The 140,161-nt window shown below is 31.5% G+C and overlaps 22 protein-coding genes and 1 pseudogene across 32 annotated transcripts in view; 13 read left to right on the top strand and 10 right to left on the bottom strand.

The window, feature by feature from the left end:
• Nucleotides 1–680, bottom strand: part of LOC137824138 (uncharacterized membrane protein At1g16860-like) — a 5,620-nt gene extending 4,940 nt beyond the window's left edge. For 2 of the 4 annotated variants that reach the window (XM_068629603.1, XM_068629606.1), the window contains exon 1: nucleotides 141–258. The gene's annotated coding sequence lies outside the window, so the exon portion shown is untranslated. Of the gene's footprint in view, nucleotides 1–140; nucleotides 259–455 lie in introns of those variants that run through there. The other 2 variants (XM_068629604.1, XM_068629601.1) reach the window with 2 other exon arrangements.
• Nucleotides 681–2,293: 1,613 nt separating this feature from the next.
• Nucleotides 2,294–5,198, bottom strand: LOC137823981 (uncharacterized). 2 transcript variants are annotated; one of them, XM_068629385.1, is made up of 5 exons: nucleotides 4,472–5,198; nucleotides 4,184–4,401; nucleotides 3,697–3,825; nucleotides 2,720–2,851; nucleotides 2,294–2,570 (listed from the first exon to the last, which is right to left on the bottom strand). In XM_068629385.1, the coding sequence occupies exons 1-5, from the start codon at nucleotides 4,770–4,772 to the stop codon at nucleotides 2,457–2,459; spliced, it is 894 nt and encodes a 297-aa protein (XP_068485486.1). In that variant the 5' UTR covers nucleotides 4,773–5,198; the 3' UTR covers nucleotides 2,294–2,456. The 2 variants fall into 2 exon arrangements, with proteins under 2 accessions (XP_068485486.1, XP_068485487.1); XM_068629386.1 differs by having other exon boundaries at nucleotides 4,184–4,384; nucleotides 4,472–5,059.
• A 2,478-nt stretch (nucleotides 5,199–7,676) lies between these two features.
• On the bottom strand, nucleotides 7,677–10,744 carry LOC137825900 (AP2-like ethylene-responsive transcription factor At1g16060). 2 transcript variants are annotated; one of them, XM_068631703.1, is made up of 9 exons: nucleotides 10,549–10,744; nucleotides 10,309–10,391; nucleotides 10,180–10,188; nucleotides 9,987–10,075; nucleotides 9,823–9,896; nucleotides 9,657–9,707; nucleotides 8,956–9,032; nucleotides 8,623–8,724; nucleotides 7,677–8,382 (listed from the first exon to the last, which is right to left on the bottom strand). In XM_068631703.1, exons 1-9 carry the CDS (start codon nucleotides 10,671–10,673, stop codon nucleotides 7,982–7,984), a joined length of 1,011 nt encoding a protein of 336 aa, XP_068487804.1. In that variant the 5' UTR covers nucleotides 10,674–10,744; the 3' UTR covers nucleotides 7,677–7,981. The 2 variants fall into 2 exon arrangements, with proteins under 2 accessions (XP_068487804.1, XP_068487805.1); XM_068631704.1 differs by lacking the exon at nucleotides 8,623–8,724.
• A 5,408-nt stretch (nucleotides 10,745–16,152) lies between these two features.
• On the top strand, nucleotides 16,153–19,418 carry LOC137826316 (cell division control protein 2 homolog C-like). The gene is made up of 5 exons (XM_068632243.1): nucleotides 16,153–16,298; nucleotides 16,386–17,040; nucleotides 17,934–18,003; nucleotides 18,129–18,267; nucleotides 19,059–19,418. Exons 2-5 carry the CDS (start codon nucleotides 16,398–16,400, stop codon nucleotides 19,149–19,151), a joined length of 945 nt encoding a protein of 314 aa, XP_068488344.1. The 5' UTR covers nucleotides 16,153–16,298; nucleotides 16,386–16,397; the 3' UTR covers nucleotides 19,152–19,418.
• A 1,826-nt stretch (nucleotides 19,419–21,244) lies between these two features.
• On the bottom strand, nucleotides 21,245–23,581 carry LOC137825899 (aspartyl protease family protein At5g10770). Its single transcript, XM_068631702.1, has 2 exons — nucleotides 23,096–23,581; nucleotides 21,245–22,748 (listed from the first exon to the last, which is right to left on the bottom strand). Exons 1-2 carry the CDS (start codon nucleotides 23,259–23,261, stop codon nucleotides 21,481–21,483), a joined length of 1,434 nt encoding a protein of 477 aa, XP_068487803.1. The 5' UTR covers nucleotides 23,262–23,581; the 3' UTR covers nucleotides 21,245–21,480.
• A 5,936-nt stretch (nucleotides 23,582–29,517) lies between these two features.
• Nucleotides 29,518–32,482, top strand: LOC137825712 (uncharacterized). The gene is made up of 6 exons (XM_068631452.1): nucleotides 29,518–29,809; nucleotides 29,938–30,192; nucleotides 30,295–30,468; nucleotides 30,575–30,681; nucleotides 30,774–31,096; nucleotides 31,473–32,482. The coding sequence occupies exons 1-6, from the start codon at nucleotides 29,687–29,689 to the stop codon at nucleotides 32,282–32,284; spliced, it is 1,794 nt and encodes a 597-aa protein (XP_068487553.1). The 5' UTR covers nucleotides 29,518–29,686; the 3' UTR covers nucleotides 32,285–32,482.
• A 109-nt stretch (nucleotides 32,483–32,591) lies between these two features.
• On the bottom strand, nucleotides 32,592–37,958 carry LOC137825713 (protein HEADING DATE REPRESSOR 1). Its single transcript, XM_068631453.1, has 3 exons — nucleotides 37,647–37,958; nucleotides 33,243–33,574; nucleotides 32,592–33,124 (listed from the first exon to the last, which is right to left on the bottom strand). The coding sequence occupies exons 1-3, from the start codon at nucleotides 37,738–37,740 to the stop codon at nucleotides 32,921–32,923; spliced, it is 630 nt and encodes a 209-aa protein (XP_068487554.1). The 5' UTR covers nucleotides 37,741–37,958; the 3' UTR covers nucleotides 32,592–32,920.
• Nucleotides 37,959–46,182: 8,224 nt separating this feature from the next.
• LOC137823944 (probable protein phosphatase 2C 60) lies at nucleotides 46,183–54,202 on the top strand. Of its 3 annotated transcripts, none has more exons than XM_068629308.1 (11): nucleotides 46,183–46,406; nucleotides 46,815–46,937; nucleotides 47,609–47,672; nucleotides 48,589–48,697; nucleotides 49,398–49,551; nucleotides 50,838–50,963; nucleotides 52,160–52,283; nucleotides 52,436–52,512; nucleotides 53,160–53,212; nucleotides 53,354–53,408; nucleotides 53,525–54,202. In XM_068629308.1, exons 2-11 carry the CDS (start codon nucleotides 46,821–46,823, stop codon nucleotides 53,732–53,734), a joined length of 1,089 nt encoding a protein of 362 aa, XP_068485409.1. In that variant the 5' UTR covers nucleotides 46,183–46,406; nucleotides 46,815–46,820; the 3' UTR covers nucleotides 53,735–54,202. The 3 variants fall into 3 exon arrangements, with proteins under 3 accessions (XP_068485409.1, XP_068485411.1, XP_068485410.1); XM_068629310.1 differs by having other exon boundaries at nucleotides 46,221–46,402; XM_068629309.1 differs by having other exon boundaries at nucleotides 46,221–46,410.
• A 21,460-nt stretch (nucleotides 54,203–75,662) lies between these two features.
• LOC137826361 (laccase-3-like) lies at nucleotides 75,663–78,553 on the bottom strand. Its single transcript, XM_068632300.1, has 6 exons — nucleotides 78,346–78,553; nucleotides 78,089–78,240; nucleotides 77,669–77,913; nucleotides 77,415–77,543; nucleotides 76,370–77,320; nucleotides 75,663–76,005 (listed from the first exon to the last, which is right to left on the bottom strand). Exons 1-6 carry the CDS (start codon nucleotides 78,457–78,459, stop codon nucleotides 75,875–75,877), a joined length of 1,722 nt encoding a protein of 573 aa, XP_068488401.1. The 5' UTR covers nucleotides 78,460–78,553; the 3' UTR covers nucleotides 75,663–75,874.
• A 3,656-nt stretch (nucleotides 78,554–82,209) lies between these two features.
• Nucleotides 82,210–89,341, top strand: LOC137826832 (sorting nexin 2B-like). 2 transcript variants are annotated; one of them, XM_068632980.1, is made up of 5 exons: nucleotides 82,210–83,555; nucleotides 83,768–83,977; nucleotides 84,100–84,360; nucleotides 88,192–88,278; nucleotides 89,080–89,341. In XM_068632980.1, the coding sequence occupies exons 1-5, from the start codon at nucleotides 82,500–82,502 to the stop codon at nucleotides 89,158–89,160; spliced, it is 1,695 nt and encodes a 564-aa protein (XP_068489081.1). In that variant the 5' UTR covers nucleotides 82,210–82,499; the 3' UTR covers nucleotides 89,161–89,341. The 2 variants fall into 2 exon arrangements, with proteins under 2 accessions (XP_068489081.1, XP_068489080.1); XM_068632979.1 differs by having other exon boundaries at nucleotides 82,216–83,555; nucleotides 84,097–84,360.
• A 3,599-nt stretch (nucleotides 89,342–92,940) lies between these two features.
• On the top strand, nucleotides 92,941–97,586 carry LOC137825676 (exocyst complex component EXO70B1-like). The gene has a single exon (XM_068631408.1). It carries the CDS (start codon nucleotides 92,999–93,001, stop codon nucleotides 95,219–95,221), a length of 2,223 nt encoding a protein of 740 aa, XP_068487509.1. The 5' UTR covers nucleotides 92,941–92,998; the 3' UTR covers nucleotides 95,222–97,586.
• LOC137825678 (uncharacterized) lies at nucleotides 95,375–96,412 on the top strand. The gene has a single exon (XM_068631410.1). The coding sequence runs from the start codon at nucleotides 95,375–95,377 to the stop codon at nucleotides 96,410–96,412; it is 1,038 nt and encodes a 345-aa protein (XP_068487511.1).
• LOC137825433 (exocyst complex component EXO70B1-like) lies at nucleotides 96,443–97,405 on the top strand. Its single transcript, XM_068631100.1, has one exon. It carries the CDS (start codon nucleotides 96,443–96,445, stop codon nucleotides 97,403–97,405), a length of 963 nt encoding a protein of 320 aa, XP_068487201.1.
• A 1,341-nt stretch (nucleotides 97,587–98,927) lies between the features above and the next one.
• LOC137825432 (uncharacterized) lies at nucleotides 98,928–100,311 on the bottom strand. Its single transcript, XM_068631099.1, has 3 exons — nucleotides 99,830–100,311; nucleotides 99,335–99,537; nucleotides 98,928–99,244 (listed from the first exon to the last, which is right to left on the bottom strand). Exons 1-3 carry the CDS (start codon nucleotides 100,309–100,311, stop codon nucleotides 98,928–98,930), a joined length of 1,002 nt encoding a protein of 333 aa, XP_068487200.1.
• Nucleotides 100,312–100,931: 620 nt separating this feature from the next.
• On the top strand, nucleotides 100,932–103,513 carry LOC137825680 (uncharacterized). The gene is made up of 2 exons (XM_068631411.1): nucleotides 100,932–101,067; nucleotides 101,442–103,513. The coding sequence occupies exons 1-2, from the start codon at nucleotides 101,023–101,025 to the stop codon at nucleotides 102,138–102,140; spliced, it is 744 nt and encodes a 247-aa protein (XP_068487512.1). The 5' UTR covers nucleotides 100,932–101,022; the 3' UTR covers nucleotides 102,141–103,513.
• Nucleotides 102,539–103,279, top strand: LOC137825431 (exocyst complex component EXO70B1-like). The gene has a single exon (XM_068631097.1). The coding sequence runs from the start codon at nucleotides 102,539–102,541 to the stop codon at nucleotides 103,277–103,279; it is 741 nt and encodes a 246-aa protein (XP_068487198.1).
• Nucleotides 103,512–107,748, top strand: LOC137825677 (exocyst complex component EXO70B1-like). The gene is made up of 2 exons (XM_068631409.1): nucleotides 103,512–107,064; nucleotides 107,441–107,748. Exon 1 carries the CDS (start codon nucleotides 105,170–105,172, stop codon nucleotides 107,060–107,062), a length of 1,893 nt encoding a protein of 630 aa, XP_068487510.1. The 5' UTR covers nucleotides 103,512–105,169; the 3' UTR covers nucleotides 107,063–107,064; nucleotides 107,441–107,748.
• A 3,496-nt stretch (nucleotides 107,749–111,244) lies between these two features.
• LOC137826599 (exocyst complex component EXO70B1-like) lies at nucleotides 111,245–113,575 on the top strand (annotated as a pseudogene).
• A 1,311-nt stretch (nucleotides 113,576–114,886) lies between these two features.
• Nucleotides 114,887–115,869, bottom strand: LOC137826521 (albumin-2-like). Its single transcript, XM_068632512.1, has one exon. The coding sequence runs from the start codon at nucleotides 115,819–115,821 to the stop codon at nucleotides 115,141–115,143; it is 681 nt and encodes a 226-aa protein (XP_068488613.1). The 5' UTR covers nucleotides 115,822–115,869; the 3' UTR covers nucleotides 114,887–115,140.
• A 3,394-nt stretch (nucleotides 115,870–119,263) lies between these two features.
• Nucleotides 119,264–123,622, bottom strand: LOC137826831 (glycolipid transfer protein 1-like). 2 transcript variants are annotated; one of them, XM_068632977.1, is made up of 7 exons: nucleotides 123,496–123,622; nucleotides 122,930–123,059; nucleotides 122,385–122,440; nucleotides 121,958–122,088; nucleotides 120,470–120,605; nucleotides 119,801–119,932; nucleotides 119,264–119,646 (listed from the first exon to the last, which is right to left on the bottom strand). In XM_068632977.1, the coding sequence occupies exons 2-7, from the start codon at nucleotides 123,045–123,047 to the stop codon at nucleotides 119,611–119,613; spliced, it is 609 nt and encodes a 202-aa protein (XP_068489078.1). In that variant the 5' UTR covers nucleotides 123,048–123,059; nucleotides 123,496–123,622; the 3' UTR covers nucleotides 119,264–119,610. The 2 variants fall into 2 exon arrangements, with proteins under 2 accessions (XP_068489078.1, XP_068489077.1); XM_068632976.1 differs by having other exon boundaries at nucleotides 123,344–123,502.
• A 2,305-nt stretch (nucleotides 123,623–125,927) lies between these two features.
• Nucleotides 125,928–132,071, top strand: LOC137825821 (uncharacterized). Of its 2 annotated transcripts, none has more exons than XM_068631610.1 (5): nucleotides 125,928–127,603; nucleotides 129,099–129,173; nucleotides 129,258–129,367; nucleotides 129,470–129,603; nucleotides 129,692–132,071. In XM_068631610.1, exon 1 carries the CDS (start codon nucleotides 125,928–125,930, stop codon nucleotides 127,125–127,127), a length of 1,200 nt encoding a protein of 399 aa, XP_068487711.1. In that variant the 3' UTR covers nucleotides 127,128–127,603; nucleotides 129,099–129,173; nucleotides 129,258–129,367; nucleotides 129,470–129,603; nucleotides 129,692–132,071. The 2 variants fall into 2 exon arrangements, with proteins under 2 accessions (XP_068487711.1, XP_068487712.1); XM_068631611.1 differs by having other exon boundaries at nucleotides 129,300–129,367; nucleotides 129,692–130,533.
• LOC137825822 (uncharacterized) lies at nucleotides 130,942–132,071 on the top strand. The gene has a single exon (XM_068631612.1). It carries the CDS (start codon nucleotides 130,942–130,944, stop codon nucleotides 131,929–131,931), a length of 990 nt encoding a protein of 329 aa, XP_068487713.1. The 3' UTR covers nucleotides 131,932–132,071.
• A 1,137-nt stretch (nucleotides 132,072–133,208) lies between these two features.
• On the bottom strand, nucleotides 133,209–136,902 carry LOC137826056 (GDSL esterase/lipase At2g24560-like). Its single transcript, XM_068631899.1, has 3 exons — nucleotides 136,281–136,902; nucleotides 133,637–133,892; nucleotides 133,209–133,407 (listed from the first exon to the last, which is right to left on the bottom strand). Exons 1-3 carry the CDS (start codon nucleotides 136,875–136,877, stop codon nucleotides 133,214–133,216), a joined length of 1,047 nt encoding a protein of 348 aa, XP_068488000.1. The 5' UTR covers nucleotides 136,878–136,902; the 3' UTR covers nucleotides 133,209–133,213.
• Between the last annotated feature and the right edge of the window lie 3,259 nt (nucleotides 136,903–140,161).

Here is a 140,161-nt window from a genome sequence, read left to right as displayed (position 1 = left end):
ATATATTATTGAAAAAACGAAGCTTCCTCGACCACTTTGGCCCCCAATCAAGCAGAAAACCAGCACACAATAAAATAAAAACGCAGAAAAAAAAAAAAAACTCGGTCGAGAACCTTATGATTTCGGGTGAAAATACTCACACACAGCACCGACGCCACACACATTGCGCCCCAAAAGTCAAATGTTACTGCCGAGAGTGATGAGAAAAAGCAAACCCACATCGTCAGGAAAACGATCTAGAGAATGAAGTGGTGATCTCAACTCTGGGTAGAAGCAATGTGTGTAGTGGTCAGAGTTGAACACTATTGTGAATTTCTGGGGCATTTTCTCAACAAAACAAAATGAAAACCCAAAAGACATAACCTTGTGTGTCGTATGTTGTACCATGTAGTTGAAATTCCAAGTTGGGAAATGGGAAGGATCTATAAAGGGAGAGTGAAGAAGGGAAGACCTACCTGAAGTGAAATCTGGAGGCGGAACCATGATGGGTACAATCAACAACGACACAAAATCAACAACGAGTCTGAGTCTCAGTGTTGCAACAAAACAGAGAAAATAAAAATAGGTTTCTGGCTCGGAGAATCTAAGGTTGTATTGCGCTGTGTGAGAGGTTGAGAAGAGAGCCGCAACAAATTTGTGTGTTGTCTGACTCTGGTTTTTAGCAAAGTGACCAAAAATGTATGTTATGGTAAATTATAAATTATTATAAAAAATATTAACAAACTTACTATTCTTTTCACTGTTTTGTTTTACTGATAAAAAAAACTCTTCACACTGATGCATCAAAATTATTAAACTCTAATAATAATCAAACTTTATTACATACCAAAATATGTAATTTCCCACAGTGAATAAAAATGGTGCTTAGGTTTATTCTTCACTACATTTATTATTAAAGATGATATTTAGATTTTATGAAACATTAACATTTAATACAGTTAAGTTAATTTAAAATTGGTTTATATCTAAGTTATGATGATGATTACATTGATGGATGCAAAAAGGCAATTCAACTTCTGGGCACGGACCCTACCTTTCCTAACACCCAAACTACCCTTCTTTCTCTTTTCTATCTATCTAATCACGGATTCTTATCTCTTATTTTCTTCCTTTTTACCAATTTTCATTTTATACAACAAAAACATAGTTCAGAAAGATATTTTTATTCAAAGTGAAACCTAGATTTTCTACACCCCAATATATTTTTATGTCCAAGATTAGATTGGAAGATTTCATTAAAAAATTTGATATTATCCCAAAGGATAATATTAAATATTTTATATAAAGTTTTCGAATTTAATCTTTGCTTGTATTTCCCATTTCAAGAAACAAAAAAAAGGTCAAAAGGGTACGTTGACACCAGCTCTCATTTAGAGTGGTTATTATTGGCCTTTTGGATTTTTCTATATGATTGAATGGCAACATTTTTATTGATTTTGTATTGTTTTTTTTCTTGTGTTATGGTCTTATACGGCTATTTGATTAAAACGTGAAAGTGGAAGGAAATGAAATAAAACACTTTCTTTTTTTGCAAACCAAAGCTAGAAAGAATTATATTTTACTGTGAATCAATCATTGGTTTACAAGTTTTTATCGTGTTTATATATGTATTAAAATCCCCAGATGCTGAGATTCAAATCTCCAGCATGTTTTTGTATATAAAAAGAAGTTGGTATGCACAGTATAAGGACTCAGATCTTATATAATAAAAATGAAATCCAACCTGTATTCACACATTGTTTTTAGGTTGCAATGTAATGCCAATGTCTCATCACGACAGCCTTTGTCTGACTGTATTTCGGCTGTCCAACTTGCTCACTTGGTCCTAAATACCATTGCAAAAACAACAAGGGAACAAGTTCTTCTCCTGGTAGAGAAGACCATGTTGTCTCAAAAGAACAAAGAACACGATTGAGTTCCACCATGAATTCTATTCCTTCATATCTCACTTTTTTTACACAAATGTTTTTCAAAAACTGAAGGAAGTTAGTATAATGTAAAAGGAGTGTTAGTGTGATGTAGTTTCACATAACTTCGGCACAGTTAGAATAATTTACTGTAATAATTGTGTCGGATAAAATTTTTACTGTTAACTTTCTCTGATAATAAAAGCATAAATTACATTGTTTTAAAATTAAGTTCATTCAAAATCAATGCATATTACTCTGATTGTTCAGTTTTACTAGGTCCCTTTCCTTTTTCAAATCATAAAATCTCGTGTTTACAAAATCACTTTATTCAGCTTCAAAGTGATGAGAAAAAAGAAGTTAATACAATTGTTGGAGCATTATGATGGAAGGAAACTAAATTTGATGCTCATTGACCAAGTTAAACTTACACGCCAGAAACTGTAACACTCTTACAAGCTAGTGGCTATGGCCTAAAGTCTACCTAGCTCTTACAAGCTGATTACCTAGTGAACACATCTCACACACACTAATGCTAGAGTTTAAGCTTCATACAATTCTCAACTCTTTTAGCCAAAGGGAATGCAAAGGGCATGGGTCTGGCTTGCCTTGCACCGCAGCCTTCTCAGAGAGAGCATAAAACCAACCATTTCTCCACTTAAACTGCAATGCAAGTATAGTCAAGATATATATGTGTGTGTGAATATATATATATATATATATATATATGTGTGTGTGTGTGAGAATATATATGTGTGTGTATCAGAGTCATCTTGTGAATCCAATATTTATTTCACTTATATTAATATTACCTCCTTAACTGCTGTGGGAAAGTGAGCTACTGCTCTCGAATATGCACATAATCGCTCTTCCATGGCTTCTTCAAATGTTAACCCCTTTTCACTTGCTGCAGCTGATGCCAGTTCTGTTATAAGGCTAGACAACTGAAAGTGGAAATATTAGTCACTTCTCATAGTGGTGTTATGTTTTAGTATTGCTTTGCTAGTTAAATACATAGCTAATGTTAAATGAAAATGTTTGTCTCAAAATCTCTACATTTTCTTTCTTCTCTTATTATGCCTACATTTTATCCCAACTTTGTATGACAAACATAGTATATCTGCAAATTTGTATACAAGGCAACATATCCACTCCATTTTGGGATGAGCTCCTTTAGTCCAGGATAAACCCTTCAAGCACATCAGATCCAACAAAGTTTAAACATGTTTCATGTTAACCGATTTCACCCGACTCAGCAACTTACTGAGCCACTTACCTACTCAATCATAACCCTATTTGAACATAGGAGTTGATAACTGTGACTGAGTAGCATCTCTTCAAGATCCGAAAGAAGAAATCTCAGGGAGGAAGGGGATACCGATTGCCCTCACCAACCATCCTATTATTAACTACCCAGTTTAATCTAATCATGCACACATTACGTTGCCTTGTAATCAAACAAAATGTTATTGATTAAATTCATCATCATGTTAAGATAAGTTTCTCCATAAGCATTTGTAACAAAAGAAAATAAAACAAAAAGTGAAATAAGTTTGTCCTATAAACCAAAAGTAACTCATAAGTCAAAATCAATTTTTCGAAGAAGCAAAATAACTTGATCTCTCTAAAAAAACTGATTTTAATTACTACATAAACTAACTTTAGCTGATAAGAAAAACTTATTTCTTTTATCATTCTTACTCTTCATGTTTATGAAGAAAGTAAATTCACAAAGGCTCTAGCAGAATAAGCAGATGAATTTTGAGAAGATGCAGACTGCAAAGCTTACTTCAGTGCGGAATTCCTTTTCCACGACACCTACAGAAACCCCTCCATGACGCGCTCCAACAAGCATAACGGAACAAATCCATATAAGCTTCTCCAACATCTGCTTTTGAAACGCCTCCTTGTCAAGAACCTGGCTTTTGAGAGACATCAGTGTATGATATATATCAGAAGAAGTGTGTAAATATTTGTTTTTGACATTGTACAAGGATACCCTACAACTACAATATTGACACTAAGCAAACCCAAAAACAATACATGAGAATCAAAACACTGGAGTCCCCAAAAATAAAAAGAAGCCTTTCAGATTTATTTTTTTCTTCCTTTTAGTCCCAATTTTCTGAGGTGTACTCAGAATTAGAATAAAACCAACATTTCCATTCACATGTTTTATTTTCATGTATTTCTCTCCTCTCCCCTCCATCACTGTGACCATGAAATGGGTGTTTACTTGTTGAAGAAGAAAAACTAAAGATAGATGTTACGTATACCTTGCAAGAGAGGCCTCCAGCCTCTAATCTTGAAGCCACAACAGAAGCCCAGTTGCCATATGCAGCAGTGAGTCCTTCAGGATTGGTATCAGTCCTTCCATCAACAGGGGCTTCTCCAACTTTCGACACAGCAAAATAAGCCAACACTTGGTTTGCATCCCTCAACCCTTTCCTCTCAAGCCACGCCTCCACCATACCATTCTGGAAAAACACCAAATCTGCGCCACCATCAGTAACTCATCAACAACATGGTCCAACCCAATGAGAAATCAGCACAAAAGGACTCACCTTTCCATCTAGAAGGTGGTGTAGATTGAAGCACGGATTCGAGATCATCGTTCCTCGTGCACACAAAAATGGGGCCTTCAAAATCGAGCGGCACGGACTCTCCTCGGCGAACGAGGAGGTCTCCGCCGGTGCCCATGTCTTGCAAAGCCCTCCCCACTCTTCCGCCGCCGACAATGACGGCGGGAGCTACTCTGGTATAAGGGACGGTGACGGTGGTGGCGGCGGCGGCCATGGCGGAGAATTTGAATCTGAATGCGGTTATGTTTGTGGGAGAGACGGATAATGAGAGTGAAGTGGCCATAAAGAAGCGAGTAATCAGTGGCGGCGGAAGGAGTGAAGAACCGACATGGCTCTTTTTTGTTGTGTTTGTTTGTGGAGCTATGTTGTGCCATGTTTGTCCATATTCGTTCACACGTTCCCTGTCACAAGTTACGCCACTCGTTCGATCGTTATTCTGGGAAGGTTCTATCTGCTGATCCACCAAAACTTCTCCCTTCCAACAACACTTGTCGCTTCTACTGATCGTGATTTGTTTGTAGTAGGTACCATGTTAATGTCAGTTTTTAATTTCAATCCTCAAATATCGATAACTAAAACCCTAAAATTAAAACATCAAATCAATGTTTTCTACTTTGTTAAGGGGTCCAGCTAAAAAATGTCTTCCATTATTTTGTTCTTGCATCATCTTCTATCTTTCATTATTTTGGGTTTCAAAAGTTTTGATCTTGAAGTTGTTAAAAGTAATTAATAAGTTTTAGTTAATGAAAACTATTTCAATTCAAAGCCTATTAAATTATATGTTGAATAGTTTTAAAGTGAGTAGAAGTAATCTTTTTATGTATCTATTTGTTATTTTTAATTCCTAGAATACATCAATTGATTCCTCTGTAATACAAGCAACACATAATATCATCTTATGATTTTAGTTGAAAAGGTTTATTACAAGTTGCTTAAGTTTTTTAAAAACAACTTTAATTATCATTTAGTTTTTTTTATTGATACATATACGTTTAAAAAAATTATTACATATATACGAGAAGACCCTTTTAAAAATAAAAAATAAACAAGTAAAAAATAAAGTTTTAATAAATAGTTTATTTTCATTTTAATAATTTTTAACTTTACTTTCATTAAGAAATTTTAAACCAATTAATTTTAAATATTAGATAAATATAAGGTATTTAACTTTTGAAGAGTGATTACGTGATATCTTTGTAAACATTAAAAAAAATTGTTTTTTTTTAAAAGAATATGACAAGTTGAAAGCAAGTAAATGTGTTTTTTAACAGATTTTGGATGTAACATGTATACCATATCAACTAAATATTGTTGTGCTTTAACTTTATTTTTTTTCCTTTTTCCATGTCGTAAACATTCGTGCATCACATATATATATATATTGTTTAACATCTACTTTTCATTGGAAAATTAAAAAATATTGATAATTTCTTCCAAATATTTTTCTCAGTTAATTCTTTTTTTTTCTTTCTAAATACAACATTAATGTTTGTTACTCCCCTCATACACTTGTTCATCATTGTGAGGGTGTCGATGTAACTTCATCCTACTATCATTTATTAAATGTTTGGATCGTTCGGTTTGCATTCTTTTTGTCCCCTTTACTTTGTCATATAAAAATTTTAAAGGTAAATATTTTAAAATCCTTTTAGAGTCGGACCATAAACCTTATTTTTATGATATCAACGGTAAATCCAAATTTTATTTACACTGGACTCGGTCTGAAGTGACCTTGTAAAAGATTTTCCAACAATCAAGTAAGAACTTTGTATAAAAGTGAATGATATATTGATAAAAGTATACCTTATAGGATTTAGTCATGCTTACTTATAGAATTTATAATGAATTATCTCGATTATAGATCGTACTTAATATATATATATATATATATATATTTGTTAAAAAAGACGGAATTACTGAATTTATCACGTACTTGTTTCGTTACATATTACCGAATTTGTCACGTATCTCATTATCTTAGTTTGATACGTTAATTTTATACGATCAAACAATCTCGACACTGCATAATAGCTAACTAGTTCTATATTTTTTTTTGTGTTGTGCATATTTAATCAATTTCATAGCATCTCTATCTAGGCACAATTTCAAGTATTTGTCCGTACTTATATTCTTAGATTTTCATCTTTCCAAATGTTTAAAAAAAATATAGATCCAATCCATGAATAGCATGTTATTCAATCTTCCAAATGCTGATAAAAAAAAGGATAAAAAAAAGAAAGGTTATTGAGAATCTCATTCCAATAAAAAAAACATCATTTGTTCAATTCTTAACTAACTCAACTAAATGACCCATCTATTAAAAACTCCAAGATTTTCATAAAAAATAAACAAATGATAAAAAAAATAGTGACAATGAGTCAATTTGATGACATAAATACTATGAAACGTCCACACCTATCCACACTCACGAACAGCAAATAAATTCCACAACATATGCATGAAATATATCCGTGAAAGACACTTATGAGAGAAAAAATAAACAATACAAGAAATATAAACTACAATTTATGTGAAGACACTTCTTTCAAACTTTCTTAAATCTTGAAATTAAATTCAAATATTAAGTCAAATAAATCTAAAATGAAACTTCATTTACCACGTGGCTGAAACATTAATTTCATCTATAAGTAAGTACCTTTTGCACAAATTTCTTAATTATAGACATTAAACTATAACCTTGATTAATACAGGGATTTGAAACAAATTTTTATGTATATTGGGTGATGAAAAACAGATTTAATTTTTATTTAGAGCTTTGGTAGTCATATAAACATAATGTTAAATGTCAAAAGACAACAATGTTAAAAAACAATGTTAAAAGAAAGTTAATTCTCTAATAATATGAGTATATGTATCTTTAAGTAAAAGTATGTTAAAAGCTAAAAAAAATTAATTCATATTTTATTTGTATACATCTTCTCCCCCACTAAGAGGATTTATACTCCAATGAAATTAAATTATATTAGTTTTGTTCTGGGTTTAATTCCTTAAACACATCAATTATTTGGTTACAAAATTACATAAAAGAAAAATTGGGTTCGTAATTAAACTATACATGGATGTTCAAAATTTAAATTAATTAAGAACAGTAAGATTAATCAAAATACTACATGCATACGTGTGAGTAATACCATCATATAAATATACAATTGATTGAATTCAAAAATTAAATCATAAAATTAATTAAAATTTAATTATACTCATTTTAATCTTTAACCATTCAAACATGAGTAGTGATTTATTTTAACTATTCTTATGTCTCTAAGAACTAAATTTTGTAGTTAGTGGAGACAAATAACAAAACTAAATTGTTCTTGTTGTATCACAAATAAAATTATGAACTTTCTTTCTCCCTTTTGTTACTTTTAAAGAATCTTCCACTGAAATTTCTAAAATCTACCCTTAACAACTTCTTTATCATGTTTTTTTTTTTTTTGATTATCCCTTTTGAAAAATAAAAATATCATCTTTCTAAACATCAAGCTCGTAATGAAAAATCGATGCCCCAAATGAACCTAAGTCACCAAAAATGATATCATCATTTTCAGTGTAGATGTCTGGTCCCTGACTCTCAAAAATTGTTTGAATGTCTTCAGGGAATGTGCGACGAGAAGGGTTTGACTCTGAAGACTGTGCTGCATCCTCTGTTGTGATCTCATCACTTTTTGAACCATGTTCATGTGAAACAAACCCTAGTTCAATTTCAGCATTAGAGTTTACATTTTCATTTACAGGAACATTTTGATTCTCTTCTTCACTCTTAGGACCTGGCCAATTGATGTAGCGGCTCACATCAAAGTTTGTAACAGCATTTGCTCCTCTGTACTCTATGGCTGCCATGTCATATGCTGCTGCTGCCTCTTCCTGTGTAGCTGCAAATACAACATTGTAACATATGCAAACATGTTATGTTATGTTGTGTTGTGATAAACATTTGTTTAATGTTTGATTAGGTGAGTAAGAACCACAGTTAAAATCTTTGAGGTAAGTAACATGACCCTTTTGACAGAATGTGTTGAGACATGTCTATGTCAGTATCAAAATTATGAATTTTTCTTCTTCTTTCGGTTTGGTTCAGAATAAAAAAGAAGAACAGGGAAGAATGATGTCACCATTAAATAGCTTTATTAAGCAGTTGGAGTTTGGTGATCTATACTGCAACCAATGTGATTTGATTGCATATTTGACCTTTATATTTGTCCTACTATTTTGATCTGTGGGACCATGTTGAAAGAAAGTAGGTATTTTCTTGTTAGAATTGGAAAGAATGGTCAAATACATTTTCAAAACTTCACACCAATGATTCATCTAAATGCATTAAAATGTTAAGACCATATGCTTCTGTCTAAGGATCAGAATTGCACATCAAAACCATTCATAAAAATACACACAAACACCATTCACTCATACCCAATCTAAAGATTAGATCATAGTTATGAAATTACCATAAGTTCCAAGATATAGGTATTTGTTGCCAAAGACCCTGCCAATTCGAGCTTCCCATCTTCCATTATGGTGGTGTCTAATCATTTAAAACAAAAATTCAGAACATTTTCCACCAATCTAACTGTTTATATATACAGTGTTTATGCAGATTAAAAGTAAAGTTAGAGACTTAGAATGAATAACTTGTATTAAGAACTATCATAAATTTCATTCAGTTAATAGTTTCATATATGATTGTAGTTTCACACTTGCTGTATTTCATATGAATTGATCATAGTTGTTTCAAATTTCATTACACATTTTACAGCATGTAATTTTAATAAATGTCCACAGCTAATAGTGAGAATTGACTACTGTTACTGCACAAAAATGTTGCTCAATAATTATAAATGTACATTTTATTTTTCTTTTTTTGCTTTTCTCCATCGTAGTCCATGCAAAATGGGATATTTTTTTATATATATTTCGTACCAGACTATTGAAATATTCTACCTGCAAACTAATTCATTTATTGCACTCTAAAAACTAAATAATTTTTTTTTTTATATATTTTAATAGATTGACTCTTATTAACTCTGTTACAACTTTAATTTCTCTTAAAACTGATATAATTATCACATTTTTATATTTTTAAAAAGATTTATATTGAAATGTTACAAAATCTAACATTTTCCAACAAAACAGAGGAAGGTTCGAGTACCTTGCTACACCTCTGTATTTTGAAACTCCTCGAGAGAATCCACTGCTTTTTCTGCATAATGAAAATTGAATCAAGAAACAACTTCATCAGTTCCAAAAGTTAAAAGGAAAAAGAAAAAGGTTCAGAAAAGCATTATCATGAATGGAGTTAAATACTGAAGATTAACCTTCTCAAAGATCCAATATATTCTTCTTTTGATTGACCCTCCATTTCCTTGAGCATCTCCTCATAATTTGTTAACTAGGATAAAAAACACACACAATGAAGTGATTGATCAAATCTGATATATGAACAATAAACATCATTTGAATCAAAGATGTGAAAAAGTACTGGGAAATTGAGAATGGTATCTTGACCCCAGTACTTCAATGCTGCCAAATCATAAGCACGTGCTGCAGCTTCTTCATCATCATATGCCCCTAACAAAGTTCATTGCAACCAATTTTCAATGCCAGATTGAGAAAAAGCAAATATGTATGATCAATGAAGGTTTTTGTCATCCAAAGCAACACTCAAATCATACCTAGATATACTGCACCATGGAGTTGTTTTCCATTGCCAGAACAAATGAACAAGATCAGAAGAAAATCAAAAAACTTGAAATCAAAGTATGTACACAAAGACAGAACAACAAATGCAAAAAGCAACAGACCTTGTCTTCCTTTCTTGCTCTGTGACTCATTCCAACAGTTTTTGTCCCACAAATGAGCCTCATACCGACCAGTCCAACGATGTCTGGAAAAACCACATGCATGCAAACAAACTCACCCATTTGAGAACACAGCATTATGAAACATAGGAAAGAACAAACAAAGAAAATGAATGAAAAAACATGTTGCAACAGATCTAGATTCAGTAGATGACAAACAAAAACAAGTGCTATTATATTAACCTTGTGACACCCCTATAGATTGAACTTCTCTGTGGTGGTGAATCTCTTGGAACTGTTTTGCGTGTGCGTTTGGCAGTGCTGTTGGTGTCAGTGTTCTTGAGGGCTTTCTGCGATCTTTTGGCCATGAAAACTGAAAAAAAAAAAAAGAAGAGAGGACCACACTGCAGTGCATATAGTTCAAGAGAGAAGGTCGGAGAGGGTTATAAATATGACTAAGTCATCCAATAAAAAGGGCATTAATTAATAGAAATAGTGGAGGAGAATGAAAAAGTAGGTGTATTCTTTATTTCTCCTTCTCCCTAATATATAAAATATAATTTAATAATATATTTATTCAACATTTTAGTTTCCTTTTTCTTGGTGATGCAGTTGCAGTTGGTGGTTGAGTAGAACAAATTCTGCAGGATTGAAAGGAGTAATAATCTCCAATGGCCACTTCATTATTGAATTTTACTTTTAATTATCACACCATTAATGTTCTAATAAACTTTTTCATCCATTTTTACAAAACATTTTTTTGATAAGTTAAGGTTTATTGAGTTATTCAGATTAAATTTTCATTTTTTTTCTCCTTTTTTTGCAGTTTATATAAGTCTATGAAATGATTCTCTTTTCTGCAAGATTGTTTATGGTTGGCTAACCTTTTTAAATAATGAAAAAAAAGAGTCAATGAAGTCATATGAAACGCAGCTAGTTTAGCTAACATATCAATGACTTGCAACAATATTTTCTCATGAATTTTTAAATCATAAGCAAACTTTTATCTTGAAGAAGAATTCTATTTTTGATTTCTGAAGAATAATTCTGCTTTGAACCTTAAATTAAAAAAAAAAACTTTGAAATTTAGGCAAATGTGATTTTTGTCTTTCAAACTAAATTTAAAAAAGCATTAAATATAGTTTTAAGAAATTATTTTGGCCCTTAAAATTTAATATTTAAAAATATTTTTTAATTTTAGAAACTAAAATAATTTTTTAGTTTTTTTTAAATGCTTTCGTATTAGACATAATTATGCAACTTGACATCTGCACTAAAAAAACATGAAATAGAAACCAATTTAAAAAAAAAAAATTAATTGTTATATTAACTAAATTAAAAATCATGTTAAAAACTAAAAAAAATAGTTTATAAAACTATTATTGTTAAATAATTTCTAAATTAGTATCTAATTAACAAACCAAAGTTTTAACTAGTTTCTAAATTTGATAGCAAAAACTTTAGTGGCTAATTAGATACCAATTTAGAAACCATTTAACAATAATCAAAGTTAATTTAGAAAAAAAAAATTGTAATCTCTAAAATGATATCTAATTTAGTCAACAACTAATTATTTTTTGTCACTAAAAATTAGTTTTTATTTCATGATTTTCTTGAAGTGCTGGTTGACACATCAAGTAACAAAAATTATATTTTCACATGAAAAAAATATTAAAACTAAATTTATCTTAAATTTTTAAAAAAATAAGTTTTTTTTATATTTTTTCACTTTATGCACATTTTAATATACTGATTATGTTTTTAGAAAGGATTATCATGTTTCTATTGCAGCAGATTATGTAAGTTTTTGTGTTCTTCTTTACTACCATACAAAGTCTGTTTTGGACGGAAAAACGGAAAAAAAAAAAAGTTTTGCTTTTTTTATTGTGGCTGTCTCTGAACTAATCCATTGTATTTTTGTCTTTTTTCTTGATTGTGATAATTTTCTGCACTTCTGAAATCATTTTAATAAATTACAATAATCCCTTTTGAAAAAAAACAATTTGTATATAACATTTATTTTTTTATCATACTTAAGGAATATATATTATAATATTTTTCAAATAATAAAATATTACTGAGCTTTAATTGTTAGTGCAAAAAGAGAGTTTAAATTATTTCTTATTTAGATTGAAAATGTAATTTTATGTTTCAAATTAACAATACAAAATATTAAAAAAAAACACAGTAAATGGTATATTTAAGTGCATAAAGTCACTGTCTGAGTAGACCTTGCTTTTTGCAGTCCTGAAATTAATCATAACTCAACCATGTTTTTATTGTTTTTATTAATTTTATTGCTTTTTATCGTTTATATTTTTTTATTGTGGTCGGTATTATTATTATTATTTAACCCTAAATTTTATTTATTTATTTGTGTTTAAAAATAATTTATAATGGATTGAATGCAAATAATTTGTTTCTATCATAGCTAAATTTTTTGAAACCTCTTAATACAAAAACTTAAAATCTTAAAGCCTATGAAGTCTAAATAGATGTTAATTTTTTGGTTTAGGAATTAACACCTAATTAGCATACGAATTAAATAGATTGGTGACCAATAAGTTTATTATAAACACACACTCCAACACAAATTCATACTATTAAAACAAATATAAAAACTTAAATATTTGTTTTAAATTATAATAGATGTCATGTTATATTAATAAAATAATTATATTCAAATAATACTATTATTATATATTTATTAAATGAAAAAAATTAATCATATGAACGCAATTTATATTAAGTATTGCATTATTAATAATTTCAATATATTTTACAAAATTATATATTACATATATTTTTATTTATATAGATAAATATAATTTGCTGGCTTAAATATTACTCTAAAATTAAAAAAATAAAATTATTTTCAGTATTATGTGCTTGTTAATTATTTATGCATTCACTGAAAAGTTAAATGATAAGGTGATGTTTATTAGTATTGTGATATAATGTCGGTAAATACAGTCTTTTACAAACTTTTAAAATATATAAATATAAGTTGTTTATTTATAGTTAAGTGAATGTTAAGGATCAAAATTCACGATTTCAAAATTTTGGAAGATGAAAAAAAATCTATATTGACTAAAACTAATAATTTGTAAATTTATAATTTTTTCATCAGGGTTAAAATCAAAATAAGTTCATTTTACAGAAACAGAAAACATATTTAAACTTAATTTTATTTTATATAAAATTTCTATGAAATAAATATTCATCCTAGTGGCATATTTTATGAATATTTTTTTGACTAATTTTTTGATAGTGTTAATGCAACTTACACTGGTGCCATTGCATCTATCACTATTTGTTTTCATAATAATTTAATATTTATATTATTATTAGTATTAATATTTTAAAATTTATAGCAAATTATTTTTGGATTTATTAAATCATACAAAAAGAATACTATTATATAATTTAATATCATGATTTTTTAAAAAGCAAATTAGTAATTAAATTATAAATATCTTAATATGTTATATTGATTTTTAATTTTTAATCTGATATTAAATATTATATTAATTAGAGTATGCTATATTAAATAAAAGTAAAAATAAAATTGTTTAGGTTAAATTATTTAAGTTTCCTATTATTGTAGAAAGTCACAAAAGAATTATAGAAGCTATTTTAAAAAACCACCATTTGTGTAATTTTTAAAATTATTTATTTGTCTTCAATATTATATGCTACACCTGAATTATTAGTGAGGATTTTGCCATGTTACCTCCATACATGTTTAAAGTTGTTGTAATTTTTGTTGATAGAAGAAAAAGTAATATATATATATATATATTTTTTGTTCTTATTATCTCGTGAAACCCTAGAAATAAGTTTCATTGGTGATGGCAAAGGTAGTAAACACAACCACACCATTAATCTACCGAAAACAAAGGTAGGAAACAAGTGCATGTGGAAGTGTATGAGAACAATAACATTCAAGGCACCTCTTTCGAATAAATGGCTCATTATAATTTTTTAGCAATCTATATAATGGTTTTGTAATGTCAAAAGTTACTCTCTAAGTTTTAGAAACTTATTTTTTCAATGATTATTAATTATTACTATTAGTGTAAAAATATTTTATAGATATTTTAGTAACACAACTTATTTTCTTTAATTTTAAATATTTTTTTTTTTGTGATCGTTCACTTTGAATGATGATTTGATTATGTTTGATGAAGTTTAAAAACGAAGTTGAAAGACTATTTTAGATTTTTTTGCAAATTCATCAAGATTCAGTACAAAACACAATTTCATGTACTACGTAGTAATAATGGAGAAGAATATATGCAATCAGAACTTCAGAACATTTTTTAGTAGTCAATGAAATTGTTCATCGAGATTTTTTTTCATATACTCCGCAATATAATGGAGTAGTAGAACGTAAGAACTATCATTAAGTGGTTCAAGCTCCATTTGATTAAAACTCATATGTTAATAATATATTGGACAAAAGCTTTCACGTATGCAATATAACTTTTATCAATAGAGCATTGTCCATGTCTTTTTGAATATTAAACCTCTTCCATTACTTACAAATGCAATAATAAGTCCTAAAATTAATTAACATACAAATTTTGTTGTTGTGTGACTTATGTTTACTTACACAAGCATAGAGAATCAAATTGTCTATTAAAGTAGAAAATTATATGTTTGTTGGTTGTAAAAAGGATAATAACATTACGATCCATAAACCAAACAAATGTTTATCACTATAAATGTAGTTTTTTTATGAGACCTTGATATATTTTTCATCTAATTTTGATGAAATTCATTATTTTGTTCCACAATAAAATGATACTGAATTCAAATTAGAAAAAGGAAGTAACAAAGTTGTATCAAGAGATGATAATGAGAGTATGCAACAATATGATGATAAAACAATTTAACATGTCGAGATCAAAGGTTTTCCAATTAATACTGATGATATATTACACTAGTCGTTATCTCGAGAACAATTTTTTTTTAGTAGACTGTGTCACTACAAGTATTTCTAAGTTAAGTTGTACAAATAATTTGAATTTGAATTTATTAATTAAATTAAAACAACTTGTTAATAATTTATTCATGATTCATTACTTTATTGGACGAATTAAAAAAAAATCTTAGTAAAAGAAGTAGTTTATGGTAAAATTTAATTTATAAAAATATATTTTTAGATTTATTGACAATATTATAATTGTTTTTTTTTTCTGTCTAATAATCATATTATATTGTATTTATTTATATTTAATATTTATCAGGTGTTAGATTTTCATACCAAACTTTTAGTATTTTATCAAGATTTTGTTTGATTCAACTTTTGTAATTACTTTTATTAAAGTTTTAGTTAATTTTATTAAACTTCATTTTCAAACTACGTACATAAGGACATATACGTACAAAGTGTTCACGTGTGTTTTAAGCTTAGTTCATAGACTATAACGGAATAATATTTTAATTACATTGAGCTCTATGTACAGGTAATTACTTATATTTTATTTTATTTTAAATTAATTTTAATTACAATAAAAAAATTAGAATACTACAATTTTATTAATTTTTTTTACAACCACATTATTTTCCTCTACTTAAAACAAACACAATTTGGTGTTCCTAAACTAAGTACATTTTTTAAAACTATAGATAATCTTAGTATAACTTTTAAAATAATTATTACAAAAACTAACATATCATCTTATAAAACAATCCTTTAAAACTTCAACTTAAATATATTAATTACTAATCAATTAAACTAAAAATAAATAAAAAATTATTAAAAATATTATATTTTTTACGTTATAGTGATTGAAAGATGCAAATACAGAGTAAAATGAAAAGGGAAAGAAATTTGAAAATGAGAATGGCGCCATTGACTAGATCTGGAACGTTACCGTTTCATTTCACATTCAAATTCCCTCTTTCCCCAATCCTCTACCCTAATCTCTCTCCGCGCCTCTCTCGCTTTCTCGTCTCATCATCATCATCATCAACAACGCTCTCAGGTTTGTCTTCACTCTCTGTTCTTCTTCAATTCAATTTGCATATTCTGTGGATTATGTGTCTGATGAAAAGCACGATCGGTGATGAAGTGAGTAACGGAAATGGAGAAGTACGAGAAGCTGGAGAAGGTGGGGGAAGGAACGTATGGGAAAGTGTACAAGGCACGAGAGAAAGCTACCGGCAACGTGGTGGCGCTGAAGAAGACGCGGCTGGAGATGGACGAGGAGGGCGTGCCTCCGACGGCTCTCCGAGAGGTCTCGCTTCTGCAACTTCTCTCCCAATCCATCTACATCGTGCGACTGCTCTCCGTCGAACACGTCGATAAGATCCCCAAAACCCATAAGGCCTCCGCCAACCCCCTCACCAAGCCCATCCTCTACCTCGTGTTCGAGTACCTCGATACTGACCTCAAGAAGTTCATAGATTCCCACCGCAAGGGCCCTAATGTCAGGCCCCTCCCTCCCCAACTTGTTCAGAGTTTTCTCTTCCAGCTCTGCAAGGGCGTGGCGCACTGCCACAGCCACGGTGTCCTCCACCGCGATCTGAAGCCCCAGAACCTTCTCCTCGACCAGCAGAAGGGGATTCTCAAGATCGCTGATCTGGGCCTCGGCCGCGCCTTCACCGTCCCTCTCAAGAGCTACACGCATGAGATTGTCACTCTGTGGTATAGAGCGCCTGAGGTTCTCCTCGGCTCTACGCATTACTCCACTGGGGTTGATATTTGGTCTGTTGGCTGCATCTTTGGTCAGTCCACATCACTCGCTCTCTTTTATTCTAGTTTGTTTGTGTTTGGAGTTTGGATGAATGGATGCTTGCAAAAGAGATTTCGAAATGGATTTAGTTAATAAAATTTGGGTTTTGAAGTAATGGGACTTGTAAATTTTGAATGTTTTTTTTATGTAGCACAGAAGTTATCTATTTTTTTAGCACAGGATCGTATTATAGTTACACATGTTGAGGCCAATTTCTTTCTAGGATTTAAAATTGTATTATCAATTGTCAATACTAATCATATAGCTAATATTATGGGGGGGGGGGGGATTATTATTCTAGTGAACGTGTTTGTTTATATTTTAAAAAATGTTTAAGTTTATTTAATTAAAAATTTGGGGAAATAAAAATAAGAGAAGAGATGTGAAAGGAAAGAGTGGGGAAAGGTAGTTATTGTAGAAAATAACTTTCATTTTATGTGAATGCAGATACTCATCCTTCATTATCCTAGCTTGTCCAAACATATGAATGTGATATTCCTATGTTCACGCTCATGGGAATATTTCTAGATACCCTGAAACAAACACAACCTTTCTTATTTGTGTATTTTCAAAAGTATGTTTGGTTAAATTTGAGTATTCACTGGAAAATTTCTTTAAATAGACAAGAATTGAAATAAAAAATAAATAAAATGGCAGTTAAATTAAATGTGTATTAGACTATGGAAATATCATATTGTCTCCTCGCGGGAATAGAAATAAAAATAAAACGTGCAAATGGAAGTTAGAAATGTACTTTTATACAAAATACTCAAAGAGAACAATCATGTTAGTTTTGCTAGAGCTAGGAAGGGGGAAACTAGAACTACTTCAACTAATCACATCCGAAAATATACTGAACCAAACATTTTGTCTGTTTCTATGCAGCTGAAATGGTGAGAAGGCAAGCGCTCTTTCCTGGGGATTCTGAGTTCCAGCAGCTAATTCACATATTCAAGTATGTCTGTAAACCTTTTTTTAGTTGTGACTGGAATATTAGAAGCTAGTCACATTTTTATCTGTCTTTTTCATACTTTGTTTGTTGATTCAACTATGCTGTTTGCTAATTATTGATCCTTCAAGGATGTTGGGGACTCCAACGGAGGAGCAATGGCCTGGAGTTACTTCTCTGCGTGATTGGCATGTGTACCCGCATTGGGAATCTCAGAGTTTGGCAAGGAATGTACCTACCTTAGGACCTGATGGAGTGGACCTTCTATCGGTTAGTATTTGTATTTTTGTTATTCTTGACTGTTTTATGCTTCTGAATTCACAACCCTTCAGTCCCTCACATGAATAAATACATACATATATGTGCAACAGAACTTGTCACCACGTAAATTCTTCCTAATGTATTCTCTGTTCTGTGACCATCCAAACAAAATCAAAATATGTTTGAGGCTGTGACATAGGTGCCGTGCTGCATTTTTGTCTCAAAGTAATCTTTCCCTGGCAATGAAGTAATCTCAATGCATTATGTATTGATAAATGGAAATTTTAGGCGCAATATAAAGAAATGCTGGAAACCAGGGTGTGTTCCTCATGGATATCAGGTGCTCAAAAAGAAATTTTGAAGCCAGTTTAGGGTTATTTATATACCTTAATACTTAAAATAGCATAATTCCATTTTAATTTTGGGTGGCAAGGTTTCTAGTCCTATAAAAGTTGATAGAAGGAGTTCAAGAAAATTATTAAAAAATTCATAGTAAGTATACTTGAATTAATTTTTAGAGTGATCTCGATTTCATTGTATCATCATCTATGTAGCTTATCTCACATGGTTGGAGTTTGTTATATACCATACACTTGATTTTTTTTACATATTGAGCCGAATTACATGGAATTCGTGTATATGGCTTATCTCACTTGATTGGAGTTTCTTACATACCATATATATCACCTGATCTAGCTTTTAGATTGAACCAGCTTTATCTCACATTGTGGTGTTTCTTACGCTCTACGCATACATATATACCAACCCTTTTTCAACAATATATTTTCTTTCATCTGCAGAAAATGCTCAAGTACAACCCTTCTGAGAGAATATCTGCCAAGGCAGCACTTGAACATCCCTACTTTGACAGTCTTGACAAGTCTCAATTTTAGTTTTGCCTCTAAGTCAAAAGGTTTTGTGCAAAAGTGTTTGTTATTCAGTATTATATAGCAGTCGATGAAAATTATTGAATATGTCCAATTCAGCTTGTGTGTAATATTTCGTCATCATCTTGGTGATATATGAACAGTTCACTCTTATTAAGGGCAGTTCATGGTTGCCAAAGTCTTTGTAGGACCCCTTGAAAAACTTAATGCTCCTAAAAAGTTGTAGTTTCTGTTGAAATCGAAAAGGATAGTCCATGCCTATGATATTAACTATCCCAGTGCGTAGTGTCTAATCATGCTAGAGTTGGTTGTATTTTCTGTTGAAATTGAAAGGAATAGACCCTGACTATAGTCGAGTACGTGTGATTGTGAAAGAACCATTAGTTTCATTCTTGCACTTAAAATGGTCCCTGAAGTAAAAAAGTTTAAGACAAATTATGTTTTTATGTAGTTTTTTTAAATTTTTTAAGAAATTCTTCAAATAAATTTTTAGCTCAACAAAAGTTAGAAACTAAATTGATGAATATTTCGGAGATTACTTGGTTATAAATTGTTTATAAAAGACGTTAGTGTTTAGAATATAAAATGGATTGCTAGTGTTTGATTGCTATTGTCTTGCTCAGATGTTGCCGGTTTCCACCTGGAAAGCCAAAATTAAAGGTTAGGTAATGAACATCAATACCAATATTTTGTGCTCTACTTGCCCTCCTTTCAAATGTCGTTGTCACTTCAGTAATTGAATTACAAAGAAGGTTTTAGTCTTTTTATAAATAAATCAAATAAATTAACCCCACTTGTAACAAAATTATGAAACTAAATAATGCTAAGGGCAAATGTTCAAATAAGAACAAGAGTTCTGTAAAATTAACAATTTGTGATTTCAAGCTCTTTCTGCATAGTTTGGACTGGAAAAAACTTGGTAGGAAAAATAACAGATATATTCTTATTTTTTATTGTGCATGCTTTTTACTTGGGTAGTTAAATACTATTCTATATTACTTTAAGGAACTATAATTGAGACAGCATAAGAATATTTATGGTATTGTTCATGTTTAATGAGTGTTGGGGATAAAAAATGGGTGGCAAAATTAAATGGGTATGTTTTAGTAGGATACATATAAAGAGAAATTGATTTCTTTTACTCTAATTTTTTATTTATTTTACATCATGTTGTCTCTTTCCATTTCTTTTCATTTAAGTACTTTTGTTTTTTAATTTATTTTATACTCAGCTCTTTTATTTATATTTTCGTCTTTCATTTCTCTTTTCCTTACCAAAACAGACTGTAGGGCTTTATACTTAAAAATGTTCATATTCATGAAATAAATTTTAATATATTATATTTAGTAGTAGAATAATAAATTTATTATAGTTATAATATGATGGTGTTTGATTGGTACTATATTATTCAAACTCACCTGTATTTATAAACTATTGCGGGTAATTACGTAAGTTTGAAATTTGGTAATATATTGGTGATGGGAAATTGGAAATGTCTTCATACAAGCAAAAAAAAAAGTGTTATTTGTTCAATAGAAGAAAAATGTTTTTTGGTATTTTAAAAAAAATGATTTTTGTTAATTAATAAAAAGTTAAAATTTTTACTCCTCTATCGGAAGTAGAAAAAGCTGTTTTCCTATTAGTAAAACTACAATTTATTACTGATTTCTATTTTAATCTTTAGAAGTTCGTTGCTTCTTAAGAATCTTAAATTTAAGCTTAGTTAGATTTCCTGGAAAAGCATGCTATAAAAACTAGCGTTTAATAATTTTTGGAAACATTGGTGGATATTTAAAAAGGTCTAATGTCACAAAAACTTTGTTTAAGAACAAATCTAATTTTATACATTACGTAATAATTATCAATACTTTACAAAACAATCCAAAAAAAATTGTTTTAGGATCGAGATTCTTAAGAAAATATAGTTTATTTAAAAACAAACCCTTTTACTAAATCTCCAGTTCTTACCATGTTATTTGGAACGACGTCATTTGTTTTTGAAATTCTAACCAATCTAATGATCAATGAAGACAAAGCTTCATTTCCTGATGAAGAGCAGCATTACAGTATCTTTTATACAAAGGGACTGAATGAAAGCATTTACAATTCAAACTTTCCTTTGTTTCATAAATTAAAGTTTAAAATACAGTGATAGATCAAGGTAAAGCCTCTTAAATGTCAAATGGCACTCTTGATGCTGGTGAATGTTTATATGAAAATATAGTTAAAAGAAAAAAAAAAAAGTGGAAGGTTTTGCTGAGGCTAGTGCTGAAGTCTCCATTGAGGAATTTCATCCTCAATAATAACATCTATTATGGTATCAAATTTCTCATATTCAAGAGAAATTGCATTGTTCCCCAGCAAATCCCACTTTGGATTGTTTGGTATCATATATTACCCTTTGGTTTCTTTGCTGATAATTTCCAATAATAGCAGTGTCATATGCATTAGAAAGACTTGCAATGGCCAAGCAAACTTGGGAAGCATCTTCTTTTACCACATAGAATGTGCCAGTTGCATCCACCTTCAGCTCAGCATTGTCCTCAAAATGAAGGCTTATGGTAGGGGTGCTCACTTCATCATACCCTGTGAGATTGAAACAGGTATCCAAAATTGAAAACCCTGGTGCTGAAGGGAAGCCAGTGAACTGTTTCAAGAACTCTGCCTTCAAAGCCTTGTACACAGATGGGGGCAGTCTTGTGATCACTGTGCCAGAATCAAGCAAAACCCCATCACTGCCAAAGCTTGGAGCCTGCAAAGCCACTCCACCAACATCTATGCCAGTGAGATTGAGAATATAGAAGTTGGTAAGCTGTGGATTTGGAAGCATTCTAGTGTAAGTGATGGGAGTTACATTCCTGAAAAGTGAAGACTCATTGCCCATAACTAATGACCCAGATGCACCATCTTCTGTAGTTGGTAAGCAGTATGAGAAAACTCCTCCAAATGTGGTATTGGTTTGAGAAACCAATGAAAGGTAACTTCTTCCCAACCCCATAAGGCCAGAGACTCCTCCAAATAGACCTTTGTTGTTCCTACCACAACCAAATACAAAATCACTCACCAAAACACCTCCAAAATTAAGTTTTTCAACACCTAGCTCTCCATTAGTGTAGGATCCATCACCATAGTTAACCACATAGTTGCAAGTTGATGTGTTACTTCCACATGCTCCTGTGTTTCCTGTGGCTATTTGAAGAGATTGGCATGTTGATGAATTGCATGAAACTGATTGATAGGAAGAGGAAGTAGAAGGTTTGAACATTGGTCCTTGTTGATTGTAACATGACATGCAAGGCTCACATTGGACCCATGTCAAGTCGCTTCCGGTGTCAATTATCACAGTCATATTCATGCTTCCCAATCCCATTGTCACAATGTAGTTTAAGGTTTGCAAGTTTATACCAGAAGCTAATGGAATTGGGGTTTGTGAAGCTTCTATGTTTTTGCCTGAGACTAGTTTTCTTATCCTGTTTTGCATTGAACGAACGCGAAGATCATCTAAAATTAACTGCTTCTGAAGCCTTCTGTTCCAATCGATTTTCTTCTTTGAGCAGTGTTCTGTGTCCTTCATTTCCAGCACAATAGAACCTTTCTCCCGCCCTGAGAATTCATATTAAAGGGATTTCATTTCTGAACTACCAATAACAATTGGCTTAAGCTTTTAATTGGGAAACACACTTTATTAATAGAAATATGAAATAATATAAATCCTAAGCGATATTCAAGTCAAGGCATGCTTTGTCAAAGGTGGTAAACCTCTTCTTTAAGACCAAATTTGACAAAGAAAGGGCTACCAATGATTGTTTTTCTTTTCTCTTTTGCTTAGATTCTAACATTAAAACAGATTAGTAGTTTTCATTCAGCATTATTATTAGATCCAAAGTGAAACATGACATAAAGCTCAGAAAAACAAAAAACTATGAACCTCTCATTCCCACTGAACTCACTTGATTCCGGAAGGAGGCAACCCTGGTGACCATGTTGCTGTTTCTTCTGGAACATTTGCAAGTTGAACATCTTCTTCTCTTCATAGGAACACACTTCGTTTGCATTGAGGATGCACAGAGACACAAGGTACAGAAAAAATGGCAACATTGGTGTTCCCATAGCCATTAATGGGGGATGATGGTGGGGAATGGCAAAGAAAGATAAACTTGGAAAGAATGTTGGAAAAGCTCAAGGGAAGCAAGGGAGAAGAAATATTGAGAGAGAGAGAGAGAGAGAGAGTGGAGAAGTGTTGGACTTGAAGGCCTAATGGAAGAAATTCTTTGTGAGTGGTGTATTTTGGCATGAGAACAAAAGAGGAAGTGGTGGCTTTTAGACCCCACTTGTGCATGAGGAATTATTGGGGTTTCACGTGCACATAATCAAAAAAGAAAACTAGTGTTCTGTTTGGTGGGTGGTGAAGTGGGTCGAGGGACTTTGGATTTTCCATCATCTTATTGGCCTCTTAAGCCCTTTAAGATAAGACCAGCTGCCCTTCAAGGTTGCCATAAACCATACAACTTGTAAGTAAAAGTTTTCTCATTTAAGTCCGTACAAATTAACTTTAGTTAATGAAAAACCTTGATTTTCTTTTCTTCTTTTCTGTGACAAGTTTTTGTTGATAAAAGTTATTCAAACATGGCCTTAGTGTGTCCTGTGCAATGTCTCTTACTGATATGTCTTTGTTGAATCTGAACGACATGACATGTTCCAATGTCTACTAGCTGGCTTTATTCTTTTTCTACAAGAGAACTGAAAACGTACACTGTAATCAGTCTTGAGAAAACGATACATGAAGCACTTCCACTTCAAAGCAATCAACTTGGTGGCATTTCTTCTGGATTTTATAGTAAAAATTGACCTCTTATATTTGTTTTTCCAAGACATAGGCTTAATTTTCTAGTTTTCTGCATTCCAACAAAAACTATTTAATGTTGCTAGCTTTACATTTCTCCAGCATGTTTCTCTTCTTTTCCTATAAAATAACCTGTGGCACCTTTTGTATCAACAATAATATATATATATATATATATATATATACATATATAGATAAATATAATTTATTTGGTCAAATTGCTGACAGATAGTAACAGAAAGTTTAATTTTTTGAGAAAGGATATGTTTCCTATCTGATAAAAAAGGCTCTGAGTTTCACTTTGAAAAATACAGAGTCATTAAGAAGTTGATAATAGAAATTATTGGATACAGAGAATTTTCATATTACAATGTGTACATGTTTAAAGTTTTATTTATCTAATATGATATATTTTAGATACAAAATACATCCTATTTATTCAGCTATATGTGCTTTTTAACACCCTTTATCTAGAACATAGTACATTCATTGGTTATTGGAGCAGGCCATGTCTTTAAGATTCAGCAACCAAAAAAATGAAAAATCCCCATCAATTAGAAAAGTAGCACTCCTAGGATCTGTAATTGATGAAGTATGGCATAACTAGTTAGTTGTGTAGTAGTTTGCTTAGTTTTTCTACTGATTTATATCAATACCATGTTTAGTAGTGGTGATAATCAGTGTAAACAAAAATCTGCAATCTAAATCAAGTTGCTGTCAAGGGAGGGAATAAGACTCTTGAATTGCTTTAAATCCAAAGCGAATAGGTTTCAATATTGTTCTCTTAATATTATATAGTTGGAGATCACTCATCAATTAAAAATTACGACATTTTATAGTATATAAGTGGGTGCAAACCTCATCTTATAAACTAGTTTTATGAGGTTGAGTTAGGCTTAAAGTTTAATTTTTAATATCGTGGACTTATCAGACTATCTATTATCGGATCACGCATAATATATGTCGATTTTATGAGGTTGAGTTAGAGAAAAAGACTAATATGAACTAAATCCAAGGGAGAAGGAGACTGTTGAATTGTAAGATGTAGTTGATATGTTAAGAAATAAAATATGGTTCCAGCTTTTTGTACTGAATAACTCTTGGGAACCAACTAAGGTTTCAGGTTTGTGATTGGGGAATGGAAGTGTTAAAACATGTATCATTGATGGAGTTCATGGTCCTTAATTGTGTAGACAAAATCCTTGCAGCAACCAAATAGTTGTTTTTAGTGTCAGAATGGGGTCTTTCTTTAAAGGGTGATGCCAGAACCTGTTGGTTTTTATTTAACTACATTCCATAAAAAGGTGAACAGGAATCAAACAAATGAGTGAGAATGTACTAGAAATAAAATGGAAGTCATAAAAATAAAAGATAAGAATAAGTGTTTAAGAGGTTTATATTAAATGGAAGTGTATCTATATGTTGTCCTAAATTTTAATTGTGTTAATTTGATCTATTTTCCCATATGTAATATTTGAGTGATCCAACAATATCATAGGACTTTTTTTTTGGTAGGGAAAGAGATAGAGAACTTGAGATTTAAAATCCCACTAAGTATAATAAATGAAGAATCAAATTACAATTAAATTAAGTTGTTTTTATTTTCCTTTTTCATACCAAATAATATAAACTATTTTTGTCTTTTCCCATTTTCTTTTTAGACAAAGGGTGAAAGAAGGATTGATGCATTATTCTTGTAATAGATCTATCATATATGCATATTTATTTGGATAGATCTTGATTCCTATCTAGGTCCAATGTCATTTTGAGTTAGGTAATGGTGGCTAATTCTTTAATCCAATTTGGTAAGCTTTGAGCAATAAGTATTATTTGATTACATGCTTCTCCACACTTTATTATCCATCTCTTATCTTTCTTCAACAACAAAACATCTTTTCTTAGTTTTATTTTATGCAAACAAAAGAATTAATATTAAACTAATTAAACTAATTAAACTACTTGCATGCATCATAAAAGTATGCATAGATACCCAAAGTCAAGGAACTAATTCAATCCAACTTTGATCACTTTGTAATACTATATATATATATGTAGGTACATTTGCCTTGCACCTACCTTTGTCTCTTGCCAAAGGGTCTTGTCCTTTTTCAAAATAAACATGTATATTTGAAGATTTAGAAGTAGACATCACATACTTTTTTTTGTTAATTTTTTTCTTTATCTTTATTTATTTATACAATACACATACATTAGAAGAATAAAGGTTTTTTACACTCTAATAATAAAAAAAATCATTTTACAATCAATTTTAAAATAAAACATTATAGTTGTGTAATTAAAGTTATCCACTTCTTTGATTAAGGAAAAAGCATATGCAAAATGCAAGTATGCAACTATATTCTTACTTTGGACTTCAATCACCATCGACTTAGGATAAAAAAAGTATCATATTTTGGAGTTGGAAGATTTTTGAGATGTGACCCATTGGAAGCACATAAATCAATATCTTGCTTTTTTGTATGCTAATGCTGATACAGATACTTTTAATTACTCCATTATAATGCTGTAAACGTGGTTCCTTTCATTATTAAATTAAAATCCAGTGGAATCATGTGCACTTATACCACAACTATGACTAGATATATGTATGTATCGCAGTAAGATTCTTATCATATATTATACATGTATAATCTTACCATATTGTACATGTGTGCATTACAAAGCAGAAACTGATAACATCTCTGTGTGAATGTTTATTTGGATTATTTAACACCCAAAAGATGGTTAGAAAAGTGGCCACTTGTTGGGGACATATTCTCAAACTCATCATTAAGCCACCAAAATTTCTTCTACTTATTTTCATAAAACATATTTTCAGATTTAATTTTTTATAAAAATTTATTTTAGATATTATTATAAAACTTCAACATATTGGTCGAGCTCCAAACTATTAAAAATTCAAAGATAGTGTAACTTGCACTAAAGATAAAATATAATTATACCACTAGAACCCTGAGCTAACAGAGACTATTTATAAAGATAAAAACATCACATGCAAACTTAAACTAAAGACAAACCTAAGCAGATCAAAACTAACTCAAAGAAAAATGAGTCAAGAATAAACTTACTCTATCTAAGATTTTGATTGGATAATCTTATAAAGTTCACTGCCGTAAGTCCAATGATAGACTCCGATCGCCAAACTAATACTTGAGGAGGTCCGAATCTTAGAAAGAAAAAAAATAAACAAAAATAAACTTACTCTATCAGATATTCGAATCAAACAGTTTTTCCTCAAATAATAATACTCAATTGTCACCACGTAAATAAATGTTATTAAAAAAAAATACAAGAAATATTTTCGAATTTCATTAAACACTTGAAAAAAATGTCATTTTCCAAAATCTAAATGATCAATTGTCTATTCATAAAAGCTGTAAAACAAAGTTGCCTATTCATAAAATATCAATGGTGATAGTTCAGTGTGTTAAAGGAATTGCTTTTTACTATATATGATAAATTTAAATTTAAATATCCTTAGAAAAAGATTCTCATGTTTATGGAAGGAAAAACTAAAAGTACATGGTGTAAACCTACCAACAAGGGGAGGATTTATGTAATATTGAGTTTAAATTAAAAGAATATCACACTTTTTATTGTCCTTGTCCAAGTTGCAAACTTTATTTTAGACAGGTGTTAGGAATTTAAGAATAAATCTCAGTTGCAAATTGAATATAAATGAGAATGATTAGGATTTAATTAAAAACTACAAAAACAATAAAAAGATATTAAAATTAACTTAAAATAGTAAACTAATACCATCATAACTATTCCAATATTTTACTTTATGGTTGTAAATTATTTATGATGATCTCTGCCAAAGAGTGAAAGCCAAGTTCTGATTCAACACATACTATGAAAACACCAAAGATGATGTCCCTGCACACAAAACATCACACACTGCCACTGATCTGGCTCTGACATTTTTCTTGAGCCTCAAACTTTTTCTGTGATAACATCATTGCAGAATGGGGTTGTTGCAGATGGAATTTCATCAGAGTGCCAACACACAATCACACTCACACCGATTCAATAAACTTCACTATATTGTGCCTGCACAAAAATTGACACCAGAAACCACAAACATGTTCCAACATTATCATAATTGTTTTATTAAAAAATCTTATCTCCTTCATCCATTAGTTCATCATTTGCTTCTGATGTATAGCATATGGATCATAGATTAACCATACTTCATCTTCCTTAAGAATTTTGAATTTTATATAGCTCTTGGTACATGTAATTTTGCTTAATATAGCTCTTTTGTCAGAGTTTGATAACATTTCAATTATGAAACTCCAGATAAAATTGGTTCATGTTTTTCAAATTGCATCTTGATTAATGGTAGATTTGTGTACTGTTACTATTTTTCAAAACATAAAATAGAATGTCCCACATTGAATAATATATTATGAAGAAAAAAAAAACATGTGTATTGAAAGTAGGAATTGGAATATAGTAATATTCTGGAAGAGCATGATATGAAGTCGGCTACGAATTCTCAAACTTTAGCTAACCTCTTTCGGCAACTTGCTCCACTTGGATTTGTTCACTTAATTTCACGAGTTTAAGTTCACAATAAATATATAATTAAATTTTTATGAAATTAAATTCAAACACTAATAATTTTATAATTAGAAGGAAAAAAATATAAATATATATATATAAACATTTCCATTTTGGTTTTGATATTTGATTGCTTTGACCATTTTCCTTTTCCTTTTTCCTTTTAATAGTCTTTCTCATTCTTCTTTAGGACACTACCTTCATTCTTCTCAATTATAATATTTTTTTTTCTATTTTACCATTCAAAGTTTGAAGCACGTTTACCCTTTAAATAAGGACCCTGTCTCTTTGTACCATTATAAATTTTTTCACTACATTTTTTTTTTCTTCAAAATAGTAAGTTGGAAAAATCAAAGGGTATTACTAGTCCCACATCACTTTTTCTACCCCACCCACTTACCCAACTCTTTATATATATATATATATATATATATATATTTGAATTTAAAAATGAAGCAAATTGCAGTGTTTTGGAAAAGCAGAAAGAGGAGTAGATGATGAAGTGGTTTGGTTTTGGAGGCTGAAGTTTATCCATTAGGATAAAGCAAAAGCATAATAAATAATAAATGATAATAAAAATGAACAAGTTACTTATATTATCCAGAAAGGCATATATGGTGGGACCCAGCTCAGGAGCTTACGTGTTCAAACCTCCCACCAGATCCTTCCACCTGTCCATCCAACTCCACCACGCAACCATAACGAAGAAGGTTCATGAACCGGGACCCACATTTTATCCATTAACATCACGTGATGCCACGTGCCTTCCAGACGGCACAGCGCACCGCCGTTTCACGCTGCAGAGAGAAATTCCCAATGTGCTCACGCTAGACGACGAAAAAGGCCCATGTTTTTGTTTTCGACTGGAGGGTGTTTCTGTAATTTCGGGTCCTGCTTGACCCAGCTGTCGTGTTTTAAATACGGCGTCGTTTCGTACGCGGCACGTGACAGTCAGCCATTGAAGAAAGAGACGAAACATTGGTTTTTTCCTAAGCGCCCGCCGTTGCATTGCTCGAGAGTTGCTGAAGAATTTCTCATTTCTCGTTCTGAAAATCGAGTCAAACTCTGTTCATCGTGTTTGTGATACCTTCTGTTTGTTTGAATCAGCGGCATGGTTCAGCTTATGAGGTCCGACACAGATAATCAATGTCTGAAAAAGGTGAAGTTGGAGGTTCAAGATGAAAATCCCCCTCTTCACACCCACAAGCGACCCAAATTGGAAACACCTCCTAAGGTTTAATTTTTCTTCTAGAATTAGTTTCCTTTGTCTATTTTTCTGATGCCCATCACCAATTTCGTCTTTGGGTGCTTTGTTTTGTTTTGTTTTCTATTAATTAAATTTTTTTTGGGGGTTTGAAACAGTGTGATTCTAGTGATGATTCCCTTTCAATACCACCAACTTCGTATAATCCCTTGGATGAGCCAAGCCCTTTGGGTTTGCGTCTCAAGAAGAGTCCTTCCCTTTTGGATTTGATTCAGATGAGGCTCTCCCAACAAGAGGAGTCCAAGAAGAAAGATCAAAAGGCTTCTGCTGCCTCTGCCGCCTCTGCCGCGGCGGATTCTAAACTCAAAGCCTCCAATTTTCCTGGAACCATTTTGAAAATTGGGACTTGGGAGGTATGCTTGGATTTTTTGCAGAATAGCATGTAATACAACTAGTACAATACAAACAGACATGATGTGATATTGTGATTGATGTGCATGTGGTGATTTGTGCAGTACAAGTCTAGATACGAAGGAGACTTGGTGGCGAAGTGTTACTTTGCAAAGCATAAGCTGGTGTGGGAAGTCCTTGATGGTTGTCTGAAGAATAAGATTGAAATCCCATGGTCTGATATCATGGCTCTCAAGGCGAATTACCCTGAGGATGGACCAGGCTCGCTCGAAGTAGTGGTAACCATTATCGATCTCCTTTATTTTATTTTGATTGTTATGTTAATTAGATTTGGCATCACAATTATCTGTGGCACTAAGTTGGTGTTCCTTTTGTTCGTTGTAGCTGGCAAGAAGACCCCTCTTTTTTAGAGAGATCAATCCACAGCCAAGGAAGCATACCTTGTGGCAGGCAACCTCAGACTTTACTGGTGGACAAGCCAGCATAAACAGGTACTGTTGTATTTTTGGTTTGGTCTTCTTTTGGTGGTTTTTTACGTTGACTTCTTGGTGATGGTGATGCAATTTTCTTTATTTTTTTACAGGAGGCATTTTCTGCAGTGTCCACAAGGATTGCTAGGCAAGCATTTTGAGAAACTCGTTCAGTGTGATCCACGTCTCAACTGTCTGAGCCAGCAGCCGGATTTAGTGTTGGATTCTCCATATTTTGAACCCGGAACAAATTCAATTCACGATCACATTGAAACAAGTGATGGTTATGATGGAAAAAGCGAGGAGAGAGGTGGTATTTTTGCATTGCAGGATGTAGAGTCAGGATCTGCAGTTCAATCGTCTTCCTCTAAAAGTGAACCTAATCTTGGTAAAGCTGTGGAAAATCTTTCCCAAGAAATTACCTCACCTAGCCCAGGTAATTGGTGCTCAATTTTTTTTAATACCATTTGAATTCAGTATAATGGTAAAATGCACCTGTTTGTTTATCTTGATGTTACCCTATCAATGCGGGTACAAACTTGTAGGGTTTTGCTGATGGTAAAAGTAAAATTCACAACTTTACACTATGTAATGGCTACGTTTATCTCAAATACTACATAGAAAAAAAATCTAAGTTATATTTTATTCTACAACATACGTTTCTTTTTAATATTATATGTAGTACTATAATATAATGATATCAAGAATATGATACATGTGAGTAAAATGTAAATAATATTTTATAAACATTCTAGATGCCTCATGCTATCATCATGCAAATATTGTATTAATGCCGTATGTATCATGTGCAGTGATGAACATCCATGCAATGAGAGATTTCAGGAGTAGAGGAGCTGAAACTTTGAAGTTTCTTAGTAATTTGGATCAGATCAAATTGCCTGGACTTCACCCCTCTGTGTCAATGGACGATTTGGTAAGCCACATTGGACATTGCATTTCAGAACAGATGGGATCCGACAATCCCAATTTTGCTGGTGATGTCCAGTATAGCAGATCTATTCTGGAAGAATTTACTCAATACCTGTTCAATGACTCTCAACATGCAACTACCTCTGATGAACAGCGTGTGATGTCGAGGGTGAACTCACTGTATTGTCTTCTGCAGAAGGACCCTTCTACCGCAGAAGACGCCAACACAATGACCAAAAATGGCAATGGTCCGAGAGATGCAAATGTGACGTCAAGGGTGAACTCACTATACTCCCTTCTGCAGTATGCAGAGGACACAATGACCAGAAATGGCAATGGTCCGAGAGATGCAGATGTGATGTCGAGGGTGAACTCACTGTACTGTCTTCTGCAGAAGGATCCTTCTACAGCAGAAGAGTCAAACACAATGGCAGGAAATGGCCATGGTCTTGGTGCAGATGAGAGTGGAAAAGTTGGTGTGAACAATTCCAACTCCACTCAATTGTCCCCTGGCAAAATTAAAGTGGCTGATTTGGAAAGTCAACCAGATGATGCATCTGGCTGCAAGCAGGGGGGGACTGGCATCTCCAGGAAGGAATCATCTGGTGATTTGCTTCTCAATCTTCCAAGGATCGCATCTCTGCCTCAGTTTTTGTTTCACATGTCTGAGGATTCTGTTAATAAAGTTAGATAATTACAATCTACCTGAACTTGCTAGTTGCAAGAAACACAAAAGCTATATTATATATATAGTTTTCAACCGTGTGAATATTGTATCTGCAGTTTGTTGCATGGGATTCAGAAATTTACATTGATGATGAATCCCAACAGATGACGTGACAACTTGGTATTTTCAGCTTAAAAAAAGAGAATAAAGTAGAATATGTAGAAATCACGCGTGTGACAAAATTCGTCGCCACCTTATTAGTTTTGTTGATAAATTGTAGCATAAAATGTTAATGGTAACATGTCAGCAGATGAAAATAATTACGACTATGATCTTATTGAACCGAGATCTTTATTCAACTGAGCCACTTTATAAACTTGGCAAGTAGATAAATTACAATACTCTTTTATAGTTTGAAAGAGTAACAAGATATGAATTAACAACCACATAGTCTCTAGAAAGAATTACAACTTTTTTTTAGAGACAAACGAATAGTTTGCTCATTGCGATTTGATCTATTTGCCCCCAGATATTACTACAAGCACTCTAATAACTGCATAGACATCCAATATGCTAGACATGACGAACAGAACCTACACACAAAAAATTGATACACACAAAAAATTGATACACACAAGCACACAAAATGTGTAATGATAAACATTAAGGTTCATCTGGGCCTTCATCTCCCATTTGTTCTGCTTCTTGTAACATGTTCATAAGCATGCTCACTTGTTCTTCAAGCATTGCATTCTCTCTTTCAACTCGAGCACGTTTGCTTCGTTCATCCACAAGCTGAAGTTGCAAGTGCTCCAGGCAACGTGAATCCTCCTCCAGTTGTTCATTTAGTCCATCAATTTCCCTGTCCTGCAACAACAACAACAAAAATAGCAAAAGTGAGTGAGCAAGTGGCTTGAGTTTGAGGCCTGTAAGAAAATAATTTTGTCTTAGCTTGGAAATAAAGGGAGCTGAGGAAACTTGGAACCTTTCTGTTCATTTCTTGGATGGCAATCCTTCGCATGCTTTCAACAACATCTACATTAACAAGCTTCCGCTTCTTTCCAATCAGCCAGCCCTTAGGATAGTTTGCAGACTCAAAGTCAGGGGGAGGAAGTAAAGACTCAGCCGAGGGTCGTCGGCCATTAACATTCTTTATAGGTTCTAAAGGTTCAAACAAGGCCTTTCGACGCTCAGAAATTGGAGTTGTGTTCTGCACCTCCTCACTAGAAGAAGAAGGAGGAGGAGGAGGAGTATCTTCCTGCTTGCTGGGTGGTGTATTAGCAGTATCTTCTGATACCTCTAAATTCCTCCCGCTAGCTGTGGGCAACAAGTTACCATTTTTGTTTTTGGCAGCTCATCATTTAGCAAAGTAGTCATGTTCATTGCACTCAACAAATGCATCTAATGATATGATATTAATTACTAGATGAATGTTATCCGAGAAATTATTTGGTAGTTCAAGATCAGAACTATCTTGTTGATCTCTATATTACATGAATTTCTTGTAGATTATAGTTGTCAACATGAAACAGTGGTTAGAGATAAAAAAAAAATATTGATTTTATCAAATGATTCACGATTTAACATTGCTTGCAGAACATATAAGCCGATAAAGACAAGGCAACTAACATGCAGTTACATTGAGTTAAGTAGCATTTACGAGATAAAACCTGTTACCACAGTGTCCTCTCCATCGTATGTTATATATCCAATTGTAAATAAGTTTCCTCAAAGTGAGTTCTCATAAAATTGAATTTATGGACAAGGCATTTAGCATTTCAAATATTATTTCTCATGGGCAGGGTTAGTTGAACAGAGCCTAATTTCACAGATCTCATTTTACACGAAACTATCCGCTTGTTGTTTGTCATCTACAAGATTCTCTAGTTCAATATCAGCCTTTTATAATATATAATGAATTTAAACCTGATCTCATAAGCTAGTTTAACCTCACAAAACCGGTTTATGAGGTGAAGTTTACACCTACTTATATACTATGAAATGCTTTAATCCGTAGTCGATGTGGGATCTCTGCACACCCTCTCACGCCGAATAGACAAAATAAAGGTTAGCTTCAACTCAAAATTCAATTTTGTCATTGTTAAACAAACCTTGCTTCTTCAACTCAACTAAACCTTTATTGCTTCATGACCTAACCTTCTATGCCACATTTCAGTCTTGGATAAGATGGTTTAGACGCTGAGCCAAACACTACAACACCTTCCAAGGCATACAATTCATTCTTTCTCACACGTTTCATCACTATCATGGATCCCCTCATCACCTTTAACCCTCTCCTCTTTCCTTTAAACACATTCATTTTTCTCAAACTCACTAAAGGATATTAAGTTGCGTTTCAAGCAAGGTACAAACCTAACTTCCTCAAGCACTCTTTCAATTCCATAATGCATATCACACCTAACTTCCTCCAGCACTCTTTCAATTCCATCATGCATATCACACCTGATGGTTCCAATTTTAGTTATCTTACAAGGCTTCTTGTCACCAAGGAGAACTAAACCTCTTTTAGGTTCTGTAAACTCTGGGAACCACAAATTCTCAGGTGTTAATGGAATAAACATTTGAAATCCATTATCCACTCAATTATCAACACTACTTGATACCGTGAGGACCTCCAATGATTCATAAACTTCTTTCACCAAAGCTACATCACCAAATTTGAGGATAATACTTATTTGTGTGACCTTCCTTTTTTACAATGGTAACATTTTATAAAAGATGTATTTTCACTATTCTTTGACCTCGACTTTGACCTCCTTCTACCTTCTCTATTATTATTGGTACACGGTCTACTCCGTTATCTTCAGCACCAAACACCTTAACTTCAAACTTCTCATTCAGCTCCTTAGAGCTTAGACCAGCCTGAACCCCCTCAAAAAAGAGAGTCTCTCTACCATACAACAAGGTTTCCTTGAATTGATAATGCATCTTAGGTAATGAACACAATAACAATAGCACTTGATTGATCCTCATCATCAATTTGCACATCAATGTTCTCCAAATCAAGGATTAGCTGGTTGAGTTCGTCTAGTTATTCACTAATTTCATCCATAATCCTGTTGTGGTCTTCTCCTTCACGACTTGCCTCAACACCTAATCACCAAGGCTTAAAACAATTGTGCTATAAGTGTTCTTTAATAACGTTTTCTAGTCTATCTTAGCCATGAATGCATGAAGGATTCACCTTCCAGTGTTTTGAGGAAGCCTTGTTGAACCAGAAGAGTACGCATCTTCAATTGCCACAATTTGAAGTCATTTAGACCAACGAATTTCTCTATCTCATGCTTTGCGAAAGTCATGATGATTGATTTCACGTTCACCGCACCAGTTTGTTAGAAAACAGCTCAACAAATTCACTTAGAACGTGTACAATAAAAATAATATTGATAACAAAGGGACTTCGTAAATGTTAAACAATAAAAGGTGAGGAATAAGAAAAAATCTCACACAGATTGAAGTATTAATGAACTTCAACCTATTTTTATGAGAGAATTCACTCTCTATAATGCGTAGAGATTGTAACTTAACAATTTCTCTCTTACTAAACTCTTACTCAAATTACAATTCTATGTTACAACTCTTAGTTACTTTCTATTCAAGGTACCTATTTATAAAGCAAATACTGTTATAATTGACAAACTTGAAACACATCTAAAACTATCAAGGAAGACACGTTAACCGTACTCCTCATAACAAAACAGACTAGTTGTCAGATGGTTCCACCGGTTGGTACAGGGCTCAATAGACAAAAGACTAGACGGTCCATTCGATGCATATTAACACTAGTCTAATATTGGTCATACATGGTAGGACCCTTTGATCAAGATTTTTACTGACCCAATTCTTCACAGTATAAAGTAACCTTTTTTTATTCTTAATGAAACTCAAATCACTATTGGTACAAAATAGTTGTTATAAAAGTTAATAAACTTATTATTACATATATAATATAATCATTTCTGTATATATATACTTATACTTTTGGATGGATAAATTCTCTTGATTTTCAGTCAAGATTTGGCCAACCTTGCTTTTGGATTGCCTTTGATATAGTTAGAGAACGTATACCAAAAGGAAGATGCTTATTTAAATGCTCACGTAAATACATTGAAGACAAAAGATTTTTTTTTTACAAAAGGTAATATTGACAAGCTTAGAAGTCCCATCAGTAACAAGAGGTATCAAATTGAAATTCAGATATGCAAGGAAACCATAATTAAGGCTATTGTGTTATTGTGAAGAGGGTTGGTTGGAGGGTGAGCTGTCCTACAGTGAAACCAATGATATGATGATGACTGCATAATTACTACATAATCTCAACAGCCACATACGTTTTTTATTTCCCTTTTTCCCTATCCTTCACAGAATGCAATAAATCATCAATATCTATATCATCACAAATAAAGCTTTTACCAAGGTGCATCAAAATTCTCTTGTTTCTTTTATTATTAATCAGCCAACAAACTACATAATAATTTTTTAAAATTTTTTTATTAAGATAAATTTGGATCCCAACCCAATTATTATCACATCCTGATATCAAGAGAGAGCCAAAGTTTGGTAAGCCATTGATAACAAATGGGATAAAATACAATTTTGATCCTTTTATCTTGTTGAATCCGTACTTCTAATATTCCATTTTCAAACAAGCACATTTAGTTTTTTGGTGGTAAAAAAAAATCAGTAATTTTGATTTAATTTTCAATTTGGGTATGTTTTATTTTTCATTTTATTTTAACCGAGCTTCAAACCTAATACAAATTTTTAACAATCATAAAAAACAATTTAAATAAAAAATTATTAGTTAATAAAAAATATTATTTTTTGAAAAAGTAAGGATCTAATTATTATTATTTTATTTTAAAAAAATGGGATGAGCAAAACTAGGGAACTAGGGGACAAAAGTTGAACTTTACCCTAACAAACAAAGCAATGTATAATAAAAGTCACACCAACCGTTAAAACCCATTTTACTCTTCCTCAATCTGAAACAGTGACCAATTTTGCAGAAATCACAGAAACCATTCCAGCACAAAGGAAATCAAAAGGAACTACCCTCAGTTCCCAATCATGTAAATACACACAAAAAAATCTTCTTTTCTGTGAAAAAACTAAGAATTGACAGAGGGCATGTAAATACCGAAAATCCCATGCAAAAATGAACAAAACCATTGAATTCTATTTCGAAATCTGAGCATCATGAGATGAAAATGGCACAGAAGAGAAAGTAAAGTGCAACAATTACCACCATGTTTGGAACAACACTAAGTAATAGACAAAGTAAATTAAAGATAGGTGAAGTTAATTAAGAAAAAGAGAGTTTTACACATTCACATATATGTACGTATAGATAAACATATAGATATACCTGGTCTTCTTCGGGATTTCCAGTAAATGGTAGCTGTGGATACGGGAGAGAAGGCGTTCAAAGCATCATCTATGGACATCTTCATGTTTTCCATTCAAGAACAAGATATGCTTCAAATTCAGAATTTCAACACATACTAAAACAAAGAGAAGAGAAAGAGAGAGAAAGGTTTTGTGTTGTGTTGTGTTGTTTTTTGGAGGTGCTGTTTGGTTTTTACCTTAATCTTCCGACCATCTAAAAGTCTCGTTTTCCTTCTCCCAAACAACTTACACGCAGATGCTGATAATTGCATGTGACCATCACCGTGAGATCAAGCTCTTTCAACGGCTCAGATTTCTTATTTAGGTGGAAATTTTTATGTCCAAGACTTCTCCTTTATTTTATTTTTTATTTATTATTTATTTATGGCTTTTGTGGTGTGGACCCTTTCTTCATTTCCTTGTCTTTATTGTTTATTTTATTTTATTTTATTTTTTAAAAATGGTTGTTTGGAAATGTGTCTAACCCTTGGATTTGGAGGAGCCGTGATATAAACAAATTATTATTTTATAATAAAAGATTAATATTTTAATTCCACGTGGAGCACGGCGCGTGGCGCGTGGTGTGTGCTTTCGGAAGATCCAAAGTTTGATGTAAACTATGAAATGTTTGAAGAGATATGATTAACGTGTTGCTCACGCTGGGTAGGTGTGTATACTAAGTGAAAGGTACGAAAAGAGAAAAAACAACACGTGGAAAATAAACAAAATGGAATTAAATAAATGAAATTAAAGAGAAAATAAATGACTATATTTTTTATTTAACATATCGATGGTAACTAGGAATGTTTAGAATATTCTGCACTTATGCTGCATACAACTTACAAGAGATAAAATAAATATTTGATGTTATTTTAGTGTAAAATAAATGCTAATTATGAGTTCCTATATTTTCAATTTTAATGAACCGAAAGCATAATAATTAATGAACCGAAAGTATAATAGTTAACATGGTAATTTTATGCAAAGCTGTAAAATTCTACAGAACAATTAATTTCAGAATAAAATATTTATGTACACATTTAAAAAATATTCTCACAACTAAATTAAATATGTAAAATAAAGTTTGTAAGTATGTCCAGATATTTGTGTAAATAAAATAACTAATTAAAAATGCAACATTCATATTTGAATAGAAAGTTTAAGTATAGAAAAAAAAAGGTTTTAACATTGAATTTAAAGTAAATACATTTAATCTTTTTAATTTTATTTTATTTTAGAATACATTCATTTTGCCTTGTTGTCAAGATATCACACTCAATAATTTATAATTGGTTTTTCAATTTTTCGATATCTTTTCTTTTCAAATTTTATTTGTTAAATTCTCATGATTTTGTTGGATAATTGGATTATTTTTCTTAGATGTTGGTTGACTAATTTTTTTTATTGAGAATTCTACAACTGCAACATTTGGATTAAGTTTTCATTTTAATTGGCCAAATTGATTTAAAATAATAATTAATAGTTCCATTCTTATATCTTTTATTGTTCATCATAATGATTAAGATTATTCGAGCTTCTTCTTTGCATAATTTTTCATAAAATTTCTTTCCAATTAAATTTATTTATATATTGTATTGAGAGTCAAAGTTGTAAAACCAAATAAAGAAATTATTAGTCAGTAAATTAGGGAAATGCTTCATTTTTAAATACTCATTCATAACCACATCCCTACACTTAATTTGATACTTGACTATATGTTGAATTGTTGATTCCCATACTTCTCCATCAAACTTAGTGAATTTGGAACTTTATCCCTTTTGGTAGTTTCATTCCCAACACAAAATCAAGAAAACAAGATACAAAATATGGTTGATTAAAGTGTCTCATCTCTAACCGTGTTGATTTTAAACTTGTTCAAACATTTATTTTATTGAATATTGTTTTGGTTAAAATTTAATGTTTATTTCCTTTATCATTATGCATTGATCTTAACCTTCCATTGTTTATGGTACTAGATTGAAAAAAAAAAAATCACTGAATGAATTGTAACTCAATTGGAAGAATGTAAGATACTAGAAGTATGTCTGACTAATTATATCCTTTGGGATTGAGAGTAATGTGCTTGAACTCTTATGTATTGATGTGATATCTACATATTATAATACTCAGATCTTGATTAGAAAAAAAAACCTTATTGTTTATGATTTGTTGTTAGACTCAACAACCATTTTGTCCTTTCCTTACCATGTAAGTCTTTCCACAATTAACATTATTTTCTATTTAAATAATAGCTAAAACATTCCTTATTCAAATCATTTTAATTTTTAAAAAAATGGAAAACTATCATAAATTTGAATAAAAAACTTAATATTCTACACTTTTAACATGTTGGTCATTTTATATTTGTTATGATCTTTTATTTTCTGTAATGTTTATTAAATATCTTAGTATTAAATGTTTCGTCCTTTAAATTTCTACCAAAATATAAGAGAGAAACTCCTATCCAGACTTCCTATAAGAGGATCAAAATTTATTTTTTACCCATTTAAGAGTATCTCATAAATACATTTAATTCATAGGTGAACCTAAATTTCAATTTATAGAAATCAATATTTTTCTCAGACATTTACATTAAATATAAATATTTTTTCCACATGAATAATCATAATTTACCTATGTCAATCTTGAAATCATGGTTGATCCACTAAACTATACTACTAATTGAATAAAAATAATATTATACTTGATTAAAATTATGAACATTATAAATTTTTTGACAACTTTTATATAGATATATCATACTACTTCTTAAGCATGTGATTTTTAAATATTAAAAAATAATCAATAAAAATATCTATAACAAAAATTATAAGAAAAAAATCCATTTGGGCATGCTAATTTACTTTATCCGAAAAATAAATCTTTGGATGTATGAACACATTTTCTTTTACAACATATCATACATTTAGATTATACATATAGTTTAAACGAAAAAAAAAAAAATTCTCTCTCTAACACATTGCTATATTAATTATGATATGATGATTGGGCTCATATTTGTTGCGTATTGGGTCTTCTTTTTATAACGGGCCTCCTTATGCAATTTCCATTTTCTTCCTGCACCCCATAATTCTTTAAATTCCAAAAACACTCATGAATATTTTTTTAATTTTTAATAAATCTGAAAACTTTCTGACCTACAAAATCTTATAAATTTTGAATTGTATGTGAAATACAAAAGTACATTTTGCATTGGAATGAAATTTTGTATTTTAGATTTCATAATCTTTTCCAGATCTAAGAATACATTCTCGATTCCATATTTTAAAATACAAAAAATTTGTAACAATTATTTTCTTCTTTTAACGTCACCACACTCTTTTTACCATATAAAAATTATTTTTCAAGAATAAAATTAATCATCTTAAAATTTATTTTCAGCAAATTTATTTAAGCAAAAAATTAAATTATTATAATTATAGTTTATTTTTAAAATAAAATGTTTTTCAGAATTTTCTACATCACACACTTGTTATTCTTATTATTATTCTCTTGTCAAATCGTTGTTTCCACTTTATTGCCTAAAATAAAAACTTAAGAAATATAAGAATAAATTGTCCAAACCCCACCAGACAGAGTCACACCTTAATTTCACCTTTAAAATAAAAGGAACATTTTCATACTAAAAATACATAAATGTGTTGCACTACACTTGGATCATCTGCAGTTATATTTTCTACTGTACCCTTAAATTTTTACTTTATGAGTAAATGTTAAATAAAAATATAAGCTAAAAAATATTTTATTTAAACTGCAGGGAATCCTGGCCACTAAGCCAAGTACCTTATCTGAATACACACTTTAACTCAAAGTCAGACTTTTTCTTATTCTGTCTCCAGAAAATGGTTCTTTTCATACATCTCACTTCTTAATTTCTTTTCCCAAAGTATTTTTTTTCAGAGAATCTTGTTTAAAACACTACCAGACATTAAAATATTAACAACTTTTATCAGAAATTCAAACCTCAATTTATGATGTTCTAGCTCTTTCTGCAAGATGCAATTCTTTTAATATTAATTTTTATATATGAAATGTCTTAATTTTATGTGGCTCGACTCAAATCTTACCAATGCTTCCAAAGTGATGTGGAAAAGTTTGGGACAAAATGAATTGATCTTGATATGGTTAGTGCATAGTCAGAGGAGTTTGGTGTGTTGGCTAATTTTCAATATATTCTTTTCAGGTCAACTTTATTAACTCGTACGTGAGATTATATATTTATAAATTATTCGATAGCGGTAACATGATAGATCGAATAAATTCTCGTAAAAATAAATTCTAAATGACTCTAATACCAAGATCCATTAATCTAACCTGATTTGTACCATTAATCAGCACACCAGTGATCTATAAAAATCAACTTTAAACTTAAATCAATCTTATAAAACTAAAACTGATTTATAAAATAAAATTTATACCTAATATAATATTTCTTTCTTTAGTGAAATTGGATTTCCAATATCACCTTTACTTAACCCTATAAATAATACCTTCCTTCTCATGACCACATAACTAAAAACCTATAGGGCTAGGCTTTGGACATTGTTCTACAAAAATCCAACAAGAACCTAGCTATCTACAAAGAATCACCCTCTAAGATGAAGGTAAAGTTCCTTGCTTTGTTCCTTCTCATTTCAGGTATTCAAGCCATATCAACCTCAGACTTCATGAATTTCACATCAGAAGATAAGGGCCTCATCCAGAGCAATGGACAACTTCTTGGTATTCTTCTGCCTTTCAAACAACCACAAACTAATGTGATTCAACCATTTTTTTTTCACTCTTATGCTAATGTTATTCAGTGATGTATAGGGAAATTACAAGGAAGCATAGAAGACTCAACAAAATACAAAGTTGAAGACACCACAGAAGAAGCACTTGATACTACAAGAAAAACACAGGGTGGAGGAAGTTCAGGAAGTAGCGGAAGAACAGGTAGTGGAGGCAGTTCAGATGTTACTCGCCGGCCACGTCAAAGTTCTGCACCATCAAAGCCTCATTTTTGGGCCTCCAAGTTTATTCTTTCTGTAAACTTGGCTTTTCTCACACTCTTTTCTTTCCACTATGTCTGATGTAATGTGATCCATGCACAACTAGTTCAGTTGATGCAGATATCAAAAGGTTGAACTTATGGGGTTCAAAATCTCACCTTCTTCTGATAAGTAGCAATAAATAATGGAAGTGATTTCACTTTTTCTTTTAGGAATTATGAAGTATTTAGTGAATTCATCTATGTTAATTGTTAATTAATTTTCTATTTTGAATTCTAGAAGCTGAATAAAAAAGTCCAGTTTTAGAGGCCAATCAAATTGTTCTGTAAAAGCAAAAATACAAGCTTTGCACATTTTTCTAACTTCATTTGGGTCTAATTCGTAACACACATTAGATATAAGAAATTCAGCAATTTTTGTTTTTTGTTATTATAATGTGATTGTTTTTTTTTTAAATATTATAAGATTGAGAAAGACGTAACAACCTAAAACAGTTTTATTATGAAGAAGTTATGTTATATTGTGTTAAAATATAATTTTATTTCAAAATAATTATAGACACGTCGTGTTATTTCAATACAACTACAATTTTTTTTTTCACTTTTATAATATTTTATTGAATGATTCCATTTTAGAAATAAAAGAAAAAAAATTATTCATATTGGCTTAGGTATATTTTGTTGAAATCAAAACTAAGTATTGAAATGAAATAGCGTGATGGATAATAATGCTTAGGAAGAACATTACTTTATTCCATGTTCTTGCTAACACTAAATGAATTTGTGCATCTTTTAAATGTATTCCAAACTTTGCCATGAAGATTAGAACTCCAACTTTCAAAACTACGAAAATAAAAGGGAAATATACCTTATCTTTTTGACACCAAGGAGTATATTATACCTTATTAAAAATTGGTTAGTTTTTAAAATATAAAATTTAAAATATATGTTAATAATGTACATAATAATAGGTCACCTCTTAATTTCTACTCTCAATTATTACTGAAAATCAAATAGTATAAATTATATCATTGAAAATCCTTATCTTCAATCATTAATTTTCATAATGTAATCAAATTGGAAAAATAATAGATTTATACATATATATACTTTGTTGATTGATTTCTATTCTTGATCATAATTTAAAATAAATTATGATAAATTAGAGCTAATAACATCAACATCACTTAGGTTTGTCGTAATTACATATACCTGTATTTAGAATAATTACTTTAACCATCATACCTTAATTCATTGTTAGTAATTAATAATATTGATTTTCATTATTTTTACAATTAATTTTACATGTACCCTTAACTATAAAGACTGTTACATGAGTATCTTCTATATTTTACAAAGATAATCCTTAGCTTTTAAAATGATTACACATGTATCTCGGTTTTTTTAAATTTTATACATGTTATTCTCTTTTGTTTAAATGATTACACTATCATTATGTGATTACAACTTATAATAGTAGTAATTGTAGATTACAATAAAAGTAAGTTCAAAATCATGCCAATTAATTAATCACTCAAACCACAACTTAATAATTATGTTTTATATTTATTACTTTTGCTAATTATATTTGGTTTCTCACTCTCAAAGTTAAATTGGATTTTGTATAACAATGTTAAAATCATTTTTATTTTGAAAATTAACCTTGCTTATAAATCATTAAAGTAAAAAATTGGATATATTCTAATTTCACTTTCTTACATTTTAATTGAAACTTTTTTTGGCTTTTAGTTTTATGATTATTGTGAATGAGGAATAAAATGAATACATTTTTTTATTTAGTTTTATAGAATTGATAATATAGCTATCTATTTAAAGTTAGTGTACAAATTTATTGGTTTACCATAAAGTGAATCAGAATGAGCTAACATATGTTTCAGTAGTACTTGTAATGAATTACCTCATGTTCGTAGGAGTTTTTCATAAAAGATTTGGGCTATTTCTTCCTGCACCTCTATAAATTCTCCTGACACCCCCACAAATTAAGGAAAAGACTATTTTATTCTAAAAAAATACATTTTAAATTGTAAAATTTGGAAGGTATTTTTAGATAGAAAATATTTTTAAAAATACATTAAAAATTAGAATGATTCAATCTGAATCCAAAAATATCTTTTGAATTTTATAATTTGAATTTTTTTCTGAAATAAAAAATTATAAATAAAATAAGAAGTATTTTTAATATTTTAAAAAATATGGAGTGTCAACCAAAATGGACTGTGAATAGCACAAGGTTGGAGTGGTTTTGAAAGGGAAGGGAGTTTAAGAACATTGTCACGTGGGATGGAACGTTTAAGAAGAAAAAGGAATGATGAGCCTATAATATTTTATAATAAAATACCCTAAACTAGGTGCTAATCACATGATTATCCCTAAAAAAAAAAACAACTTTATCCTTAAAAGTAGCAACTTCACAAGCAGCATAGAAGAAGCCAATAAGTTAGATCTGTTCACCATTCTTAATTGTTTTTTTAGTAAAATATGTAAAATTATAATATAATACATAAAAATAATTTGTCGGGATATATGTAGTATAGACACCGACACAGACACTAATACGATACGGACACGGATACGGAGATACGTAAAATCTCTAAAATGTAGGACACGGATACACGGATCTATATATTATATAATTATGAATTATATAAATTGACAATAAAGATTTATGTGCACAAATATGTTCCAGATTATTTTTTGGAGCAGAAATATATTTTTCATGACTGGTTCACACAGAGTTGTTTCTTGTTCTTATAATCACAATAATAATTTATACAATAAAATTTGAATTTTGGAAAATTAATGTATTTTTTCTTTTTAAAATTGTGTTAGAACTGTACTAGAATTGTCAGAAATCTAACAAATACTTTTTGATTTGGATATTTCACAGATACGTGTTATGTTCTACAAGTGTCATACGAGTGTCGGTGTCTGATACGAGTATCAGATCGGACACCGACACGTCATTTAAAAGAGTGTCCGAGCTTCATAGGTCGGGATCCTACCTCGATTAAAGATTAAGATATTTCATTCTTTATGAATAAGTACAAATTTGACCTTATAAGTCAATTTAGTCAATTTTATGAGATTAAATTAGGTTTAAAGTCTACCTCTTAACCTGATATAAAACTATTTAAAATTGACTGTGTTGAAAATTCCAAACACAAAATAAATAAATAAATTCATAACCCAAGTTGTAATAATTTTTTGAAACCGGCCATGGGATGAGGAAAAGTATATGTTTGATTAGTTTATTGATTCCCATCCTCATAATTGTGCACTATGCTTATCTTTTATGGTAAATAAAGCAAGGGCACATTTGAAAGTTACATAGATTACAAAAATAGTAGCAATTAATTTATGTGTTAGGGTAGTGAAGTTACATTATTGATTGAAAAAAGAAGTTTCCTTGGTAGGGATGAGGACAAAGAGCAATAGAAAACATGCCGGAAAATATGATAAAAAAAATAAAGAAATTAATAAAAACAATAATTTAAAAACGAAAGAGGTAGTGACACGAAAGGCGCGTGGCAGCCGTTGGTTTAACCCAAAACAGCGCTTCCTATATCAGAGGCATCGGAAAAAAGAATGCTTTCTGCTTCTTCTTCCTTTTCTTCCACACAAATACTTTCTCTCTCTCTCTCTCTTCCTATTCGCACGTACACACGCGCTCTCTCTTCTTTTCCGATTCCACTTTGCGGACACGAGTGAGTGAGTACTGTTCCGACAAACCCTTATTCTCTGTCAATTTTCTGTTTCGCTGTTTCATTTTCCGCGCTTCTTTCCGTCGCTGCCGATTGCGATTATGGTTGTTAATTATCACGATTTCAATTCTTTGATTGATTCACATTTGTTCGACTGTGCATTCATTCATTGGTTTCAAGTTTATTCCGATGTATTTCGATTCGATGCATCTGCTGCTCTGCAATTACATTGCTTGGCTTTTTCTCATTTTTGCATGTTGCATCGCATGCTAGCGGACGGATATGGTTAGATTGGATTTTCGGAATGCGTTGTTCGGAATTGAATTGTGCCTTTCTGTGATGTGATGTGATGATGCGTAGTTGTAGTGTTTTTATTCTTTGTGATTCAATGCTGTTTTTGTGTGTGTTATTTTAGTTTGAGATGGGGATATATCTCAGCGCTCCCAAAACAGATAAGGCCTCTGAAGATGGCGAGAACGACAAGCTGCGTTTTGGTTTGTCTTCCATGCAGGGTTGGCGTGCTTCCATGGAAGATGCTGTAAGTGATTACCTCCTTCTTCTTTTTCTGCGTCTAGTTACATTTGCTTTTGCTTGGTTTTTTTTATGTTGCCATTCACTGTTTTTTTATGCAATTGGACATTTGATGCTTTGGTTGCATTCGAGGGAAGTTATATTAAAAGAGTAGTTTGAGTTCATTGCCAGTGCTATTTTGACAAGAAAGTGTAACGAATATCCTAAGCTAGATTGACGGCATACATGTTGACGTGATAGTGAGTCGAGTGGCGACTGACAAGTTAATTTTGATATTTGCGCAATTGATCGAGAGAGCTGTAAAAGGAGCAGTTTCTTATGTTAAATGTAGCTTATATAGATATAGATTACGAAGTTTCATTGTTAATCTGCTATAGTGAAGAGAACAAAACTTCACTTATTTGTGGCACTTCAATTAAAGTTATTTCCGTTACCTATTGATGTGATTGTTCAAATGTAAATCAGTTTTTCAAATTTTCAGAGGCATAAATTTCCCTCCTCTGGTGTAGTTTTTTAGTCATGAGAAATTGCTTCTCTTTGGATGTGAATTGCATATATATGACGTAGATGCTTGGTGTACCTTGATGCTTTTGTACTACAGTCTTCAGTAGTTCATTATTGTATTACAACCCATTCCATGGTGTATACAAGTTTTAATTCTTTTACATTGCTTGCCAGCATGCAGCTATCCCATATTTGGACCAGACTACATCTTACTTTGGCGTTTATGATGGTCATGGAGGTCGGTATCAGCTCTTTATGTTTTCAATTATATTTAACCAATGTGTCCATACTCATTTTCTTAAGCAAGGAGGAAATGGTTTCCTACTGATTCTTTTAAATTTAAATTAATTTTGATCTGTATCTCACCATTGGAAATGTCCCTGTAAAACATTTATAAGAAAATGAATTTCATTACTTAAGAAGTGGTTTCACATTTCTAATCTTTGATATGGCTTGAAGATTTTTATTTTGAAATTCCCTTCAGAACTCACCTTAGCATGGGTGGGTTTTACCGGCTAACTTAGTGTTTTCATTTTTTGGGTCATTGATTGGGATTTCATTTTCTTTTTTGGCCCTGTCTACTCTCTTGACCAGAAATGTGATTAACAACATTATAGGAATTACAATTCTTTCGAACTTGTCATTGGACATAAAATGCTGCATAAGTTTTCTTTTTCCCTTTTTTAATACTTGGCTTGTTGCAGCCTTGCTTCCATTATGTAATATGTGGTTCACAATTTTCATTATTGACAAACAAAACAAAACCCTTAAGCTTAAACATTTTGGCATACTATATCTAATTCAAGTGATATCAGATTTGAGTTTGGACGGGAATGCCTTCCCAATCTACTTCACATCTATTGCCCTCATATTTTTGTTTATTTATTTATTTGAAACTTTGTTCGGCAGCCTATGTTAAAGGAGAAAAAGGGGAGGGGGGAATATCCTTTTATGTTGTGTGTGCACTTCATCTATATTAGAATATTAGCCATTCAGATTCAAGTAATATTAATCATAGCTCACTTGGGGACTTTGAGAATTTTGTAAATCTTAAATTATTTCAAATGAAGGTAATGGCCTAGCGGTGCTGACATTTATAACTTATTGTCTACATCTAGTTTTATAATCCTCAATATGCTCTGACGGAATTGCAGGCAAAGCAGTTTCTAAATTCTGTGCCAAGTATCTACACCAGCAGGTGCTGAAGAGTGAACCTTACCAAGCTGGAGATATAAGCACATCTTTACAAAAATCTTTTCTCAGGTATTCATGTTCGTTTTTCTTTAGAGATTTCATTAATCTTATTGAATGCCAGTAAGAGTCAGGGGATGGGACAGCAGGTAGATGTTCTTTGCATGTAAAAGCTGAGTTGGCTTAGGTTCAACCCTGTGGTATGTGGTCTACTTTTCCAATAAATGATTTACCCCATCTGTCTACTGTATATGCCCCAAGGGAGATCTGGCATAAGAAAAAAATATACCTGCGAACTAAGTTACCGACACTAAATAATTTTAAAATAGTTTTTTTTTCTCCTATCTTTTTCTTCTTTTCCTATGTGTTTTTGATGTTTTAAAACATGTCTTCATTTTCTTTGTGTCCTTTTTGCTTGTTAATAGTCTTAGAAAGTAGACTTTAAACCTAATACAACCTCACAAAACCTGTTTGTAAGATGAAGTTTACATCTACTTTACTTATATACTATAATTTGGTGATATGTCAAGTCACCGTGAAATCTCCAACAAAAAGATTAGGAATGTCACTGTCTGATCTGGAAGTCATTTTCAGAATTAGTGTTTGTTTTTAGTTATATTTCATTTCCTGCATGATTAAAATCACTTGCATATTTGGTTATAGATCCATAAGTTTCATGCCCATAAATGGAAATGGAGATATGGCATTTAGATGGAACTGCTTCTATCAAAATTATGTCACGTTTTTTTAATATTTTCCTTCGTATTGGCAGAATGGATGAGATGATGCGTGGACAAAGAGGGTGGAGAGAATTAGCAGTCTTGGGGGATAAAATAGAAAAGTTATCTGGTATGCTAGAGGGCTTTATTTGGTCTCCCAGGAGCAATGAAGCCAATGACGGCGTCGACGATTGGGCATTTGAGGAGGTAACAATTAAGATAAATTTCTTGCATCATCGTTGCTTGCTTTTCTAACTTATTCCATTGTTCTAAATACACTTTGTCAAGGTTTCATTGTATGAAATTGAAGGTTGTAGTGAATATATTGGAAGTTTTTAAAAATAAAGCTTAGCATTTTTGCTTTTTGATTATTTATTTAAATGCAAATCTAATATAAAAAAAGAAATCCATTTAACATACTTTTGTAAGGGTTAGTATATATATTGGAGTTGATGAGTTATTTGCTCAACTTTCTTTGCTTAAACTGCTTATAAACTAAACAGCATTTGTCAGTTATGAATTACCACTTACACCTTATGGTGATACTTTCCTTGTGTATGTTAGAATTTCATTATTTCAGCTTTGTTTCATGTGTTCTGTATTTTTGTCTACCTCATACTTACAGTGCTTGTTCACTATGAGAGAGTGATAAACTTTTGTACAAATCAACATAAGCATTAAAAGTCAATTCTTGTAAGATATCATGATGTATGTCTCAATTTGACAGTGATAGAGGTTCTTTCTGATTTCGTGGTTACAGCTACACATTATAAGGTTTAGTTTTTGAGGATATCTTATCCTATAGCTTCGTATCTTTCCTTTCTTTCCTAATAACCTGGGAAAATTGCACTCACCTTTTCTTAAATGACACCCATATTTTATTTTTAAAAGACCCTAACCTGAGATAGGCATCAAAGGTTAACCCTTTAAACTTTGGTTCTCTTCATTTATGTTTTCCAAATATCACTTTTTCTCCCAAAAATATCAGGAAACAGTGAAAAGAAAATGAGAGAAACATGAAGAAAGAGCGAGCTTTTTACTAGTAATACATAGCAAAATTATTGAGAAGTTGGTGGCACACTGGATAGCTTTGTCTCTCTCTTCAACCAACAACTGCTTTTGCATTCTTAAGAATAGTCAATCATTGGGGTGTAGAGTTGTGGAAGCCTCCTGTTGATGGAGTATCTTCTGTTATTTTGTAAGGGGTGTCACTTGGTTAAACAAAAATAAGGGAGTGTGTGTCACACTTGATTAAACAAACAAGACATTTAGGTGTATGTTTAAAAACTAAGGGGTTGTGAATATCAATTGAGAAGACCTTGGCAGAAGTGAGTATAATTTCACGTAATAAATTCTGTTTTGTCCATAAAAAAAATTCAGTTGTTGTTTGTCAATAAAAAAAACAAGTTGTAAGGTCTGATGCAGGCATACAAGTTTTGAGTCCTACTGTAGAAAGTTTTATTCTAAATTGAGAATGTTATGCTGTAAATTAGGGACCCCATTCTGATTTTACTGGACCAAACTGTGGAAGCACTGCTTGTGTAGCTGTTATCCGAGGAAGCAAACTTATTGTTAGTAATGCTGGAGATTCTAGATGCGTCTTGTCAAGGAAAGGCCAGGTATTCTCACCTTCTCTTTGCAGTTTTTTATCTTCTCTTCTCTAGTTTTAGCAGGCATGCAATGGGTGTAGATATATGATAATAAAGGGTGCTAATTCTGGCTACAATTTTTGTATTCTGAGATGGATATTTCGGTACCAACATTTTGATGCACAATTAATTTTTTAACATAAAAGGTGTGTGTGTTTACATTTGAAGTGAAATAGAGTGAGGAAATAAATAGGAAGACTGGTAATAAAAAAGAAATAGAACAGGAAAATGTTGTTTGGATAGTTAGAAGAAAAAAAGGAAGAAAATTCTCTCTTTTTGTTTGGACTAAGGAGTGTATGACCAGTCCCATCGCACTAACCAGGCTGGGCCCAAGGTTGATTTTGGTGGGTGTTATAAAATTACACCCAGTGTATTTTGAGTGTGGGCTTGGGTTATGAGTCAGTTTTCTCAACCTGGTCCCATGTCTTATATTTTCTTTGAAGTGTGAGTTTTTTTTAGCAATTGTATATTTCTAGCAGTGTTATCAATGGCAGATGGTGTAATATGACAGGAGGCAAAAATTCTCCCTAAAACATGCCATTGCGGCCTATGGCGCTACCGTTAGGGGCCTTCACAAATTGCCTATGATGGGTGGTGGTTGGCAAACAATTGGCCACGCCATTCTGCCATGTGGCCACCATATTTAACAGCTCTGATTTATAGCAAAACTTTATCAAACAAATGAATAAGTTGTTAACATGATATTTATTTTTTAATTTGAAATATATGTAGCATAAAATATATTTTTATTGAACTAAATAAACAAATTGTTAATACGAGTATATTATATTAATAAATCATATTCTTGTCTCGTTATCATCTCTTTTCACGGGTCATACATGATCTCACATTAAATTTTTCTTAACATCATATTAGAATTTTCTTTTATCTTTTTATGCTATAAAAATTGATTTAATTTTTAAAGAATGGAAAACAAATGATCAAATGCAAAAAACATTTCCCCCAACTTTAGGATGGAGTTTCTTTTCTTTGTCCAAAGTCTTTATTTCTCCTGTACCTGTCAACACACTAAATGTTTGACTTATTTTCCAAAATTATGAATTTACTTAGATTTAGTGAATTAGTGTCTATACTTTCAGTGCATGGGACAACCATTGTTTGACTATATTCATACTCAAAGTTATGTACTGAATTTTTATTTGCAGGCGCACAATTTATCTAAGGATCACAAGCCTGACCTTGAGGCTGAGAAAGACAGGATTCTAAAAGCTGGTGGTTTCATCCAAGTTGGACGGGTCAATGGAAGTTTAAACTTGGCTAGAGCAATTGGTAGTAGAAAATATTTTTTGTTCTAAATTTTTAATGTTAGGCAAAATGTGAGGGTTTATTGTTTCCTGAATGTTTTATAGTTGCTGCCATGATATTTTTTATTTTCTTCACCAGTACATAGTGTTTGTAACATAAATTTCTTTCTATTCCAGGAGATATGGAGTTCAAGCAGAATAAGTATTTGCCTGCCGAAAAGCAGATCGTGACTGCTGATCCGGACGTAACTTCAGTATGTATTGCGCTATGCATTATTTTATTTTATAACTAAGTTAATATTTATGGATTGCCTCTTTTTTTGGACCTTTGTTTTTTGTGAACTTATACAAAATATCTTGGAAGAAATATAACATGAATTCCTTATCACTCGAATAGAAAAGCTTATTGAAATAGAGAGGAAAGAAACATGAAAATAGAAAGAGTAGAAAAATATTGATTGGATGGAAAGAAATACGATCGAGTATGAGTCTCTGTTTGTTTGTATGAGTAGAAAATATAGTGGAAAGAATAAATAAATAATTTAAAAATATTTTTACACTAATTAAAAATTAATTTTTAATACATTACTTTCTTAACATAAATATTGCTTATTATTTTTATAGTATAAAATAAATTTAAAAATTAAATCAAAAAATGAAAAAGAGAGATTATTTTCCTCCCATTTCATTTCAATTTGAAAGAAAAATGTGTTCTGGTGGGTCCATACTTCTCTTGAACAAAAGATAGAAATTTAGTATTTCTATCTTATCTCCTTACTATTTCTTTCTACTTCATTTTACACCCCCAACAAACAACGGGTTAAAGTGAAATGTTCTTTTCTAGTGTAGTTTTCTATTTTTGTGCTCCAATTCAATTTTATGCGTAAACTCTATGTAACAGGTTGAACTTTGTGATGATGATGAATTCCTTGTGGTAGCTTGTGATGGAATATGGTAGGTTACTTTGCTACTTAAATTTCCTCTATAAACACCATTGCTATCACCAAATTTATATAGATGGCAAAAAATCCTTTATTTATTTATTTATTTTGTAATTCACCACAAATAATCCACTTTTATATAACCTCTGTGCAGGGATTGCATGTCAAGCCAACAGCTTGTGGACTTTATACATCAACAGTTAAAGACAGTAAGCTTTTTATGGCTACCTTTTATTTACTGATAGAAAATCATTTGAATACGGAAGTCACATTGTTGTAATTGCAAAACTGGTGGTATCATTTATAAAAAATCATGAATATGCAGGAGGACAAACTTTCTGCGGTTTGTGAGAAAGTATTTGATAGGTGCTTGGCACCAACAGCTGGTGGCGAGGGGTGTGATAACATGACCATGATCTTGATTCAGTTCAAAAAACCTTCCAGCCCTAATGTTTCTGTCACGAACCAGCCCCAATCGTCTTCTCAACCACCTGAAACCGATAGAAGTTCAGAGAAAAAAGTAGAACCAAAGTGAGATAATTTCGAACATGACTTGATAGTCATCAGTATCTTAGTGTGTGCATGTTGAGGCAATTGGTAAGCAGAGGTTCTTGGGTACCATTTTATATCCAAATTTCAGGATGTTAATTCTCACTAGGGGATTGTAAATTTGTGACAAACTAATCCATGGGGCTAATATTGGTTTTGTACATAAGTGTGGGTTTCTAGAATATGAATGGAAAAGAAACAAGTTTCAAACAGCACACACCTTTTGCAAACTTACCAAAGCCAATCAGTGTGGACCGGAAGAATGCGTAGAAAGAACGTGTCTGGATTCTGAAGTTATTTCATGATCCATTATCAGTAGCAGTTCCTTAAGGATTTTGTGCCATGATTTTTTGTTTCCACCCTTTGTGGGTTCATCTGCCAGTGTTGCTCTTGACATAATTGTTTTCACTGTTCAATTTCTCTTTTTGGAAATTATAAATGGTCGTTGATTTTCTTTTTGGGTTCTATTCCTCAAAATTGAAAACTACTTCGGGTTCTATTAATTTATATTTTAGTTTTTTTAGTGAAATACTCTATGGATTCTACTTTTTATGCACTGACGTTTTCTTTATGTATCATGCCACTCTTTTTTCATTTTACCTTCTTTTTAATTGTTCAAATTAACTCCTATTAAGTATAACTAAATGAGAAGAATAGTTAATAAGTTCAAGTATATATAAATAACGAAAATGGAATGTTTTGATATTACGTTTTTGGCCAGTCATGTTAAAAGATATTAAAGAGAAAATATTGTTAACCTCTAATTTAATAGAATGGAGAAAACGAAAGTATTATACTTTAAATTATGTACTTTAATTTGTAGAATAGAAATATATAAGATTATGCTTTTAAACACAAATATATTTACAATTGTATTTGTGATCAATCATTGTAAAATTGTTATGAATTTATTTTTGCATTAAATATATTCTTAATAGTGATATAATTTCGTATAAAAAATACTTATATTTTTTTTAAAAAATCCAATAACATGCATTTTACTTACTATCGTTTTTTTTTATTTGAAATAAAAATGGGTTAGGTTTCTAAGGGATGCAACCTATCATCACATATAAATCAGGAAAAACTTATTGGTAAAGTAAATAAGATTAAAAGTAATTGAGCAGTTCATGACAAAGGAAAAACAATAAAAGGACTTCCATTTTTCTCTATTAAGAGTTAAAAATGTTAGTAATTTTAACATAATGAAAACTGAAAACCATGACGAAATAATTTTACACATTGTCAATTTCCTCTATTCACTTAATTAGAAAATCAATGATTTTTAACTGTGACAACAATATATAAAATGAAATATATTTTTACAAGAAAATTAACTTTTTATGTTGGCTTTCTCTTATACTAAAATTAATTGAAGGGTTTTGTTCATTGATGAGTTACAATTATTTTTTTTTTAAAAAAAATTGCAACAAATGAATGCGTGAATTAAAAAAATTAATTAGCTTTGGTTAAACAACTTGTGTTGCAAAAGGCATGTTTTTCTAGTTCAGAACTCTCAATAGTAATTCAGAACTCTCTTACTCTTAAATAGAATAAAATATTTTTTAAATTTATAGCATAAAATAAATTCTAAAAAACATATGAATTTTAAACATAGCTTAAAATAAATTGATTTATTTAGTGGTGTGAACATATTCAATTCTTTCAAATACTTCATTCTTATTGAATCTGTTTTGTCTCTATTTTTTGGAATTATGAAATTTTGAATCATAGATCATACGAGAAATATATGTAATGAAATCTATTTTTATGAACTATATTCAATAATTTTTTTTTACCTTAAATACTTTTATTTTTTTATTTTATTTACTTATATATATTATTTATAAAAATGCAAGATCACAAAATTATAATTGTACAAAGTGGGGAATGGAATCAAAAGATGTCTTGGTCCCAACATATATTCTTATAATCATATCTTCCCACTTGAAGGGAAACCATATTCAACCAACCAAACCACTACATATCCCATCAAATTTGAGTCACTCAACCAATGATTTTGTTTCAATTTGTTACTATCCTATAGGGTTTTTTCTTCTTATAAATATCCAAACTCTTAAATACCAATTGAGAACAAGCTAATTAGGGTTCATAATCATTCAAAACATATATAATGGAGCAAGACAAGGTATGAGATTGAGATTATCATGTCTCTAATCAATTGCAAAACATAGCTAGTTCTAGAGCACATTTCAACATGTTAAAACATGGCTATGTTAAAGCCAAAATGACATGGCCCTCACGTATAGGACAAGAAGAAGATGAAAGAAAGATTCGTTCAGATAATTCAAGTGCCAAAAGGTGATCTATAGGGTTCAGACAAGAATTGGTAAAGAAGGAGAGTTACACATGGAAGAACAAAAGAAGGCTTGAACGAGGGGACTGCCCTAAATGCCTTTTTTTTCTTCCAAACATTGGTCTTTGAAGTCTAGATTCACTTTCACATCTAAAAAATATAAGTTATTTAAATTAGTTCTAATTTAAATGTGAATCATAAATATACATATATCATTACATCGATAACTAGTTATACTAATTTAAAAACTATTTATTAATAATAGAAAACAATTTAGATATGTTCTTACTAGGGAGATGAGACCTAGAGAACTATTGAAGTCTTCTACTTCTTCCTTCGGTTGGTCAGGTGATTGGGTGATGAATTGAGATTCTTCTCGTCCTCCTGCTTCTCCTTCGGCACTCGACCTCGGTCAACACCGGATGGTGGGGGTAACTGCGAAGGCACTCCGACGCTCAAGTCAGTAAAGCGGGTGGTCAGCTCTCAGGTAGGTGAACAATAATAAATGACATACCTTACTCCTTGGGATGCGTGCTATTTATATTATTCTAATGGGCTTACCTTGTTGGGCCCATTTATCGAGGTGGATACCGCTTATGGTTGCATTACCTAATTCCTAATGATAGATTAACTTCACTGATATTGGTTTGAGCGTTAACTGTAATAGGGGTCGGCCGTCGGCCAAATCATCTTGGCATGGATCGGTCATCGGCCATATTCCAGTAGTCTCGGTCGTCTCGGCCAAGTCTTGTAAGACCAAGCCTTCTAAGGTCTCAGCCTCTCAGCTAAGTCAGGTCTCGGCCAAGCCTTCTAGGGTCTCGGCCTCTCGGCCAAGTCTTCTAAGGTCTTAGCCAGGTTCCCCTGGTCTCGGTCAAGGCTAAGTGGGCCTCGGCCTCGCCCATACCGGTACAAGATATGAATAATTTTTTACTCTAAAATAACAGTTGAAAATCACACTTTGACTAGTGATTAAAATATTTTATACTATATAAGTGAGTGCAAAGCCTCATCTTATAAATCGATTTTGTGAAATTGAGTTATACCTCAAGTTCACTTTTTAACTAATCTAATTACAATAATAACTAATTATTTTTTATCTTAAAAATTAGTTTTTATTTAATGAATGATTTTTTTTATTGTAAGAAGCATACAATAAATAGTTCATTTATTGTTAGAATTTATTAAAGTTGCAAAGTTGTAATTGAATTGCAATTTTTGGAATTTATTTACGTAATCGAATTCCAATTGCTAGTATACCAAATATATGCAGAAGAGTGTATCGACAAAACTCTTTTTATTTCTAAAGAAAACTCACAAAATCATGTTAAATTAAAATGGTTTAAGAAAGGCATAAAATTCAGATGAAAAAAAAGGTGTAAATGAGAAAGAAAACTTGAAAATTCGGTCGCAAAATATATTTCATTTAACAAAACGCAACACATCCATTTCTTTAACATAATCAAATAAATATAAAGTAGTATTTTATTTCCAAATCAAGAATGCTAAATCGATATCTAGTATTTTATTTAAATTTGTGGTAAAGATAGAGTGCTAATGAGTTTGCATGGTGGTAGGATATTAAGAAGGTTTGTGAAGATGGGGACAAGGAGACTTGGTTTGATAGAAATATTATCTGAAAATTAGATAATGGATCACAAATATTGTTCTAGAAAAATAAATGAAATGGGAAAAATTCTATAGTTGTAAGGTATACTAGGGAATTTGATAACAATAATTGTAAGCAAGCAAAAATATTAGATTAAGTGGGTAAATATGAGTTCTCTTAGATTAAGTCTATTTTGGGATTTTGGAGAGAAAAGTATGAATATAGAGAAAAGGGGATTATACTATCTTTAACTAGATAAGGATTAATTCTTTTACATTTTTTTTCTATATAAGGTTTGTAATACTCCAAATATTCCTATATTTATATTTTTTTTATCGATAGTAAAAGAGTGTAGATAAATATGGCATGACAATACATTATAAGAAAATCATGAAATAGAAATCAAGTTTTAGAGACTAAAATAATTAGTTACAATAGAAACTAAAAATAGAGACCATTTTAGAAACTAAAAAAAAATTGGTTTCTAAATTAGTTTCTATTATTTTCTATTATTGTTAAATAGTTTCTAAATTGGTATCTAATTAGCAACTAAGGTTTTAACTACCAATTATTTAGTTTCTAAATTTGGTAGCAAAAACCTTGGTTGCTAATTAAATACCAATTTAGAAACTATTTAACAATAATAGAAAATAATAAAAACTAATTTAGAAACCAAATTTCTTTTTAGTTTCTAAAATGGTCTCTAATTTAGTTACTATTGCAACTAATTATTTTGGTTTCTACAAATTGGTTTCTATTTCATAATTATCTTCTTGTAGTGATATACCATACTCATTCTTTTCTTGCTAAATTGTGTTTAATATTTTCTTTTATTTTATAAAATATATAAATATGACATTTAAGATTATTATAAGTAGTAGATATATATATTGAAGTATCTTGGTTTTCTTTTCCTCTTTAGTTTAAGTTGTTGTTTTATTTTTTCTATTTTTAATTTAATTTTATTTAATTTTTTAGAATCATTTTTCATATTTTTTAAACATATTCTACTACTAAAACGATAATTAAGTAAAAATTAATTCATCTCATACTTATTTATACTTATTTATTTATTTTTAATAATAGTTTTCATATCACATGACAGTTATGCTTAACATAAAGTTTTATTAGAAAACAAAAATAAAATTTAATTCTAACCAATTAAAATTTATTTAAAGTAAGTTTTTTTATTCTAAAATCTCTTTATTTATTTTCTTTTAACTCTTATTATGAATGTTTTTAGTTATTGAATATTCAATCACTTCAAAATTATATTATCTAAATCAATTCACCTTCTAATTAGTATTTTGATTGTTTGAGTGATGCTTTTCCAAGTTCTTGAAAGTGCATTCTCAACTTTCGTAGATGTAATTATATTTAAATATTTTTTATCATTAATTATGTGTGCATCCTGATTATATTGTTCTTAAAATATGTGGAGAAAGAAAACAAAATCTTCATCCAACTTTACTATTGTCACAAGCTTAATATATATATATATATATATATATATATATATATATATATATAATATAATATAATATAATATAGTATGAATAATTGTGTAATATTTGTCGTAACCTCTTTCGTAACAGTGTCTCAAATTACTTTGTACATAATTTTGATATTGAAAATCGAAATCTTATGATTGTTTTGAACATTGATGTTTGCCATTTAAACCGAATTTGGAATAGAAGAGAAAGTTATCGCAAGGATTGAAATTGAGTGGTCTAAATTCATTCTGATAAATACCTATTATAATACTTTTACCATTTTAAAAACAAAACTATATTATTTTTCTTTGCAAAATAAATCATTAAGTTATCTAATGTTTCTAATGTTGTTACAACCACAACTATAATATATTATAAATTTATTAGTTTTTATGAAAATTATTTGATTTGATTAAATTTTAAGAATCTCGTAAATTGAATTATTTTTAATTAATTTTTCATTAACATTTTGTATTCTACCGAGTTTTTAAATATTTTTGTATTTTTTTATAAATAATCTACTACTTGACTTTTTTTTCAATGACATGACTGTTACCGACGATATTGTTTGGTCATTAAATTCCAAATTAAAATAAGTATAGACATACCATGTTATCTTTATTTGAAATATCAAACATAATAAAAAATAAAAATATACATAATCATTTATTATTTTTCAAGTATAATAATTTTTCCTAAAAAATAAAAAAAACTTTATTATTTATTTTTACTAAAATTATTCTTAATTACATAATTTAAAACATGGATAACTTATAATCATAATTATTTTTATTATATAATTAAAAAAAGTATGCAACACCATATATATATATATATATATATAAAATATACACATATCTTCTTGCATACATCTCAAATTACATTACTTTATAATAAATATTAGCTCCTTTGATTATGAAAGTTATTTTGACTTCATTCTGTGGATATATTCTGATTTGATTATATCTAGAATATGCGTAATGAAAATTGAGCAACTTATAGTTTGTTGTGTTATCAATAATTTGATCTATGTTTGTTAGAGGGTATGTATGTGCTCTTAGGGCATGTCTTGTCTAAGTTTGTATAATAGTTAATATCATTCACATTCCATTTGACTTTTTTGTCATAACCACATTTGCTAGCCATGTGGTGTAGATGATTTTCCTGATAAACTCAACTTTGAGTAATTGACTGACTTCGTGTTCCACAACTAAATGTCTTTCCTCATCGAGTTTCATTTTCTTTTGGGTTATAGGTTTACTTGAGGAAATATGACAAGTTTATGATACATAGAGTATGGGTTAATGTCAAACATATTTCTTGGACTCCACACAAAAAGGTCATAATTCCTTACTAATATCTCTTAATAAGCGACTAATCATTTTGTCCATCTTAGTACACTGATTTGGCCTGTAACCTAATTACACATTTATAAGGTAGAGCAATTCTCCTTAAATTTGGCTCGTTGATCAAGGTTGACCCTATTATCATTGGTAATAGAAGCCTGAGGTGTATGTTCAATATGTTGACATGTTTGAACATTGTTCTCTTCTGGCCAACCAGTGTTGTGCTATGCTAGGAAATCTAACACCCCTTGATCTAGGTTGCGCTGCTAGTGGGAGTTTTCAATGAATAAGGATGTGAAAGACCATACTAGCTACAATCACAAAACACACTCAAATTTTTCTACAACAATAACAACGAAATATAATCTAAAACTAAGTTTTGATACCACTATTGGGTACTAGAGTAACAACATAAGAGCTCACAACTAAAATAAAAGATTAATCTAAGAGGTCCATCTTAGAATACAATGATGATGATGCAACAATTCTGCTTCTATTGAGTAGCATAAAACTTGTGGTTTGGAAATTAATTTTATGCGGGCCCACAATGGACACCAAATGTTCTTACTCAGAAAGAGCGTAGAACTCTCAAGATGAGGAAGGTTGTTCGCCTAGCAAGTCAAGTTATGAATATGACCATTGAGGTTGCTTAAGATGATGAGAGGATATCCACTTTTAGAAGATTTTCTAATTCAAGTCACCAAGGGTCCGTTTGGATCAAGGCGAGGAAAAACAAAGACATGAATTGAACAAAGAAAGTTGGAAAAACAAAAAAAGAATTGGGATTAAAGTACGAAATCGATGAATTTTTTTTGTCAAAATTTTCCTCATCTTCTTGAAAGGATTTGCGAGAAAAGTTGGTTATATTATTTTTTTTTATAGAAATTAATAAGTTATATATTGATTACATATACAAATTATATTTTAATATATAAATATAACATTTATAATTTTTTTATTAATTATTAATATTAATTTTCATATTATAATAAAATAAATAATAAATAAAAGATTAATTTTAATCTTAATTATTAATACGTATTTTATTAATATTTAATATTATTATTTTTTATTTTACTTGATTTTAATTCTAATATATATTTCTAAATTCTTTTATATTAAATTATTTTATCATTTTTTTTAAATTATTATATTTACCAAATTTGTAAACTTACATTTTATATATTTTAAAAAAATAAAAAATCTTTCGCAACCATCACATCACTCACAAACTTCAATAAACTTTTCTCACAAATCTATTCTAACATACCCTAATCCAAACAATTCCACTTTCTTATCAAATCCACTCCTTCAAATCTCCTCCCTATTCCAAACACACCATAAGAGCAAAAGAAATTGTGAGTATATAAGTAAGTATAATAATTGAATGAGTACTCCCTATAAGGTTGATTTGTAATTTTTTTTTTGGTCTGGATTGAGGTATTCAAAAGATATTTAAAATAAATAAAAATATGATTGATTATTAAATATTTTTTTATATTATTATATTATTATACATATATCGGTATAAATTGGATAAAAATAAATATAAATAGTTTTATTTAAATTTTATTTATTTACTGAATAAGTGACAAGGTAATGCATAGAGGTAAAAAAGTATTTAGGAAGTATTATAATATTAAATGCATGTCAAGGAAGGTGAATATATTTGAAATTTTTAATTGTGTTATCATTTCATTATATGAGCCAAGTTACAAATCTTAAATCTCACTTCTTAAAGATTGAGGAATATCTAAATCATAATTGGGATTATCTCATTATTCTGAAGCTTTTATGTATATGTCCAAATTTGAGTTAAGTCTTCCATAAGAGTAATATCACCTTTTCTAATTACGAGGGACACAAGAACAACATCTAAATAAAATACCAATCTTTTGATGTATCCTTTTAGCATTCAATGCATCTATATAAAAAAATAACAACACCTAACCAATCTTTTGATTAGATATGTATCCCTTCTTTTTTATAAATTTTTTCAAATAAATATTAATAGATAAAGTATGAAACAAGTTAACAACCTTTGTCCATATTGAAATAAATTTCCTTACATGTTTTTTATTATTAAACTAATGAAAAAAATAAATCTTCCTTCAAAGAGATGAATAATTATTTAAATATTTGTTGAAATGTTGAGAAAAAACATCTATATTTTAACATTGAATAAAATAATGACCCAAGTTCCAAGCCTACTATTAACCTACAATACAATAATAATAACTCATCATAACATAATCGTCCTCCTAAAAAAGAAAATATATGAATGCATTAATATTTTAACGGAAAAGTAAGAATCAATCTTTCTTTAAGTGCCAATAAATGGTGCAACTTGTTAGCAATTTAATGAAAAAATAATTATAGCTACCCTTCTAAGAATTTAATTAGCACAAGAAGGATAACTTAAATGTCTTAAAATTAAACACTAACTAAAATTAAGTAATCACGACACAACATTTTAGATACTTAAAGTATAATTAATCCTATACTTTATACACTTAGACTAAATTTAAAAATTTGGATTATTTCTTAGAAACATTGATCTTAAAAAGCAATAAAGGGATGAAAAAGTACGTCATAGACTGAAATTTTTTTTATCAACAAAGAATAAATAAAATAAAATGAAACATTTTATGAGTTTTTCAACCCTTATAAAAAATGGACAAAGTCAAACTACACAAACACCTAACCAAAGGGGTTCCAATAGACTCTACAAATCAACAAGCCGAACCTCAAATATACAAAAAAAATAGATCACATCAAAACAAAAATACATTATTCCTCGTCAGGGTTCTTACAACCTTCTTGCTAGAGACGAAAACAGATACATAATCAAAAAAAATATTCCTTAATAACAACCGAAAGCTCACAATTAACTCTTACCCAAGTTAACAAGATAAAGAATTTGCACAAAATAACAAAATAAGAAAAACTAAAAAAATAAAAACCATTTTCTCATTCTTTCAAAATAATAATTGATGGAGATCCCACATCGACTAGAGATTAGGACATTTCATTGTATATAAGTGGGTGCAAACCTCAACCCTATGAGCTGGTTTTATGGAGTTGAATTAGGCTTAAAGTCCACTTCGTAATAAGAATGTTTATCAAAACTTGAACATAAACAATCATAATAATATATAAGGAATAAATCGTAAATGTGAAATTATTTTTCGATATTTTTTGTATGTCAAAGAACCTTACGTATACCTTCCTCTGTTAATGGTTCTGAGGGTGCTAGTTATAGTTTGATGTCAACCCTATGTAAAAAAAGAAGAAGAAAAGGAAAGAAGAAAAAAAAGTACGTAAATCATATTATTAATCATTATATAATATATAATCACTGTATAAGAAAAGTTAGAATGTCATTTAATACAAGGAAAACTATAATACATACACACACATACAGTACATTTCTTTTCTGACAATTTCCTTTAAGTTGACGATATCTTAATTTTGGAATAAAAATTGTGAAACAAAGATGGTAAGAGGACCTTGGCCATTATTAATTACTTGCATTATTATATTATACAAAAAATCATTAAACAAAAATTAATTTTAAAAATTAAATAATTAAAATTTAATAGTTGATTAAATATTAATTTTAAAATTAGTTTATAAATTTTATTAATAATAAAAATTATTTTAAATATTAATAATTTATTTAGTATTTAAAATAATATTTAATTTAATTAATATAGTACCTAATTAGTTTTTGTTTTTAATTTGATTTATATTTAATAATTTTATTGTAGTATTAATATATATAAAATTATGAAGAGAAGTTTTATGAGATGTTTCTTCGTGCATGGGGAGAAGAAGCCAAAAACCAACAAGAATCTTAATCAAATTGATTTGCTTCAATTACATTTATAATTTTTTATAAGTCCAAACTTAAACTTGATATATATATATATTAATATTCTAAATTTCGACTTATCAATAAAAAAAGTTGTTACAAAACAACTATAATTTTTTTAAACAATAGATTATTTTGATTTTGCAAAAGTCTATAACTTCATTCTTACCTCACAACAAATAATGTAAAACTAGTTATAAATGGTACTTTGAGAAATAGAAACTCAAAACATTCTAAGATAAATTTAACACGAGGAGTAAAATTAATTAAAATAAGCAAGAGAAATTAAAATTATATGCATTAAATAACATATACTTATGTTTTAAACTTAAAATAGTATATTTTACCACACAAATATAGTAATAATTACACTAAACTTTTATTATCCAATAAATATAATGGTATATCACCATAAGTAATCTAAACTTTCTCCAATTAAGATAATTTAATCTCAATTTTAAATTACAAATCCAAAGAAAAAAACAACCAATAAAAAATCTTGAAGTTATGAAATATTAAGTCTCTTATCTCATCATTACTAGAAGCATGTGTTGATGTAGGAGAATCTTTAAAACTTTGAAAAATTATAAAAATGAATATATATATATATATATATATATATATATATATATATATATATATAAAGAAGATGGACATTATTTAGTACTCTGCTAGTCCCTACAACATCTACTCTACACTTGCAAAAACTAAAATCCAGCCACTTACAAATTCGTCCCTTTAAAACCAAATTCAGTCATAAGAAAAATTCTAGTGGATTTATTGATGTAATAAAATATTTTTTATATATTGATATATTTAAAACATAACCAATAAAATATATTTTTAAAACTGATTTGATGTAAAAAGAAATTTTCAAAATATAAATTAAATTATTAAAAAGTGAGTTTTAAGCCTAACTCAACCTCATAAAATCAGCTCAATGAGGTGAAGTTTGCACTCACTTATATACTATGAAAGACTCTAATCTCTAGTCGATTCTCTAGTCGATGTGAGATTTCCAACATAAATTATTATAAAATTTAATAATAAAAAAGATAATTTTAAAATAATATTATATTAAAATATATTACTTTAAAATCATTAAAATTTGAATAAATCAATTTTATTTTATTTATTTTTATTGTGATTTATTTATATTCCAAATTATAATTTTAAAGAAAATAACAAGTAGAGAAAAAAGATTTAAGAAAATAAAAAGGAAATGGTTTGCCTATTATACAGTTGTAGGGTGTAGATACACTTTGTGTTTATGGGTTGTAGGGTTTAGATTAGCCCTACTTTTGTGATCCTATGAAGTGTTTGTTAATGCGCCATGTGAGTTTTAGTTGGACCCCTCTAATTTTGTCCACTAAAGAGAATTTTCTGATTTTCTTTCCAAAATCACTTCATCCAATCCTTTGAAGGTCCCTTCGGAGTCTCTAAAGTTTATTTTCAAGAAAATTTAATGGGATTTGTTGTGCCATTGTCCTATCATTGTTCTTGTGGATCACCTCACCCATACTATTATAACACACTTTTTCCAATTCTACAATTTTATACCTTTATATTTTATATAATCTCAATATAGTTTTAAATATTTTAAACTAAACATTTTAATTTTTTTATGAGCAAAAGAATAAATAAATTAATATTTCAACCCTATTACAAGAATGACTATTGTTTTTGCTTGGTGTTGTCCGTTCGGGATCTCGATTCTCAAACAGAATGTTAGAGGAGTACCTCTTAATGGTACTCCGACGGTCAAGTTAATATTTGATTTTTAATCGTTAAGTGTCATAAATGTGTACTTTGACATGATGTTGGCTAACTTATTTATAGGAATAAGTTGGACCTTTAAATTTTATGAGTACTTATTAACACGATTCTCACAGTTAATCTTCTAATACCATATATGATTTTGCCTGTAATCCTCTTTCTAATCTTGTTTTTAGAATGTTAAAGTGAAGTTTAATCAACGTAGTTAGAGTCTCGATCCTAGATGATATATATAGTTATTTGTGGTTGAAATATGTCAGATTTGAAATGGTACATTTATGATTCATGCATAACCCGAAAACATACCTCTAACAAAAGTGGTATCTCACCAAATATCTAATCAACTATAAACAAAACTACTCATATACTCTCGAACAAAAACAACTAAGAATTGAAGTTATATTTGGATATATTTTTTTATCAACATTTCAAAAGAAAATAAAACACATGATAGTTGAAAAGAGAGAGTAAAGAATATAATCTAGATTTTTTCATTCTATATGTACCAAAATGTAAAAATAAAATCTCATTTTGAAGTTAATTACGTTTTTTTTAAAACTCTGAGTAAGGCCTCAAATATAGTTTTGAATATTTGACGAGCCAACATCTATCTCTTTCTCTCTCTCGATAAGCTGAATGGAAGATAAATTAAGAAGAAATGAGAAAGATATATGAATAAAAATAAACAAAAATAACATATATAATGGATTCAAACATATTTTAAAATTATTTCTCTTTCATCAAACTTATTAAGTTATAATTTTATCCTCTTCCATCCTCACGTTAACATGGTGTTTGTGAAAATTTATGAAAAATAAAGGAGAATTTTGGTTTACTAGAACAACACAACCAAACAAGTTTCATAATAAATCATATATATTTAATATAATAAATAATATATTATATTTTTAAAAATCCATTCATTACAGTTAAGGTTCTTAATAAAAATCTCGAATTTGAATTTTATACAGGAAAAAATGTAGTTAAAAATAAAGATTTTGATCAATCATGTTTCTTGATGGAAATTAATTATAAAATAAAAAAAATATTAATGTGTATAAAGCCATTTTTTTGGGGTGAAATGCAGGTATATAAAGCCGTGATGCTAGCTGTTTGTAATGTTGTATCCCATAAATTATTTTTTCTATCACAAGAATTGATTAATATTGGAGAAAAACATTGGTCTCATAATCAATTATTACGTATAAAACATATAATATAAAATGGTTTTCAATGCTTGGAATATGGTTGGTCACAATAAAGAAAAGATTGCTGGCCCCCTTTGGCTTTTCAAAACACAATAATGGTTGAAGAAGAATATGATGACACAAACTTATTCTAACTCTCCAAAATACTTCATTTTTATCTAACAATCTTATAATTTGGATAAGATATTATTAAATACAAATAAAAAAATCTAATAACTCAGTTTATTTTAATAGTAATTAATTACAACATCATTTATGATTATACATAATTGATTAGAAGAATTTATTTTATTAATCTGAAAGCTATAATACTGCATATATATTTAAGTTCTAATATTCATACTATATTTTAATATAGTTTTATATTGTTTAAGATTCGAGACTAAGAACAATTTAGATACTTTTTCATCTTAAGAAATACCTATCAAACAGACAAAATCAAAGAACTAATAAAAAGACAACCAGAGCATAAAAAAACGAACTGCATGCAAGTCAAAGGTTCAAACACCAATTGGGATAAGAAAGCGATGTAAAACGAGACTTATAATAAATTTAAGACTAAACCAACACGAACACTTCAAACACATAAGTCTTTCTTTCTTTAGAAACGACATTATTCATGTATTTTCAAATTTCACTCACAACTCCATTTACGATAAAATTGTAACGAAACATCGATCTTTAAAATAAGCCATACATTAATTAATCAGAGAAATTCACTACTCTAAAATATGTACTTATGTATAAATTTTTGTGTCAATTCTCAATATGTTAAACACATCAAACTTATGATAAAGATGGAAAGATAATTATATTAAAAAATTGCAAAGGCATTTGCCGCCATAATAACAGTCTGTCACGTTTGGCGATTATTTATATGAAGCAGTAACGTCAGTTTTATTGTAATGAAAACATATTTATATGTGTGTGTATGGTTTGAGGTGATTGGTTGAAGAATGTTGTAAAATGAAAGACATTTGATAATGGTGGCATTGAATTCCTTATGCAAGAAGCTATGATTGCAGAGCAGTACTGGAAGATGAAAAATGGAAAGCATATTGGTGACTGTTAATGGAGATTATTAACTTATGATCATTACTTTTCAAGCACTGCCCCTCCCAAAACTTTATTCCCCTCACCATTCATGTAACTTCAACCGGCCCACCCCTCTATCTATTATATTATATCATATATATCTTGTCACTCACTCCTCTTTTCATCAGGGAAGAACCACATTTATCACAAATAAAACTCATTTCATTTGAATTTGTGATTAAAAAATTTATATTGACTAAAGATTAAAATATTTTATAATATATAAGTGGATACCAACCTTATTTTATAAGTTAATTTATATATGTTAGAGACATTTCATTGTATATAAGTAAGTGCAAACCTCATCCCATGAGCCGGTTTTATGAGATTGAGTTAGACTTAAAGTCCACTTCGTAATATGATATCAAAATCATTTAAAGCCTATCCTAACGAGTGTTTGTTGAGCCTATCGTGCCACCCGCTTGTATCGGAGATCCCACATCAACTAGAGATAAGAATACTTCATTGTATATAGGTGGGTGCAAACCACACTTCATGAACCGATTTTATTGGGTTAAGTTAAATTTAAAGTTCACTACTAATAAGTTTATTTCTTAATATGATATCAGATTCATGTAGAGTTTATCCTAATAAATATTTGTTTGGTCTACCAATTTAGAAACCAAAATATTTTTAGTTTCTAATTTAGTCACTGTAACAACTAATTATTTTTAGTTTCTAAAAATTGGTTTATGATTTTTTTGTATTGTATCAAACCATCCATAAATGTTTAATCCCTACATACAAGTTGACAACCTTACCGGAAATATTTGTGTTGGAGATCTCACATCAATTAGAGATAATAATAATATTTCATAGTATATAAAAATATGAAAACTTTGAGCTTATAAATCAGTTTTATTTTGAGTTATATTTAAAATACATTTTTTAATACTTTTCCAATTTTAACTCAAACTTTTATAATTTCCATTTCATATAATAAAATGATCTATTTAAACAATATAGTAATAAAATATCTAAGTTTGTTTGTATATACATATCAACAATCGAATCTGCAGAGTTGTTAACTATAGTATTTTATTAGAGAGAGATCTAGTGGTTGCACATGACCCATACACACATGTGATAGCCATTGATCCAATTATCTGAACTTAGATTGTAGCCTGGAAAACTGATGAGACCTATGTATGTGTGTGAACAGACTATGCCTCTTTACCTTTCTAGTATAGCCATGATTCAACAGATTCAAAAGAACCCTAAAAGTGATATATAGCTGGAGTGTATCACTGACCAAAACTGAAAAGAATAGAAAATGAATATTGTTTTGACGTATATTATGGAAGTGTGAGTGTGGTGTGTGGCAACCCTGATTGTAAGGTAACTTGCCGGCAAAGTTACCCCTGCTGAGAAATTTAAGGTTTTGTGTTGCGGCTCTCTCAGTTTCAACTTTCAAGTCCACGCCATGTCCCTAATCTCCGTTACCCTTTTCACCACAAATATACTAGTCGGCAGCAGGTAACAAAACCTACCACATCTAATATAATATTCATTCTTTCTTTCTTTTTCCAAACCCTTTTTTTCTATGTAAAACACTGTTACCTACTGTTACTTATATCATAACTCACTACTATATTCATTTTTAAAAAAAATATATAATTCCCAATTAAGTTTTCATCTGAATTCTGTGTTTTTTATCCTATAAATACTCTCATAACCCCTTCCCTCTCTTTCCCCACCAAAGTCTAGTTACCTTCTCTTGCCCCTCTCTCTCTCTCTGTAATTTGTTTCTTTTCTTCAGCTTCAGCTTCAGCATCAACTATGTGTATATATGCATGTTTTTCTTCGGCAGGCTTGGGTCATGGAAGATGGTTGCAGAGAGTATGGGAGAATCTGTAAAGCTCAGGAGGGATAGCACCTTGATACTGATGATGCTATACATGTTCATAGCAGTATATACTTGGCGCTATCTATCTTGAGCTTCATGGCTTCTTCTTCATACCAATTAATGTGTTTTCCCCTTCCTCCTTTTCTTTTCATAGATTGTGAGGTAGAACTTTCATCTTCATCTTGGAGTCTTGTTCAATTGAAGTTCATGGCAAGTTAAAACATGTTTGGAGTTATATATAATGTTTTGCTCACTACTTGTTATAAGCATGTTGGCAATTGTTTTGGCATGATTTAGTTGAACATGTTTTGTTTTTCTGTTGTTTGTACTATTGTTGTTAAGTTCTTTTTGTGCTTGTTCTCGTTTGTTCTAGTATGGTCTCTGGAAAGTTGCTATTGCTGATCCATTTTCTCACCGTCAAAACCACAGGCACTGAAGAGATTATGCTGAATAAATTTTGATAACATCTCAGAAATTCTTGTTCATGGTATGTAAATAGTTCCATGACCAAAATTTTCTGTTTTTTTACTGGAAAATAAGATTATTTTACAGTTTATAAGCTAAATACAGTTTTGTAGAGTGGTGAGGTTCTGGTCTCCCTGTTTTTTTTAAACACTATTATACTTATCTCAATTATTATTCATAATATTTTTTTTATCTCAATTGCTCTTTTTTTTATCGTTGTTTATATTCTCAATTTTTGCACCCTCTTTTCTTTTCAGCAGTTTTTTTTAAAAGAAGTCGTTAATAATTAAAATATCCTAATCATATTATATATATTTAAAATGTTTATGAATTATGAATTTTAAGTATATAAAAACAAATATTTATCTTATATAATTCACAGTCTAAAGCACTGGCATACGTATATTTGTCAATATATATCTTATTTATTTTACGGAAAAAATAAATTAGTACTCATCCTACAATTTGAAAACATTTAGAAAATACAGATTGCTAAAATAGTATTTTAAAATATTTATAATATATTGTAAAATACAAGTAAGAATATATCACTGACGCCTTGATCTCTCTTATTTATCCATATATATCTATTTCTCACTTCATTATAGTACTGGAAACTCTTTAGACTATAATATATTATATGAATTTCCAAATCAACAGGTGAGAAATTTCAACATCAATTGTTAATTAAGTGATATAAAAAGTGAATTTTACCTTATATATAGAAAGTATAGTATTTTATATCAGTTGTTAAAAAACTAAAAATTTGTTCAGATTTAAGTTTCAATAATGATGAATCCAATCTAGCAGTCACATGCATCTGGTTGAAAAGTAGTCCAGTATTTCCTTTCAAGTGGATTTTCAGACACACCATATAACTAATTAAGAAATAATGAAATAACCTAGTTTTTTTTTTTACTTTGTGAATGTAACACACATTGGTGCCTATTGGTGCTTGAGTTGCTCATATGCATGAAATTTATAAAAAGTTTTACGTGATGAATTGCAAGTTATTGATAGATATATATAGTTGGTTTAGTTTAATTTTTCTGTTGATTTTAGTGTTGGATGTAATTATTCTTGAAATATTTTTATTATTTATTTTTTTTCTGATAAAAATTTCATTCTTAAATTACTTATCTACCCATCCCTATTCTTTCAACCCGAACATTTCACTCATTGAGTAATTTTCTTGCTAGCCTCTGTTGTCTACAAAGACCTACATAAAGTTGGTGAAGGGTATTTTGAAAATTGAAACCAGTTACTGCACCTAAAACCTTGACCTATTAACAATTACCTGTGTATTGTTTTCTAAGAGAAATTGGTGTTGGCTTTAATAACAATGTGAATGATATGGTGATAAAAGAGGGTACCAATCTTTCTCCTTCTGTGAACTGGTCTGGCCAAAAGCAAAGCCCTAGTCTTTCAATTACAGTGTTTGAACCAGAAACTATCTATTTGAGTTTATAACATGATATAATTAGCTAGGGTTTTCACAGTCTTAGACTTCAACTTTTGCAGGCATGTCTTCTAAATGGCGTGTGTTTGTTGTGGATGTTATTGGCTTCTATCATGAGGAGGCCACTTTCTTCTCCATTGCTGTAATATAATCGACATATCTTCACAATATTCTCCATCATTAAATTCCCATTAAAAGCAAAGTTAATGTGTTGGATAGGCGTCCTCATGAGCTTAGAAAGCTGCAGCAGATTTTGGGTGGCAGACATGTCTTTTTTTGAGGTCTTTTTTGGTGTTTTTCAAGAGTTATCCAGCATATATATATAATATTTGTGGAAAAGGGTTTAAAGTTGCAAAGTAATTTCGTTCTCTAATTAGTGTATAAAAATTCTATATAAGTAGTTAGTTGTAACATGATAAATAGTCAGGAGTTTAGTTTTCTTAATATGTATGTTTTTTTACTTTTGTAAGATGATTATAACTTTTTTAAAGTTGTTCATATTTATTATATCTTTTCTCGGTAATATTTTTTTTTTATGAAAATGGTTACCTTTTCCTCATTCTCCCTTTTTCTTCACTAAACTTTTTCCCCTTTTGCTATTTCTGATTCCATAATCAAGATCACACATCCTTGTTGCCTTAAAATGTGGAGTAATGTTTAATTTCGTATCATGTGCATGTATAGAAAAAGAAATTATGATGAACCCTATAAGCTTTGAACTAATTATCAGATAAAGAACACACACTGATACTTGCCAAAACATTTGTGATCATCTTTTGTCAATTAACAGTTTGAATCATAGCAGAAGACTATATATATGGTGTGCAATTTGGCCATCAAAGTTATGCAGTCATTAATATCATTTTCCACCTTTCCTTTTCCTAAACCCTTTACTCATTTATCCATTTCCCATTAAACAGTATTCAATGATCTTATCTGGTTAACCATTATGTGTGGTTGGGATGCAAAATTCAGGAGTTGATTTAAAGATTTAGAACTTTGAATCAACTTTAGGGTACAAGAGGTGTTCCGTTGTACGGGGACAAAGCAACAAAGTTTCTAGCATTAGATCTTCAAGCTTAATTATTGCTATTATAGCATATCTAGTATAGATTATAAACAGATTGATCATGACACATATATATCTTGAGTGCACTACTTGGTAATGGACCTAAACAGATTCTCCATTGTACAATCAATCTTTGAGAACTTTATTATTTTTTCTCTTGAATGTTGTTTTCAGTTGTTAGTGGAAAGTTTATGCCATTCTAGAAATTCTACAACCTTGAACTCAAGCTTAGTGGTACTGATGAAGCATAAAACATATAAAAGGAAGAGACATGTTGTATAATTATGTGTGAATGATGTTGTTTTTGGATAGCAATTGATTTTGTGAAAAAGGGTTGTGGGGGAAATGGAATGATATTCGTATCTTGTAAGTGTAACAAGGGTGTCAGTGGGAGTGGTGGAGAGTGGCAGACCAAAATGATTGTAATGGCAAGAATGATAATGATTTTGAAAATATTTTCCTTATATCATTTTCAGTTTATGTTCTTCCTGAAAAATGTTATATCATCTCACGAAACCTTCGACAGTGGCGTGGTAGATGCGTTTGAGGTATTTGCACTAGTACAGGTAAATGTTTGGTCTTGGATTTTTGTAAAGTCCTGTTGTAATTCCTTTACGTACCCTAACTGGGTTTTGAACCCAGTGGATTGTATGAGGCTAGTTGTTTAATGTTTTCTTGAGTAGCTCTGGTTGTTCCTTATTTAAGTTGGAAGGTGTTCCTTGGTTGGAGGTTGATAAGGCGCTAGCTATTTATGTATAAGGGTTGGACCACCCTTGAAGTGGTTCCCATTTATTTATTTTTTATTATCTGATAAAAAAGAATCATCTCACGAAGATAGAAAAGAGCGAGTCTTAAAGAGAGTTATATATATATATATATATATATATATATATATAAAGGTGAGTGCATAAAAAAAAGTTAATGTTATATAATTTCTAAGATCGATTATCTGTAATGTTTGAATGGATCTCACGTGTGTTCTTGATTTGATTAAAGAAAAAGGAGAGACTAATCTTTCAGAGTAACCTATGTATGTTGGATTGGAAAGTTTATTTAAAGTGAACTAATTTTAATTGGAAACTAAGATAAAGAAAAGAATATAAAAATATAATAAACAAAAAAAAGTGAATAATCATTTCAAATTTAGGATAAAATCCTGTGTACAAAAACAGTGCCTAAGAGAATATTAAAGTTTAAGATTCATAAAGAGTGTAATCTAAGAGAAAATAATGGGGAAAAACGTGTACTAAATGGCATAATAAACTAGAATATCTATGTCGACTCAACATATATTAATAATAATTTACATATAAATTATAATGACTTAAATATAAGAGTATTTTTACAAGTACTCTCACAATTAAGATTAAGATATCAAAACTTCAAAATTGAGAAGGGATTTTGAAGTATTATAGGAAAATTATTAATTAGAAATCAATTTTACAGACAAAAATAATTAGTTACTATATTAATTAAATTAAAAATTAAAAAAAAAAGTTTTTAATTTAGTTTTTATTATTTTTAAATAATTTTTAAATTAATATCTAATTAGCAATCAATGTTTTTCTAAAATTTAAATAATTGATAGTTAAAATCTTAGTAGATACTAATTTAAAAATTATTTAACAATAATAGAAACTAATTTAAAAATAAAAAGAAACTTTTTAGTCTATAAAATCACCTCTAATTTAGTTAACATAGGAACTAATTATTTTTTTATCTCTAAAATTGATTTTTATTTGATGATTTTCTTGTAGTGTTTCTAATTACTTTATTAAATATTTTTTTTTTATTGCTCTACGAAATTATTTATAACATATAAAGGTTATTACCAAAATTGTCTAATTTTAAAAAATGGAACAATTAAATTCTACAGAACCAAAATTGTATATTAGTTAAACTATAGAGACTAAATGGATTTACGATTTATTTCTTTTATGAAAAAAATTGTTTTAATTTTTTTGTATGGTTGTTGGCTGTAACTTTTGTTTTCAAGTTTTTTAAAATTACACATAACAAATCCAAGAGTGTTTTTTCGCTGCAGCTTAGTTTTGTGAATTGTTTTTGGGTGTTTTTTTTTTTAAGATTTTATTTATTGTAAAGCATTTGGAGAGTATGATTATAACTGATTTTATAAGGAAACTTGATGTGAAATGTGGAAATGTTATGCTATGATATGAGTGAAAACTTTTAAGTGTATATTTTGGAAATGAATTTAATATTTGTATTATATATTATAAAATGATAAAATATAAATGTTGTAATTAGTTGAGATTTGTAGACACTTATATTATAAAATTTCGTAATCTTTGTCTTCAAGAATGTAATTCTTAATATAATAATACTAATGACGAGAGAGAGAAGGTTAAACCTTTTTGCTTCTAAAATGGTACCAGTTGCACCCAATTAAGAAAAACACAAACATAGGTGCTCAATAGAGCATGGTCCAATTCTGGGCCTTGAAACACCACACAACAAATACTCTCTATTTTGCATGTGTATTAAGACCTGGTGAAACAACAAGTCAATCATTGAAGAACATAAAATTTGTGACTAATGATGTTTTCTTGATCTAACACTGGGGCAGATCTGGTGGTGGAGGAATCACTGACTGTGATGGGCCAACTCCATTTTCTACCAAAAGTGCCGTTCCCAGACCCCAATTCAGATGTGAGTCTATGTGACAATGCAAGAACCAAATTCCTGATTTGCAGTAAGGAAAAAAACCACATAATTGGTTAGTTTTCAATGCTAAGTCTAATAATACAAGTTCAAAATTTTGATGCCTAATAGTGAAGGTTTGTATAGATATGTGTCCAAGTTTTGTTGGGAAAATCAGAACTTTTTTACTCTATTTTCTTTCTATCTGCTTATTGCTTTGCAAGTGTCTATATCTATACCAAAAAATGAAAATTTGTTCTATTTTTCCCAACAATAGTATCAGTGTTTAGTTCTAATATTATAAGATGGAAAGAGTCATTACTCATGTCAACTGGTCTGACATGTTGATGAAGACAATTTCTATTAAGATTGAGAACGTTTATAGGAGTAAATATGGTGTTGTTACCTGGATTATCAGCCACAAAACGAATGGCCACCCATCCTCCTGGTGGAGTTCCAATGGTGTTCCTCACAGGTGGGTCTACGAGGTTAAACCTTGCAGGATCTGTTGCTGGGTTGAAGTTGCCAAAGCCTGAACCAACTACAAAGAAGTGGAATCCATGAACATGCATAGGGTGGTCCTCAGTTGTTACTATGCTGGTGTCCTGCAGAACAATTTGCAGAGTGGAACCATACTTCACCTTGAAGAGCTTAGTTCCTCGGACAGGGGTCCATAGCCCCCGGGGTACATTGCCGGTGTAATTGAATTGTAGAGGAGGAACTGGTGGAAAATCTGTGGTGAAAATACCAGGAATACCTTGATAATAGGCTTGCATAAGGGATGTGGTGGTTGGAAGTACAAAGGAATTATTGTTTATGCTGGCTGCAAAGCGGGTTCCATTTGGTCCCTGGCACCTTGGACTGTTGGGATTTGTGCAGTTGATTAGCCCCAACCCAACAACGAAATAAAGGCTAACATCAACTTTTGTGAAAACCTTGATCTTGGAAAGGCCTCTGATCCCTGCTGTGTATGCAGTTGCAGTGGCTGTGTCATTGAAAGCTGGCAAAACTGGAAGTATTGGTCTTGGGACCTGTCCATTGCCGCAGCTAGCAGATTTGTATTCAAGGATTGCAGTGGTGGTGGTGTTGTCAAATGCAGCATTCATGGCTGTTTGATATGCCCTTGCTGCCATGTAGTATCTTCCCGGGGTTTGATCAGCAGTGACAAGGACATTGATTGTCTGGCCAGGACCTATCATGAGGACATTGGTGGTGAAAGGCTTAGTGTAAGCAGCATCAGTGGCAACAACAGTCATCCTGTGGTTGGCAATTGCGAAGAAGAGTTCTTGATTGAGTGCAGAGTTGATGATTCTCAAGAGAATTGTCTCACCAGCATCTACTGGTACACGTACAGTTTCTGCATTGCATATTTGTTGTATATTTTAGCCATGTGTATATCATAAGATAATGGAAATCTGCATGGAAGCTATGGCTCTATAATGATTCCAAACCTTGACTTGAACATCTATAGAGATCTCCAGGTTGACCATTAATTGTGTATGCAACAGACACATTTGGAGGTGCTCCTGTGAATTGTGCCTGCCTTAAGAGAGCCATTGGATCCCTATCAAACCATTCCCCTGTGCATTATTCAGAGAACTGAAAAGTTCAACATCTTTTGAATAGAAGAAACCTTTTTATTATGGTGCAAAGCTAAATTATAGAACTGAATTGAGAAGAATAAGTGATGGTTTTAGGTAAGTACCAAGAAGGAGGGGAAATTCTTTCTTAGGCATGGAGAAGGGATAAGGAGAACCCAGTTTTGGATATATGATGAGAGCTCCATAGACAGTGGCTCTTAGGAAACCTGTGTGAGCATGCCACCATAGTGTCCCCTCTTGGTTTTGGATTGTAAAGCGGTATGTGTAACTCCCCCCTGGTTGAATGGGACACTGAGTCACATAACTAGGACCATCTGCCCATGGATTTCTCAACATCCTTAACCCATGCCTGATGCAAAGTACACATAACATTGTCAGCATGATGCATATCAATTTTCATGTATGTATCATTAGCATAATGAATTAAGAGGTTACTTCCAACAGAGAAATTGTCCTGCTGAAGGGTAAAGTAAAAAATGTCTTAGCATGAAATTTATGTGAGGATAAATGATGATGCTATCTACCAGTGGATGGAGATGTTATATGGTCCAGCATTTACTACTCTGATTGCAAGAGAATCTCCATTTCTTGCTTCCACAGTTGGGCCAGGAAACTGCCCATTTACTGTGAGTACATTGTGGGTTCTGCACAGCCTCTTCACTGGTACAGTTTGAATCTATTTCAACCAAACATTGAAGATAGTACAATTAAGAAATGATGCATGACATAATTGAAAACTGAGCAAATATAGTGATCATTACATTGAATAAAAAACACTTACAACAAACTCATGGTAGTGATTCTCTGTAGCTGAAGCAAGGGAAACGATGATAGAGAGTAGGCCAAGTAAGAACCAAGAGTAACATTGCTTGCCAGGGAGGTGGATAGTCTTCATTGGTGCCAAAGAATTTGTCAAATGTAGTTACTTGAGTTATGTGACATTTGGTCTATGGTGCAGCTATTTATAGAATGATAAAGAGGGAAATTAAACCTTGTTTGTAACTTTGAAAGATATCTGTTATGGACTTTATTTAATGAGTCAACAGTATACTAAATAATTTAGGATTGTTAGTCTAACCACAGAGGATTTGGTGCACCCACTAGCGCAATCAACTGTGGAACAAATGCTAGATTCTGTGGTTTAGATATATCACATTCTTATAATATATTGCAGGGTGCATTGTGTACTAGAATACATCTGAATTAACAAATCATCTTTACAAAGTACTTATCAAGATAACTACTAATCATTACCCAGCTCCTACACTAAACTTGTCTGAGAACAATGAAATGTAATCAGAAAGAAGTAAAAACTCAAATACTTTTTTTCCTTGTCTGAGAGAAGGTAAGAATGAGATCACAATCATGAATGTACTATTTTATTAAAGGCCCTTCAAAATCCTTTTACCCTGGTGTAATTTGAGAGAGAAAGAAAATTTAAGTATAACCTTTCTAGGTAACATAATGTATTTTCAGAATACCTCATCTCAGAAAAGTAATGGAAGAGATTACACTTGATTTTATCTTCATTTTTGTCTTCCCTTCCTTTATATCACTTCCAAACAAGAGGGTATTTCATTTTAATCCGTCCTAGTTTCACGCTCTAAAGAAAAAAGTTTTAGTATATTGTGTAGGAATTACTGATAAACATGATTTATATTATGTTATGCAGTGAAAAAATTAGCAGCATCGTATTTTCAAAGAAAGAAATATACTCTAAAATCAGTTATGTTTCAGTAATTCCAATTGGTAAATCGGTCCTTTTCATGCACTAGTAATAAAGTCAGTTAAATTCGTACCCAAAAGGAAAAGGTTTGTGAAATCAGATATTCTGTTCAACAATTCAAACCTCAGTATGGTCCACACAACCATGCATTTTCCTAAACACATGAAAGCTTCCTAAGTTTATTTGTTATGTTCTCACACTGAAACATAGAAGTACCTTCTCAAGTTGGAGGAAAACATAACAGAAAAGAAAATAAAATATCGAGCAGTTAAGGTCGGGTTGAATTTTGGTTTGGTTCGGTAGTGCAAAGAGTAGTTGTTCAGTGTTTAGTTGACAACTAAAGTTATTAGCTGAAACAGTGTTTTTCATTACCCTTTTGAGCAATATGATAGTGGCATTTGTTGAACCAAAGAAAATATGCTTTTAACATCTTCACTCACTATTCATTATCTAAGCTGAACAGAACATCAAGGCAAGAGTCAAATTGTATAATCATGTACTATTGTTTCACTTTTTGTCATGTTTTTAGCAGCAGCACTATTACACAAGCTGTGTAATGGTATTATTTTAAATGAAGCAGGTTTGATACGTTTTCCTTTGCAAAGGGCACCTGCAATGTCGTTAGTATATTGATTGGTCCCTCTATTTTCATGTATTAGGTAGGCTACCACCTGACTTTGGAACGATTCCATCAATTGTTAATGTGTTAAGTTGTAACCATAACCATTTTGGAGTACCACGTGTTAACAAAACCATGTAAAGCTATACATTAGCTTGGTTTTTGTTGGTGCTTAAGTCTCAATATTCCTTGTCAAATTGCAGCAACATAACACTAATATCAACCCCTTAACTTCAAAAGCTCAATAGATAAGCTTCCTCTTTTCACAGGGACATTTTCGTCAATTTAATGGTAGATTGGGTGCAGGAGAATTTGCCTCCATCAAGTATATATAAGTAAACTACGCCTAAGAATGTGGTGGTTACAAAGAGCGGAACTGGCCCAATGGAGGCCCATTAAAAAATACTAATACTACTGGACTTTATCAGTGGGCTGTTTCTTCATGCACCTCCATATATTCTTCTCTCACCTCCCTCCATATAAGTCTTTTTTAAAATTCATAATTAACTTATGGATTACATATCTGGAAGTCTTTTTTTAAATTCATAATTAACTTCTGGATTACGTAATTTGGAAGTCTTTTTTAGCTTCCGGATTACATAATCTGGAAGTCTTTTTTAAATGCATGTATGGATTACATAATCCGAAAGTTATTTTAAGGAGGTGGCAAAAAAGGTTAAAAAGGTATTTTCATATTGTGTATGGGAGTGCCAGAAAAACCTATGGGGTGAGGAAGAAACAGTCTTATCAGTGTTTTCCAACCTTTTCATTTAAAAGCTACTTATAAATTAAAGATAGGAATAAGAGATTAAAAAATATAATTTTTTTTGTTAAATTCTGTTAGCTTAAAAACTTATTTTAAGTTAAATGTTGTTTTAAAAATTGCGTAACGTTTAAAAATAGTTATCATGTTCAATAAAAAAAGTAAATTAAAAAGTACTTTTATATTTTAAAGATAATATGACGTTATTCCCCATCGTATGGTGCCAAATATCCTTTTATATTTGGATATCCAACATCTTTTAAATAAAAAATTATTAAATTATGTAAAAAAATAAATTATGATTTTTTTATATATATTAATCAACTTTTTCAATTCTAGTAAATGCAAAAGTTAGATTCATTTGTGTGAAATATCAGATCAATCATGAATAACAAAAAAACATCACTATGTGATAGGTGTACTTCCTACCAATACAATGACAGGAATATGTTATTTACTAATTTATTCATTTATTGAATTTAGTAAGAAATTAAGTATTGTTATATTTTTGGGTCTTTAATAAATTCTAAATAAGATAATTCATTACATTTGATAGAACAAATAAATGATTGAATTCATTCACATCTAAGTTTTCCTGAAATAAATAAATAGTACAATAGAAAAGGAAAAAATGTTATAAAAATATTTATATAAGCAATGTAGTTTTTTATTAGTGTAAAATAAATTGTGAACGAGGTGATGCTATTCCTTAATATAATCATTGTGAATTATTGTTGAGCCACGAGGGTTGAATCATAAATAGCACAGATCTATGAGACCCCAAGTTGATAATACAACAAATTTTATAATGCCATAAACATATTATTAAATTAATTGACAACTAATAACAATGAATTATAAAGGAGATTGGGTAACAAAAAATTGATGTAATTAAATAGATAAAAAACTAAAAATTAAAAAAGATATCACAATTTAGTGTAATAAGTAACTAACATATTACATGAGTTACTACAAAAAATAATGTAGGATAACAATTTTTTTTTTTTAAAAAAAAACATTACATACTATATCCATTCTCACATATTAAAAATTGCTACACTTTATAACTGATGTAGAAATCTATATTTTACATTAATTATTAAAGAGCTTCCACATATGTAATAAAATACACATCAATTGCTTAATTAAAAAAAAAAAAACCTGCATAACCAAATATACAATTAAAATTTTATAAGAAAACAAAATTTTGGTAGTGACATCAGATTAATTTCTCTTTACAACTCACTTTTTTCTTTTGGATTTTTCTGCCATTTTGTTGCCTTACGTGTCATGCATACACTGCTTCCTCTACGTCGATACCTTCTTGTCTTAAAAACACATCAAATTCTCAATATTTATTAAATAAAACTAATAATGCTAAATTACGTTTTAAAATACAAATAATTGAAAAATAAAATGCCAAACTTCCTAATACTTCAAGGATGGAGTGTTTTTCCCCTCAAATATAATATCCTTATTATTAATTACAATATTTTTTTTTTAATTCAAAAGCTGTTTTAAACTTCAACCATAATATAAGCAACTGAATTGTTGATAGTGGGATTTTTACGGAGTTCGGTGTGGAACGTAACATCTTTTTCAATATTCAGGTACACTCACCCAATCTCACTTCTGTCACTCCATTTTCCCTATGCTTCCTGCATGCTCTTCTTCACATTCCAGCACACTCTCTCTCACACACACTCTCTCAAATCCCTAATGCCAATTCCCAATTCAACCTCTCTCTAATCTAACCCCTTCACTTCTCCTTCATCGAGCTTGCTTCGCCGATTCCCTGCAAGCTCCGTTGCGATTCTCACTGCCACAATGATGGGCTCCGAGAACCACACCGTCGATGACCACCCACTGTCCGCCCCGCCGGACAAAATGGAAAACCTCGTACTCCACGACGACGACCACCACGACGCCGGAAAATCCACCTTCTCCTCTGCTTACCGGAGCACCCTCACCACGCTCTCGGAATCGAACCACCACCCGCTCTCGCCGCCGATTCTCTCCACCCCGGCCGACTCCGATCCCCTCCTCTCCCCGCCGCAGTACTTTCCAAACCCTAGCTCCCCCGATGCTTCCTCATACATCGACCCTCCTTCTTACGCCGAAGCCGTTTTCACGTCATTTGACGGCAAAACAAACGGCGTCGACCCACCGTCGCCGTCACTTTCCCTCTCCCTCTCTCGATCTCCGTCTTCGAGCTCAGAGTATTTGAATATTACCGTTTCGAACCCCGTCAAGGAGCAGGAATCCTCGAATTCGATTGTTCCGGGAAGCAGCACTTACGTGACCTATTTGATCACCACCACGACGAACATTCCCGAATTCGGCGCCGGAGGCGCCGAATTCGGGGTCCGGCGAAGGTTCCGTGACGTTGTCACCCTTTCGGATCGGTTGGCCGAGGCGTATCGCGGGTTTTTCATTCCGCCGCGGCCGGACAAGAGCGTTGTGGAGAGCCAGGTGATGCAGAAGCAGGAGTTCGTGGAGCAGCGGAGGATGGCGCTGGAGAAGTACCTGCGGCGGTTGGCGGCGCATCCGATGATCAGGAAGAGCGACGAGTTCAGAGTGTTTCTGCAGGTGCAGGGGAGGCTTCCACTGCCGTCGACGACCGATGTGGCGTCGAGGGTGCTGGATGGCGCGGCGAAGCTTCCCAAGCAGTTGTTGGGGGAGAGTGTGACTGCGCCGCATGAGGTTGTGCAGCCTGCGAGAGGAGGCAGGGATTTGATGAGGCTGTTCAAGGAGTTGAGACAGTCCGTGGCCAATGATTGGGGAGGTTTCAGGCCTCCGGTTGTGGAAGAGGATAAAGAGTTTCTTGAAAAGAAGGAAAAAATTAATGAGCTCGAGCAGCAGATTACTGGTGCATCTCAACAGGTGTTATTTGGGTTTTATGTTTTCTGTGAATCATAGTTGGTTTTAATTTCAGATAATTAGGCTGTGTGTGTATATCTGTTTAACTCGTGTTACATCCTTTCACTGAATTTATGATGTTGAGGTTGAGGTCGATGTCACTGACTGTTTTTTGAACCTTCTGTGTGGTTATTGGCTACTATGAATTTTCCAATCACGTGCCAGTTTTGATGTAGGCTGAGTCACTTGTCAAGGCGCAGCAAGATATGGGAGAGACAATGGGTGAATTAGGGCTGGCATTTATTAAATTAACAAAATTTGAGAATGAAGAGGCTATCTTGAACACTCAGAGGGTACGGGCTGCTGACATGAAAGGTTTAGCAACAGCTGCTGTCAAGGCTAGCAGATTATTTCGAGAATTAAATGCTCAGACTGTGAAGCATTTGGTATAATACACAATTATATTAATCTTTCAATGATACATTTTCTGTAAGAATTTGTATCACTCTTCCTAAATAAAGGGCAACCCACTAAATATTTTGATGATTTTCTAATTTCTGCATAGCAGGATACACTTCATGAGTACCTTGGATTAATGTTGGCTGTTCATAGTGCATTCTCAGAGCGTTCAGGTGCGCTATTGACGGTGCAGACCCTTGTATCTGAGTTGGCTGCTTTGCAGTCAAGAGTTGAAAAACTTGAAGCAGCCTCATCTAAAATTTTTGGGGCTGACAAAACAAGGGTTCGTAAGTTGGAGGAGCTACAAGAAACTATGAGAATGACTGAAGATGCCAAAAATGTTGCAACTAGAGAATATGAGCGCATCAAGGTATCATTTGTCTTCAAATAGCTATATGCTTTGATGGTAGTTTGTGTTCCAAAATGGTATCTATGCTTCAGACATATATGATCCATCAAATTTGTGTTCTGTTCAGCTACCAGTTCTATGTCCATCAATGTTGAGTTTTTAATATTGTTTTTCATCAATTTGTTTTTCACTTTATCTTAAATCTTTGTGATTGGCCATCTGGTATTCTTTACTAATATTTCTTAATTGTTAGGGCGTAGAGGCTCTGATGTATTTGTAGACCTAAGCATGTTTTGAATTCGTAGATTGAGCTCCTCTTATATTAAATTCAATCCACAAGGAAACATTTCCTAAGCATCAAGATGTTATGATCATAGTTTATTAGTTTTATTACTTGTGGTTTTGGGCTTCTACTGGTAGTATTATTGGCAGTTGACATAACTAACTATTAGTAAAGATAAATCCACCTTGAGAAGAGTCTCTTTTCTCTTGTATTTAGCTTGTCACACTTGGTTATACAGTCTTCTCAGTTTGTAAGTTAACATCTGTTCTAATAAATTCTTCGCATTGTTTTTAGAAACCTGTTACGGCATGGTGGTTTTGGCAGCCATCCACTGTAATAGCGCTGCCTACCATGTCTGCTGTGGTGGTTTCTGGCGCTCATGGCTGAAAATTTTTATTTTTCAAATGACATTTTGGGCTGTAGTTTGCCCATTTTCAGACAACCAAAAAGCCCAATAACCCTAAACGTATCCCCTCAACCCTCAAACTACTGTCAACACTTGAGAGAACCCCTAGTGGAACCTTTTCCTTCTCCATATCTATTTTATTAATTGTGCTGGCTAACCAAACTACTCTGGTGACCTGAACTCCGTCAACCTGCACTATGGCAACTTTTCCAGTGACACATTAAAATTGTTTTTTTTTCAACACTTGCGAGAACCCTAGTGAAACCTTTTCCTTCCCCACATCTATTTTGTTAATTGTGCTGGCAAACTGAACTATACTCTGGTGACTTGAACTCCAGCAACCTGCACTCTGGCAACTTTTCTGATGACACATTAATTTTTTTTTTCATTTTTTCTTCTGTATCTTTTTAGTTATTCTTCTTCCTGCCATTTCTATTTTCCCATCTTTTCTTTTCAAACTTTTTCTTCATAGCTGTCCTCCGTTTTTTTACATGTCTCCATTGGAGGTTTTTCTCTCCTTTTCTCCCTTTTGCAGATTTTTTTCTCTCTAGTCGTGCTGTTTTTAACATTCTCCTTTCCTTTTTTTTTTTACAAATGTTTCTTCTCTATTTGGTGCTCTAATTTTTACAGTTTTCTGGGTTTTTCCCCCCACTTTTTCTCAATTTTACAATAGTTATTTTCCTTTGTGATTATCTGTTTTGTTACAGCTCTCTCTGTTTTCTCCTTTTTACAAAACATTCCATTTTATTTAATGCCCTTTTTTACATTCTGTGATTTTTTAAACTTCAGAATCTGAATTCTTTTTGTTTTAGAATTTCAGATCCAATTATGTATGTTGTTCTTAGGTTTGCTTATAAAACCTTGTTGCCAATTATTTTTTACCTATATGGCAATGTCAAGCACCCAACACCAAAGCAATGCATCTTCAAACTCTGTCTAGGAGTAACAGGTCAGATTTAGGATGGAAACACTACACGTCTGTCGTGGAAAATGATACAAATGAGATTTTTTGTAATTAATTGCAAAAAAATAATGATAGGAGGGATTACAAGAGGAAAGCAACATTTAATGGGAACGAAGGGAAATGTTGTCCCTTGCCTAAGCTGTCCTAAAGAAGTTAGAGATGAGTTATGGGCAGTTGAGAAAAGTAAGAAGACAAAAGAGAGTGGAGCAATCCAAAGGGTGATGCAAGATGAAGGATTTAGAGAGTTGGAAGGCCAATTACATGTGATTGGTGGTGCCAAGGGGAGGAAGGTTACTTGGAGGGGACCCATTGACCTCTTTACACAATTAGAGTCTACAGAGGCAAAAGAATGGAAGCAGAAATTGAAGCAAGCAATTATAAGAGAGGCTTGTGACAATATGAAAAGGGTCCATATATTTTTTGTAATGTTTCCCTAAGTATTTATCTCAATGTTGCAGATTCATACTATGAGATGGAAGAGGCTTGAGTTTAAAAGATTAGATGATTTTGAATAGACCAAGATAATACTTAATTGAAGATACAACCTTAGGAATGAAATTGGGGTTATAGTTGAAGAATATGAAGATAGTAGTGAGGAGGAAGAATTACAAGAAGGATTGCCAAATATTAGTTTTGAAATGTCAGAAGGAGAGGAAGCTGAAGGATATGGATATGCATCTTTTGATAATGAGGAGAATGATTATGTTGGGTTAGGAGAGGGGGACGATGATTAGTTTTGTAGTTTGTCATTGTGTCTTTAGCTTTGCCCTATTGTCATGTGATGACAATCATTTGGTTGAGACTTTGATGAATGTTATGAATTTTAGTTTTCTGTTTTTAATATATTTGTTACTTTTACAGTTTATATATTTTTTTTGTCCTCCGTGGCTAATGCCCTAAGCTGCTATGCCATCCGCCATATTTATATGGTGGATTTTTGGCTCACTGCCATAGGCCGTCGTCCACTTCCAAAGAATTTTAGGTAAATGTGCATGGTTCTTTTGTAAATCTATCTATGCTCTTTGAAGAATGTTCTGGTGAACTCTGTTTTTCCTTTGTTTCTATTTCAAACAATGTCCTCCATCTGATTTTTGGATTTTGTCTTGACTGGAGGTAATATGAGTATCTCCAAATGATATTTCTCCTATGGTTGTAGTATTCTCTGAAGTACCATCAATGGATTTGCCTTCATCTATCTACTATTGCTTATTCTTTTGGACTTTTCATACTTCTTCTAGTCTTTTCTGGTTTGTTTGTGACTTTGGTGTGTTGTGATAGGTGAATCTCCAACTTCTTATAAGTGTTTTACCCTTATTTCCTTCCTTTCTTCTCTTCAATGTTTTGTTTGCATGGTCATACATTCTTCCAAATAAAATTTTGCTTCTATTATTTTTGGTTGCTGAATTGCTGTTCTCCCTTTGTTTGGCATGTTAGTTATTGTTGTTTCTTTATTCAGCTTATTTGGTTTCTGTTCATGTTTGCGTAGCCTGTTTGGCATTGAACTAAATGGATGTTTGAGGCTTTGAAGTAGTTTCTATGTGATTTAGTTTGTCAAAGATGATGATTCTGGACATTGGTAAAACATCCCATTATGTGTTTTTGAGATTCAGTTGGAGGTGGTGGCATGATAGTTAACAGATTTTGGGGATTATTTTAGTTGAGAGCAGTTCACTTCAGTGAAAAGACGAAGATTTGCTTGGGACACGTGTGAATAGGCTATTTGTCCAGGACAGGACTTCGCCAAAATTTGTGATTCAAGGGAGTACTAGTTGTGTAAATCTTTTGGCAAGATGGGTTCTGTTACAAGCTAAATCATGGAGAGAGTTAAGATATTATCAATGTTATTGTTAGTGAGTTTGGGCTTGTACTAATAGTGTAGCTACATGACATAATTAGTATAAATAAGTTATTTGTGATTTATTTTACTTCTTCCTCATCATCTAACATCTTGATAGCTTATATTTTATGCTATCTAGTTTGGTTCTGCTGAAAGCATCTTTTTTATAATTGCTGTTTGGATATACCATATCTAAGTCCAATCCTTAAACTATTGCTTTAAATGTTGGGCTGTACTGGTTTTCTCATTGTCTAATTTCATTTTAACATTTATGTTTTTTTTTAATTTCATTTCTACATGATGAATTTATTTAGTTCTTTGTCTGCGTATCTGGGTAATGGATGATTATGATGCCAATACAGGAAAACAATAGGAGTGAACTTGAAAGGATTGATAAAGAGAGGCAGGTTGACTTCTTAAACATGTTGAAAGGATTTGTAGTTAATCAGGTATGATATGGCTTTTCTTAAATATAGAAACTGTATTTTCCTTTAACGATTTCCGCACTCTACATCAATTTAAGACACTTCCTATTTTGTTGAGTGTTTCTTCCTACATAACTAAATTGGTGTTATGGTTGTATTTTTGTTGTTGACGTATATGTCCCATGTAATGTTGGCGGACTAACAAATTAGATAATTGATAAATGGTGCAAGTTTGTGAACACGTTTGTTTAGATGTGAACATCGCTCTCTGATCAAAAGAAGTAATGAATTAGCTTTAGGGGATGCTATGGTTACAATGAGAGGGAAGCACGATGAATGATTAAAGGAGCAAACGGATTATCATATTATGACTAGAAATTTCAATGAGACGAAGAAAAAATAGTGTGATTGATTTCATATTTATCAATGCTGTAGTATAGCATTTACTAAAAGAAAAAGAAAATTAGAATATATATCCAGATAGGGAATTAGAAAGCAAAGTGACAAAAAAAGTAAAATTTTAAGGACAAAATAGTTGAAATTTGGTTGGAGAAAACATGTGTCTTATGTCATCTCTGTATGACGTTAAAGTTGTGACAGCTTGCTTGAGAAGCTATAGACAAGATTCTAGTGTTCTACAACCCTATGGTTTTAAGAATAGTTTGAGTGGTTTAACTGCGTTTAAATTCAGAAGTGTTGTGCTCTTCTAATCTTATGAATGAGAATTAAAAACTGCAATCAGTTATAGCCTTTGTAATTTGTTGGTTCTATCTTTAAATGCATTCATCTGCCACTTTGCCCCCAATTAAGTTTCTGAATTAACAGGTGGGGTATACTGAGAAAATAGCAAATGTGTGGACAAAAGTTGTGGAAGAGACCCGTGGATATGTGGATGAAAGCACTTGATCTGTGGCTGTAAATTAAAATCTTTATTTATTCATTGATGTGCCACTCTCCGGAAATATGTCTGTAGTCATGACAATAAATTAACGGAAGCGCTTTCCGGGTTCCTTAGGCTCTTTCTCACACTTGTACCTCAAAAAGAACATTTCTTATACATCATTAAAAGCACACTTGCTGTTGTACACATTACTTTTTTTTTTTTTGGTTTTGTTTTAGTTTGGTTGCATAATCGTTGCTGGTTTACTCGGTTCTGTTAAAATATACTTGCTGCGTGTGAAATTACGCCAAACACTGAGCTTCATTTGTTTTTTATGTGTTGTTTTGCATGTTAGTAGCATCATTTTTATGGGATGTTTAAAAGAGCAATTTACTTTTGAGGATTACCTAAAAGATTTGCCGTATAAACCAGAAAGATGTTCCAAATACCAGAATGCCTAGGCATATCAGTTTTACCATTTTAAATTTAGGTGTTCAAGTATCAATAAATTATAGAATTTAATAAGATTTTCAAAATTGAAAAACACCACTGTAGTTGATAGGATATAATCATTTTATTTATTAAACGTTAGGTATTAAAAGTATTGAACTTTAAGATGCCAAACTGGGAATTTTTAGAAGATATCAATTTGAATTTTTTTTGGAGTATTATTTTATTGGTACCAAAAACTTATTAGTACTAACATCAGGGTATTGTCTGAGAATTCCTGCATTCATTTAGTTTCTGTTTAAAAAAAAATCACGTGCTCAATAGTTTAATTATCTGTTGTCTCTTCATTGTTAAGTAGTTGAGTTTGTTGATCCAAGCTGTCCAATGATTAAGTAGGTACACCTTATCCTATATGATGTCCACGATCTATGTAATAAAAGAAATATTCAGTTTTTGTCTTCATGTGTTGTGGTCATTATTTATTTAACAATAAATGGTCAAACTTTTTAGTATCCAAAAAGTTATCATTTTGGTCACAATTATGTTACAGTAAATGAAATCGCAGGCAAAGAGAACTATGAACTGTTCTTATATGGGAATGTGCATAAGAACTTATTTTGTGAGTATATTAAGGAAAGAGTTAAAAGTGTTTGGAAAAAATTGATAATTATGTTTTTAAAATTAATTTTAAATGTTATAAATAGAAAATTAAACATTTTCATTGTCTATTTTTCAAAAATCACAATCTTCCTAAAATATCAAATTATCTTATTCCTTTTTAGATATTTTTTAATAATATTTTTCTAATCTATAAGTTAGGAGATAGATGAGAATATATCTAACACAGTTAAAAAGTACTTTCTTTAGGGTAGATTAATCGACTCACTCTCTTTTCTAAATTAAATTCCTTGAATATCAATATGTTTTCTAGTAAGAAAAATTATATTAAAATCATAATTAAGTTTTACGAGATATGTTGATCCAGGTTAGGGTAAAACTTTATCTTTATGAAACTATGATTTTACTCAAATGATTTGAATTTAGATAAATCTTATGTAGAAACTGGAATTAGGTTTTTAGTTTGATTAATTGTTTTGTCTTGAAAATTTGAAATAACATTTTTAACTTTCATTGAATCAATTGGTGAAACCTTGGAATGAAACTTCCATAGTCAATACTTCATTAGTTTTAAAATCTAGAATGAATAGAAATGTTAAAGTGTGACTTTGTAATTGTTTGATTTCAAGTTACACTAGTTTATAAAATCAACTACATGTAACTCTAAAGGTTGAAAAATTTAGTTCTTTTGAGTATTCTAGTTATTTGATATTTTTGTTTTGAATGATATTGATGCATATTAGAGAAGATATAAACCCTATCTTGACTTGTTTTTGAAAGTTTTTTTAAATTTAATTTTTAAATATCTCCTTTAAGTGTTTATTTATTTTTTAAGTAAAAATAAGACAAAATATCACATAAACGATGAATTTTATCATTCTTAAGTCATAAATTAAGTAAGGAAGAAACTATATCAATATTTTTTTTCTATCAAATAATATTGTCCAAATGATTTCCATGTTTATATGATACGTTAATGGCTTAAAATACTTTTAATGTTATTAATGATATATAGATTGTATTGTAATATGACATTTTATCTTTATTCTTAAAATGTTAAAGTGTTGTATACTAAAATGTAAGATTGAGATTCTAATAATGTGAATGTTAGTTATTATTTACCTGTCTCTTTGAAGTATAAGTATTATTGATATTTATACAACCAGTTTTATATTTAAATTCACTTTATCTACAAATTCATTTTGTATTTGGTTATATCTAAATATTAATTTGTAATATTTTTTATCACGACGACGAGAATGAATTGAAAATTGTAATTGGGAACAATTTTAGGTAAAGAATATTTACCATGATTGATGTTATGACTTTAAGTTGCCTAAAATTTAATGCATGTGATTTAAAGGTATTCTATTATACTTTTTTATTTTGTTTTTTGTTACCTCATTTATTGCGTATGTTTTGAAATATATGATAATCAGAAGGATAAACTTAAATAACATATGCTTCTATAAATTGCTTATTTTGATGCATATATGTAATTATTGCTCACTATTTGATAAATTCTATTTTAGTTTAAAATAAAACAACTTGGGACGTTGCCATTTTTATATACTCTTTGCAACTAGGTTCACACTCCAAAATTTATTTATCATTGTCATCACATAAAATAAAATAGAAAGAGTTAGAATCAATGAACTTTAAAAAATTAAACTTTGATGAATTTAAATTAGAGGAAAAAATTGCAATCACTAAATTTTTGTTTTTCTTTATTTATTCTTTTTAAAAAGATAAAAAAACATTAATTTTTTTATCAATTATATTCGTATTTTGTACTTATTTTTTAATATATATAGAAACACTTGTAACTATTTCATTCAGACAAGAAATGATTAGTTTTTTAATTTTCACATAATAACTTAAAAGCCAAAAAAAGTTAGCAATTTATTTCTTTTTCCTCCTTTTCTTTCATGCATAAGTTCCCATAACTAATAGAAAAGACAAAAATAGGCGGGTTTTATAGTTACTTCACATTAGTTATTTATTTTATTGATTGACAAAACAACTAGTTTAGGAACAACGAAGCCATTTCACCGTAATAATAATTTATATAAGAAAAAAATATCAATGTATTTATATAATACTATATTAATAATAATTAATATTGTCTTAATACAAACGTGAGCATATACATAAATTTATATATGTTTTATTAACCTAGGTTTAAGTTTTTTCTATTTTAAAATATAAAAATCACAAACTTCTTTTTGTTAATAGTGTTAACAACGTTCGAAAAAAAAGAATAAACGTGTTATATATATATAAATTATTAAGAACTTTTTTATAAACACAATTCATATAGAAAATAGAGGGTATAGGAGTATAAACTATTCTTATTCATATGTTAAATTTTGACGTTAAATTATGGTTGCAGGGATCTCTTTACATCTTTACATTATGCATCATACTCTATCGTACTCAGATTCAGACACTTCTCTTAAATGACGTCTTATTGATAAATTGTTTATTTCAGAAAATATTTGTTGAATTTATGAAATTTTAGTACGGTTTCAATCTGAAATATATTTTTATACATAAATATTTATTTTTAAAACGTATCTTCCGTATTCGTATACGTGTTGCTGTGTAATATTTATGCTATAGATCATACTCTTTACATAGAGCCATTTAATAAAATTAAGAAGATACTTACATTTAAATAGTGTTTTGAAAAGAAATTATCAATAATACTGATACAATTCTTTCACTCTGATATGGAACTTGAAATTTGTAGTGACAAGACAACAGTTTTTTCAAAAGAGAATATGAGTGAAGCTAATGCACTGTCGATGTGGGACACGGATGATTGACCAAGACTTGGAACAAGCACCTTCATTCCATTTGTTCATGTTTGCATCAAAATGTGAAATACTAAATCAAAATTGGCGGCACTCAGTTTGTCTCTTCCATAACCAAAACCTTGGATGCTCCAGGAAGAACACGGTGCTCATGCTCCTCAAAATTCAGAGATGGTTGCAGCAGCCAAAGGTACGGAAACTGGTGTGTTTTGTTTCATCTATTGTTGGACTCCTCTGTTACGCTCTCAGCTCCTCTTTCAATCAACTATTTGGAGAGTGGAAATGGTGGAAAATATTACTCTACGTTGCTTTTACTCTTTGCATCATCATCTTCTTTCTATCTAAGTTCACCATCACAAGGGAACGCACTACCTCTTCCCCCTTGGAAGCTCATTCAGCCTTTTTGGTTTTGATCATCACTTCTGTGTACTCCTTTTTTGTTGATACAAAAGTGAAAGGAAAACCAGATGTATATAGCCTAGTTTCGAATGCTGCATTTGCTATCATGTCTCTGGGATTGTCAACTCTGAGTCCCTTTGGATTCGAGGTTGATCTTCTCTATTTTTTCAGTGGAGTTCTAATAGTGCAGCTCATGAAAATCAAACTATGGTTGGTCATTGTTGGAGGGTGTTTCAGCTATTCCCTCCTCCGTCTTCGTTCCATTTTAGATCCTCAACCCTTATACCAAGATCTTGCAGGCATTCGCATTGATCCACGATCACAATCACAATCACAAGTAAGCAGTGGAAGTGTTTCTCCACCCGATTCACCCCATGTTCCTGTTCCTCCCCAAGCTGATCCTACCCACCTTGGCTCACCTTTACAACAAGGCAATAATAGTCGTAGAGCTATTGCCAGGATGCATTTTATGAGTTATATAGAAGAACTTGAAAAGGAGAATGAAAAGGTTATCGACACAATTTTGAAGCTTGTGGGTGAATACCTTAAGGCTAATGTTGTGAAGGAAGACCAGATTGCAGTGCCGGAAATACAAGCTGACGACAATTTGGTGAAAGACATGCTACCGGTGGAACTCATCGACAAACTTCGCCAAACCGGGAGGTTGATGTTTCAGAATGAGTGCTGCAGTTTGTACAGCAGTTGTAGGAGGTTGTTTCTCAAGCAGTGTTTATCGAAATTCGGTTTGGAAGTTGAAGAGCTCAAGGTGGAGGACTTTGACAAGATGGAGAAGATAGAGTGTTTGATAAAAGGTCTGAACATAACTGTGAGGATACTGTTTCCCAATGAAAGGATTCTCTGTGATCTCGTGTTCCCACAGTCTTACAATGCAGATATCGCATTCAGTGAGGTTTGCAGTGAACTGAGTATCAGTCTGTTGAGATTTGTGAATACATTAGCAACTGAGAATCATCAATGGTCTTACCATCTGGTCCATGTCATTCCCAACGTGTTCAAGACTTTGATTGACCTCATTCCAATGTTTGATTCACTGTTTTATGGTCAGTTGTTCAGTGAATCACTCAGAAATGGTGCAGTTCTTGTTGGGAAGAGATTGGGTGTTTTTGTTGAGTTGGAGAGTCTTATTCACCGTGAAGTGGCTAAGGAGAGTGTTCCCAATGGTGGGATTCACCCAACTACCCACAAAGTGATTGATTATCTCAGAGAAGTTTTCACAGATGATGAGACTTTCCCAATTAGAAAGGGAGTATCTTCATTTTCAGATCAGGTGGGTAGAATAATAAAAGTGTTAGACTCAAATTTGGAAGCCAACTCTAGAAGCTACACAGACCCAGCATTAGGCCATGTTTTCATGATAAATAATTTGATGTTTTTACAATACGGGGAATACTATATATATGGAGACATTTTAGGCCAAGATTGGTACAAATCAAAGATCAACCAGAACATTGAACTCTATCAAAGAAGCTCGTGTGACAAGATATTGGACCTTTTGAAAGTAAACAGAAGGGAGTTGGTAGCAGAGTCTATGAAAAAGAAGCTCAAATTGTTCAACCAGCACTTCAATGAGATATGCAAAGCTCAGTCTGAATGGTTTATCTTTGATGATCAGCTAAGGGAACGTATGATAAAATCCATAGAGAACACATTGTTGCCTGCATATGGAACCTTCATTGGAATGATTCATGATGTTGTTGGTAAGGATGCTTATAAGTTCATTAGGTATGGAATGCATAACATTCAAGATCGCCTGAGCCGTTTGTTTCTTGTAACCAATGCATGAAGGCTGAAGAAAAGGAAAGGAAGTTTTTGTGAGGATTTAGAATACAAACATTTTGTCATCACAAACTAATTTTAGAAATTTGTATGATTTTGTCTATATACAATTTTAATTTATTCAACATCTTCTTTGTTCCCAAACCTTGCTTAAGTGATAATGCTCATCAAAATCCAGAGTAGGCTGCTGCAGCCAAAGGTATGGAGATTTGTGTGTTTTGTTTCATCTATTGTTGGACTTGTCTGTTATGCTTTGAGCTCTTCATTCAATCATTTATGTGGAGATTGGACCTGGTGGAAGATCTTTTTATACATTGGTTTTAGCCTTTTCATCTCCCTTTCCACCTTGTTTGCAAAGCCATGGGAGTTCAACAACTCTCACTGTTTGGAAGCTCACACAGCCTTCTTCATTTTGCTGATAACTTCTGTATACTCCTTTTTCTTCGATAAAGAAGTGACAGAGAAACCAGATTCATATAGTCTGGTTTCGTCTGCAGCATTTGCTATCATGTCACTAGGCTTGTCAAGACTGAGTCACTCTGGATTTGAGGTTGATCTCCTATACTTTTTCAGTGGATTTCTGACAGTACAACTCATGAAAATAAATTTATGGTTAGTAATTGTAGGAGGGAGTTTCAGTTATTCCCTCATCATTCTTCGTTCGACCTTGGATGCTTCAGCAAGAAGTGATTATGTTGGATTCCATGTCCATGATCACGTAGTCATTGAAATTGGTTCACACTCTCAAGGAACTAGCCGTAATTTTTATCTCAAACAAATTGATTCATCTCAAACTATTACCAATGGTGTTGGTAATTCCCTCATCATGCCACAAGAGGTTGGTGTCCCTCAAGGAGATGAGGATTCAGGATTCAGAGTCACCCAAGGCAAAAATGACAGTAGCAAAAGTATCACGGAACGATTCATGGAATGTATAGAGGTGCTGAAGAAGGAGAATGAGACCCTTATGGACACAATTTGGAAGCATGTAGATGGATACCTTAAAACTGATGTGGTTAACAAGATTGCAGTGGTGGAACTCCATATTGAAAACAACTTAGTGGTGGATGCATTGTCGGTAGGTATCATCAACGACCTTCATGAAACCGTGTTGCTGATGTTGGCAGAAGGGTTTGAGGGGGATTGTTGCAGAGCATACTATGATTGCAGAAGGGAGTTTCTGAAAGAGTGTCTATGAACATTTGGGTTGCAAATGCAAGAGCTCAGCATGGAGGACATTGATAAGATGGAGAAGATTCAGAGTTGGTTAAGAAAGGTTTTGGATGTAGTTGATAGTGTACTCCTTCCCAATGAAAACACACTCTGTGATCGTGTCTTCAAAGGGGCCTCTTCCACTGAGGATTTTGTTTTCACTGAGGTTTGTAGTGAATTGAATATTTCTCTGCTTCGCATTGCCAATCACTTGGCAGCTTTTCTGAAGTCTGAAAAATTTACATATTATGAGGGTGGCGAGCTTCATCCTAATATCTCTGAATTGATGCGCAAAATTCGTTATGTTTGCGCAAATAGGGATAGTAGATCAAGGCAAGGGTTAGAAAAATCCACCATGGTTGATAAGGAGGGAAAGCTTTCACCGTATGTGAATGTAGCCAGGGAAATAGTAACAGCTCTGATAGACAGAATTTTGGAAGTGGAGTCCAAAAATTACCATAACCCTTCTCTGGGATATGTTTTCGTCATGAACAATCTGAGGGTCATAGAACTACAAGCAGAATTGTATGGATTGGTTCTTACTTTTGGTCATGGTTGGCTCCGGAAAAACACAACAAAATTCCAGAAAAACCTTGAACTTTATATGAGAAGCTCGTGGAATAAGATTGTGGAGTTTCTGAAGCTGGATATGAGTGAATCAGAGAGTAGTGTTGCAGTTGGGTTACTGAAAGACAGGCTAAATTCCTTCAACAAACACTTTGATGAGATATGCAATGTTGAGTGTAGTTGGTTTGTGTTTGATGAAGAGTTAAGAAAGAATATAATAAAATCCATAGAAAACATGTTGTTGCCAGCATATGGAAACTTCATTGGAAAGTTGCAGAAGTTTGTTGGTAAGCACAGTTATGATTATATTAAGTATGAAATGTTTGACATCCAAGATCGAGTTCGCAATCTGTTTGTTGTAAGGGAGAATAAGAATCGGTTTCTTCTGACACAAAGGAAAAAACAAATGTAATTACAAAAAATGTCGGGAAGGTCTCGGTCCTTCCTTAAGTTTACTGAATCACTGACTTCTGATTTCGTATTTTCTTCGATCTTAGGTCGGTGTGTAGGCACGTACTGTAAAATGTATTCAGATGTCTAAGTTATTGTTTGGTTTGAGGTAATTGAATATAATAAATATCATTTTATACGTATGTTTGATTTGGTAGGTAAAATTATTTATAGGATCATGGACGTCTGACATTAGACCAATATTAGAATAGATTTTTGGATTAATCTATGCATTTTAAGTAGATTTCTGTACAACAATTAAATTAATTATTTGGTATTAAGAGATGCATGTGATGACCATATCCTATTAAGGGATGGAGACCCTAGGAATCGTACACAAAACCCAAGCGTTTGAGTTGATTTAGAATACAAATTTTGTTATTATCTTGTAGTTCCAAAAGATACTTATGCCCTTGTGTTCTATACCACGTAATTGGAATACTGTAATTATGGTAATTGTTATAAGTAAAGATTATGTTTCATGAGTTCAATTCTCACTCCAAATCATGCCATCAACAATACCATTGTACATTTAAGCTTAAATTACTTCTCTGTTTTAGATTTGCATATCTTAAATCCAAATTCAAATTATATTCTTCGGTTTTCATCTATATGTTCTAGATTCGCATAGCTTAAATTATTTGACACGTATAAATGAAAAAATAAAATGAATTCTACAAGTTGGGTTGTATTGATATATCGAATTAATTGAATTTGTGATTGATGTATTTTCTGAATTCCATGAGGGTAATTATTTCAACTAGCATTCAAATTGATATCGGTTTCTCTTGCTCCTTTCGTCAAGAAGACATGGTTTGATCAATACTGTTTTAAAATGGTTTCATTTCAGTATAAAGTTGTTTTTCTTTTCTTTTCAGTTATAATCTGGTATATCATAACTTATATTTAATTATTAAGTTGGAAGATTGTTGAGGGAATAAAACAGAGCATGAACAGAAAATATATATTTTATTTCACTGCTACTTTTCAAATAAGAATACAATCTCTCTAAATAGTCTTACAATAGACTTCTAAAATTCTACCTTCTCTCTCATAACACCTATACTATAATTTACATTTAAATCATAATATAAATGACATTCAAAACTATAATTAAATATAATAATTATTGGCTATTCAAATGCTAAAATAAAACTAATGACGGCTGACGGCTTTGAGTTTAATGCTAACAAATTCCCTCTTAAACTCAGACCTTTAATATTTTTATTCAGATTGTTATCGCTCACCCTTTATATTTTTTCCTTATCCCAACTGCCTCCAATATTATATTTTTTCAGTAGTCACCATACTGTCCTTGATTAGAAGCAACTTCAATTTTCTTCATTGCACCAATCCCATATTTCCCTTTCAGATGATGTCTCAACACCATTCCATTTATGGTCTTCTCCTTTTCTTTTTGTGCCAAAAGCAACAAATGGAGTTCTTCAACTTGATTGACTCTACTTTCATTGTCTTTCTCCATATCAACATATTTTTCTTCCAATTTTGTAAACCTTTTTTTCCAGGTTATCAAATTTTGCTTCAACACTCTCCAATAATTCTCCCATACTGAGAATATTATTCTTCAAGTCAGGTACATAAATTTCTGTGACACTTTCTTTGGACTTAAAGGCCATGTGCTCCTCCTTCATTGGATTGAGAGCAAAACTTTTTCCCTTCATCTCAACTTTAAACAAATCTCTGTCATCAATATCTTTGATTAAGCAACGTTTATTTTCAAACATCACTTTATAGCCTTTTTCCAACAATTGACCAACACTCAAAATATTTTGATCAATCTCTGGCACAAAAAGAACATCTGTAATGATTTTTATACCTTTATAGCTTGTGATAGCTATTGTGCCTTATCCTTTTACTGCAAGGGGTTCACCATTTCCAATCCTCACCCTTTTAATATCAGTAGTTCTCAATTCCTTGAAGAGTTCCTTGTCATGTGTCATGTGATTGGTGCAGCCACTATCAATTAGCCAAGATGCACTTGAAATATTGCTGCAAAAACCAGTTGCAACGAAAAGTACATCCTCCTCCTCATTTGCAATTTGAGCATCTACATCTTGTTGCTCACTTTGGTTTCTACAAATGATTGCTTCATGACCAAGTTGATTGCACTTGTTGCACTTAGCATCAGGTCTTCTCCAACACTTAAACGGTGGATGACCTAACTTGTTGCAATGCTTACAAGGAGGATAATATCTACCTTTGTTTCTCCAACCACCTTCATGTTTGACTAGTAAGGCTCCTTCTACTGCTCCATCTTGTATCATGGCTCTCCTTTGTTCTTGTGCTTGTAAAGCATTTAAGAGCTCTGCAAGAGAAATTTTTGATAGGTCTTTGTGTTCTCCAGGTTGTTATGGTGGCTTCAAACCTCTCTAGAACTGTTACAAGCAGTTTTTCCTCAATTCTTGAATCTTTAAACACAAATCCAAGCAACCTCATTTTGTTGGCAATGCTTAGAAGTCTGTCCGAGTACTCTTTTACGGATTCCGACTCCTTCATTCTTTGTAATTCAAACTCTCTGATTAGATTCAGGGTTTGCATTCCATGAATCCTCTCATCACCTTCATATTCTGCCTTGAGGTAATCCCAAATTTCTTTTGCTGACTTCAAGGACATTATCCTTGTGAATACCACAGGAGATACAGCTGCAAATAGACATGTTTTTTCCTTTGATTTCTTCATCTTTTTTTCCTTCTGTGATTTTATTTGTGCCACCGTAGGGTTTTCTGGAAGGGACTGAATTTCATAGTCTTCTTCTACAGCTTCCCATAAATCCAACGCTTCTAGGTAGGTCTCCATACGAACAACCCACATTTGATAATTGTCTCCATCAAAGACAGGTGGTGCCATTGCTGAAAAATTTGATCCTCCTTCCATTGGTGCACTCTACTAACCTCACAGATCCCTCAAGAAAATAGCTCCGATACCAATTGTTGGTGTTGAGGAAATAAAACAGAGCAAGATATTTGTGAACAGAAAATATATATTTTATTTCACTGCTACTTTTCAGATAAGAATATAATCTCTCTAAATAGTCTTACAATAGACTTCTCAAATTCTACCTTCTCTCTCATAACACCTATACTATAATTTACATTTAAATCATAGTATAAATGACATTCAAAACTAGAATTAAAGATAATAATTATTGGCTATTCAAATGCTAAAATAAAACTAATGACGGCTGACGGCTGACGGCTTTGAGTTTAATGCTAACACTCTTGCTCCTTTTGTCAAGAACACATGGTTTGACCAATACTGTTTTAAAATGGTTTCATTTCAATATAAAGTTGTTTTTCTTTTCTTTCCAGTTATAATCTGGTATATCATAACTTATATTTAATTATTAAGTTGGAAGATAGCTGAAATAAATAAAGGAGAGAAAAAGAAGAATCCCAGGTTTAAGTTAACAAATAGAAGACTGATGTAACTTTCCCAGTTCCTTCCTTTCAAATTCCTATAAAAAAATTGAAGGGTTTAAGCACTTCCCATTCAGAAATAAAAGCAACGGTGGTTAACATCTTTGTTCCTGAATGCAAGCCTTGCTTAAGAAACAACACAATGCTCATGCTCATCAAAATTCAGAGTTGGCTGCATCAGCCAAAGGTATGGAGATTTGTGTGTTTTGTTTCATCTATTGTTGGACTTGTGTGTTATGCTTTCTGCTCCTCTTTCAATCATTTACTTGGAAATTGGACCTGGTGGAAGATCTTTCTTTATATTGTTTTCAGTTTCTTAATCTCCCTTTCCACCTTGTTTGCAAAGACATGGGAATACTTCAACTATCGCTGTTTGGAAGCTCACACAGCATTTTCTACTTTGCTGCTAACTTCTGTATACTCCTTTTTCCTTGATAAAGATGTGAAAGAGAAACTAGATGCATATAGTCTGGTTTCGTGTGTTGCATTTGCTATCATGTCTCTAGGCTTGTCAAGGTTGAGTCACTTAGGATTTGAGGTTGATCTCCTGTATTTTTTCAGTGGACTTCTGACAGTACAACTCATGAAAATAAAACTATGGTTAGTCATTGTTGGAGGAGCTTTCAGTATTCTCTCATCCTTCTTCGTTCCACTTTGGATCCTCAACCAAGAAGTGGGTATCATGGACTTCCACACCAGGATCATGTAGTGGTTGAAATGGGTTTGCATTCACAACCACAAGGAACCAGTCCTAGTGTTACTCTAGTGGATTCACCCCAAACAGTTGTCACTCGTACAGGTAATGCTTGTTCACAACCACACCCAGTCATTGATATGATTTGGCCTTCAAGAGGAACAACACGTAGTGCTTCTCAAGTAGTTTCACCTCAAGAGGGTGGTGCTCCTCAAGGAAACATTGATGGTACCATGGCATGCTTAATGGGTTGTATAGAGGCTCTTAAGAAGGAGAATGGGAGCGTTATCAGCACAATTTCCAAGCATGTAGACAAATACCTTAAAGCTAATGTTCTAGTTGAGGATCAGATTTCAGTGTCAGAACTGTATTGCGACGACAACATGTTGTTGGATTCATTGTCCCCAGGAATGATCAGCAACCTTCGTGAAAGTGTACAGAAGATGTTTTCAGATGGACTTGAGAAGGAATGCTTACACGTGTACAATAATTGGCGGAGGGAGTTTCTGAGAGAGTCTATGGTCATTAGGGTTGCCAGATCAAGAGCTCAACATGGAGGACATTAACAAGATGGAGAAGATTGAGAGCTTGATAAAAGGTATGAACATAGCTGCAAGGATTATCTTTCCCAATGAGAGGAGATTCTTCAATCTTGTCTTTAGCGGTTCCCTTTCCTCTTGTGAGTTTCATTTCAGGGAACTTTGCACGGAATGGGCAATTAGTCTGCTGAACTCTGCCCTTGTTTTGGCAACTTGGAGCCATTTCATGCGCAACACTTTGCAGGAGTTGATACAAGAGTTTGAATTATGTACAACTCATGGAAATATTGTAAGTACTCTTGATAAGGCAGACATTGTACATTTATGAGGATTTGGATGATGTATCACTCATTCCCGGTGGAGGAATTGATCCTATTACCTTTGAAGTGATGTACTATATTTATTTTGTTTCCAAAAGTAGGGAAATGAGTAAACTTAGCCATGATTTAAAGGAAGAAAAGACTTCATCACCTGTGTACAGGGCCAACACAGTGAGAATGCTGGTAGATAATATTTTGGAAGCTAACTCCAAAAATGATTATAAGCTTAAAGTGAGTTACTTCATTGAATATCTAGACCTAAGTTGGGAAAGTAAACTCGGACAAGGTTTAGAAGATGGAATGCTTTACATGTTCAGGATGATTGAGCTTTTAGAGAGCAGTTTGGAAGCCAACTCCAAAAATTACAAAAACCCTACTTTGGGTTATGTTTTCATCATGAACAACCGGAGATTTATAGGAGTAGAGGCAAAACTGAAGGAACTGGGACCTATTCTTGGAGATGACTGGCTCCACAAAAACACAGAAAAATTCCAACAAAACCTTGAACTCTATCTAAGAAGCTCATGGAATAAGATTGTGAACCTTTTGAAGCTAGACATCAATCAACTAGAGCCTAGTGTTGCCGCCGAGTTGATGAAAGACAAGCTTTTTTGGTTCAACGAACACTTTGATGAGACATGCAACATTCAGTCTGAATGGTCTGTCTGTGATGCGGAGCTAAGGGAGCAAATAATAAAATCCATAGAAAACATCCTGTTGCCAGCATATGGAAGCTTCATTGAGAGATTTGAGAAATTTCTTGGGAAGAATGCTTATAAGGACATTAAGTATGGAATAGGTGAGGTTCAAGATCAACTCAAAAATTTGTTTCTTATAAGAGAGTAGATGAATCTGTTTCTGGAAGAGAAGGGAAGGTTAAGCGAGTTAGAGAACAAAATTTTTATTATGTCACAGTTCCAAAGAATTTGTGCCCTGTATAGCACTGTATGTTTCAACACAATAAAAAATGTGTTTTCTTTTTATTCTGTTTCCATGTTTTAGATTGGTTTGGTTCAGACTGAAGTTTGGATAGATTTTCATAATTCTGGAAATAACACCTAAGTTGTGTGGTTTTAGTATACAGGCTTAACCTATTTTTTGGATACTTGCCGGATTTATGTCAACTGTGATTAGTCTGTGCTCTGTTGTGCAATGAGTTTCTTTTTCAAATAGTTACCTACACTGTTTCAAGTTTTTTGGTACACATGAAAGTGAGGCAGATTTTTAGATATTGGATATTCATTAAATTCTATGGTCTATCAAATTCAAGATCTTGAAATATATGCTGCTTATACTGTAATAAGTCCTTTCAGGAAGCGTTGATCTCACTTTGGGAAACCATGTTACTATAATCACTGTGAAGATAAAAAAAAATTGAACAACCACAATATTGCAAGAGTATTCCAATCTCCTTTAAATACTGATGACAATTTAAAATTCATTTTGAAAAAAAAATAAAAATAATCCATGTCTGCACCGTAATTGAGAAGATCCTACCTAGTTAGCATGCTTGATCATGCATATTAGTGAAATTGGATTGTATTGCATTCTATCAAACTTTAAATTATTCAGCACTTCTTAAATGGTTTTCTCTAATTTAAACAAGAACAAAAAAAACAACTAAATAGTTTGTACAAGTTTCATTTATGCATTGATTACTGTAATTCAGTTAAGTTAGAAATTTTAAAAGATGCGTTAAATATTTTAAATCCAAACTTAAATATTTTTAAATCCAAACTTAATTACTGTAATGAAGTTAAATAAGCCTTTTTATTTATGTTGTGTTTCCATGGACTAATGATAAGTCCTCTTTCACACACCAAATTCTGACGAAAGCACAAGACCTGGTAAATGCTTTCCATGAGTCATCAATGTAGAAATTTTGGAGTATATAAGTTGACGAGACTATAAATAAATAATCACATAAAGTATTTTTCACCAAGACAAAACTATATTGATCATGGTGAACATTAATCATCATATATAATCAATTATGAACCCAACATTAATTTTAATTTCATAGTTCATCTCTGGGCATCTGCAAAAGTCACATAGTGCCTTGTTTGGCGTAAAAAGAGAGCTCAAACTTGGTTCATGAGTTTGGACTTATCTGTGTACTTATGAAACGGTTTAAAATCTTATTGGTCAAACAATCCTCTCACTCATTTCCATTTTTGAAACAGAAACACACATTTCGCACTCAAAACGACTCAACCACGTCCTCAAAAGTGTCACGGACAGATTAAAACATACGGAACAAAGAAAACGACAATATATGATTCAAAAGATTCATGGAGAAACAGGTTCCGAAGAAGATAAATAATTAAAACAAAAATTGTGAGGAAAAGAAAAAGAAAATTATGAGTGACACCATTTTTGCAATTAAAAGTGAAGTCAAAAGTCAAAAGACTGAATGAGCAACGTTGGAAAATGGAAGAATGAAGTTGTGATGTGAATGAAGAAAAAAGAAGAAGAAAGCAATAGAAAAAGAAAAGTTAGCTGGAAGAAGTGTGAATGAAAGAGAGAAAGGGGTACCCACGTTTCAGTCTCTGCTTTATCTTCTTCTCTGCTCTCTGCTACCTTTCCGCGTTGTTTCCGTTTTCCACTTTTCTCCTCACTTATTCAACAAACCGCGTTTCCCAAGGGGGCATATAGGTCATTTAACACTTCTCTGCACCTCTTCTTGGTTCTTGTTCCGTTTTGAGTGGAAATGATGAAGTAGGTTTGGATGCGAAGATGTCTGAAAACGGGGAAGAGAAGTTGCTGGCTGTGGCGCGGCACATAGCCAAGACGCTGGGCCACAACAACACCATGTCTGATGACATTTTCCAAATATTGTCCAACTTCGATGGAAGGTTCTCAAGAGAGAATCTTTCTGAAAAGGGTGCAGATGCGGATTCCAGAGCTTGCGCCGCACTCGATCATTCCCTCAAATCCCTAGACCACCGGATCTCTCACCACGTCTCCTCCGACCGTCCAATCTGGGCTGACGCCGTCCACGCCGCTGCCTTCCTTGACGCCGTGGACGAGCTCGTCGCTGCCGTTGCCGAGTGGAACCACCTCGCCTCCGACAAGGCCGTCGCCGCGTGCCTCGTACGCGCCGAGGACATGCTCCAGCACGCCATGTTCCGCCTCGAGGAAGAGTTCCGCACGCTCATGGAGCGCGGGGGCGAGTCGTTCGGCCTCACTAGGAACGGCGAGTCGACGGAGATGCCGTTCGACTCGGAGGAAGAGGACGAGTTGGATGACGAAGCGAGAAACGGAGATGAGGAGCAGATTCCGGTGGCGCTGCCGGTCACCGACTTTGACATCGTCATCGACGCGCTGCCGTCGGGGACGATCAACGACCTCCACGAGATCGCGAAGCGAATGGTGGCCGGCGGGTTCGGTAAGGAGTGCTCGCACGTGTACAGCAGTTGCCGGAGGGAGTTCCTGGAGGAGAGCGTGTCGAGGTTAGGGTTACAGAAGCTCAGCATCGAGGACGTTCACAAGATGACGTGGCAGGACCTTGAAGATGAGATTGAGAAATGGATTAAAGCCTCCAACGTCGCCGTCAAGATCCTTTTCCCCAGCGAGCGGCGTCTCTGTGACCGCGTCTTCTTCGGATTCGCCTCCGCCGCGGATTTTTCCTTCATGGAGGTTTGCCGCGGATTCGCGATTCAGCTGCTGAATTTCGCCGACGCCGTCGCGATCGGGAGCCGGTCGCCGGAACGGCTGTTCAGAATCCTCGACGTGTTCGAGACGCTGCGTGACCTAATTCCCGAATTTGAGGCTCTGTTTTCTGATCAGTTCAGCGTCTCGCTTAGGAACGAACTGATCACGATTTGGAAGAGGCTGGGGGAATCGATTAGGGGCATTTTTATGGAGCTGGAGAATTTGATTCGTCGGGATCCAGCTAAGACGGCGGTTCCCGGTGGCGGTCTTCACCCGATTACTCGCTACGTGATGAACTACCTCCGTGCCGCGTGCCGGTCACGGCAGAGCTTGGAGCAGGTTTTTGAAGAGTACGGGTTGAAAGAGTACCCGAAGCTTGATGATAGAGTTCCGTCGTCTTCTTCTCTATCAGTGCAAATGGATTGGATTATGGAGCTGTTAGAGAGCAATTTGGAAGCAAAGTCGAAGATTTACAAGGACCCTGCATTGTGCTATGTTTTCTTGATGAACAATGGGAGGTATATTGTTCAAAAGGCGAAAGATAGTGAACTGGGTACCCTCTTGGGAGATGATTGGATCAGAAAACACGCTGCAAAAGTTCGACAATTCCATGTGCACTATCAAAGAAGCTCGTGGAGTAGGGTATTGGGCACTCTGAAGATGGATAGTACTGTCTCACTGCCCCCTAATGCTTTGGCAAAGTCAATGAAGGATAAGCTCAAATCTTTTAACACCATGTTTGAGGATATTTGCAGGGAACAGTCTTCCTGGTTTGTTTTTGATGAACAGCTCAGGGAAGAAATCAGAATTTCTCTTGAGAAAATGTTGTTGCCTGCATATGGAAACTTCGTAGCGAGGTTCGAGAATGTTCCAGAGATTGGTAAGCATGCTGATAAGTATATCAAGTATGGAACAGAGGACATTCAAGCCAGACTCAACCAACTGTTTCAGGGATCAAGTGGTAACCGAAAGTGAAGGTGAAGCTTCTATGAGTTCTTCGTGTGTATTTGTAGTGTAATTAATTATTATATTTAAAATTAAAATACAATGTTTTCATCATCACAAATGTAGTCTTGTACTATAAATACTTCTTATGTTATTCTGCTTAGCATAAATGTGGAAGAGCATTTGAAACGTTTTATCTGAGGTGGTTCATTGCTTTCATCAACTCCTTTTGAGGAGTGCTTAGAATAGTATGCATTTACCCAATCAACCATTTTTGTATGTTTAATCTTTTACCAACAAATCTACAACAAATACTTGTATTCTTCTAAGTTCTAACTAACAAAAGGGGTTGTGTGTGGATCGAATTTGATTGGATGTTTTATATGTTTTGGTTTTGTCTTATTGTAGCTGAAGGGAGAAAAAGCTGGGTTTGTTACTTGGTTAAAGAAATGGTTTATGCAGTTTAGCAGTTTTCATGTATATGAGTGAAGTGTGAAGAGGTAACCTCATAGCCTATTTCTAATACACTTATAGACCAAAATGATGAGACCTAAAACTTTGTCGATACCTCAAAGCTCTGAATTCGCCAAACTCATGCAGTGAACCTAAGTTTGTAGCATTTATTTACCAATTAGGTAAAAGGAAATATCAGATTAGACACCTATTTACCAATTATTTTCAGATATTTATAATTGTTTAAGCTATATTTTTTTAAACTTTAAAGTTTTCATTAGGAAGAAATCGTCTCTTTTATGTTTGGAATAGACATCAAAGAATGATAATTTGCGATATGATTTCCTCGTGAAACTTTTACTGGGTATCCTTTTCTAATGAAAATTTGATCTCAGAATTTATTTATGGAAAATAAATAGAAATTATGGATACTTTTTAGCTTAACTAGTAATTTTTAATTTAAATGAAATAAAAATATTACATAAAAAACTTTGATTCCAAACAATTTCAATAAAATAAATAGATTATCTAAAAGCGATTCTAGTATTCATCTTAATATAAATTTGATTTTTTGAAACAAATATAAAGATATTTTTTGTTTTATATAAATAAATACTTGAAATTGAATGGATCATAAGAAATATAATTCATAGAAAATGTTAATGAATATCTTTATTTTTAAAAATAACTTGAATATAAAAACAAATACTTTGTTCAAATTTAATGGATGAAAAGGAAAATAAAGAAAGTTAAAAACTTGTAAATATAAACCATACGAAGAATATAAATAACAATAAAGTGGTGAACAAGGAGTCTTTTTGTCGGATTTAACCTATTAGAAATTTAGTACATTTTTTTGTCATATTTAAAAAGTTATACCAAATTCCTATTCATAAATAACTTTTAATAGTTATTTCCTTTTATATTATATGAACATTACGTTTACACAAAAGTTTCATTTTTCGTTTGTGGAAAGACAATCACAATTTTTTTTTGCAAATAACTCATTTCATTGAGACTTACCTTTTAGAACACATTTAGTTTACCCAATTATAACTTTTATCTTATCTTTTTGTAGTCGATAATACACATTAAAAAAAGTATACATTTCTTATTTTCACAAAAATTTAGCAATATTTCATATTTTCAAGTACACATATTAAATCCACCAAAATTGAGTATACACGTACAAAATAAAATGCATTTAAATGAAAATATATCAAGAGTCGTTGTGATTATTTTCTTCACACTTTTTATGATTTTAGTCGTTATATAAATTTTTGTATTGTTTTTATAAATTAAAATTAATTTTTTGATAAAACAAAAACAACCATGAGAGAATTAATATATGGGTATTCTTCATTGTCGTCTTTTTTTTTTATTTTTTTTTATCAGATGGAGATTGTATTTAAAAATAATGGACATCACATTGAATGAAGATTGTATCAAAAAAAATTATACATTGATGGTTTCAATCACTTAATAAATATGTTTTCGTCTTCCTATATTATAATACGATATTGATTTTCATTCTTTATCTAAGTTTTAGACTATATAAATGTTTGTAGTATGAAAATGATTGGAATAAGTCCTTGACAAAAGACAATATTAGTTTTTTTTTTATGTGGCAAATAGAGTGTCAGCGTTAACTGTGTTTTGACTTCCACGTTGATAGTTGATAGTTGGGTATGAATCTTTGTATTTGGAGGTAGAAACGAAGGAGAAAATGAAGAGTTACAAAGTTTGACTAAAATAATCCATTGATTTGCCCTATACAAGAAGATTATTCTCATATGAGTGATTGCGATTGTGCATCTATAATCAAAATGAAGAACACATTGATTATTGATTCGTGATTATGCGTTTTGGTTGGTTATGAGTAGTGGAAACATGTTTGATAATAGCGTGATAAGTATTTCATATATCATTTTTTCATAAATTGGAATTTCTGTGAGCATAATCTTTAGGATTGTTTCGTTCAATGATATTGACTTGAATTTTTTATTTTTTTTTAAATATCCGATTTATTTTTAGTTTATTTTATTTTTGTGAATCATATTTGTTAAGTAACAAATATATCATTTAGTTAGTTTTTATTATCATCAAAAACATAAAAAACGTAAACTTCTCTACATAATTTTCTAATCATGATATCGTCTAGTAAATCATAAACTCGTCCATGACGTGTTGTATTTCATTATGATACGTCTTTTTCACATTCTTTTAAAGAGTATTCGATTAATTTTAGATCATACTCGAAAGTCTAAATGAATAGAAATTCATCACTTAAATTTTTTCCAATTTCTCTACTTTTCCTGTCCAAACTAAAAAAAAATCTGAACCAAAGTATCTCTATTAAAAGCGTGTGGATTCAATGGTATTGGCTAGTTTGAAGAAATAGTTTTGTTTTACTTGTGTTTCCACTTTCCACTTTATTTCCTATTGTCGTATTGGTTTGATCACTGGTCCCATTGAAGGTATAGCTTTTTATTTTGTTTTTTAATTTTCCCATTTTTTCAAGTTTGTATTTTTTTATATCTTTTTAATGATTCATCAGCGTTTCTGAAAGTGATATACGTAGGTAAGATGTACTTTCTATTACATTTCAAAGTGTGAAGAAGTATGCATTAATTCTTGTACTTCATTTTGGTCATGTAAAATATTGAAAATATTATTTTGGTAAATATAAATTTTGATTGTTTGCATTGTTTTGATTGGAAGTATTCCAATTACTCAATTGTCCATTGCTTATGATCTTTCATTTCAATCATGTGTGGCTCTTCAATTGAAGACTTTTCCTTTTGATGTTGTAATTAACATTTAATTCATGCTTACTTCAAATTGTTTGATACCAATTTTATTAAATTGTAATGTTTTCATATTTGGGGTTCTTTTAATTAGGTCTTACTCGTGAATTGGATACTTTTTGAACTTTTATGTTTTCATTATCTATTTTTTACTTTTTTAATTATCAATTTCAATTCATTTTCTTTTTATTCTTTATTGCAATAAATCCACGCAAAAAAAAATACATAGATTAACTATTATAATTATACAGGTGCCCAACCATTGTATAATTGGAGGAACTGATGCTAAGTTTAATTAATATTATTTTAATTTTATTTATAACATTGTTGTTAATATTGATTTGACTGAGTCTATTAGTGTTGCACAATCCATGCTTTTAGAGTCTTCTAACGCTAATAATAGCTAGTGTCAATTTTTTTTACTTTTGTATAGACCAATGTTAATTTTCTATTTCTTGTTGGATGATATTTTTGTGGGTTTTTAATAAAATTGTGCAATTTCTATTATTTATTACAAGAATAGATATTTTATTTATTTATATTTTTGGGTAAGTTGACTTGTTGACACGATTTTATTTAAAAAAAATGTTAATGACTCACGATTTCAGTTGGGTTGGATTTCAAGCATATAATGATAAATATAAGACTATTTTTTCCTCTACCTTCATATATTCTTCTTTTATTTCTATAAATTTTTTTCAAAAATATCCTTCTGTAATATTTCGAACGTCTTTTCTTAAATTCGTAATTAGCTTCCAGATTACATAATTTGAAAACTTTTTTCAAATACATGATTAGTTTCCAGATTATGTAATCCGAAATATAATTCAGAAGTTTTTTTTCAAATATATTTCCGGATTATATAATCCAGAAACTACTTTATAAGGAGCCAAAAGAATTGCAAGAAGTCTAAATATAATACTTAGGACTAGACTTGGGTTTTCCTCGAAATTTCGTCTGCAAAAAAGGGAGTATGAGCTTTCACACCAGGCATAAAACCCTTTAGTATACCTGTTGCCAAAACAATTCTTAAAGACTCACTTCAGATAAAACATGACTCCTTTGGAAATCCAACTCACGAGATGGTTAAGGCAGGTAGCAGTATGGAGATTTGTAGGCTTTTTTTCAACCGTTGTTGGAGTTCTTTGTTATGCTTGCAGCTCCTCCTTCACCAGTCTATTCGGAGAGTGGAGCTTGTTCAAGATCTTTCTCTACACTGTTTTTAGTCTCTTGGTCTGTTTTTGGAGTCTACATGCAAAGGTATGCCCACGATCAACGTCTCTCCGATTCAAAGCTCATTCAGCACTATTGCTCTTGACCATCACATCACTGTATTCCTATTTCAGTGATAAAGCTGGGAATGGAAAACCAGATGTATATAGCTTGATTTCCTGTGTTGCCTTTGCTATGATGTCATTCAGCCTCTCAAGGCAAACTCAGTGCGGTTTTGAAGTTGATCTTTTAAATTTCTTCCTGGGATGTCTAATACTACTACTCATGAAGATTAAATTGGCACTAGCTATTGTTGGAGTAGGTTTCAGCTATGCCCTTATTGCTCTTCGTTCATCATTAGATACAACATCATACGATGATTCTGGAATCCAAGATGAGCATCCTGTAGTTATTGATATCAATCATGCTATTACGATGCAACATCTCGTGGATTGTGCTGAGGCCCTTGGGGAGGACAATTCCAATCTCGCCAACACGCTTTTCAAGCATGTGAAGGAATGCCTTGAAGATGATTCTAAACTACAAGTAATCGACCATAATTTGTGATCGATGCGCTGCAATTGGGAAAAATCAATGACCTTCGCAAAACTATAAAGCAGATGATGGATGTTGGGTTGACAAAGGAGTGTTGCGAGGTGTACTGTAACTGGCGGAGGGAAAGCTTAAAGGAGTGCTTAATGAAAGTATTAGGGTTCCCAGAGATCAACACCAAGGAGAACGGTAAAGGCGTGGAATTTAAAGATTACTTTATAGGAAGACGGATTAAGGCTGTGGAGGTCGCTCTTGAGATACTTGTCCCCAGTGAGAGACGACTTTGTGATGGCGTCTTTGGCGGGTTCCCTTCTGTTGCTAATCTTTGTTTGACAGATGTTTTTCGGGGAGCTACCATTCAATTGCTGAACATTGCCGTTGTGACTGCGAGTGGAATCCATTCGAACTGGCGTTTGTTCGAAATCCTTGGCATGCTTCAGGCATGGGGTGGCATAATTCCTTCGTTTGAATCATTGTTTACAGAGTCACTGGTAAAGAAAGCAATGGCAATGGCAATATCCCAAGACGAACTAGGAGAAGCAAGCATGGCCAATTTTATGAGAGTGAGAAATCTTTTGATCCTTCACCCAAACGCCAGGGCAATGGCCTATAGTTGCGGGGTTCATATGATGACCGTTAATGTCATTAGCTATCTCATTTCTACTTGTCTGTCCCAACAGACCTCGAAGCATAATGTGGCAAGAACATCTTCATCTTCTGTGTATATTGATCGAATAATGAAGCATTTGGATAGAAAATTGGTGGCAGAGAGCAAAAGAATGAGTCCTGCAAAGCGCTACCTTTTCATGATGAATAATTGGAGGTTTGTAGAGCTAAGCGCAAAATGGTTCGAAAAATACGGTGGAAAAGTTTGGCAAAACCGCAAACTTTATCTACGTACTTGGAATACAGTACTGGAGTATTTGAAGCCAGAGAACTATAAGTTAGTGGAGCCTAATGCTTACGCAGAGTCACTGAAAAGCAACATCAATTTGTTCAACAATGACTTTGAGCATTTATGTAGTACTCAATCTGAATGGGTTGTCCTTGATATGCAGCAAAGGGAACAAATAATTATGTCACTACAAAACATCTTGTTGCCAGCATACGGAAGCTTCATTGGGAGGTTTCTGAATATTCTTGGTAACGATGCTTTTAAACATATTAGATATGGAATGTTTGATATCCAAAACCAACTCGACATATGTTTTCTCGGAGGAACGAAAATGAATCACTTAAAAGAGAAAGGTAGACTATTAAAGCTTGTTCGAACTAAAATATGATCCTTTTTATTATCATAAAAGTAGTTCTAAACAGATGTATGGCTTGTAGTATATGTCCTATGTTTTCTACTTACAATTGTAAGCACTTGTTTCTATTTTTTCCTTTTCATTTCCTATTGGTATAGCTCAAGTCTAAGCAAAAGTTGAGATTGGGACTGTAGTTTGTGTTTTAGTTGAGAAAGAACAAAAAAAAACTGTGTCGACTATGTGGTGAAAATTTTCTTTCAGTTTACAAAGTTCGTTTTCATCTTGGTTGGCACTCAGCTGTGGTTCACGGGAAAACTCTTTCCACGACCACCATTCATAGAGGAACACTCGATTATCGCACTTCCAAAACCGTCGTGGTCTTGAGAAGGAACGATACCAACACAAATCCAGTGAGTGATAGATAGAGTGGAAAACCTCACCAAAAAACTCTCTGATTCAACAATTGCTCTGGGTAGTGGTGGAGCTTTAGAAGCAAAGCAAATTCTGAAATATTCGATGAATATTATATGGTCTCCAAAGGATTGGTGTGATATTTGGCAATGAATGTTTTGTTACTAGCTAAGACAACCAAATAATCTGAATAAGCAGGTTACTAATAACTAAATTAGAGAGACAACCAAACAAAGTGAATTTGTTAAAGAACACTTTTCAGGAATTTTCGCAAACAGCTTATGAGCATAAGAGTAAACGGAAAAAATATAAATGCAAACAGTGTCAGGATTTATCTTCATTTATGCCTCTACGGATATAATTGAGAGATCTCTAAATGCATATTCAATTCTTACATTTTTGTTCTCAAAATCTAATTCCTTAAATAGTTTATGCTTAATTTCTATATTAGACCTCTAATCCCTTAATAGATATTATCTAGAAAATAGGTTTTGAAGAATAGAATTGGAGAATCAACAAATCATACGTGTTCCTAGAATCCACATCTATGGATTATTCTACATTAAGTAGAATCAATGAACTAAACCTAAGAAAAATATGTTGCATATCAACAAACCTGGCTTAAGCGAGAGTTCTTTCTTGCTGATACAATGAAGGCATCTTAATTTTGAGTCAAGCTAGGTTGACTCAGCTCACCATGGTCCACTAATTAATACGAATTCACCACCAAATCACAAGGACAAAGTCACGAACCTTAACAAATTTCCATGCCATTAAATGAAAGAGAAATTAAAATTAGAAAAATGACAGACAAATTTGATAACTTGTTTACGAGAAAGCAAGAAATTAAAAGAAGAGGAAGTTGCAATAGAAAGTGTGTATTCATTCATTCACAAATTTCAAAGAAGTGTTTCCTAACTCTTTGAAGATGGCAGAATAATACAACTCCATATTTGAAAAACAAATCTTTCTACCTCTCCAAAAACTAGTTAATTTGTTTTATCTTTTTAAACATTAAAAGATAATGCAGTATAGAATATGTATGGTTATTGAGACTTTTGCAAGAAAAATTAGAGGCATCTTTACTAAAATTAGATTTTGATAACAATTATCTATAAAGTCACAAAAAAATATTTTTTTATGGATTAAATTAAAACTATAATAATCAATTGTATTAAACCAAACCACCCACTTTTATTTATTATTGTGTCGAATTACATGAAGATAAGAAATAAAGACAGGAAAGGAAAGACAAACATCAGACTTGTTACATTAGGAAAGGAATATGGCTTCCATTCCTAATGTTACATTAAAGAGACAGAAACAAGCTTTGGTAATGGAAGCTTTATTTGTAGCATATTATGAGACCATGTTTTGTGATGAGGATAAGGTGGTTGATGATGATGGTAGAGTGAACCCTTCTTTAGCTGACAGGCAAAATGCCTCTAAGACAAGGCCAACCATCAAGGATAGGCCTCACATTCCCCAGAAGAACGTCATCAGTTGCATCTGGGGTGAATTTGATACGCACATACTTATCTCCTTTGAAAAGGTAAGCTTCAGACTTTTCATGGGAAGCAAAGCACGCATCAATTCCACTTTCAAAGATCGTACCTTTCAAAACAGGAAACCCATCAGCAATGTTACGAATGGTGCCAAGAAGCTGCTTGGAATCATAGGCTATGCGAGTATACTTATTGCCCTTGAATAGGTAAACTTCTTTTCCTTTGGTTGACCTGAATGCAGAGTCTATACCATTCTCAAACACTGTGTTTTTGAAGACGGGAAACATCTTAGCAATTGTGGTAGGACCTGAGAGAATCTTGTCATTTGCTGTACCTGGAGCGTAGTCTATGTAGGCACAATATTTGGTTGAGAACACATATGCATTGTTGCCTTCAGTGTCGAAGGCACAGTCAATTCCAGGTTCTGCAAAGAACGTTGCTTCTAGTGATTCAAAACCAATACTAATCAAACGCAGACTAGTCAAAATCTTATCATCAGTTCTTCCAGGGGTGTAATACACCCGCACATACTTGTCCTTCGTGAAGAAATACACTTCATGATCTCTTGATGAACGAAATGCAGCATTGATGTAAGCCATCTTTCTTAAAGCAAGAAATAGAGGGATATATGATTTGAGGATGCTTACATTCCTCTTAGAGGCACCTATTTATAGTGTTATGGAGTTGGAACTTCTTTACTATTGGTATTGAAAACTACCAGGAATACCCTTGTTTCAGCGTAAAGCAATTGATAAATATGATGTAACAAGTAAAAACAAAGCAGCATTATAAGTGTTATCGTGCTGCATGTCCTCTCTGTTGCCATCATCTGTTTTCTCATTACATATTATTCTAATTTTAAATGGCAAAGGTGTTAAAATGTTTTGAAGTTTTAAATGGTTGTTGAGAGTGTGGCACTTGAAGATAAGAGGGATAACACGTAACCTTAAAAGCCACTAAAATTGGAACACTTAAACAAATGTTATGTAACTTCTGCATGTGCTGTTTGTCATCACATAAACAAATGCTATGTTATGAGCTTGCTAGGATTCTACACTGTTATATATCAGTTCCAACACATTAATAGATTACTGTGTTATTTAATACATTTAATACATTAATATATCCCTTATACTATCATAGAAAGAATTTTTTGGAAGAAAGGTGAAGAGATTGAGTTGTATTTGAGATTTGTCGTTCGCTTGGGAAAGTGAAATAGCTTAGCGATTGAGTTTCAAAGTTAAAAATTGAGTTTCAAACATAACTTTGGGAAGCAAGAAAATGACGGGCTTTTGAATGTTATTATTGATGAAGAAATCACTGAAATACATTAATATTATCTCATTTAGTATAAATATTTTTTTTAATCTTTTCAAATTTAATATTGGCCCAAACCAACTCAAACACTTTATATAATAAAATAAATAAATTTTAAAATAGCTTTATGTATTTTTAACTCATTAAAAATATTAAAATTCATGTTGTTTTATAATCTATTAGCATCCCATATTGAGTCACACTTTAATTTGGAAGCTAGTTTTTCATTTTATTGTAATATCAATAAGTTGTTCCATTCATAATATCATAATATTATTTTTTATATTATAATTTAAAAATTTAAATAAAAACGTTAATATTTTATTTTAAGTCAAAGTTTAAAAGACTTTAAATCAAATGATTCAAGTTGAGTATCCCAGTTTATATTTTATAAATTCTAATTAGTTTTTTAAATTTTAATTAATATTATCTAACTTTTTTAAAAGTTATTATATTTTTCAATTGATTTCAAGTACCAAATATCATCGCTTTATTTCGTACTAAGTTTTCTAACAATATCTTTATTAATCATTAATAAATACGTGAACTCCACGATGAGGGTTAGAGTGGTTGGAGTTTCTTGCTTGAAAAAGGGAGACACAACAGCAACATCATTCGTTCTTGTAATCATGCTTAAGTAAACTAAAGAAGATGGCAATGGAAGGTTGGCAGATTGGGAGCTAATAAGTTACTTTTTTCATCAGCAATTAGTAAATATATTAAATGAAACTGATACTTTAAGGATGTTCCAAACTTTTATAAGCCTAAATACAAGAACTGTATCCAAAAAATCTTATAATGCAGTTTAAATATGGCTTAACTAGCTGTAAAAAAATTAAGCAATGCCTTTCTTGAAGATTAAGCTCATAAAGTTGCCACACCAATTTTCTTGTCGCACTTTCCATTTAACTACAGAAAATATTATATGTGATTAGTGAAATCATAAAAAACATAAAGCTTCTATTTGTAATTGTACAGGGTTATAGGTTCTAGATAGTATCTGTTAGTGACTCGAACAATTGTCTCTCATCCTTCACCTTCATTCTCATATTTACTCTTTGGTGTTCGGTCATTTCTCCTTCCTCTTCTTGTGTTCGTTCTTTAATACTCGGTTGGAAGTTAACCTGTAAAAGATTCTCAGACGATCAAACAAGTGTTCTGTATATGAGTGAGTGATATATTGATAAAAATGTACCTTATTCTTGTAGCAATGCTTATTTATAGTGTTAATAGTGAATTGTTTCATTTATGAACCGGATCTAATAATGAGACAGTATTACCTTATTTATCGCATGGTTACCGGATTTATAGGATATTATCTGATTTATCGCATATCTTTTTATTTTCTATTTGATAATCCGATCAGTCATCGATATCGAGTGACGTGACTACTTTTTACCGATACACTATTTATAAGAGAAATGTTGGGTTGAAGTTTTAAGCTTAGCATTTCTTTGTTTTAAACTTTGTTATAAATTAAAGTCCTGGTTTCTTTTATATATATATACCATTGAGCAAAATATCATAGAAAACTGTATATATCTATAAAATTTTATTACCAAAATAGGTGGAAGAATATTGTAAGTTTAAATGTGTAAACATTTAAAAAAAATGGAGATTAGCTCTCTAACACATAAATGGAGAATTTGTTTTCATGGAAATAAAAAATCTTTGTTAGTTTTTGGTTGTGTTTTAAGGTTTGGACGCAGTGTTATGTTTAGGTGCTTGATTTGTGTTGGCTGATTCTGGTAAGATTATGAGCACTCTTAAGGGGTTTATATTTATTTATTTATTTATTTATTTATTTTGCTAATAAAAAAAACCTTCAAAACACTCTTCTACGAACAATAGTTATATATTGAGAGAGGAAGAAACACTTTTGAATATGATCTAACAGTTTTCTAACAATTATATGGTGAATTTGAAAGATGGGATGAGAGGTGCTTGAGGTCTTTATATAACAATAACACCAACAAGAGATGGAATGGTATAAAGTAGAAGATCGAGGAAAGCAAGATGGAGTGACTTAATGGAAGGAATATTATTATTAATATGAATATTATTATTAATATGAATATTATTAATAATAATAATGAAATCATTAATAATAATAATTATAATATTAATTTTAATGTTTTAATAAATTATTTTCGTAATATTACCTATCGATTCTATTACCATCATTATATAGTGATAATATCTTTCAAAAGAAGTTCTACTTCAACATGCTAAAATTATGTAATTCAATTTTATATGTAAATAACAATCCATACATAAAATTCGTATGCAAATTTTAATTTATTTACGAATTCAAATTTATAGATAATTATCACTTCTTTTAGTGAAATCACACCAAATCATGGAAGTATTGGAGTACATTAAACCAAATCATGTTATAACAAAGAGTATTTACTGAGGGTTTGGGTTAGAAAAAGGTATAATGTCTTGTTTTTTTTTTATTCTCTTAAGTAATCCATATTTATTTATTATTTTTTGTTTAAAAAAAAGTAAACCAAAAATAAGACTCCCAATAGGGTGGCGAGCTACAATGGAAAAGGACATGATGTATTAGAGAAAGAAATATTCAATACAACATATCCTATATGCAGATGTGAGGTTTTCTCAGAAAAAAATATCATCTGTATTCGATTTTGAATTTTTCAGCTATGGGGGACTTTGAGGAGCAAAAACAGCTTGTGAGAGTTACACAAATGAGTCAAGGAATTATGATGCGAACGTGGGAGATCAAAGCCAACCCACCAATAGGAACCACGAGTTCCACGGTCTAATTTTTTTAACACAAGTTTAAATACAAAAAGTGACCAACTTTATACTGTATTTCAGAAAACAAGCTCTAAACAACCAACCATTAGCCTTAACCTTTGTAATAAACTAACTAATGGTGACCAACTTTGATATCTCAAAGATACAGTGTAAGATCCAAATACAGTACTTAGTGTTCTTACAATTTAACACAAGATGAAAGTCAGTGTTTGTATATTTGTGCCAGTAAAATTGATAAGAGCATGTAAGAGCTACTCATCGAAAATTTCTGACCATGAATCTGTGGTTTATGATGCTTTCATGTCATCCAAGCCAAGACGAGCCTGTTCAGAAAGAGAAGTTTGATGAGTTCCTGGATAAAAGGTTTAAAATATGAAGTTGCTAACATACACCACTGAGAATAAGATAATATAAAATCATTGTCATTCTATGATCATCTTCAAGCATAAAAATGATCCAATATATCTTATTTCTTACCAGAAACTTGTGATTTTCTTCAAGTAGAGGAGAAAAGGATGTACAAAATTTATCAATGTCAGCATTGATATCGCCGGTGCCTCCTATCACCTCCATGAACTTCTTCCTACCAGGAGCAAGCTTCATGACAACCTGCAGGTCAAATGTTTAGTACACAGCCCAAAACCATATTCAGTTTCATACAATGTACATTCACTTCATAGTTAAAAAAAATTGCACGGTATTTAAATTCTTTAACTTAAATTACATAGACTAACGTAAAGTGCAAAGAAACTAGAAGATGCAAGCTTATTTCATTGTTGGTGTAATGTTTTACATGATCAGGAGGACATTCGGGTCATTTATTTAGAAACCTTAATGCTAAAATGTCTAAATACAGGAAATTAGGACAAATAAAGTAATAATATTGATAGTTAAACGTATTTCATACAACAATGAATCTGAAGCACTGACGTGATGAAGTGCAAAGGTTGTAGAAAATTGACAACACAATGATGCACATGGTCAACTTAACAGGATTTTCTAGGAAGACTATTTCAATGCCCAGCCATTGACATTCTACAGATTTGCAAGACGATTTATAGACCTCCGATAAGTCAAAAAGCTGGATTTGGTGTTTCTATCAAAATATTCAAGATTATATCAACAAAGAATTAAACATAAGATTACACTGAAGCTTGAACTAGCAAGCCAGCCATGCCACTTCTTCAGAGTCTTGTTATAGGAATCTGTACAAGCTTGGGACATTGTCCAATCTTCATGCTCAATTAAGTTTCGAAACAAAGCCACCAAGAAATCCATTGCTCTGAAGATTTGATCGGTTAGCGAAAAATTTATCATAAATAAAATTGCAAGGATAAATATGGCAATGGCAACAAATACTCATTAGCTAAGGTCTCTGACCACCAAATAAAAATAATTATCACATTAGTCTCAAAACCTTGAGAAAGATAAGCAGAACTAGCTGAAGTTTCATAACAGTATTAAAAGAAATAAAAGGTAAAATCGAAATGAACCAAATTTAAAGGATTCATCATAGTTGCATACAATGACAACACAAGTTGTTTCCTAATATGATGGAGTAGAGTAAGCTAAAAGAATTGCACTGTGACAAAAATCAATTCTACAAAACTGTCATTTAGATCTACATCCTTTTTATGGTATCTATCCCTCCCTTTTGACTGTCATCCACCTCTATTTACTGGGCTTTCTATTGGTCTTCATGTTACCAGCTCTTCTCACTGGAGCTTCTATTGGTATATTTCTCACTTGGTCAAGCAATCTTCAGTAAAATTTTATCATCTTTTTCCTCACAGATGCTACCCCTACTTTCTCCCCATTATCTTTCCTAATTTTATGCTTTCTTATATCTTCACTTGTCTCTCTTGAAAGGCAGAAATGTTCTTGCAAAACATAGCTATTGTAATTGCTATAAGGTAAAGCTTTTCATTGAGCTTTGTTAGAATGTATGAAACTATGTATGAAACTATCTCATACTGTAATCATATACTAATATGTTTAGAGCATGATAGTGTATCATCATCACATGATACATAATTTGTATAGCACAATACGATTCGCCACCCCATGATACAATTGTTGGAAAACTCGTTTGGGCACCCGAATCAGTGTTGTATCATTTGTATCACACTCGGAATCGCAAATTGCAGCCTGAACTGTGGGTGAAACCGGATTCAGGCCTTGCATACTAATATTCTTATCCGTTTTTTCGTGCAAGTCTCACCTATCAAGTCTGACTAAGAAAGTTTATCCGCGCTGGAAGCCTTAGCACCTCAGCTCAGTACGCATAGAAGTAAGCAGCAACCATAGTCTGCAGATCTTGGAGAGGAAGATGATGAATTATGAATGATTTGGATATAATTTTTTTGTTTTTGAGGTTGTTTAGTATGAGTAAAGCAGCAACCATAGTCTGCAGTAATTATGCAGTAGCAACCAACAACAATTATTGTTTGAATGACTATAATGCCAAATTTGTTTAGTATTATATAGCCATTGTTATAAGAAAAGAACTATAAGCACAGCAACAACAGTGTTTTTCAGAGGTTGTATTAGAAAAAGTTCTCCAAAAAAAACGATTTAGGAATGTCATACCAATATGAAAACGCAAGTTAAATGCAACTGCATGATGTTCATTACCTTGTCAGCCAAAGAAGGCCATTGGTGCAACTAGATGATGATTTAGCAGTTTTAGTTTCAATCTCCACCTGTACCAAACTGTACAGGTAGTTGAATCTGGATGGATTGGAGGAATACATAGTTTCCAATCTCTGCCAAGAAAATCAGTGAGGTACGGAATTAGAACAAATAGGATATGATCACAAGGCTTAGATAATGTACACACTTATAATCGTTAAACAAATGAAAAACATTTTATTATGTAAGTCAGATAGAAACCCACAAATTAAAACAAAATGAAACACAACCAAATACTATGCAATACATATATATAGCTATACCATGTTACCATAAGAAGTGAAGAATAATACATTCAAAGCTGCAGGAAAGTATCTAAAAAAGTATACAGTAACATTAGAGTCGGAATGAGCAGTTCACAAAAACATACCGTTATGTTGCCACCTATGTCAGATTTAACAAGGGCCATAGCAGCTCCAAACTTATCTGTTACAAGAAAAGTGTTAGATCTTTTAACCATGACACATGTATTCATTTATGCTTAAACAAGAACTAAACCAGGATGCATTGGTTCACAATCTATTGTGTTGAATATGTCACAGTTGTAGAGTTAAAACTGTAAAATAAAATTTACTTCTGCACATTAATAGTCATCGATCTAGAAATGAAGATATAGATACCTAAGAGACCAAGAAAACAAAATTAAAAACAATCAAAACATTTTCCACATTTTATTGATGAAAAATAAAATCTCTGGATGAATGCTAACAGAACAGGATCAACAAAGTCCACCTTGGAAAAACTCACATTATGCATCTTACCTGGCTCAAAGAGTTGATAATTCCTTTAAATTTAGCAAATATAGTATCATTTAAGACACCACAGATTATATATGGAGGAAACACTCCGGGAAATGTTAGCATCTATTACTTCTTTCTTTAAAGTGCTAATAACACGGTAATGAACAAGACACACCTATTACTGGCAATATGTGCTTGCACGCTTCCAAGAAAGACTTGCTCAGAATTTCTCCTTGCTCAGACTTTACATGCTCAAGTTCTTTCAGTGCAGGAGCGAAAACAGTCCCCTCCATTTTTGAGCTTTGCTGCACATGACAAGACCCAACAAAAATACATTAGCATGAGCTTAACAGGGTTCTAAGTAAGTAAAGTTTAACTTAATTGCACTATAAATAACACATCAGAAGCTTAAACTTAAGTTGCAGCTAGTGATTCTAAAGCTTATAAGATCATCCCAATTTGCTTTCCTACCCACATAGTATGCTGTCAACTGAGATTAGTAAATTTTCAATGAACTAAGAGTTTGGATCCTTGGATTTCTGAATGAAATGCCCTTTGAGATGCTTAATTAAAAATAACAGGGAATTACCCAGAAACTGAAACTGAGTTGAGAAAAAGGAAGAGTTTGGAATACCCAGTTGCTAATTTTCAAAAAGAAAGAAAATTTAGATTTGATTTGTTTGAAGAAAGAAAGGAAGATGCATAATCCATGAACAAATAGAGAAGAGATGAAATGCATACACAGGAGGAATCTGAGGGACTGTGACCCAAACAGCAATTGCGTTGGAGCTACGAGATGGGAACGGGATTTCATGCTTAATTTTCAAGTAAATAAAATATTGGCAACATATTTCTTGTTCTCATTTTTAATTATAAATTAGTAAGTTGCACATGTTTTATATGAATTTATTAAATTATTATAAAAATATGACATTTGATTAAAAATATTTATTCAAAAATAAAAATAGAAAACAAAAAATTCATTTAAATATAAAAAAACACTATTTATATATATATATATATATATTAAAATAAAAATATTAATTTAATAATTTATATTAATCTATACCTAAAAATAAAGATAATTATTCATTATAATTGTTTTTTTCATATAAATTTGTTCCTATTTTATCTTTATTAATATTTTATTTTATTGTTTTATTTTAGATATTTTACTCATTTTCTTTTTTTTTAAGTATTTACTAAAAAATTAATTATTCTTAGAATTAAATTGGACACTATATTTTTATTTTATTTTTAATATTAATATATTGTCATCTTGTAAAAAATAGTTATCAATTTTAAATATTAGATATGGAGTAGTTTGTCCAACCTAGAACTAAACATTTTATTAAACGTGGGATAGTTCTTACTATTTTTGAAACATTTTTTTTTTCATATCTTTGTCTCTTTTAAAAATTATAGTTTTTATTTCTTCTTATCATTTGATTTAGTGGTTATCCCCTTCTTATTATTTGATTTTTTTATTTATTTTTTGTAAAGAATATATGAATATAACAATGATAAAAATAAAAAATGCGGCTACAAAGCAAGCCCCAGTAATAATAAAGATAATAATAATATATATTTTTCTATAAATAAAGGATTATTGATATTTGATTGATTCAGTTCATCACGAGCATCAACACATATATCCATGCAAATGTAACTACTGTGAAATTACGAATCAATTTCAACCAACACAACAACCAAATAAACCTCATAAAATAAAATCGAAATTACATAAACACAAAACATCCTCCATAATTGATTTTTTTCCTATGATAATCGATTATCTCATACAAAATACACACAACATCAATTGTCTCATGCATGTAGTTGATTACCTTCTAAAAAATAATTCATAAACAATTATAAAAAACAAATAACAGATTATCCATTACCACACTTTCTACATGAATGTTTTGCTGAAAACACCATATTTAAGACCATCAGAAAACCTCAGCTACACCCCCTCAACTACACAACACAATCAAACGCGTCAGGAATCTGCATTGTTCATTTGAATGCATGGCAACCAACTTTTGTGTAGGAATCTTCATTGTGCAGCTTACGAGCGTTTAAAAACCAATAAAGGGTTATTTTAAAATGAAAGTTTGCGTTTCTTGGTTTTTATCCAAAACAATATTGAGACGTACCAATTTAAAATAACCCTTATCTACTGTGGGGCTTTGGGTTGTATCATCTGAAATAATCCATTTTATTTTATTTTATTATTGCAATTTTAACAATCTGCAACACTCAATCTTCATGGAATGCCTATGATTTTGGGGTGAGTGAACAAATAAGAGTCTCACTTCAAAATATGATGTTGCAGCTTATGGAATTTTCATTGGGAAGTTCCAAGATATTCATATGGTAAACATGCCAACTATTATATTTTTTTTAACAAACAATAAATAAATTAAAACAAACACGAATATATAGTCCTTATATAAGTATCAGAATACCTTCCATCTAACTTTCATTCCTCATCTCTTCTTACAAAACCCAATATCCAGTTCACAATTCATTCTTTTAGGTCACGAAAATCATAATTGTCTAGAATTAACCTAGTTGACTTTTAATTTGGTAAATTTAAGTATAATACTATTTACAAGTACATATAATTATTTAATAAAAAAAAATTAAAATCATGTCAACTTCATAAATCAGCTTGTGGGGAGGTTTACACCCACTTATATACAATGAAATGTCATAATTTTTAGTTAATGTGGATCTTCAACCATCTCTAAACATAAAAAACTATCTACACGTTTAAATCAGTTTTTTTTTAAATATAACATTTGACCTATTAAGAAAACCGATTGGTCATAGTTAATCGATATAAATTTAATTACCATAACTTAGATTTGAATTCGTCTCTGATTATTAAATGAAATGTGAATAACCTGCACTTACCAGTTTCAAACAAAGGTGCTCCGGTTCTTTCAATTCTGTGGGTGCTTCAAACAGTTTTGTCTTTTCCATATTATTATATCTCCTGATTCAATAATTTTATATGAGGAAGTAGTAACCGAATCACTTAGTGCTGTTACTTTTAAATTTTCTATTGAAGTTGATTCTAAAAAATACTCTAATTAAATCAGTGATCGATTTCTTGATTTCCCGGTAAACCTAATTAAAAATCAATTCATAGAATAAAGTTTACAATGTTCTTATTTCAAAATATGGAAACAAAAGTCATAAAGTTTCTGCATACCAGGAGCTTCCTGCAACCAGAAACGCAACACTATAATAAACGCTTCCCAACTCTTCCTACCATTGACTATGCCAAATCTCTTGACATTGTACCAATTTCTGTTCTGCTCCATCTCAGATCCTTCCCTGCCTCTTTCAACTTCTCAAAATCCACAACCAAACCAAAAGCTCTGTCCTGTAGAAATCAAGTGATGTCTCTCCGAAATTTCAATCCTCTAGAACAGAAAAGTCTATGCAGAGTTGTGGGGTTTATCTCCAGTGTGATTGGACTTATCTGTTATGCGTTTAGTTCCTCTTTCAACCATCTATTTGGAGAGTGGAACTTCTTGAAGATCATCCTTTACACCATGGTAAGCTTCTCTATCAGCGGTATCATGTTATTTCTGAAGAAATGGAAACGTTCCGGTCGTTTCTCGCCGAAAGTTCACGCGGGTGTTCTGGTTTTGTTGCTCACTTCTTTCTACTCTTTCGTGTATGATAAATCTGTGAATGGAAAACCAAACGGATTAAGTTTGATTTCGTGTGGAGCCTTTGCTTTGATGTCTTTGTGTCTTTCAAGGCAGATCGACCTAGGGTTTGAAGCAGATCTCCTCAATTTCTTCCTTGGAAGTCTAACTGTTCAACTCATGGAGATCAATTTGATGCTCTTTATTGTCGCAGCGATCTTGTGCTATTGTTTCATGATTCTTCGTTCTAAAGAGTCTGAGTCTGAGATTGGAACAGTACCAATGGAAGACCACGTGACCATAGAACTTGGTACTGCATATGGTGGAGAAAGAGGAGCCGATGACCAACAAATTCCGTTATTGAGAATGGTAGGAGAAGGGTACAACTGGAAAAAATGTGAAGATAAAACAGGGAAAGGGAATGAAAATCAAGTAAGTTACTATAAATGCACACACCCCAATTGTTATGTGAATAAAAAAGTTGTTAGAACTATAGATGGGAAAATTGTTGAGATACATTACCAGGGTAACCATGCACATTGCAAGCGTCTGAATAACATGAAGAGGAACTCTTCATCTGAATATTTATACTCACTGCTAACTTCAGACTCTGTCACCACTGAATCATTTGCCTCCCAGAGCAACCAACAATTGGATTATGATGTGCACTTCAGGAGAACTCATCAGTATCCACATGAAATATAATTTGAGTATCGAAATTTTGACATCTCTAATAATGTTGCTTCATAATACAACTGGGTGACATCACAGTTTTAATATTAAAGAAAGAGTGTGTGGGTCTAACTTGCTGAGTTGAAAAAATTGACAAATTATAGCATTTGGAAGGTGCGTTTCTGAAAGGGTTTTGGAGTGCATTCGTGAAAGGGTTTGTGGAAGCAATAGAGTTTTTTCTTCCATTGATCGGTGCGTTTGAAAGGTAGGATTGTGGATTGCGAAGGGACAACGTTTGCGTTTGAGGTTCTTCATTGCAAAAGAACAAGTTGGAATTTGTGTGCATTTTGGATTGGGAGGGTCTCAATTGGTGGGGTTTTGGAGTGCAGCGGTTTAAGGTTTTGGATTGGGCGCTAAACAATTGTACGATGGTTATTAAAGGGAGAAGGAAGCTTCATAGAGGTGCGTTGGCATTAGGGTTTTCGTTGAAGAGTGCAATTTCGAATCAGGTATGTATTTTGGTTCGTTTGGTACGAGGTTATTTGTTTGATTGTTTTGCTTTTGGTTTGATTTTCGTTGTGTAGCGTTGAGTGTAGTGTAATTGCGTTTGATTGTTTATTGTTGTGGTTTTTGAGTTTTGAATTTTTAATTGATTTGGATTTCATTGTTTACTATTTTTTGCTCTACAATTTTGGGACTGATTTTGAATTTTGTGTGTTATGAGTTCCTGGTGATAGAATTTAATGTGAATGTTTGCAATGTGATCTATCTAGCTAAGTGACGGCCCCTTCGTTTTTATGTGGTCACCTCTGAAGGAGTTTTTGTACTGTGATTTTGTCTAACAATTTTGTTCCCAAAATAAAGCTTGTAGCCTTGTACAATTTAAATTACTAAAAAAAGCACTTTCAGCCTTTAAGTTTGGAAATTTTTATATCAATTTTCTAAAGAATATTAGTTAAAGAAAGTTTTTATCATTATGAAGAAGTATTGTAATGATTGTTAATCACAAATAAGTAAAATTGTTAGTAACCATCCTTGTCATACTGTTCAGTCATAGGGTTTGATTAGATAAAAATCATGAAAATGTGCAGATTGTTGGATATATTGAAAAAAAACAAAGAAGTTCTTGGAATTATAAATTTAGAGGAATAGAAAAGCAAATATTGCAAGAATAATGGACCAAAGAAGGATAAGTGGCAAATAAAATAGTGGTTGTAGGTCAGCTGACATAGATTTGGTATAAAACCCTGTAAGTTGAACATGTATGTACCATTTGTGTAGTTTAACTGAAAAGGGTCAATATCACTAAATTTATGGCATTGAAAAAATGAATTTAAAAAAAAACTTGATATGCAAAATGCAATTTCGTTTGTTTGTTTGATGTTATGGTTTTTGAGTTTTGAAGTTTGAATGGATTGGGTTTTCATTGTTTTTTGTTGTGCAATTGTGGGACTGATTTTGGAGTTTCTGTGTGTCCAGAAGGTTAGGGACTGAGTTAGTGGTGATAAAATTGAATGTGAATGTTAATTCCTGAATTAGTGACATTGTCATGGGAAAGTGGAGACCCCTTTGTTTTTATATGGTGTCCTATGAAACACTTTTTGCATTGTCACGTTGTCTTACCACTGTTATGTTTGCATGTGTTGTTTTGGTGTTGTGAGGGTTGAAAAGGTAGTGCAATGAGGTGATTGAAGGTTAGAGAATTGATCATTGTAAGAATAGGTTCAAATGTGATTTATGTAGGTATTTATGCACTATCTTGTAACCTTCGAAGTTAATGTTTGCTTTTGGTTTTATGAGGGTTGAGATGGGCAAAGAGGTTGGGGAAGGGGTCAGGTATCTAGGAATAGGTGGTGACCTGCCACCACGTTTATGCATAGTTAAAATTCGTGTGCTTTACTAATTTCTTGCATGTATTTTGGTAGGGTAGTATTTATTTTGGTTTTTGTAGAATTGAATTTTGGTGTTCATGGTTTTCAATTGATTAAATAATTACTTGTTCAGGATATAATGTCAATTAACGGATGCTCAAATGAGGAGGTTCTTGCGATTGATCATCATCCCAAGACTCAAGCTAAGGTTTGATTGAAATGATGATTTGTTATATTTATTTTTTGATAATTTTATATATTATAGTGTATTTCTATTTGATTTGATATACAGGTGTTTAAGCATATGACATTTTGGTTGATAATTTGTGTTCAGCTTCAAAATGGATGACCTAGGAAAGTATGTCGTCTATCCATTTGGATGGTTGTGTATATCTGTTGCAGGTAATATAAAACATTTTTCTTATTGCTAAATGTTTGTAATAATTGTGCATGTGTTTGGTGTTTGACTTTGTAATAAATGAATTTTTTGTATTCATTCTTCAGATATTGGCGATGGAGCATTTGTTCTCTTATAAGCGTCAAATACCTAGGAGTGGAAATAAATATCCTCATATCATGCATTTGATAGATGTTATAGTTGGTGACAATGAACTTCGATTGGTCTGTGTAAGAATATGGTATGTCATTTTTATTGGAATTTGTATTACATTAATGTTGTTCTGAATGTAGATAATTAAGTTTGGAATTATATATGTCAACGAACAGGTTATTGTTGAGTTATGTGCTTCCAATGAAGAACTTTGCAGTGAATTTGTTCAAGAAGTTTTTCACCAAATTGGTTGTGGAATTAGGAAGAAGAAAGCAACAAAGGATGAAGTTCGTGCAATGACAGTGAAAGTTGTTGAACTGATGCGCAAATCTGAGGAAAATGAAGTATTAATCATGAGTATGGAGAAAGAGATCAACGACATACTTGAGTTAATTGCAAGCAGAAGTTCTGTTCTATTCCTGAAGTTCGGTCATAAGTAATTGAAGTTGAACCTTTTTCAGTGGATTGCACATACTTCAGAAAGCTAGAAAGTAGTCATGAAGATGTAGATGAAGAGAAAGACTTACATGGAGATGAAGACCAGCCAAATGAAGAAGTCAACATGTTTCCTAAAATGAACCGTGAACCCAGGAAACGTTTCAAGACTGTTGTTTTGAAAATACCTTGGACAACATATTCAAAGGAAGCCAAAAAAACCCAAAAATTGATGCTTAAGTACTTCATTAATCGATACGTTTTACTTTGTTATTAGTGCAGTAAACCCAAAAACTGATTCTTAAGTACTTCATTAATTGAAGTTTGACCTCTTTCAGTGGATTGCACATACTTCATAAAGCCAGAAAGTATTCATGAAAATGTAGATGAAGAGAAAGACTTACATGGAGATGAAGACCAGCCAAATCAAGAAGTCAACATGTTTTCTAAAATGAACCGTGAACCCAGGAAATGTTTCAACACTGTTGTTTTGAAAACACCTTGGACAACATATTCAAGGAAGAAGCCAAAAAACTCAAAAACTAATGCTTAAGTACTTCATTAATCGATATGTTTTACTTTATTATTAGTGTCAAGGTCTATCCTATAGAGGGTCGATGTCTATTCTATATAAGTCTATTCTATAAAAATACTCCAATTAGGTCATAATTAATTTTTAAATTTTACATAAACTGATTAAAAATCAACTTATAAAATAAATCTTATTCAAATATTCTTATTTCTTATTTCTAATTACTAATCTCAAATAAAAGTCATAAATTTTGCACCTACCCAGGACCTTCTTCCAACTTCATGCAACTTGTTGCAACGCTATAATAAACGATTCCCAAGTCTTCCTACCATTGACTATGCCAACTCTCTTGACATTGTACCAATTTCTGTTCTGCTCCATCTCAGATCCTTCCCTTCCTCTTTCAACTTCTCAAAATCCACAACCAAACCAAAAGCTCTGTCCTGTAGAAATCAAGTGATGTCTCTCCGAAATTTCAATCCTCTAGAACAGAAAAGTCTATGCAGAGTTGTGGGGTTTATCTCCAGTGTGATTGGACTTATCTGTTATGCGTTTAGTTCCTCTTTCAACCATCTATTTGGAGAGTGGAACTTCTTGAAGATCATCCTTTACACCATGGTAAGCTTCTCTATCAGCAGCATCGTGTTATTTCTGAAGAAATGGAAACGTTCCAGGTGTTTCTCGCTGAAAGTTCACGCGGGTGTTCTGGTTTTGTTGCTCACTTCTTTCTACTCTTTCGTATCTGATAAATCTGCGAATGGAAAACCAAACGGATTAAGTTTGATTTCGTGTGGAGCCTTTGCTTTGATGTCTTTGTGTCTTTCAAGGCAGATCAACCTGGGGTTTGGAGCAGATCTCCTCAATTTCTTCCTTGGATGCTTAACTGTTCAACTTATGGAGATCAATTTGATGCTCTTTATTGTTGCAGCCATCTTGTGCTATTGTTTCATGATTCTTCGTTCTAAAGAGTCTGAGTCAGAGATTGAAACAGTACCAATGGAAGACCACGTAACCATAGAACTTGGTACTGCAGATGGTGGAGAAAGAGAAGCCGATGACAACAATGGCTTCGGCTACCAACAAATTCCATTGTTAAGAATGGAAGGAGATGGGTACAATTGGAAAAAATATGAAGATAAAGTTGGGAAAGGAAATGAAAATCGAGTAAGTTACTATAGATGCACACACCCCAATTGTTATGCGAAGAAAAAAGTTGATAGAACTATAGATGGGAAAATTGTTGAGATACATTACCAGGGTAACCATGCACACCCCAAGCCTCTGAATAACATGAAGAGGAACTCTTCATCTGAATATTTATATTCACTGCTAACTTCAGACTCTGACACCACAGACTTGCCAGATCAATCATTTGCCTCCCAGAGCAACGAACAACTGGATTATGATGTGCAGTTCTGGAGAACTCATCAGTATCCACATGATATATAATTTAGCACTCTGCTTCTAGATGTTATCACTCTTCTAATAAACTTAAATATGGACAGATATTAACTAGGTATTTCTGATTTTTTAATGTACTTAGATTTGCATCTACTTGTACACAATGAAATATTCTTATTTTTAGTCGATGTAGGATCTTCAACACACTCCCTCACGTCGAGAGAGAGTGACAGCTCGTGCGTGTGACAACATATTATAAGTGGCATAATAGGCCCAACAAACACTCGTATGATAGACTTTAAATGGTTCTAATATCAAATTACAAAGAGGACTTTGAGCCTAACTCAACTCCATAAAACCGGCTCATGGGATGAGGTTTTCATCCACTTATATATAATGAAATATTTTTATCTCTAGTCGATATAGGATCTCCAACAAAACATAAAACAATTCATCCTCATCTATTCTTCTTTCTTTAAATGCTACTTTATTTATATGATTTCATATACTTTAATTAGTTATTATCCACCTTCCTTTCTAAAACCAGATTTTGTTAATAATTTATATCATTAAAAAAATAATTAAATAATAACTAATTTATTATAGTGATTAAGTTAAATACTATTTTATAAATTAAAAAATTATTGATATCTTAAAATAGTTTTTATTATTAATACAGATTTATAAAGTAATTTAAACAACACTTCTTGGGTTTCGAACAAATTGGTCTTGATTGAAAAAGTAATCACGTGACCCGAAAATAGTATGGATTACTGCACTGTGGTCCTCCTGGACTCAGAGAAACAATGTGGTCTTTTAACAACTCTAAACCAGATGGCGTTGAAGTGTTTATGATGATTCAGATTAAAATGTGAACATAGATAACAAATAAGTATTCTAAGACTTTTTTTTTCTCTTACTCTGATTTGGTGCTTGTGTCCATAGTAATGTGTCTGAAATCTTTTTTGTTGATTTACCTATGTTAAATACCTTGTAGTCCAATATAACTATGGGATTCACTTTTATGAGGCTCCCTAGCTTAGATTTCTGTCATATTTGCAGGTGTATCTGAAAAAGAGCATCAACTGTGACTATAATAATAGTTTCTTTGGCTCTCAATGCTTCTGCTATGGCATGTGATATAATGGCCTCATTTAATACAGAGTACAACAGTAAAGTTTTGTGCCTAAGATTGAAAATTGGATTCAATCAATAATATACACATATGCTCACTTCTTACAAATATTATATAACAATGAAACTAAGTTCATATTGAAAATAAAGACAAGAGTTGTAATATAAGAAGAAAATTGTGATGTAGTTCTCAGTATTATTTGAAGAATAAGGGCAAAGTTACTCTTATAAGAGAGTCTGCAAGATAATAGTAAGAAGCTTCTGTTAAATGAATACTGTCCCAGAATACATACTTTGAGTGATTACTGCATAGAGGTGTAAATGCATTACATATCTCAATCACTTCAAAGTAACCGGATCCACAACACCCTCTGTCTGTTACCTCCATACCTATTTCATAAATTTTCACATATCTTCAAAATAAATATAAGAACATGATAACTTTCTATGAGATGAAGTTGATTAATTGATAATGAAGTGAGAGTTTTCATAGAGTACATATATTAAATCTCATCCCAGAAAAACTAACTATTCTTTTTTGCAGACAATATGTTATTTAAGAGATGAAAACAGTGTCTATTGCTAAAACAACATACTATAAGTATTGAATATGAATTACCATAATGTTGAGGATTAGTAATAAGGTTGAGTAGTGGGTGATAGATATCTCCATATACAATTTTGCTTTGAGGGAGTGTAGCTTGTAACTGGGACAATCTCTGTGTCAATTTCCTATTATATTTCTCACTGTCAGCATTTTCATCCTCCAAACACTGCCTATCAATTTTGAATTTTAGGAACAGTTGAAAAGGCAGGCAACCAAGGGGAGGAAGCCCACCCACACCAATGTTCCTGCATCCTTGGTCATATAGTTCCTGCAACATCACACACAAGATAGATAATTATTAATTATTAGGACTATTCTTGAATTAATGGGTTTTTATTTTGTTGAATTTGATAAGAAAACCTTTGTCTTTGTAAGGTTAGTTTCTACCACCTCAATTACAAAGTTCTCATAAGTCTGTTTTTCAGCACTAAATGGTTGGGAAAAGTTTTGTTTACTATTTTGCAGAAAAGAAGAAAAAGGTAATACACTATGTACTCACAATAAAACTTCATTCCTATATATATATTCAGTAGGCAGGGTCACATGAATAACAGAAGAGGAAAACACAAGAGAGTTTTAAGTATAACAAATTAATAGGTAATCAGTTATCTAATACAAATTTAAATGGCCATTAACTTACAGATTGTAAGTAAATTTTATGAAAATTTAAGTTGCATAAATAACATGAAAACTTTTATTTAAAAAAAATTAATAGGTAATCGGCTAATTGGTGTGAAAGTGTGAAAGTTGGTGGTAAAGGAACTTCAAATACATTTTTTTATTTGGTTTAATTTTTTTGGACTAATAGTTATTTGGATAATGTAGATTCCACTACAAGAAAATTATGAAATATAAATCAATTTTTAAATATAAAAAATAATTAGTTGTTATACTGACTAAATTAGATAAAATTTTAGAAACTAAATAAATTTTTTTTTTCTAAATTAGTTTCTATTATTATTAAATGGTTTCTAAATTGGTATCTAATTAACAACCAAGGTTTTTCTACCAAATTTAGCAAATATTAGTTAATTAGATATCAATCTAGAAATCATTTAACAATAATAGAAAATAATTTAAAAATCAAATTTTTTTTTTTGGTTTCTAAAATGGTTTTTAATTTAGTTATTATAACAACTAATTATTTTTAATCTCTAAAATTAGTTTCTATTTATTTATTTTTTGTAGTGGTCATATTGAGGTATATGTATTTGGATCAATTTTTTTTATAAACTATTATTAGTAGTTTTCTGGTAAAAGATTGAAATATTCTTAAATACTCTTATTTATTCATATTTTATTATCGATAAAAAAATAAAGTTTTCATAAATGTGTCAATTGATATCCAAATAAAATCAAGGAAAAATTTAATTTGATGTAAACTTATAACCTATATAAAACGGTTGTTTTTGCAAAATTATATTAGAATATCTTTAGTTTATCTTTGTTTTAATTATATTTACATTTTAAAAGTATTATTTTATATTATACAAAACACATATGAGTAGATTTAATTTGAATATAAATTTAAAAAATATTTACTAATAATAAAAACTTCTTAATCCAATATTTTTTTATTTTTACAATAATATATAATTTAGTTAATATAATAATTTATTTTATTTTTTTTAAATTAATTTTTATTTAATGATTTTTTAGTAATATTTCCTTTTTATTTGTGAAATAGTATAGTTATCATTCAAATTATATAGAAATACACTTTTAATTACCAGACAAATAAGAAATGGTTCAAAGATACTTCTCTTTGTTATTAAAGATAAAATAAGAAAATAAGAAGTGAAATGGTTCAAAGATATTTGTATACATGTTAGTTTGACAGTTATTTTAAATCTTTAAAGAGAATAAGGATTAAGTTATTTTTAGAGTAAACCTAAGAATTATAATTTATTTTATATTATTTTTTAACTTTTTTAATCTAATGATTTTTAATGAATGGAGCGCTCTTAACTATTAGATTAAAAGCAATAAAAAGATAAACAAAAAAAAACAAGAATATCTTTTCAAGAGTTCCTTTAGGAGAAATTTTATTAAATATTACAACTTTTTATAATCCTTATTTTAGCCAAGATAGGTGTTCTGAAAAATTATGAAACATTTTAATACAATGCTTATCTTACAAACCTAATATTGCTAAAAAATATTAAATAAAAATTAATTTTAGAAAAAAAAATATTATTATTATATTAATTAAATTAGATACTATTTTATAAATTAAAAAAATTTATCAAAAATATTTTTTATTATTAATAAATAGTTTCTAACTAAATACCAATTTAAAAATTATTTATGAATAATATAAATTATTTTAAATATCAATAATTCTTTTAATATTAAAATAATATTTAATTTAATCCAAATAATTAATTATTTGTTGTCTTTAAAAATATAATTTTGATTTAATAATTTAAAAAAAAGTGCTATAACAAATATATTTGATGACTAAATAATTAATAAACAAAATAAAAATAGAATATAGGAAGCTCTAATATTTTTACAAAATATAGTTGTTTATCTGAAATAAAAGTATAGAAAAACTATTAAAAAAATTAAATATATAAAGTTATATTTTTTTTTCTCTTATGATTTTCTCATTATCAACTTTACAATTAACCCTAACAAAATAACTTTAATTTACCTTAATGATGAGCTCAAGCTTATCAAGCAAATAATCTTGGTAAGCATCAATGGTGATGAACAGCACTCTTCTCGTGGGGAAGTCATGGAAATTCAAAATGAAATCATTACTACCCACAGAGATCAGAACAAGAGCGTCTCCAAGTCTTTGCATAGCTTCATCTTCTCCCACCATTTCCTTCAGCTTCACTGTGTAAGCTCTGAAATATTCAACTTGCTGCTCCATGGATAGAACATTCGTTAGAGATGGAGTGAATTCATCAATACCAGATTGTCCCGAGGCAAAAGAAACTCCTGTTAGCAGTTCTTCATCACTGAGGTTTGGATTCAGAAAAGGAGGAACAGTGTCTTTGATATTCAAGGCAGATGCAAGAAAATCAGAAACCAGTTTTCCATTGCTGAATCTCCCTGTGGGCACATGCCCGGGGAAATCTATGCCATAAGGAAAATAATTAGCCTTGGAAATAGTTAGCAGGTAGTTGTTGTTACCTGAGTCAACTGTGGAATCTCCGAAAACAAGAAGGGATGAAAAGTTTGAAGATTCAACAACCCTAATGCAAACATACATTACCATGACAAGAAACATTGTTGATGACATTTCTGCTATATTTTAGAGTGATAACTCCTCACACAGAATACTAGGGTTTATATATATTGTGTTCTTGAGAAATGCAGTAAGAGGAAGTAGTGTGTTAATTAATGTCTACAGCTATATTGTCAGAAAATAAAGTATAGTTACGTTTCGTGGCACAGTGACAATGACCTCTTAGAGAACATACTTTATTGTTAAGTTAATTTGGTAGTTTTCAGTGTTCATCATAGCATTATTTTTTATTTAATAGATTTTACACAAATTATCTGATAAGAAAATATGTTAAGAAAAGTACTTATGTGAGTAATGTTGAGGTTCTTGAGATTTAATCTAGTAATGTACTCTATGATTGATTATAACAGTTCTTTCTTTAAATATTTTATGTACATCTTTAAATTCCAATAGTGAATAGTTGGTGAATGATGTAAAATATTATCAAAAAGAGAACAGTAAAAGAAAGAGAATGATGTACATCTTTATATATTTTGATAACTAATATATTTTTGTAATTATATATTTAAAATGTATATTTATTAATTGTATTTATATTTTTGTAGTCACTTAGTTAAATTACACATTGACTGACAAATGGGAATTGACAAAATGAAATTCTACACTTACAGTCTTAGATTTAACTACAAGTTAAATTAAATACATTTAAATTCGAAATCAAAATATTAAGATTGTCATAATAAACTTAAAATAATAATTTAATTAAAATATAGAATAAAAGATTTTAGTCATTAACTTTAGCATCTAAATAATTAGTAACTAATTGTTCCACTAAGAATCAAACTCTTTGATTGTGACTTGGTCCACTTGACTTACCCCATGGATACTTATGAAATCATGATAAATTCTCCCTAAATAGTTGTCCCATTATGAATTGAAACTAGTGACCCTAGTTCTGATATCAACTCTTTGATTATTGGCTTTAGAAAGGAGTTGAGTAAATCTTAGACTCTTTTCGTGAAAAATTAGACTAGATCGTCTAACACACGAGCAACACAAATAGCACAATCAGATTTTATATTAGTTAATCTTAACTCATAGACTATACTTAAGAGGTTTCACCAATCAAATAAATGATTACACAATTACACAAACCACTTTTGCTTACCATGAGTTTACAAATCACTCATGGTTATATCATCTTAACCTTCACATGAGATTAAGATCGCACAAAAAAAGAATAAGAACAAATATCAAAGAAAGAACAATTCCAACTCATTAGGACTACTTCGCGTTGTGAAGTTGTAAATAATTATAATAGTTTCACTCACCCATACAAAATTTTTAACATTATATGATCACTAGAAGATAGAAGAATCATAGCTAACATTGCAACATTTCTTTAACTAAGATTTGATTTTTGCTTGATCTTTATCATCAACTAAGAATCTTCTATAGTTTTCCTCCTTGATAAACGTTCTGACTAGAAACTTGTCATCAATATGCTTTTTTCATTTTTCTTCTAACTTTCTGACTTTTATTTATAGGAAAAAAATTAAAAACATTTTGCATCACTAGTGCAAAAAGAAGAAAATGATACGTTTTATTTAGTGCGGCTTTTGCGCTACCCGCTTTCGAAAAAAACGCGGTGGCATTTTTGAAATTATTTTGATTTACGAATGCGGTTATTTGAATAACCGCATTCGTAAATCAAAATTCTTTGATTTACGAATGCGGTTTTACCTTTAACCGCATTCGTAAATCTTTTTTACCCTAAATTTTGAAGCGCGCCACACACAATTTCAAACTTTATTTCTCGTCTTTGCCTTCGTTTCGCGTTCGCACTCTGAGTTCGTCTCCTTCTACTGCATCTGCATTCCATTTGTGCAATGTAAGTTTCTTGAACTCTCTTTTTTCCTCTTCATCTTCACAAATATATGCATAAATGTTTTTCGTTTTTCTTATATATGTTTTTTTCCTTGCATTGGTGGTCTCGAAGCACTCTTTCATTGTCTTCGTGGTTTCTTGTGGATTTTTTGGTTTGCTTCGTTGCTGCTTCCCTGTCCGTCGTCGCTTTTGCTGCCGCCATCGTTGTTCGCTCCCGTGACTCTTCATCAATCTTGGCTTCACACAAGATTGACGATGTTTTAAAATTTTTAATTTTTTTTTAATGATTCGGCATATACAAGTGCGGTTAAAGAAAATAACCGCACTTGTAAATGGTATTTATAAATGCGGCTTATTAGCCGCATTTATATTTCTTGATTTACAAGTGCGTGTTGATCAAATGCGGTTATAAAGCCGCATTTATAAATTCAAAACAACCGCATTTGTTTTATGTTTCTGCACTAGTGCATATATAACATTTAATCATTGTTAAATTCATTTTTCACTTAATATTGTTTTCATAAAAAAAATTATTTCAAAAGAATCATGCCTACTAAAATTATACATTATTATATATTAAAAAATTAAAAACTTAAAAATTGTATGAAATATACTATTTTTTAATTTGACAGAATAAAAAAAATTAAAACTGAAAATGTATATTTTATATACAAATTTACATTGAAACTGTATATGAAATATACGAAATTGTTTTTTTTTAAATCATAATTTAGGTTGACAAGGTTAAATAAATAGTATTTTAAATTGAGAATTTATCCATTTCTGAAAAAAAAAATCATTTTGAAAAATTCTTAAAAAATTACACTAGATTGAGAAAAAACCTCATAATCACTTTTTTTCTTTAGATAAAATGTCTGTGTAGTTGTTTGTGTGTGTCTAGAGTTGAATTGCTAAAGTCATTGCTGATGTTAGATTCTAAATTCAAAAGATCAAGATGTGAGAATGATACCAAAACAGCCATTTTATCTAAGCCAAAAAAAACTTAGAATTTTCCTGAATTTGATTGAGCTAAGTTTCCAAAGACAAATGGTTGAGAGAGAAACTGTTTTGGTCCACTGAAGAAAAGAAACCTGTTAAGTTCCATTTTTTATAAAGCCGAATTTGAGCCAAAAGTGCCTTTTTTTGTTAAACATTCAAAAACCAAAGTTTATGAAGAAAAAAAAAATAACAACAGTTAATGCGAGGTAGTTCTATGTACCAAAATGGAAATATGAATGTGGTTCTCTAGAACCAGAACAAAAATGAACATTATTGAATTTTTTTTTTCAATAAAGTTTAATATTATGTCATTTCAAGACCTAAACTTTGTCAACATCCAAAAGAAAAAATACTTATAATTAATTAAAGTAAATCAAATTCAAAACATAGATATGATATTAAGAAGTAAATTTTAAGTCTAACTTAATCTTATAATTCAGTTTAAAGTAAGG

This window comes from Phaseolus vulgaris, chromosome 8 (genome assembly GCF_000499845.2).
Source record: "Phaseolus vulgaris cultivar G19833 chromosome 8, P. vulgaris v2.0, whole genome shotgun sequence".
Classification (NCBI taxonomy): domain Eukaryota; kingdom Viridiplantae; phylum Streptophyta; class Magnoliopsida; order Fabales; family Fabaceae; genus Phaseolus; species Phaseolus vulgaris.
This window is presented reverse-complemented; position numbering and strand designations above follow the sequence as displayed.

Excerpts from the sequence above, each read along its gene's own strand:
- LOC137826056 (XM_068631899.1), bottom strand. The coding sequence starts at position 136,877 with ATGTCATCAACAATGTTTCTTGTCATGGTAATGTATGTTTGCATTAGG. Across the intron at positions 133,893-136,280 it reads AGCTTGAGCTCATCATTAAG|GAACTATATGACCAAGGATG; the intron begins GTAAATTAAAGT and ends GTGATGTTGCAG. Across the intron at positions 133,408-133,636 it reads TACTAATCCTCAACATTATG|GTATGGAGGTAACAGACAGA; the intron begins GTAATTCATATT and ends TTTATGAAATAG.
- LOC137823944 (XM_068629308.1), top strand. The coding sequence starts at position 46,821 with ATGGGGATATATCTCAGCGCTCCCAAAACAGATAAGGCCTCTGAAGAT. Across the intron at positions 52,284-52,435 it reads AAACTTGGCTAGAGCAATTG|GAGATATGGAGTTCAAGCAG; the intron begins GTAGTAGAAAAT and ends TTTCTATTCCAG. Across the intron at positions 52,513-53,159 it reads CTGATCCGGACGTAACTTCA|GTTGAACTTTGTGATGATGA; the intron begins GTATGTATTGCG and ends TCTATGTAACAG.
- LOC137825678 (XM_068631410.1), top strand. The coding sequence starts at position 95,375 with ATGCTCATCAAAATCCAGAGTAGGCTGCTGCAGCCAAAGGTATGGAGA.
- LOC137825677 (XM_068631409.1), top strand. The coding sequence starts at position 105,170 with ATGTCTGAAAACGGGGAAGAGAAGTTGCTGGCTGTGGCGCGGCACATA.
- LOC137826831 (XM_068632976.1), bottom strand. The coding sequence starts at position 123,493 with ATGCATTTCATCTCTTCTCTATTTGTTCATGGATTATGCATCTTCCTT. Across the intron at positions 122,441-122,929 it reads GCACATATTGCCAGTAATAG|ATAAGTTTGGAGCTGCTATG; the intron begins GTGTGTCTTGTT and ends TTCTTGTAACAG. Across the intron at positions 120,606-121,957 it reads GGCCTTCTTTGGCTGACAAG|AGCAATGGATTTCTTGGTGG; the intron begins GTAATGAACATC and ends TCAAATCTTCAG.
- LOC137826361 (XM_068632300.1), bottom strand. The coding sequence starts at position 78,459 with ATGAAGACTATCCACCTCCCTGGCAAGCAATGTTACTCTTGGTTCTTA. Across the intron at positions 78,241-78,345 it reads ATCACTACCATGAGTTTGTT|ATTCAAACTGTACCAGTGAA; the intron begins GTAAGTGTTTTT and ends TGGTTGAAATAG. Across the intron at positions 76,006-76,369 it reads TTTTGTGGCTGATAATCCAG|GAATTTGGTTCTTGCATTGT; the intron begins GTAACAACACCA and ends ACTGCAAATCAG.
- LOC137826832 (XM_068632979.1), top strand. The coding sequence starts at position 82,500 with ATGATGGGCTCCGAGAACCACACCGTCGATGACCACCCACTGTCCGCC. Across the intron at positions 84,361-88,191 it reads GAGAATATGAGCGCATCAAG|GAAAACAATAGGAGTGAACT; the intron begins GTATCATTTGTC and ends ATGCCAATACAG. Across the intron at positions 88,279-89,079 it reads AAGGATTTGTAGTTAATCAG|GTGGGGTATACTGAGAAAAT; the intron begins GTATGATATGGC and ends CTGAATTAACAG.
- LOC137825900 (XM_068631703.1), bottom strand. The coding sequence starts at position 10,673 with ATGGCCAAAAGATCGCAGAAAGCCCTCAAGAACACTGACACCAACAGC. Across the intron at positions 10,392-10,548 it reads ATCTATAGGGGTGTCACAAG|ACATCGTTGGACTGGTCGGT; the intron begins GTTAATATAATA and ends TGGTTTTTCCAG. Across the intron at positions 9,708-9,822 it reads TATATTGGATCTTTGAGAAG|AAAAAGCAGTGGATTCTCTC; the intron begins GTTAATCTTCAG and ends TTCATTATGCAG.
- LOC137825712 (XM_068631452.1), top strand. The coding sequence starts at position 29,687 with ATGGTTCAGCTTATGAGGTCCGACACAGATAATCAATGTCTGAAAAAG. Across the intron at positions 29,810-29,937 it reads AATTGGAAACACCTCCTAAG|TGTGATTCTAGTGATGATTC; the intron begins GTTTAATTTTTC and ends GGTTTGAAACAG. Across the intron at positions 30,469-30,574 it reads CAGGCTCGCTCGAAGTAGTG|CTGGCAAGAAGACCCCTCTT; the intron begins GTAACCATTATC and ends TGTTCGTTGTAG.
- LOC137825680 (XM_068631411.1), top strand. The coding sequence starts at position 101,023 with ATGCTCATGCTCATCAAAATTCAGAGTTGGCTGCATCAGCCAAAG. Across the intron at positions 101,068-101,441 it reads GTTGGCTGCATCAGCCAAAG|TGGACTTCTGACAGTACAAC; the intron begins GTATGGAGATTT and ends GTATTTTTTCAG.
- LOC137826316 (XM_068632243.1), top strand. The coding sequence starts at position 16,398 with ATGGAGAAGTACGAGAAGCTGGAGAAGGTGGGGGAAGGAACGTATGGG. Across the intron at positions 17,041-17,933 it reads GTCTGTTGGCTGCATCTTTG|CTGAAATGGTGAGAAGGCAA; the intron begins GTCAGTCCACAT and ends GTTTCTATGCAG. Across the intron at positions 18,004-18,128 it reads CAGCTAATTCACATATTCAA|GATGTTGGGGACTCCAACGG; the intron begins GTATGTCTGTAA and ends TGATCCTTCAAG.
- LOC137825821 (XM_068631610.1), top strand. The coding sequence starts at position 125,928 with ATGTTCTTATTTCAAAATATGGAAACAAAAGTCATAAAGTTTCTGCAT.
- LOC137826521 (XM_068632512.1), bottom strand. The coding sequence starts at position 115,821 with ATGGCTTACATCAATGCTGCATTTCGTTCATCAAGAGATCATGAAGTG.
- LOC137823981 (XM_068629385.1), bottom strand. The coding sequence starts at position 4,772 with ATGGCCACTTCACTCTCATTATCCGTCTCTCCCACAAACATAACCGCA. Across the intron at positions 4,402-4,471 it reads ACCACCTTCTAGATGGAAAG|ATTTGGTGTTTTTCCAGAAT; the intron begins GTGAGTCCTTTT and ends ATGGTGGCGCAG. Across the intron at positions 2,852-3,696 it reads AAAAGGAATTCCGCACTGAA|TTGTCTAGCCTTATAACAGA; the intron begins GTAAGCTTTGCA and ends TTCCACTTTCAG.
- LOC137825431 (XM_068631097.1), top strand. The coding sequence starts at position 102,539 with ATGAGTAAACTTAGCCATGATTTAAAGGAAGAAAAGACTTCATCACCT.
- LOC137825899 (XM_068631702.1), bottom strand. The coding sequence starts at position 23,261 with ATGGCTATGGGAACACCAATGTTGCCATTTTTTCTGTACCTTGTGTCT. Across the intron at positions 22,749-23,095 it reads TTGCCTCCTTCCGGAATCAA|GGCGGGAGAAAGGTTCTATT; the intron begins GTGAGTTCAGTG and ends ATGAATTCTCAG.
- LOC137825676 (XM_068631408.1), top strand. The coding sequence starts at position 92,999 with ATGCACTGTCGATGTGGGACACGGATGATTGACCAAGACTTGGAACAA.
- LOC137825433 (XM_068631100.1), top strand. The coding sequence starts at position 96,443 with ATGGAGGACATTGATAAGATGGAGAAGATTCAGAGTTGGTTAAGAAAG.
- LOC137825432 (XM_068631099.1), bottom strand. The coding sequence starts at position 100,311 with ATGGCACCACCTGTCTTTGATGGAGACAATTATCAAATGTGGGTTGTT. Across the intron at positions 99,538-99,829 it reads CTTGTAACAGTTCTAGAGAG|AAACCAAAGTGAGCAACAAG; the intron begins GTTTGAAGCCAC and ends AATCATTTGTAG. Across the intron at positions 99,245-99,334 it reads AAGGGTGAGGATTGGAAATG|AGATTGATCAAAATATTTTG; the intron begins GTGAACCCCTTG and ends TTTTTGTGCCAG.
- LOC137825713 (XM_068631453.1), bottom strand. The coding sequence starts at position 37,740 with ATGGAAAACATGAAGATGTCCATAGATGATGCTTTGAACGCCTTCTCT. Across the intron at positions 33,575-37,646 it reads GAAATCCCGAAGAAGACCAG|CTAGCGGGAGGAATTTAGAG; the intron begins GTATATCTATAT and ends TGTTGCCCACAG. Across the intron at positions 33,125-33,242 it reads TCCAAGAAATGAACAGAAAG|GACAGGGAAATTGATGGACT; the intron begins GTTCCAAGTTTC and ends TTGTTGTTGCAG.
- LOC137825822 (XM_068631612.1), top strand. The coding sequence starts at position 130,942 with ATGTCTCTCCGAAATTTCAATCCTCTAGAACAGAAAAGTCTATGCAGA.